The 144179-nt window shown below is 46.9% G+C and overlaps 2 protein-coding genes, 1 non-coding gene and 2 pseudogenes across 3 annotated transcripts; 1 reads left to right on the forward strand and 4 right to left on the reverse strand.

Moving 5' to 3' along the window:
• Window positions 1-12685: 12685 nt before the first annotated feature.
• On the reverse strand, window positions 12686-14314 carry LOC119459304 (uncharacterized; annotated as a pseudogene).
• Window positions 14315-20574: 6260 nt separating this feature from the next.
• On the reverse strand, window positions 20575-116173 carry LOC119458620 (cytochrome P450 4c3-like). The gene is made up of 12 exons (XM_037720463.2): window positions 116067-116173; window positions 81401-81690; window positions 78887-78999; window positions 69715-69800; window positions 54080-54273; window positions 53933-54002; window positions 49749-49875; window positions 42130-42318; window positions 40895-41068; window positions 40195-40261; window positions 32834-33013; window positions 20575-20852 (listed from the first exon to the last, which is right to left on the reverse strand). The coding sequence occupies exons 2-12, from the start codon at window positions 81672-81674 to the stop codon at window positions 20695-20697; spliced, it is 1632 nt and encodes a 543-aa protein (XP_037576391.1). The 5' UTR covers window positions 81675-81690; window positions 116067-116173; the 3' UTR covers window positions 20575-20694.
• Window positions 101464-102021, reverse strand: LOC119459305 (uncharacterized). The gene has a single exon (XM_037721116.1). The coding sequence runs from the start codon at window positions 102019-102021 to the stop codon at window positions 101464-101466; it is 558 nt and encodes a 185-aa protein (XP_037577044.1).
• LOC125947243 (uncharacterized) lies at window positions 108034-109463 on the forward strand (annotated as a pseudogene).
• A 22347-nt stretch (window positions 116174-138520) lies between the features above and the next one.
• Window positions 138521-141322, reverse strand: LOC119458621 (uncharacterized). The gene is made up of 7 exons (XR_007468142.1): window positions 141267-141322; window positions 140936-141121; window positions 140669-140806; window positions 140470-140600; window positions 140152-140348; window positions 139514-139965; window positions 138521-139008 (listed from the first exon to the last, which is right to left on the reverse strand). It is a non-coding gene; the product is annotated as an uncharacterized LOC119458621 (transcript).
• Between the last annotated feature and the right edge of the window lie 2857 nt (window positions 141323-144179).

Here is a 144179-nt window from a genome sequence, read left to right on the forward strand (position 1 = left end):
TTGCAACAAATACTCAAGCTTGGAATGAACGGGACCGAGTGTGTGCTTTAGTTTTCGATGAAATAGCACTCAAAAAGAATTTGTGTTATGATGCTGCACGGGACATTGTCCAGGGTTTTACAGATGATGGCACTGATCGCACTTCAACCATTGCTGATCGAGCAATGGTAGTTCTTCTTGTTGGTGTTTCGAAAAAGTGGTTTCAACCGGTTGCTTTTACTATAGGGCACACATCAACACCATCATCTGTTATGCATAACCTGCTGGTGTCACTCATTGTGGAGCTTAGGAGCATTAACATTGCAGTGAAAGCAGTCATTTGTGACCAGGGCAGTTCAAATGTAAGTCTCGCTAACCAACTAAGAGTGACTGTAGCAAAGCCTTTTTTTGAAGTTAATGGTGAGCGGGTATATTTCATCTTTGATGTTCCACATTTAATAAAACAACGCGCAATAATGTGCAAGCACACAAGTTATATATTGGGGATGACATCGTTGACTGGTCCCACATTGTAAGCCTTTACCAATCCTCACATGATTTGCGGTTGCGATTGGCTCCAAAGTTGACTGAAAGGCACATTCATCAGAAACCTTTTTCTAATATGAAGGTCAGCAGAGCAACGCAGGTCCTCAGTGCATCAGTTTCGATTGCTATCACGGCATTGGTGTATGCGAAAGTGCTGCCTGCCTCGGCCATCACTACAGCACAATTTTGTGATCGTATGGACAGGATTTTCGATGCCTTGAACAGCTCGAGTAAAATAAAACTTCGCAAAAGCTCCGGCATGCAATCGTGAAAGAGGATTCAGAGCTGATTGACTTCCTTCGAGGCCAGCCTCCCTGGATTGCATCATGGACGTTTGATGGCAGACGTCAACCACAAACCGTCGTTGGTTGGCAAATCACAATTCAGGCTATTTGTCAACTGTGGGACGACCTCTCCAAAAATTACAATTTTGAATACCTGCTAACACGCAGACTTCAACAGGATCCTCTGGAGAACATATTTGACCACATAAGGCAAAAGCAAGGTTGCAACACCAACCCCAATATAGCACAATTTATTTGTGGCCTGAAGCACATCTGCATAAGAAAACTCTTCAAACTGTCAGAATACGGAAATGTCGAGGATGATGAATGTGACCTCCTTCAGGAGCTCTCGCCAATCTCCCTCGCTAGTGCGTCTCTTGTGGATAATGAGGAGTGTGCACAGCCACAGCCTGACGACTTTCCCGCTCTAGACGATCTCTCTGAACTTGCGACCAACATTCACTCCCATATTATTGATGACTCCGCTACATATTATGTAGCTGGTTTTCTCATCAATACTTCTTCGGAATGCACGTGATACTTGCAGTTGCCCACAGATATTGATAGACGACAGCGAGACACTAAAGGGGACCCATCAGTATTTCACAATGCTCAAGCATACCACGTCCCCAGCAAACTTTTCGGAAATCTAACTGTGCCATCGGAAGCAGCTTTTGAATACGTACAACAACTTGAATGTCACTTTCTTGCCATTATTGAGGCCACTGCACATCACCTGAAAGTGTCTGATGTTTTGTATCACCATTTCTCAAGTGTTGGCGATTTTCATTTCTGCTCTGCTGGGTGTCGCGAGAAGTGTCTGAAAATGTTTTGCCGGGTTCGTTTATGTTGGCATGTGCGTTTTGTGAACCGAAACTTAGATAGGGTTAGGTTCCAGTCTTCAATTTCAGGTATACAGCTTGACAAGTTCAAAGCTTAGCAATTAGCGGCTGCTTTACACAAAAGCATTCAAGTTGAACCGAATCCTGCAATAGCTTTGTTATAGTCATTACTTCGTTACATCAGACCTCATTATGGCCCTCTATCAAGTTCAACGGGACTAACCACTCCTTCGTTATGTCCATTCTTTTGTTTACCCACTATGAAGAGTATGACCTTAAAAAGAAATTATGCTTGGTAGCCTCTCTGTATTTTTGTAGCATATGCGGGCGAACTCTGCACGTTAGTGTGGGTCGTCGGTCACTATGTGCACTTTATCTCTCCAGCTCAAGTAATATAACGATAGCAAAAGCGCGTGTTGAAATATATTCAAGCGGGTAAGGAACACAGTATGAAGTGGGCATGGTTCACACTTTCATGCCTTTCGTATATTAGCTTCTCGTCAACCTCCTCACCACGCCCATCAAAACTTTTCATAAGATTGTCCAAAACTGCAGCTGTTGATGGGGTTGCGGACGCTGCCCCTTTATTATCATAGCTTGTGAGTCATAGCGCACTATGTACAGCCTTTGTGAAAAATAATGACAGTGTTAACGCACTGTGTATAGCCTTTGTGAAAAATAATGACAGTGATAAGGCACTATGTACAGCCTTTGTAAAAATGATGACAGTGACAATGCACTGTACAGCCTTTGTGAAAAACAATAACCGTGATAATGCACTATGTACAGCCTTTGTGAAAAACAATGACAGTGATAAGGCACTATGTACAGCCTTTGTAAAAAATGAGTGATAACGCACTGTGTACAGCCTTTGTGAAAAACAATGACAGTGATAATGCACTATGTACAGCCTTTGTGAAAAACAATGAGAGTGATAACGCAATATGTACAGCCTTTGTAAAAAATGATGACAGTGATAACGCACTGTGTACAGCCTTTGTGAAAAACAATGACAGTGATAATGCACTGTGTGCAGCCTTTTTGAAAAATAATGAGCGAAAGTGGTTTTCTTCGGCTGTTATCCCTCTGATACCGCTTTGTAGCACCAATTAAGGTCCACAATTTTGGATAAGTGATGACTACCATCTATTTCAACTTGGAAGCGTCAAAGCAACGCCCAGAGGCAAGTAACTTAGGCTCTAAGTTTTTGATGAGAGCGACACATAAGAAGAGGCAACAGGTCTGCAAGTGTTGTGGCATAAAGTCTGTCGTTCACATTGTGGGCAAGCTGCCCTACCTTTCCGAGGACGAACAGGCAATGTTGAAGCATCAAGTTCGCTTTTTTTTTCTCATTTTGGGCAAGTTGCTCTTAAGAACAGCCAACACACTGTATTTTTGCTTTTCTGATATATTGTGTCATGTGGTTTCTGTACGCTTTTTCTTTTCTGTGCATTACTTCTGTTAACCCGAGTCGTGACTCGGGACTTTATTGCTGTGTATACGTCACTTCTTCCTTCTTTATCAACTTTGTGCGCTGTGTTTTTGCCATAGATCCATATAGAACCTTATCCACTTGCCCAGTGCGTCATTCTTCACCAGCTTGTCGGCTACTGCCAACTCTAGCGATGTGTGCGTTGTCTGTGTTCTCACTCTATTTGTTAGAATTTATTTGTAAGTCTAGATGCATTTGTTGTCTACTTTGCATTTCTGTGCGATGTTCTTCTCATTTTGTGCTTTTTATATGCTCAGCCTCTACCTTGCCTTGGAATAAAAACATTGCGGGTACTCTGTCTCTTTGATTGATATATAGATTGACCGCTTGTTCCAAAAGGAAAGCGCGATGAATAAAGCCGTAGTGAATTATGATTACCTGCATATCTTTCTATTATAACTTAGTCGAAATAAAGATTACGTCATGACCTCAATTCGCATGCACAGTTTTGAGCTAAAACAAATAGGGAATCGCTAAATCAAAACGACAAACAATAGCATTGCTATTTGGGCGGAGAAAAGTGGTCTGAAATCATTAACTTTCGCCATAGCCAAACGTCGGTTGCGCACAGTAATCCAAAATTCGCGCCAGTGAAACCGAAACGGGAAGCGCAGGCCAGTTGCTCTCACCAACCACCAGGTGCGCTAGAGTCGATTGGGCCGCCGGGGTCTATGGGAGTGTCCACTCTTTAACTTTTTTTTCTTTCTCTATGCCGACACTGCGGCCGCAATGCACGCGCAATCACCGAGCGGCATTAGAAAATAATAAAAAATAAATAAAGAAGAGAAAGGAAAGGAATGTATTCTTAAGGCATAGACGTCATATACAATTATGAACCTCGTTTGATCGGTCTGAACGCAAATACCGGCGCGCAATGTAGTACGAATGACCCTGCCGAGCAGTATCGCCAGCAGTTTCCAACGGCGCGACCTTGATGTGGCCCAATCCACTTCGACCGCAGCGCCGCCCCAGTATTTTTCCACGTCGGGCGCCTCACTGCAAAGCATGCGCCGCCCCAGCCGCTCGTCCCACTCGACCATATTCTAGTACACTCTACCGCAGCGCACCTAGCTACGGACGAGAAAGAGAACGCGCGTCGGGAACGAAGGCCATTGTGCAGCGCAGCGCCCCTAGCTACGGACGAGAAAGAAAGAGAGCGCGCGTCGGGAACGAGAGAAAGAGAACGCGCGTCGGGAACGAACGCCCTTGTGCACCGCAGCGCCCCTAGCTACGGACGAGAAAGAGAGCGCGCGTCGGGAACGAACGCCCTTGTGCACCGCAGCGCACCTAGCTACGGACGAGAAAGGGAGCGCGCGTCGGGAACGAGAGAAAGAGAACGCGCGTCGGGAACGAACGCCCTTGTGCACCGCAGCGCCCCTAGCTACGGACGAGAAAGAGAGCGCGCGTCGGGAACGAACGCCCTTGTGCAGCGCAGCGCCCCTAGCTACGGACGAGAAAGAAAGAGAGCGCGCATCGGGAACGAGAGAAAGAGAACGCGCGTCGAGAACGAACGCCCTTGTGCACCGCAGCGCACCTAGCTACAGACGAGAAAGAAAGCGCGCGTCGGGAACGAACGCCCTTGTGCAGCGCAGCGCCCCTAGCTACGGACGAGAAAGAAAGAGAGCGCGCGTCGGGAACGAGAGAAAGAGAACGCGCGTGGGGAACGAACGCCCTTGGGCACCGCAGCGCACCTAGCTACGGACGAGAGAGAAAAACGCTGGAAGCGTTCTCCGGAAGCCGGAAGCTGGCTTCCGGAACTGGAACCGGAAGTGGAAACGGAAGCGGACCTGGAAGTGGAACCGGAAGCGGAAACGGAAGCGGAAGTCGGCTTTAGGTTATACTATACATATACATATATATGTATATATGCGTATACATGCGTACATAGCGATCTCCATCCGAACCAGAGCTACGGACTTCTAGTGAACACTTCATAAAACTACATGCGGCGTCTCTTTCACGTACGGACACACAACGCCATCTATTGAGCAATTCATAAACTAGAGGTGGCTACATACTACTACTACTACTACTACTGCTACTACAGAGGAGGGAACGACCCATACCCTAAGGAGCTTCGCCCCTAAAATGTGATGCGAGCGGAGCCCGATAACTGTATCGCGTTCCACTCTTAAAGGCGAAGCTTAAGCGTCCTCCAATTTTTTATTGCGATAGCAATTATATGGACACTCCAAAGCAGATTTCTGCCGTCGGCGTCGCCATCGTCGTCGCCGTTGCCGTGAGGTTCCATATGACGTCAATGGAGATGAAATCGTCGCCGCGCGCCGCCGAACGCTGTATGTGCGAGTGAAAGGGCGCGAGGGACGCGCTCTTTCACGGGGAGTGAACCCACGGCAGAGAACAAACGCGCGTTCTGCGCCGTGCTTCCTTAAGGGCTGCAGAAGTAGGCGTCTCTTTCCTCCTTTACAATCACCATATATGTAGAGCAGACGCGCCTTCTTCCGACGCCCGAAAGGCCGGGGGGGGGGGGGGGAGGAAAGGGAGGTGACGTTTAGCTGCGGCACCCAGTGCCTATTTATATCAGAGGCTCCGGCAACAGTCAGCAACGCCGCACGCATTTTGTGTGAACGCTGGCAAACCGCCGACAGCGTCGACATTAGTTCTGCGTGTTGCCGGTGCTGCTGCATGTCCAAGTTTATACAGCTGATCAAGCTATTATCATTACTCCGTATAGCTCTCTACAAATTTGCTATCGCAATTGATGCTTCGCCTTTCAGGTGAAACTGCGACCACTTTTTTAATATGTTCTGATACCAAGTGGGTGAGTTTCGTTTGCCTCGCAAGTAAATCGTGGATGTGTGACAGCCGTCTGTGGACGCAGGACGTCATGACACTGAGTTGAAAGGCAATAACTATAATTTTCTTGCGCTCTTCACTGGGCAGTCGTTAGCTGGACGGAAAACATCGGCCTTTCTCAGCTGAAATATAACAAACTAATGATTCTAGCTTCTCAAATACTTATAATTTTGCGCCTAACCATGCAATGACAGCTTTGTGCTTAAATTACGGGTATTTAGTGTTACTGCGACAAATATATTCTCCTCTGAAGCAACCTGGAGATTCTGCTAACGTGTTGTCACCCACACTGGCCTAGCTTGTTTAACTTAAGTCATTTTTGCTTGAATTTCCGCAGCGAATTAAAAAAAAGAAACATAAATGTATGCCTACAGTTGGTGATGTAAACTGTGGATTAACTTGCTACCTTAACTTGGTTGTATAGGGATGCTGACTTCTTTATAACCAGGGCAAGGTTCGCAGAAAATGCAGTATTAATTAGGTTGCACAGCAGTTTTAGCAGATCAGGTGGAACGCCAGCGAAACATGCACAAAAAGCTCCGAGAAAATGCCGAAACAAAGATTGCTTGGTTGAGTGCCATTTTGAGTGAGAGTTTGCGCTTCTTTCAACTAAAAAGAAGCTTCCGGCGCAGTTCGTGCAAAAATGCGCCATTGGAAGGCAATGTATGATCAGTTCACTGCAGTCGGCGCCTTTTATTATCATAAAAGAGGGCCAAATTGTTCACAGCGAATCACCGCCGTGTACATTTCAATGCGCGCCGCAGGCCACGTAAAGTCGAAGGTCAATCCAAATAGGTCGCGAAGCTTCGGGCGAAAAGCTGTTCAGAACGAATTGTCACCGACATCAGCAAGGGTGGTTATGGGAGCAGCGATTGAAGTGCGACTATGTTTGGAGGGAACAAACATTTGGAAAGAAAAAAAAGCGTTTTTTTTTTAATTAAAGCGAGACACAGATTCCAAGGTAAATACACCTGGTAGCGAAGCTTCCATACAAGCCCATGCGTTCAAAACATGGTGGCTTATCGGCGGTTCATGGGGCTTAGCGCCATCTGTGTGAGGAGGCAACACTTCCGCCGGAAGAAAAAATAATTTGACGTCATATCCGTTAAAAATAGAAGTGACGTCATTTTGTTTTCATAGGCGCGAAATTTGTTTTCGGAGGCCTGCCATTAGAGCTGTATATTCAAATCCCCCACCATTAGACTTGATGGACGCTCCGTGCTTTCGGCGCGGAAAGCGATTCAGGAAAAGGTCAGCCGTACGGGTGTCGAAATCGCATCGCTTCACAGAACATACTTTTCTTTGGAGGCCGACGAACGCTTTGGGCGTAGATTTCATAGAGTGCTCGTCCTTTCCTCGGACGCCAAGCCCGTCGGCCAGCGCTGTCGCACAAAAACAACTCAAGTAAACAAGTATCTCATGGTCGCAACTCACTACTTTTGACTGCACAGGTTAAGAAACAATAAAATTACCCGCGTCACCTAATTCAGACAAACGTCGACATGTGAGGGAGGCGTATTGTAACAGGTGAACTTTACGAGCGCGCCTTTCCACGCACTCCAAGAGCTGCATTGCATTTGTGGTCTCCGGGTTCTCTCAAGCAGCCTTTGTCCCTAAGGCTTAGGCTTGACGGCCAACTCCCTTGTGCTTGCCCCTGTACTACCGGGGTTCAGCGGTATCAGGACTGGCAGAAACACGACAACGCACGATAGTGTAACAAGTACAAACAGGGTTTATTGCTCCAGGGGGAATTCGCTTGGAAGCAGGCTATAGAGTCGACCTCGACGTTTGTCGGGGTCGAGCGTGGTCGAACGAGGTAGGGCACGACAAAGGAAGGGAACAAGATGGTTACCTGAGCTCCGTCCTTCGTCGCGGCTCGCAGTCGTCCCTCCTCTCCCCGTCGTGCGCCGGTCGCGCCGATCGCGACCGCCCCGCCTCGTTCTGGGCTCGGTCCAATGGGCGCGGGACTCCGCGGCCACGTGCCAGTCTACGTATGTGACCGGTTCGAAGGGAGGGGTTGAGATCGCGCCGCCGGGAAGCCGCCTGGCCTTCCCGAGCGGGAGAACCGTGCAAGGAGCGTCTGCTCTACTCGCGTCTCCTGGCGCGCCTCTGGACGTGCGGAATTATTGGTTTCCATAATTCCCACATCCCTCCCCCCTTAAGACCGATGGTAACTTGGGCTCAAGTTACCCACTGAGCCTGGTGGGCTCACAACTCCAGGAGGTCGACCTCCAAGGCCTCCTCCTGTCCGAGGTCGACGGCCTCCGCGCTAGGTTCCGGCAGCTCCGGTCCCAGCACCAACGCCGCGAATTCCGGGTCCCACGCCATTCGGGCCCGCACCTCAGCCGCGTCTCGGTGGGGGGACCGGTCTTTCCTGGGGGTCCCGGCCTTCACACGGTCCCGGTGCAGCCTCGAGGCCTCGTGCCGGGCGAGGTTTACCACGAGGCCGCCACAGGCCTCGCAGTATTTGGCCCCGGGATCGGTGGCCAGGACCACGCCGGGTTGGGCCGCCCCGAAGTCTTGGAGTGTGCATCCCTTGAAGATACGTGGCACACTCTCCAAGGCGAGCGCGGACGGCACCCGCATCTGGTCGCGCCAAGGTGCTGCGCTCGCATAAACTCGGGGCGGCTGGTCCCCCACTTGGCCGGTCCATGTGGCGATGGTCCGACGCGGTTCCCGTGCTGGTCGTGGGTTTGGGTATTCCGGCCGGCTAGCGTCGTCCCGGGGCACTCGCTCTCCATCGCCCCGGTGCTGGGATCGATCCGACGATCCGGAACCACCCTCATCGCGGTAGGCCTCGTGCCCTCGTGGTCGCCGGTCGAGCCAGGGACGGCGTGACCTCGCGCTCGTCGCGCGTTGCCCGGGCCGCCTCCGGCTGCATCGGTCCGCTGGCCGCCTCCGGGTCCACGCCGCCTGGCTTGAGAAGTTCCCGGCATCGGATGTTGTTGGCCGACGGTCGGGGTCCGGTGTTGCACGTTTGTCGTCATCGCTAATCGTAGCGGCCGTGTTCACTCGTTCGTGTCAGGAAGGCGAAGGCCAGGGCGAGGGTAGAGAGGGCGGAGAGGCTTCTGTGGCTCAGGGGACATCCGGGGTAGTCGAGAACTCAGCGCTCCCTGCCGGTTGACTGGGGAACTAGTCCTGAGGAAGAGCGCTTTCGCTGCCTCCCTACACACTTTCTTTTTTTTTTCTCTCTCTCACCGCCGGCCGCTCCCTCGTTGGCTTCTGGTGTTGTAGCGGTGTGTAGCGCTCGATGTGTGGTTACGCGTCTCCGGGGCAGCCGCTTCCTCAGTGTCTTCCCTACGGAAGTAACGCTTCAGCTCCCCGACGTGCGTTGGGGCGCTGATACGACCTGTGCTCAGGTCTCTTAGTTGGTAGTTTAGTCGCGAGAATTTCTCTGCCACTTCGAAGGGTCCCACCCATTTGGGTGCCAACCCCGCCGCAAACCCGGTGCTCGCGTCGCTGAGTGCGTGATTGCGTTTCAGGACCAGGTCCCCCGTTTGGAATTCCATGTCCCGGTGCGCCCGGTCGTAGGCGGCCTTTTGACTCGCCCTTGCCCCTTAACGGTTGCTACTCGCTTCTATCGCGGCGTTTGCCAGGCGATCACGCAGTTGCCGGGCATATTCGGCGATTGCTGCTTTTGCTCCGGGTTGTCTGTCCGTTTGGCCAAGATTGTGTCCGTCGGTGTCTGGAGATCCCTCCAGAACATCAGAAAAGCTGGCGTAAAACCCGTCGAACGGTTTTCACTCGTTCTTAGGGCGAAGGAGATCGCATCTAGGTGCTCGTCCCAGTCGTTGTGTGCTTGGGCGTATGCCCCAAGTAGTGGCTTCACATCTCGATTCCGGCGCTCCGTCACGTTCGACTGAGGATGGTAGCACGTTGTCTTCACCTGCCGGACACCCATCGCTGCGCATGTATCTCCGAAGATTTTCGACGTGAAATACGATGCATTGTCGGTGATTTGTCGCTCGGGGAACCCATAGCGACAGAAGGTCTCCGATAGTTTTTTCAGGACCTCCTTCGTTGTCGCTGCTCGTAGTGGGTACAGTTCAGCGATTCCACTGAAGTGGCAAGTGATCACTAGCACAAATTTGTGCCCTCTCTTACTGCGCGGCAGCGGTCCGATCAAGTCGCACGCCACGAGTTCCCAAGGCTTCGTGCTCACGATCGGTTGTAACAAGCCGGGCGGCTTCCCGCCTCTCGGCTTCCTTGCTTGGCAAACGTGGCAGGTTTGCACGTATTTACATACATCACGCTTCATGCCCGGCCAGGTTGCGAACCGACACAGTTTCTTCCATGTCTTTGATGCGCTCCCAGGCCATCTGTGTCGTGGTAATGCTGCAATGCCGCTCGTCTGAGCTGGCGTGGGATGACGGCTTTGAATCTCTCGTTTGAGTCTTCTTTGCCTGGCACGTATTTCAACAGAGCCCCGTCCCCATCAAGCAGATAGTTCTCCAGCTCACCGTCCGAGTCCGCGCCCCCCGTCGTACCGGCGGTTTTTGGGTGCTCTCCGACTCGTCTCTCCGGGTCCGTCTCTTCTCTGAGGCTGGCGACCAGGTTTTGACAGTGAGCGTCATCCTTTTGAGCGCTGACGAGCTGATCTCTGCTGAACGCAATCTCGAGGGGCGGTCTCACCCCAACGAGATGCACGTGCTCTTGGGTTTGTGCCGGCGGGGTTTTCCCCTCTCCCCGGCTTCCCTTCGATGAGAGCGGCTCGGCCGCCCCCTCCTCCTCCTCGCGACCGGCCGGCGGCGCGTCTCTCACCGGCGCCCGTGACAGCGCATCGGCGACCACGTTTGTGGTTCCTTTGCGATAGCGGATTTCGAACTGGAAGCGCTGTAAGGTCGGGGCCCAACGCGCAAGCCTCCCGCTCGGCTCACGGAGGCGGGTCAGCCACGTCAAGGCCATATGATCGGTCTCGACCGTGAACCTCGTTCCCTCTACGTACATCTCGAATTTTCGGAGTGCATAGATGACTGCCAAACATTCTTTCTCCGTCACTGAATAGTTGCGCTCCGCCGGCGTCATCGCGCGGCTTGCGAATGCCACCGGGCGAAGCTCAGTCTCTTCCGCCTGAAGGAGTACTGCGCCAATTCCGAAATCGCAGGCGTCTGTCTGGATCACGAAGTGCCTGTTTAGGTCCGGTAGCTTCAATGAGGCTGTGTCTGCGATGGCCTGCGCGAGATGGCGGAAGCTTTCCCGTTGCTCCGGCCCCCATTCCCAAGCCATGCCCTTTTTCAACAACTTTGTCAAGGGGGCTTGCATGCGTACGCAATTGAGAATGAACTGTCGGTAGTAGCCTACCATCCCAAGAAAACGGCGTATACCACTCACGTCTTGCGGTTCTGGAAACTCGACGATTGCTCGAAGTTTTTCCGGGTCTGGGGACACCTGCCCTCGTTCCACCCGGTAACCGAGTAGGCTCACTTCTGTTCTGCAGATTTGCGCCTTGGCGGGGTTGAGTGTGAGGCCGGCCGCCCGGAGTTTTCCCAGGACGTCTCGAAGACGATCCAAGTGCGCTTCGAAGGTGTGCGAGTATACGACGATATCGTCGAGATAGGCGAGCGCGTGGTGCCATTTGGCGTCCCCGAGTACGCGGTCTATCAGCCGTTGAAACGTGCTCGGACTTCCGGAGAGACCGAAGGGCATCCGTACGAATTCGTAGAGGTCCCTGTGACAAGTAAATGCCGTCTTGCACTCGTCGCCTGGTCGCATCTCTACTTGGAGATAGCCTTTGCTAGCATCCAACGTCGAGAAGTACTTCGGTCCCCCGAGGTTGAAAACTATCTCGTCCACTCATGGGAAGGGATACGCATCCTTCTTCGTGACCGTATTTAGTCGCCGGTAATCCACACAAAGACGGGAACTGCCATCCTTTTTGGGGACGAGCACGACTGGGAAACCCCAGGGGCTCGTGGACCGCCGAACGATACCCGCATCGAGCAGCTCCTGTAGCGGCGCGTCAATTGCCTCCCGTTTGGCAGGGCTGACCGGTCTAGGGTTGGATTTCCAAGGCTGCGCGTCGCCCGTCTCGATGCGGTGTTGCACCAGCTTCGTGCATCCTGGGCGGTCTGTGAACATCTCATCGAAGTCGTTTAACAACGATAAGACGCGGTCTCGCTCGCGCTCTGTCAGATCCTCGGCGTCCGCCAGGAAATCGCACCTTTTCTGATCCGGTCTCGGCGAAAATCCGTGTTGACAAGTCGCCGCCAGCGGTTCCGGCCGCTCGCGAGGCGCGTTGCTCTCGCCGAAAAGATTCCTCCTTTCCACTTCGGCGAATACCGGTGCGGCGAAAGGCGTGAGCAACGGGTTTTCCCGGTAGCCACCGTTGCGGAAATCGATTACAATTCCACTCTTCGCTAAGAAACCTCGGCCGAGGATTACTGGGACGGCGAGGCCAGCCAGATGAATGAATCGCTGCCTCTGCCGCCGCTGATTCCAGCGCACGACGAGTCGCACGCCGCCGTTCGAGCAGGCCTCTCCGCACGCCAATTGGAGAGGTAGTTTTCGCTGCCGCAACTTGACCCCTCTCTGCGCAAGGTGGGAGACGGCCTCGTCTCCGATCATTGATGCGCTTGCCCCGGTATCGAGTAACGCTTTGAACTTAGTCCCCGCGATTGCGAGGTCTATGAAGGGGGCATTCCCGTTGTTCTGCGCTCCGACTCGAAAGACAGAAGATGCCGCGATGGTGTTTGCCTCGCGGGCCGTTGCCTTGGCAGCCGGCACTGTTACCGGCGGCCCGTCTCGTTTCCCTGCTGGTTAGGGCACTCACGCGCGATGTGTCCCGTCTGGGCGCAGTTGAAACAACGTACGGTATTCCGCGTCGTGGGTTGTGCTAAGCCGGGCTGCTCCGCCGATCTCCAAGCATCGGGCTGAGGACGGTCATCCGTGATCGCGTTTCTAGCGGATCTGCCTAGTTTCGGCACTGGCCTGTAGTCGTCTGATCGGGCGTGATGTTGTGCGCTGCACCTGCATTTTGACTGTATTGCCTGCGCGGTCCTCCACCCGCATGCGTAGGGATCGAGGGCGCGGTCCGAGATTTCGAACGGCGCCGTTGCACCTGCGGACCGACCCGGCATCGCAGCGTGCTCGCTGTTCGTGCGCCCGCTGCCGTGCCAAGCGCAGCTTGGTTCCAAGGACTCCGATGGCGGCGGCGGTGGTCGGTACGCACGGGCTGCCGAGATTTCGGCTTGCACCCTGCGTGATTCTGCGGCCAGCTCGTTCAGGTCTCTGCAGCGTGAACTCCGCAGATAAAGTGCAAAGGTAGGGTGGCTTTGTCGAATTACCCGCTCCACTCACTCCGTGTTCGAAGCGCTCGGATCAGCATACTCGAAAAGCTCCTGCATCGCCCGAACGTATTCCACCAGCGATTCGTCTGGGGCCTGTGTGCGTAGTTTCAACTTCCTCCGCATCTGCAGTCAGTAGTCATACGGGAGGAATTCGTCTCTGAACAGCCTACGAAACTCGTCAATGGTGCTCGCCGTGTGGCCTACCAAACGGTACCACCGGGCGGCCTGGCCGACTAGAGCAACCGGGAGAACTCTCTCCAACACCGCGCTCTCGCGCATGCCAGTCGCTTGCTCGTACTGTCGCAACGCCAGTAGGAAAACGTTGGCGCTCATCTGATCGCCGTAGCCACTGTACGTCGGTATCGGGACTCCGATACGAGGCCCGGGTGAAATTGCGGTTTGCAACGCCTGCTGCAAAGCGCTCGCCAGAAAGTGCACGGGATTTGCCGCGTCTGCAGGCTTTCCTCCGCTATTGGAACCTCCGAAACTGTCCGGCCCGATTGCGGAGGTCCCTGTGTTTACTGGGAACGGGTCACTATCGGGCTCAGTGACGCGTGGTGATCTCGCTGCGCGACCGAGAGCCGAAGTAGTTGTGCCGTTTGGCCAGACTGGGTGCGCGCCCAAGGTGGCCGGGGCGGCTGCGCCCGCGGCGCGTGCTGTTGTTGTGGGTACAACCCCGTCTGAGTTGAGCCCTAGGTAAGGCACGCCGAAATTTTCCGACGTTCTGGGGACGCGTGTGGCGGCGAGAGATTCTTCGCCGTTCGAAACAGGTCTCTGGGAACCGCCGCCGTAATCCGTTATGTTTACGGCGCGCACGGAGGGAACCAATATTTCGCCGAGTGACGAGAATAGATTCGGTAGCTCGCCGACATGTGCCGGTGTGTTGGTGAGGTGCGCGGGGTTGGGCACTCCTACATTTGTAGGGGGTATGGGAATGTTGTACGTGCTTTCACGGCCCACGTTTGTGGGTGACGCGGCCGCTGAAGCAAGGCCTGAGTTTTCCCTGGCTTGACTGCAGATCTCGGCTAACTCCATGAGATCGTTCAGTTCGTACTGTGGGCTCGTCATCGTGTAGTGGGAACCGGCTGCTCGATTGCGTCTGCAAGCGAGAATTCACGTTGGGCGCCAGTTGTAATCTCCGGGTTCTCTCAAGCCGCCTTTGTCCCTAAGGCTTAGGCTTGACGGCCAACTCCCTTGTGCTTGCCCTGTACTACCGGGGTTCGGCGGTATCAGGACTGGCAGAAACACGACAACGCACGATAGTGTAACAAGTACCAACAGGGTTTATTGCTCCAGGGGGAATTCGCTTGGAAGCAGGCTATAGAGTCGACCTCGACGTTTGTCGGGGTCGAGCGTGGTCGAACGAGGTAGGGCACGACAAAGGAAGGGAACAAGATGGTTACCTGAGCTCCGTAGTAGTAAGTGGTTCTTGAGGAAAGGGAAAGGTTGACGCTATCTTCTGCAGCTAGCGTCAACCTTTCCCTTTCCTCAAGAACCACTTACTACTACGGAGCTCAGGTAACCATCTTGTTCCCTTCCTTTGTCGTGCCCTACCTCGTCCTTCGTCGCGGCTCGCAGTCGTCCCTCCTCTCCCCGTCGTGCGCCGGTCGCGCCGATCGCGACCGCCCCGCCTCGTTCTGGGCTCGGTCCAATGGGTGCGGGACTCCGCGGCCATGTGCCGGTCTACGTATGTGACCGGTTCGAAAGGAGGGGGTGAGATCGCGCCGCCGGGAAGTCGCCTGGCCTTTCCGAGCGGGAGAACCGTGCAAGGAGCGTCTGCTCTACTCGCGTCTCCTGGCGCGCCTCTGGACGTGCGGAATTATCGGTTTCCATAATTCCCACACATTGCAAGTGATAACGGCGTCAACGCCCGCCGCAATCGATGGGCGCTTTTACGGTGGGCGCTGAAAAAAGGTATTTATTGATAATGATCAAGTAAAATAGAGTTGTATCTTCTTTTCCCGCCATGTGTATATAAAATGGATTAGGAATTTTAGTTTCGTTTGATGAACCTAACTGCGTCTCGCTATGAGTTAAAAAACACTTTTTTTTCTTTCCCAGTGTTTATTCTCTTCAAACATAGTCACGCTTCAATCGCTGCTTCCATAACCAGCCTTGCTGATGTCGGTGACAATTTGTTCTGAACCGCTTTTCGCCCGAAGCTTGGCGACCTATGTGAATCGACCTTGCAGATTCATTCCACAAAAATAAGGTTACTAATCAATTTTATATAGGCATGGTGAGAAAATAACAACTCTATTTTACTTGATCATTATCAATAAATACTTTTTTTCAGCACCCACCGTAAGAGCACCCACCGATAGCGGCGGCCGTTGACGCCGCTGTCACTTGCAATGCAATGCAGCTCTTGAAAGTGTGCAGAAAGGCGCGCTCGTAAAGTTCACCTGTTACAATACTACCCCCTCACATGGCGTCCTTTTTTGCTCGTTGAAGTTTGTCTGAATTTGGTGATGAGGGTAATTTTATTGTTTCTTAACCTGTTCAGTCAAACGCACTGAGTTGCGACCGCCAGATAATTGTTTACTTTAGTTGTTTTCGTGGGACAGCACTGGCCGACTGGTCTTGGCGTCCGACGAAAGGACGAGCACTCTACGTCCAAAGCGTTCGTCGGCCTCCAAAGAAAGTATGTTCTGTGCACCGATGCGATTTCGGCACCTGTACGGATGAACTTTTCCTGCATCGCTTTCGGCGCTGAAAGCTCGAAACGCCCATCAAGTCGAATGACGGGGCATTTGAACATAAAGCTCTAACGGCGCGCCTCCGAAAAAAAAATTCGCGCCTGTGAGAACAAAATGACATCACTTCTGTTTTTAACGGATATGACGTCACGTGATTTTTTCTTCCGCCGGATGTGTTCCCTCCTCATACAGATGGCGCTAAGCCCCATGAACCGCCATGTTTTGAACGTATGGGCTTCTTTGGAAGCTTCGCTACCAGGTATATATTTACCTTGTAATGTTCCTGTACCTTCGGAAAAGTACCACCATCCTTTGAACAACGCCGCTTCTCTCTCTCCTGTATCTGCGATTGGACGATGATAGCGGGAGCTTTAACTTCTTGATATTTTTTTATCGCCTCAGAACCATGTCGAAAGGGTCGAAAGTCACTCTGCGCAGGCGCGATCGCCGGCGGCTGCGGCAGCGGCGCGCGATATAGGGACTTGGAAGACCACGGCGTGGGTACTGCCACCTGTAGCTCGATCTGGCAGCCAATACGGCTGCGATAGCCGCCACCAATCGAACAGGCATGTCATGTACATGGTAGCTGGCTGCCGCAGCTGACAGCGCTTCAGTTGAGCTCTTAAGTTCCGCCACCAAAATTAACGGTTTTTACAATTATGTCGCGCATTATTAAATTCAACTTCCTTTCTAGGTGTCGTATAGGAGCGACGTGCAAGCGTGTAAGTCGGGCAAGTTGCTCTGGCGTTGCGTTGCTGTGCCCGAGGGCGTGGGATCGAATCACGGCCGCGGCGGCCGCATTTCGATGGGGGCTAAATGCAAGAACGCCCGTGTACTGTGCTTTGTGTGCGCGTTAAATAATGCCAGAAGGCCATAATCAATGCGAAGTGGAATAGCTACGGCGTGCCTAACAATTATAGCGTGGTTTTGGCATGTAAAACAAGATAAGTCATACATATTTCATAGACGCAGACGCCTCGCCCAGTTCAAAAACACATGAGGAACTTGCAGTCTGTCGTATTTTGGGACATTTGTTGCCTGACGTACTGCTGTCTGACGTCTGTGGTCTGACGTCTGTAGTCTGAGGCCCTGTAGTGTACGTCCTGCAGTCTGACGTTCTGTGTGGTTCTTGATCAACATTTAACTTAAAAAAAGATGACAGAATTCTTTAGGACTGCGTAAACTAGTTCGTTTAAAAATAGTAAGACGTGAAAGATAAAAAAAGTAAAAAGTAAACACAAATTTGCTCATTCGGGGCTTCGAACTTACGACCTCACACTTCTGAACCCAGTATCTTACCACAGTTTACAAAATAAAACAAAACGGATACGCAGCAGTTGTCGCAAATGCGGTGATTTCGATCAGCAGCCGATATTGAGGAGCCTGGTACGGCGAGTGTTTGTGCCTCGTCGTCACTACGGAATTAAGACAATTGGCGATGTCGACTTTAATACCGGTATCGGTGCTATCTGTATTTCCGGATTCAGAGAAAGCACCTTTGAATACCGCGTAAGAGAAAAGTGCAGTGTATACCATCGATGTGAAACTGACATAAAATTTTAAAGCATCGCGGCGAAAAGCGCTTCTGTCGCGAGGCACGAGCTTATGTCGTTGCCATACAAAGTGGCAAATTTCTGATGACGCGGCAGAAAGCGTCTGTCGTGGCGATAGAGTTCCTGTTTCGACTTCAGAGTCGTTGTCGCGGAAGAAAGTTTTTGTTGCGACTTCGGAACTTTTGGTGTCGTTCTGTTTTGACGTCCGAACTCTTGGTCGTCGCGACAGGCTTTTTCTGTTGCAACGTCCGAATTTCTGTCGTAACGTAAGAATTGTCTTTCGCAACTACAGAAACGTCAGAAACTTCTCTCATACGACAGCAATTCCTGTAGTCGTGACAGAAATTTCTGTAGTTGCGACATAAATTTCTGTTGTCTTTTTCAACCGGGCGGGATTGGCGATGGACAGGCGAATAACCGGCCAGCCGCCAGCTCTTTTGCACATCCCGTCGTGGTGGATACGAAGAGTCCTTTAGACTATGCTGTGGATCTTGGTCCGAGAACAACTGTCTTTCATATCAACATGCTCAAAAAGTATGAGCAAAGCACAGACGGCGATCTTCCATCGGTGACAGCTACCGTTGTGATGACAGCCGACCAACTGTACACCGAAGATGAGAACTCCCTGCATGCTCCACTCGTCCAAACGCAGACATGGAGAGATGTGACCATATGTCCTAAGCTAAGTGGGGACAAACGAAAACAAACCGAGGCCCTCCTTTCGTGCTACCAAGACATCTTTTCTGGCTTACCAGGGAAGACAGATGTTTTACAGTGCCGGCTCAAACTGACGACTGACACACCCATTCATTTCCGGCAGTACCCAACGCGGTTTGCCGTGAAGGAATCAGTTGGAAACGAAGTTGCCGAAATGTTTCGTCTTGGCATCATAGAAAAGTCCACATCTGCGTATCAAGCACCGATTGTGGTTGTTAAGAAGAAGGACGGCACGATGCGCCTATGTATTGACTTTCGTCAACTGAATAGTGTTATTGTTCCAGACTCGGAACCAATACCACATCCCGACGTAATGTTTGCACAACTCACTGGTCGGCGATACTTTTCGAAGTTTGACTTCACCAAAGGGTACTGGCAAGTACCCATGGCTACCGAGTCCAAGGAATTGACAGCATTTTCCTGCGACTCGGGCCTGTATAAATTCCGATTCATGCCGTTCGGCATAAAAACTGCACCCACCGTATTCAATCGAATAATGAGGGAGGTAGTTGGCGACATTCCCAACGTCTACTATTATTTTGACGATGTTCTTGTCGCAACTACAACTTGGGAAGAACATCTCGCGACACTACATAATATATTTCGCCGTGTGCGATCGGCACATCTCACCGTCAAACCAAAGAAAAGTGAGATAGGTTCCCCGACGACAAGTTTCCTTGGTCACGTTGTGGGACAAGGCATATTACAACCATTGAAGGATACATCGGAGAAAATTGTTTCTGCAAAACCACCCGGGAACAAGAAAGAACTTAGAGCCTTCCTCAGACTCACTGGATATTATCGAGAACTCGTTCCCAACTACGCAGAGCTCGCCCATCCTCTCACGGAGCTCAGAAGGAAAGGGAGCCCAAATATACTCGACTGGCGCAACATCCACCAGGATGAGTTTGAGCAACTGAAACAGACACTCTCGCACCACCCTGTATTAAAGGCGCCCGATCTTGAAAAACCATTTGTGCTGCACACAGATGCATCATCACGAAGTCTTGGAGCCGTCCTGTTACAAGAATACGACGGACACCTGCATCCAGTGTCTTACGCCAGCAGGAAACTGCTACCACGCGAGGCGCCATATTCGACAATTGAGAGAGAATGCCTCGCCATCGTCTGGGGTGTACAAAAGTTCCACATAAACCTATACGGCCGACCTTTCATCCTGCAGTCTGACCATCAACCACTTCGATATATCAATTCTGCACGACAGGTCAATTCCCGAATATTGCGCTGGAGTTTATTGCTGATGGACTACGACTTCCGCGTCGAATATATTCGAGGATCCGATAATGTGGGTGCAGATTACCTCAGCCGACTATCTAGCATCCCTGAGTAGACTGTCGATATATGTTAAGTGCGTGGGTCAAGTTACGTACCCCCAGACTGTAACAATTGTCCCGCATCCCGTTCTCAGTACTATTTGTGTGACCACCCTCGCCTGAATCACCACCTCGCTACACTTGCACCGGGGGGAAGTGTGGTAGAAGGACGACCTGTGATCGGTGTGCGGGGCCGATATTCAAAAATGCGCGGGCTTTTCGGTGCTTGTGCTCGGCGTGCGGGGCCGAAAAGCGCCGGAGTGAGCGTCGCTGGTGCGCGTGGTCGGTGTGCGTGCCGGGAGAGACCATCTGGAACGACGGGGCCGCCAGGCTGACAGAACGGGCAGTGCAGCGAGATGGAGCGGACCGAGCGCCGGCCCACGTCCCGGCATCCCGGTCCTGTACTGCAAACCGGGCGCCGCCCCGGCTTCTGCCATCGTCGCGGGTCCTGCTGGGCAGGGCCTCGTCCCCGTTAGCACGACCGCTGTCGTGCTGCCAGGCTCGGGCTACGTCCCACAGCCCTGGTCCTGTTCTCCAAAGCGGGCGTCGTCCCGGCTTTCACCCCACTGCTGTGCTGGGCTTTGTCCTGGCTCGCAACCCAGCGCCGTGCTGCCGAGCTCGGGCTACGACCCAGAGCTAATGCTCCGGAACCGGGCTACGTCCTGGTGCCATCCTGAACTTCAACTGCTGCCCGTACCCACCGCCGTCAGAGCCAAGTCCGCCGAGCCGTGGCCACGAGGCCGGACTCCTGATTAGCATTGTGAGTGCTCGAGCGTGACAGTTACCCAAGTATATCTGTATAGTTTATGTGTTCCCGTATTCGTCCCATGTGCCGTTTCGTATCATAAAGACATCTCTTTGTGTCTCTGGTTGCCTTCTTGTGCGTCTGGCTGACCAGCGCCCACACAGTTGCCCACAAACACCCTGTATTCGGATGTCGTTTTTTTCGTAGCAATGTCTTTGCAGAGCCGTTCTCGGTGCATTAGCAGGAACACCCAATTGATTACACTAGCAATAATAATAAAACTCACACGCTTTTTTAATAACGCGTTTGTCAATTCCTAAAGCACACAATTTCTATAAATATATTTAGCTACATGTCATTTATGCATTACTGTACGATTCTGAAGATGGGATGAACGAAATCACCGAGGCGTGAATTTTATCCTGAGTCCACTGCGAGGACGAAGCACCATTTCGAATGCAAGCGCCACCTGGTCTCGGTGATCAAGAGATTCGATCTTGAAGCGGCGCAATATGTTGGCGACCACAATCTTCTCTTCCGCTAACGCAAACTTTTGGCCTGAAATGTTGAGAAGAAAAATTGAAATAATGAGGAAGTTTCAAGTTTGAAGTTTTATTTGCTTCAGTACACACTGTGAAACGATATACAAGTTAGGAGCAATATACACGAAGCGGTCCCAAAGTGAAATCACACTAATGGAACCTCTCATAGTTAATACATGAAATAAAAAAATGCAGTGAGGTGTCCTAAGTGCAAACAAATGCGAATAAATAAAAGAGGCAGTAAATTGTAGAACTCCACATTTGGGTAACCGCAAAAAACTGATAAGTTACATCGAATGCTGATTGAAAACATCAAAACGTCATTAGACAGATTACACAGAACATAGAACATAAGTAGAACCGCCTTGACCCGATACGGGGTAATTGCGAATTATCAAATGCAGAAAAAGGGATGTATGGCCTCAGAGTTCGCTTAAATTATGAAAGCGATGATTTAGTTTGCATTTCATAACGTAAATTATTCCATAGTTTAATTAACAAAAGCTCCTTTGGATGAATGCCCAATTGGAACTTTTTGCATAAGATTCTTTTGCAATGAGAGTCTAGTGACGTTGTGATTAATGATCTCATTTCTATCGATGAATTGAAGCGATATGCAAACATTCTGACATTATAATTAACCAAATCAAGAACCTGGAGTATACTGAGATGAGGAAACAGAGGAGAGACATGAGAATCGCGAGGGCTCCATGTAATCGCACGGATGGCTTGATTTGGATTTCATTGAAGTGGAGCTTGGTGGGTTTTGTAAGTCTTTACCCCAAGGTCTAATGCAGTTTTTTGAGTGAGTGTAGATGAAGGCATAGTGAAGTGTGATTAGGATTTGTTGGAAGTAATGTCGTTTTTTTAGAACAATTCTGATTCAATGAGATATCTTATTCAGCAAGTGCACAATGTGAAGGTTTCATTTTAAGGAATTCTTTATTTTAACACCCAAAACGGTAAACTGTTCAGTCGGTGGTATGGTATGGGAGTTGATACCAACTGGGGGTACATCTGAAAGATCAGGAGACCTTGAACTGAAAATGGTAAACTTATTCTTTGAGGGGCTAATATGTAACCTGTTTCTTTCACACCACACAGATAAATTCATCAGGTCAGATCTTAGTTGGGATGTTAAAATGTCGAAACAGGTAATAAAGTAGTCAGTGTGGTACACTCAGCATGGAATAAACAGTCAGTGGATTAAGAAATGCAACCAGTGAGAGCATTAATATAGAGTACAAATAAAAGAAGATCCAGTATGGAGCCTTGAAGGACCCAAATATTTCTGGCAGATAAAACACCCGATATATTGCTTCCTTTTGTGTAAGAAACAATTTTAGTGGGGTACCATTGGTTCCGTAAGCAGTAATTTTAGTGTATAATATTATTACAGTCAAATAGTGGAGTCGAAGGCTTTGCTGAAAACAACAAATGTGGAGCCGGCATAGTTCCTTTCACCAGTTTGCCATTTACATCTGCTGGTGAAAGTTATTAACGCAAGGTCAGTATAGTATTCCGGTCGAAAGCTGAATTGTTTTGGGTGCAGCATGTGAAATTTTTGAAGGTAACAAGATAGTCTAACTTTGATAAGTTTTTCGATTAGCTTGCTGAATAAACGAAGGATAGAAATAGGTTTATAGTAGGTAAATGAAGATTTATCGCCTTTCTTGACTATGGAAATTAGTTTGCTATGCTTTTGTTCTTCGGGAAATACAGCCGGTTTCAAAAATGAGATTCATAATGAATAACCACACGTGTGTGATGTCAACTATTGGCTTCATATGGCTTGTGCGAATATGTTAAATTCCTTAAGTGGTTATTTTCACATTAAGAAGAGTGTTTCCTACTTTACCAGGTGAGGTGGGATAAAAAATAGGAATGTGCTAAATGACGTGAGATCACAGGTGTATCTGGTGGCGAATTTATTTATTTATTTACGTATTTACACACCCACTTAATCACAGCTCCAAATTGGAGTATTGCGTTGGTGGTGAGGGGGCGGTAAAGAAAACAACATATGGCGAAAGCAGGAGAACATAAGCAACACAGGAAATCAAACAACCGAAAAAATATGCCGTTTAACGTCAAGCAAACAAGGAAAATTGGCAGCAAAAATTTGAATCAAGTAACAAAAACACACTGGGCGATTAGAAATGCGCATGGCTCAATAAAATCCCTGGCAAAGAATGCAAGCGTATGTCCACATATAATCGGGCGGACATTTGGAGATCTGGCGGAAAACCGTGTGGAAGATTTGAAAACTGGGCGGATGCCTGATTAGAAAAAAATGCGCTAAATGCATTGGCAATTTTTGTTGGACCAGAAAAAGCAACCCCATCCTGCACAATATTTGTTATTTGCGAGCAGACGGGGTTGTTAAGAAATGAATTTATTATTCGCCGTTGCTTAATTGATAGAGTATGCCGGAACGATTGATTACATTCTCATAATAGCATTTGTTTGAGTTCTTTTATTGATTTTTACGAATATTACAATATTCCTTGTAGCACCCTTTTTAATCGTATGTTAAATGGTTGCTTTTAAATCTTTTTGTACAAGTTATCTTCTTTTATGTAATGATTTTAACAAGCCTGTAGTTCTTGCAGAAGCACTAATAGATGCAGTATTAATCCAATGAAATTCACTGCATGCTGATTGAGCACTGTTTAAAGATGTAACTCCTTTGTAACTGTTTAAAGATGAAACAAACCGAACGCGTATCGCCGTCGCGAACAACCATGCATCATACGTTACAGGGGGTACAGACGAGACGACCAGACCAACTTCAGGAGGGAAAGAGTCACACTCTTTCATCCATTTCGGCGCGAGGTTGACATCTTGAATGAAATCGAAATGCTCTACGAGACGCACCTGCAAAGCATCATAGCGAAGAAAAAATTCAGAGCCCTTCCACTATGTGAAGATGGAAGACCAGCGAAGCTGTACTTGTTGATGACTACATTGAGTCATATATGGTTAACTGCTGTACTGATTAAAGATAGACACAAACACATAAGTCCGTTGTTGTCATCCTCTTTTCTCTTTACTTTGTCATTATGGTAACCATCGCTTTGTGGTCACTGATGTACTGCAGTTCATTACCTATGCTTTCGCTCCCCCTCCCGCTTCTGTTAGCGAAGGCGATCCTCACGGGCACGCTGTTGTTCTTCATCGGTCACAGAGCGGCTATGCGATGTTACGGATCCTTCGAACGACACGCGTTCGGCTATACACTGTAAACGTCAATAAGCCGAAAAGGGTATTCTAAAGGCTGCGACGTCCCTTGAGACTACGTTCCTGAAAGCCGCGCTCCCTCACAGTGGTGTAGAAATGTTTAGCGTCCTCCATATTTCTCCATCGAAAAATGGGGATGAAAGAAGGAGGGACAGCCTCAATTTTACAACTTTTTAAAGAGGGAGTTTAGAAGAGAGAAGGCTTCCGTAAACGTAAACGAAGTTCTATTTCTTATTCTATTTTATTTTTATTTTATTTTCATTTATTATACACATGCGTTGGAAGTAAACGAGCAATGAGATATATATTGTTCAAATGTTTTTTCTGCAAAATTAGACATTTCCAGAGTGCCAGTGAAATTCTTCAGAACGATATAATAGACTATTTGTTCGTCTCGTAGACCAGAATGTCCTGTCGCGCTGCAAGATCGCCCCCGACATCTCACTTTGGAAGCGGGACTAGGACTTTGATGGCTTCGGTCGCAGAATGTCCTCGCTTCTGTTCGTTTTCCCATCAATTGAAAGTGAAACTGAAGCCAAAGCCCGCGAAGCGCCACTGTCGTCGGCGTTGGTGACCCACCCGTTTTGCTCTTCGTAGTTCTTACGCGTGTGTCGGTATGTGTGCTTGCGAGAGAATTTGTGCGACCGTCGGAGTGTTTCGTATACTGTGGTACATTTATACCGCGCAGAAGAACTACTTGCACCGGTGCGCAGCACGGCGGTGATCGGCCGCCGCGAAGCCATTGCTTTTATTGCGATAGCAATTATATGGACACTCCAAGCGCATTCCTGCCAATGCCGTCATCGTCGCCGCGCGCCGTGCGGTGTCTGTGCGAGTGAAAGCGTACGAGGGTGAACCGGCAATCGCGGATCAATGTAGCGCACGCGAGGGAGAAAGGAACCGCGCGGTCTCTCGCGCGCGAGGCACGGGAGCGAGGTGACGGAGAGGGAGGGGGTGCGTTATGCTCCGTCGGCTGCTGCTCACAGCGCGGCCGCGCGGACACAGTATCTTGAAAGCGATCTGCGACGTGGGTGAAGTGCGCGCCCGCGCGGGCCTCATCTGCGAAGCGATCTGCGATGGGGACAAAGTGCATACGCCGAGTGCCGGTAGCTTCGTAAGCGCTGTGCCTTCGTCAATTTGCCCACTGTTTTCTCGCTCCGGCGTTTTCACAGCGAGTTTCCGCGGTCATCGAGTGAGATGTGTTCATGTTTACCTGTGCGCGCCTGACACCGTGCTTGTCTATTTAGTCAGTAAGCGAATGTTTACAACTTTATACGGCCCATTAACTACTATGCTTGCTTCGTATAGCTCTCTACTAATTTGCTATTGCTATCGATGCTTCGCCTTTCGGGCGAAACTGCTACTTTTTTCGTTATCTGTGCACAATACAGTTAGTATTGTGGCTCTTCGCGCGGCCGTGCTCGGGCCATTCCCCACTGCGCCCCGATATGCAAACAGCTAGTGAAGCCTCACCCACAGACTTGCAGAAATCGGAGTGCGTACTGCGTCGACTGAACAGCGCGTTTCGGATGACCACTTGCCCAACTTGCCTTTTACATTATGCGGCTTCTTTAGCTGCGGTGGTGAGTGGTTGCGTACGGCGCGGATCCAATGAACGTGACGCTCAAACTTTTCTTTTCTGAGACAGATTCTGAGAAAAAGAACTAGCTGCCGCGCAGATCTAAGTGCAGCTATTTGTGGTGTCAGCTAGCTTCTAAAAAAGTCCGTGTTCTTTTTTTTCCTTCTGGCGTGCTGAAAATGATAAATCGAACAAATTCAAAAAGGCCTGCACATTTGTCTGCTTGGGAAGGCTTTGAAGTACTTTAGTAATGTGTTCAAGTGCACGTCTTGTGAATGCGTACTCGGACATCAGTTACGTTTCACTGCATTAAAAGAAGGCACCTAACTATTGTGAATTTTTTTCTTGTTTCTAGTCCTTAGTGCTGTCAGCCAGAACGTTATACCTGGAACTAGAAATGACCCACATGCGATTTCATTCACTCAGTTTCGATCCAGAAAGTGCATACTAGTGGAAGGCACGCATGATTACGTGTATGTGCAACATTGTGTTGCACACAGAGAGGCATATGTGAGAGTAATGTAGAAACCCACTTAACATTAATACACTCTGCAGTAACTAATAGTTATGCATTACACTTAAAAAAATAAAAAGCAATTTCAATAAACGACCACATGTGTTCTTGTTTCTTTTTTCTTTTTAACTCAGTGAGCGGTGTCCTACCTTATGAAATTTTTTATTTCCACGTGGTCGAGCGGTGTGGCTGTCATTGTATTGCTTTGAAGCTTCTACAGTAGATGTGCTCTTAGTAATTGGGACAATTTCTCAAAACAAGTATGTATCAGATAAACGTGAATTCTTGCAAAACGTGGCACACTCGTTGCTGTAATTGCCTTTGCAAAGTTATTCAGAAAAGCAACTTTTATAGCTTCAGTAACTCATTCATCGTGGCCGCTTCAGCTGACCATTTCTGAGCTTGACCATTAATTTCATAGCAGCAGCTTCCAAAAGCTCTAGTATTGAGCGCTTATACTGCTTATTTTCAGATACGTTTACACCATACTAGTCTACAAAACTAAAACCTAAACAGCTAGAGGCCACGTTGTTTAGACAGGGACCTGATCATCAAGAATATATGCGATAGTATGGAAGCAAGAACAAGTAATCACAGGCAAATGTTTATTGTCAGAGGGGTGCAACAATAATACAGCTCATCCAGTGGAGGCACGGAAACCAGATAATAGCCACAAAACAAAGCCTCTTGTATGTCGCAGCCATTTTAATCAAGAATGACATTTAACTCCAGTTTATGCCTAATGAAGCCTTGCCAATTATGCCATTTTACTAGCACTACTGCCCTGTACTGCTGTGTTCCTGAATGGTGGTTCACATTTGCAGGCTGCAATAGGTGTAGCGACATCCATCATTCGTGCATAACATGTTCTGTACAATACACACCTTGCTGTAAGGAAAAAGAGTAACAATATAGCTTTCTAACAATTCTCGGCAATTAACTTGAGAGAGCCGTTTCCAACCGCACAAGGCTAAGCCAGCATTACCTTGTAGCATCCTCGTCAGTGGCGCAGCCATGGGGGGGAAGGGGAGGGAGTGGGCACACCAGGAGCGTAACCCCGTGATCCCGAACTCAAAATTTCTGTGTACCTGGCATAGAACGATGTGCAGGCATGCTTGCCTGCCCCCTCACACACCCCTATTACAAAGTCAAATGCATGCCCCGCCCCCCAAAATACACACACACACCACCAAGAAGTTCTTGGCTACTGCACTGGTGTTTGTTACATGAGGCAGCAGTACTGATCCTTGGTCTCGATATTCACCAGCTTGGAATACTATCAAAGTGACTAGGCAAAATAAAAAAGAGACCAATGTCAACCCTCCACCCGATATAAATGATTGTTCCTAAATGTGGAGGAGCATGTACTGAGGTAACCGGTGACATTGTTTGGTCTGTACTTCAGCGATGCATTATTTCATAGGCTCAGTTTTACTGGTTCTCACTGAAGCAGAGGGACCAGATTTTGATCAATATTCAGAACGTGATGAGGGCAATAGCTACTCTCCCTCACAGTACCTCGATGTACACTCAAGAACATGCCCAGCTGAACACCATAGCAGCATTAGCAATCGAACGTGAACGAGCATGTGCATTTTATAGGCCACTTGTTGCAGTTGCTTCTGAACCCTTTGACCATTTCCCAACGCGTCAGTATTGGAGTGCTTCAAGTAGATTAACTGCCCCTGCAAATGCGCTTGCATTACAGAAGAGACCAAAGTACTTGCTACAAGAAGAGACCAAAGGTCATGTTAATGGTTTATACAGATGTTCCTTTGGACAATGTATTTTGTACAGACGCTGCTATTACAGGAAACGGAAGCATGGTATTGGTGAGCCTTATGCATTTCCGTATTTATGAACATAAGGAATATGCGATGGATGTCTGCAACTCTACTTGAGCTCCGTACCACACATGACAAGAGTCTGCTGAATGGGGCTGGTACATGGTATAGGAATAGATGACGCCAATCAGGCAGCCTCATGTTTATCAAACATCGCCAAATACAAACATACACAAATTCCACTAAACAGCTGAAGCAAGTCAGTAAAAGTCACGTTACTTTGTCAGTTGTCAGAAGATAAACAAGCTTCACAATAACTCACTTTTTAATGTTTGCCTACACTGGGTACAGCTCTGGCCCTTTCAATGCCATGGCTGATAAAGAAGCACACAACAATATGAAGAACACGTATTTCCCACACCTCTTGCACCAGACTCGCTTCATAATCATCATCATCACCATCATCAGCCTATTCATGTCGACTGCAGGACGAAGGCCTCGCCCTGTGATCACCATTTACCGCTGTCTTGCGCTAGATGATTCCAACTAGCGCCTGCAAATTTCCTAACATCATCACCCCACCTAGTTTTCTGCCGTCCTCGACTGCGCTTCCCTTCTCTTGGTATCCATTCTGTGACTCCAATGGTCCACCGGTTATCCATCCTACGCATTACATGGCCTGCCCAGCTCGATTTCTTCCGCTTACTGTCCGCTAGAATATCGGCTATCCCCCCTTGTTCTCTGATCCACACCACTCTCTTCCTGTCTCTTAACGTTAGGCCTAATATTTTCCATTCCATTGCTCTTTGTGCTGTCCTTAACTTATTCTCGAGCTTCTTTGTTAGCCTCCAAGTTTCTGCCCCATATGTTAGCACCGGTAGAATGCAATGATTGTACTCTTTCCTGTTCAATGACAGTGGTAAGCTCCCATTCATGATTTGGCCATGCCTGCCGTATGCACTGCAACCGAATTTTATTCTCCTGCAAATTTCTCTCTCATGATCAGGGTCCCCTGTGAGTAATTGAGCTAGATAAACGTACTCCTTTACATTCTCTAGAGCCTGACAGGCGATCCTGAATTCTTGTTGCCTTGCGAGGCTATTGAACAATATTTTTGTCTTCTGCATATGCATCTTCAACCCAATTCTTACACTTTATCAATTAAGGACCTCAATCATTTGTTGTAATTCATCTCCATTGTTGCTGAATAGGACAATGTCATCTGCAAACCGAAGGTTGCTGAGATATTAGCCGTTGATCCTCCCTCCTAAGCCTTCCCAGTCTAAGAGCTTCAATACTTCTTCTAAGAATGCAGTGAATAGCATTGGAGAGATTGTGCCTCCTTGCCTGACCCCTTTCTTGATAGGTATCTTTCTACTTTTCTTGTGGAGACCCAAAGTTGCTGTGCAATCCTTGTAGATATTTGCTAAGATATTCACGTATGCCTTCTGTACTCCTTGATTACGCAATGCCTCTATGACTGCTGGTATGTCTACTGAATCAAATGCCTTTTCATAATATATGAAAGCCATATAGAGAGCTTGATTGTAATCCACAGATTTCCCTATAACCTGATTTATGACATGGATATTATCCATCGTAGAATATTCTTTCCTAAAGCCAGCCTGTTCTCTCGGTTGGCCGAAGTCAAGTGTTGCCCTGATTCTATTGGAAATTATCTTGGTGAATATTTTATACAATACTGAAAGCAAGCTAATGGGTCTGTAATTCTTCAATTCTTTAACGTCTCCCTTCTTATGAATGAGTATAATGTTAGTGATTCAGCTTTCTGGTACATTTGAACTCATGAGGCATTGCGTATACAGGGCCGCAAGCTTTTCAAGCATGATATCACCTCCATATTTTATTAAATCGACTGTTATTGCATCTTTTCCATACTCGCTTACTATCTCCCTACCCCCCAAAAAAATCGCTCTGTCGAGACACACATGCTTTTATGCTCAAGAAATATGTAATTTATCATAAGGAAATATGTAATTTTAACAATGTGAGCACAGGCATTTTACTCATTGACCACGAATAGAAAGAAATGTCTTTGCTGTTTGAATGAAGAGAGCAATCTTCTGCAGTTGTAGTGAGTCAGTGTAGCTTCATGCAATACTGTTTCACAGCAGTTCTGTAGAAGCATCATTATGGGCTGCCAATTATAGACCTAGTTGTGCTAGTCCCTTGCTCTGAACGTGACCTTTAATAAAACAGTGTGTCTAAAAACAGCAAGTGTTCTTTCAAATGACGCATCTTTGAATATGAGTAGAATTTTGCCTTTTGAGATTTTTTATCATCCATGGTGGAGTGATTAAATTGCCAGTGTATCTCTATAAGGCATACTTCTAAATGTGCACATGGTTACGAAGCTCGACATTTTGAAACCAAGGACATTTCAGGGAAACATAAATGTATTGTTGGAAAATTTAGTACAGTGTTACTCTACTGTTAGAAAGGTGATTCAGAAGAGCTTTCTAACTCCATTGACTAAGTTATTGCTTGATTGCAATAATTAATTCCCCAGTGACTGGATTGAGTAACTCTGGTATTGTTAGTCTGCTGTTTACTGTCGGTGATATACGCATCATATCAGTCTTGGAGCTCAACTTTCAAGATCCAAGATAAATGTCATGGGTGACTTAATCTAGGAATACCTCAAACAGATGGTTTTATCCCATTAGCAGTGTATCAACAACCATGTCACCATCAGTACGGCTGTGAAAAAGTGTCAATCTTTGTTCAGCCGACCATTGAGGCCTCCCCGCCAGCTAACTTGTCGACCTCACGGATAGTATTACCTCCATGCTAGGCTACCTGTTTATGAGCCTTTTTTTTAGAAACTCTAAGTTTCTACCGTGTTCCAGCACGTGATCTTGCTCTATGATCTGCTTCGCGTATACCTCAGTGCTCACGTGGCAATCAATTATTAAGGCGAAAGCCTTAGGTGTCTATGTTGGCGGTGCGCTTGGCGGTGAGCTTGGAGAAACTGCGCCATGAAAAATGGCCGGCGCCGCAAAGAGTAATAAAAGCATGTCAGAAAATGTTCTTTTTTTTGACGTGACATTTCTTAGAGAGGCTCCTGGAAAAAAAGTAAATTAGTGGCTTTGAAAAAAAAATTTGGCACATTTCGGTCTGGGTGGGAATCAAACGCGAGCGTCCGCGGTGCGAGGCGAGCACGTTTCCTTGAAGCCACGGCTGCTCCGTGGTTCTGGCTTTGGGCCTAGTCACGTGCCTGATTGCACACGTCACGTGGTCACAGAGACATGCTCGTGCCGAACTCGCGCGTTCGTCGTCTGCTTCCACAGCTGGCTCCGACGCCACTGATCATGCCAGCGTTCCCATACGGCCCCTCCCTCTGCGAAGGCACTGACGACACTGGCCCACTTCCAGTAGGTCCGGCGATTCCGGCGAGTTCTGTCGTGCGTTCCGATGCAATCAGGCTTTCTCCTTCATGTTTTACAAACGTCTAACACTTGCTTAATTTTCATAAAGCTAGTCTGGTGCCAGCGGTACAACGACGCGGCGTTTTGCGGTAAGGATCCATGAGCCCTCCAGCCTCTCCAAACATGCGCGCACTGAGGGATTCCCTAGGTATACTTGACTGTGGCGCGAAATACATTTCTTCTGTCCCCTTTTCACTAAATGTATTTCACGCCACAGTCAAGTATACCTAGGAAATCTCAGCACCAGCTTGCCCGAGAAGTTTTTTTTTTTAAACTGAGGGATTCATTTCGCAGAAGTAGCCAGACAACAGCGCCGGTGTTCTCGTGCATACCTCGCAAGATCGTACACATAGCGAAATGAAACAAACGCAACAGCTCGCGGGCCGTGCGTGAGACCGCCACTGGCAGTACGCCGCACATCAAAAACGCGAGAAATAAGAGAAGGCAGGGATCGGGACGTGTACATGATGCTATCCCCTGGCTTCGGTTTGGGAGACCGCAGGAAATAAACTTTGCTTGTGGAAGCTAGACGGGGCAAGTAGCGAGAGTGTCCATGTTGGCAGTCAAGCCCGCAGCATGAAATCATGGGTTCGCGACACTTCAAACATTTCTATCTCGGCTAATTATTAACGAATGCGAAAAATTATTGTGGTAGAACGCCTCCCAGAGGGCACGTAAAAATATACAGCATATATCGAAAGTTTGCTATGTGGCCTGGTGAGGGGGGTCTTTAGGGGCCGGAGGTGTGTGGAAAGACAATGTGAGCGATCGCCTATCTTTCCACTTTGGAGATACCCCATGCAGCTCCGATCCGGCCGATAGCGATGCATATTGTGTCCAAAAATGGCCGATCCATCGGTTGATTCGACGAAATGCGTGAGCACAAACCGTTCGCAAGCCTTAAGTAAGTTAACGCCTGAAAATGACACAAAAGGCTTCCTAACAACGCCTAACGCATGCCACTTCACGTTCTACAAAAAGAGACGTGCCATCACAAGACATGTATGGACCTGTTAAACGCCACAAGCAGTCTGCCAAGTCCGCCGCAGACCCGCCACAGCGCTATTTCTTCCTCTTCCTTGGCACCCAGTTGTCGGTTCCGAAGTGCGACGTCAAGCGCAACCTGTACACCTTTTGGCAATTAAGGTGAGAGGTGACACCCCTTTTCCTCATTCACACACCATCTCTCACCTCCCGTCTCAACCTCTTTCGTCCTCTCCACCTGCGTAGTCACACACTTCCATCCTCCCCTCTATACTTTCCTCCTCTCCCACGGCATGAGGTCCCTGAGGGACGCCACCGGGTTTTCGTTCGCATGAGCGCTTTATTGCCGACACATTAATGAATGGAAGTGAGTAGATGTGTGTGGGTGAGAGAGAGAAGGGATAAAGGAAAGCCAGGGTGAGTAGATGTGTTGAAAGCGCGACTTACCGATGCAGTTTCGCGGACCCGCTGAAAAAGGCACGTAGGCATACGGATGGCGCCCTCTGCAGTTCTCTGGTAGAAACCTCTCCGGGTGGAACTCCTCGGGCTTCGGAAATACCTTGGGATCGCGATGCAGGAAGTAGTTGGCGATCTGCACGAGTGTTCCCTTGGGGAGGGTTTTGCCACCTGCACGAAAATTATTATTATTATTTGGTTTGTATACATATACAGATGTGCGGTTTTAATGCGAATAGTATTCATGGCCTACTTCAGCCGTGTCTATCTATCTACGCACAACGAGTGGCACAAGTTGCCTACCTACTTGAGCCACTAGGTATGTGCTCCTGATCGTGATGCCGTCATGGTCATTGCACTGTAGGGTTATTCCAGCTTCCTGATATGTTACTTTCGTCATGACGTCGTTGTCACGCCTTCCACGCTAACCCAGTGGCCCAAGTTGTCTAATAGCTTGTGCCACTAGGTGTGGGCTCGTGGTTGTGATGCCGTCGTGGTCGATGAATCGCCATCATTTAAGGTTCGTCATCCTACACTCGGTATGCCGTTGAAGTGAAGCCATCCTTGTCACCATGCATTCGTTGTCACACCGCCATAGCGTTACCGTCGTGTTCGTTCCATCGTTATAATTCCAGCTTAGTGACATGACTCTCGTCATCCTGTCGTAGTCACACCTTCTACTCCGACCCAAGTTTTCTAATAACTTGGACCACGAGTTCTTTGTTCGGATTACGTGATGCCGTCGTTGACTCGTCTTCATTCCACCTTTGTCATCCAACTTTCGCCATGCCGTCACAGTACCTCCGTCAACGTCATTCCTTGTTCGTCGCCCGCCGCGGTGGCTTAGCGGCTATGGTGTCGCGGAATCAAATCTCGGCCACGGCAGCCGAATTTTGATGGGGGCGCAATGCGAAAACGCCCGTATCCCATGCATTGGGTGCAAGTTAAAGATCCCCTGGTGGTTAATCCACAGTCCCCCGCCATGACGTAGCTCATAATCAAATGGTGCCTAGTAAAACCACACAATTATTCCTTGTTTATTTTATTGTAATCATGCTGTCATCATTCAATCATGATTATGCCGCCGCTGGCATGCCAGCCTCGTCATTCCCGCTTCTTCTTCCGGTTGTCGTCATAATTTCGTCATCACAGCACCGTCGTTTTACAGCCGTCATCTCACTGTCCTCATGTCGTCCTCGTCACGTTGTCCTCTTATAGCATCGTCATAATTAATGAACGTATCATTATAGTTACGCCTCTGTCGTTTGGTCGCTATCCTTCCGTCTTCGTCACTGCGTCGGCGTTAAACAATTGTCGTCAGGCCTCCGTGCTTACGGGTGACCTTGGCGAGCGAGTACCATAGCAAAGTGGGACTATATCGGAGTATATGTGGCATATAGCCCAACCAACTAAAGTCTCAGAATTACCACTACATGCATGAAATAAATGTGACTTCGAGGTCTGTCGCTACATTGCTATTCGCATTACCGTCCGCAGTCATCGTGAGATGAGTTTTGCCATAATTTTATTTTTTAGAAGGCTCTCGATCGAGTATCTCACCACAAATAATTTGTAAGGTTGAATTAACACTGAGCAACGGCTCCTAACTAACTCAATAAGTGATTACTTGAAATATCCGACTCAATTCGCAGAAATTGACGGTGAGTGATTCGACACCACAATAGTGGTCTATGGAGTTCCACAGGGTAGCGTTCTGGCTCCTCTCCTCTTCCTAATCTTCAATAATGATCTGCCTGCAAACATATACGCTAACATTATATTGTTTGCAGATGACTGCGCTATTTATACCCAATTAACTGACATGAAGATAACCTAGCCTTTCAATGCCTTTTACAAACAGTGCACTCCGCCTTTAAAGCGGCTCTTGTGAACATGTGAGCCAAATATTAATGCACTGCATCGAGTAGGGAATTTACCAGATTGTGTCAAAACTAGCGAAAAATCGCTTGCTTTTGATTCCGCATTGTTTTCATGCAGCTTCATATCAAGAACATTGTTAGTAGTTCTATGTTGCTAATTTTCAGTTAAATAATCGAAAAAAAACATATATGTCTGCGTAATCAAACGACAGAAAAATAATTTAATCCCTGAAATGCCAGTCTACACATGACATTTGAGCGTAGCCGTGTTTGCTGCACGGGGCCTGCAGTGTTGTCAATCAGAAATAAAAAGAAAGTCGCTAGTTGAGACTCTTAAAAACTCTAACCCACAATACGAGCACCCAAATTTAGCCAGAAATACGCTAAATGCAGACATCAAAACCACGTTCAAAATATGTTTACTGCATCTATGTAAATTAAAGTTGAAGAAAAAAAAAGTTACTCTGGACCGCAAAGTCCTTCTTTTCGTCCATAATAAAATAAAGTATCTATACATGATCAATATAATTAACGTTTTTTATCTGTATTTTTTGAATGCCACTCGGCTGTGTTGCGCTCAAACGTAATACGAAAAGGAACTTAAAAACTGCTTCCGGAAATTAGAATTACTGGCCAGAAAACACGTCGAACTACCGAATAGTGATTAAAGTTGCAGAAAAATTACTTGGGTTTCACCTTGGTATGGTAGCGCGTCCTCTGTATATTTGTTCACTGGCGTTGCGTGGTCTAGCATTGGTTGGTGCCATTGCTGACCACATTGCCCTCCACCGTGCTGATCTTGTGAACAACGTGCTCGGGCAGCGCGTAACTGAAGCAGCATTTATCGTTACTTGAATTGAATTTATTTCCTACATGTTTACATACAACATGTTTGAGGTGTATGGGAGTAAAAGCTGCTAAAAAGCAGCTTGACAAAGCTCCCATATCCCTATTGCGTTTGGCAGTGCAGGGCAGAAAACACAGAGTAGATTGGTTATAGACAACAGATAATTACAATGTCGTCAAAAAAAGAAAAAAAAACTGAATAATGCAATACAGTGCAGCAACAAAAGTAGAAATACAACCATACGAGACATTTGTTATTAGTGCGAGATATTTGTTATTCGGATACGAGCCGGCATAGTAAGACTACGTTCACACTTGGTGTCGGCCGAAAGCGAAAAAAAATGAACCCTATTTTCCGCATAAGTGGGCGGACAACTAGTCGGCGAGGCAAGTCGCTCTTGTACCGACTTTTCTCGCCTTGGCGGAAGCATTTCCTCGTCGCCGGAAGCTGCACTAGCATGTAAATATAGAACATGGCGTTCCAAGTGTCAGTGGCCCTGCTAATCAACGCGATCAAAACTTGCCGTGCTGACAAACCTCTACAAAGACACCTTACACAAAATCGAGATTTGAACGAAGATTGCCGAGGAGCGTGGGATTATCAAAACGTGCAGTAGCAATGCGTTGCCGTGTTCCCGTTCTAATGATGTACCAACCAGCCCATACCAGCACACTCCTTGAGTTCGTTGCCATGTCTTCACATCTCACGCTTCTGCAGGGTCAGGCCATTCTATCTTGTTCAGCTGATCGTTGCGTATCCCCGCAAAAAACAGAAAAAGAAACAGGATAATACGGAATAACGCTACTTATTCGTTTTGATAGTCATCGTTAAAATCAGTGCGGTTGAAGTTCAGTGGGGCTAAATTTATCTGGGAAACTGCTTATTGGCAACACTGCCTCCTAGTTCGCAGCGACGTACTGTGTACAGTATAGTCTACCGCGGCGGCCACGCGGTGCCGCGACGAGCCCTCTCGCCGTCGACACAATTTGTGCGGGGCTCGGCCCCCTTAGCTTAACCACTGTGTAGCTTCAAGCGCGCTAGTGGCGCAGAAAGGAGAAAGAAAGGTACTCATCGGTGCCGTAACTGCACATAACGCCGCTTTAACTTGAAGGATTCGAATTATTTTTGCAGCAGGAAATTCTTGAGGGACTTTATACTTTACTAGTGCGGTCATACCTACGTATAATATTTTCATTCCTCTATGGTTAATTAAGGAATTGATTTAGGGCCTCTTTAAAGTATATAGCGATAGTAGGCTTGAGAGCACGTATGCATTAATAACAAACAGAGAGAATGTGACGGAAAGGTTGTTTTCGAAATTCTGGTGGGCTGAATTTAGTTGAAACGCATGTTTCAGCCAAGAACAGCTGGGTACGCCAACTTTTTGTTTATGTTTGCTGTAAAAAAAGAAACGCGATGACATTAGGAAAAGAGAGTCGTGCAGAACAGGATTGACATGGTATACATTGTACTTATTGTTTAGGGCGAAAGGGCAGCTGTCCTACCGGATATATTGATCAGGCTTGCATTAAAAGCGGACTTCATTAAAGTTATACTGGATAACCACAAATTATTTCACAAGATGAAACATGTTGAGCCACATGTATCTTTCAAGCGTATAGAAACGTTTATGCATAGAAAGAGGAAGAGAGATAAGCACTTATTTGTATTAGGGTGGGTGATCTTCGTACAAGCTTGTCCCCGCCTCTCAGCTGATGGGTGAGCAATGGTCCCGAAAAGTAAGGTGATTCGAGGGCACAATTTATTATTAGCATCGCGCTTCTTTGTTTTCGTTTCTTTTCAATTGGCGTCAGAGAAGAACTTTGGTGCCACTTCACATTAAAGACAGCATTTGTTCGAAAATACGTTTTAAAAAGGAGCTTTGTTTCGACGGTGTTTGGAGTTGGACCAAGGCGGGCCATGCGGGTTTGCACAGTGAAGGATTCTTGCTTAGTTTTGACGCGAAAGGCGTCAAATGGCTGATTAGGTGAAAAATCTGGTGGCTTCCGTATAGCTGTGGAATAACGGCGCCTAACTTTCCATTGGCGGTGTCACGAGCGCACCTTGCGCCCTTGTGACGTTGGCGCACTCTTGCTGACTCGGGCAGCACGTACCGCTATGGAGCCTGAAGCATCTGCATCGTCGGCGGTCGCAAGCTCGGCAGCAGCGAAACGGGGCCGTCCACGCCGGTACACCGCAGACGAAGAAAGGAAGTGGAGGAACGCAGCAAAACAAGCGAAGAGGCAGGCAGCAAAGTCCGCCATCGTCGCCAATACACGGCGGGCTGAACGAGCATTAACGCAAATATAACTCGCAGCGCAAAATTAGAAGGAGCGCTCTGCGGCATTCGATTGGACATTAATGCTTTCACATTCGCAGCTAATAAAAAGTGCTTCGATGTCCTCGGAATTTTTCAGCAACCTTGGTTTCCTAAGCATGCAGCAAAGTGCAAGGTACCCAGCAGTTCATGCACCTTCATCTAGATAAAAAATTATGCAGCTTCTGCGAAGTGTGCGAACAAATATTATGGCAATTATGTTGCAGGTAACTGGCAGTAAGGCATCGTTTTGGGGTCCTGCAAAGCACTAACAGATGGACGAACTTGTCGGTGTAAGGCGAGCACTTGCGTGACGACTTGCAGAAGAACTGGTGACGGCTATAGTAAGATGACAATAGCATGACAACTCAATTATTGTACTAAAAGTTATAACCTGCTAAATTTTGGTCCGCACGTCGGCACAGTGTCGCATAACGTGTACGTAGCCGATGGGAGCAGAATGCATAAATAAGTAGATCTGGTGCATCTTAAAGAACTTTAGATGGTCAACATTATTCCGGGACCCCCTTCTACGGCATGCCAAGGAATGAAGGAAAGAGTGAAGGAAAGGCAGGGAGATTAACCAGTTCAGCACAACCGGTTTGCTACCCTACACATTGGAGCGGGATGAGAGGGAATGAAAGATGGGGAGGACAGAGAGAGAGCACACAGCACAGCACACACATAGTTAGTCACAAACGGCATGCCAAATTATCACATGGTGCTTATGGCACGTAAAACTCCAGAATTTTATTTCTGGTACGCAGTGCTAGCGGCCACGTGGAGACGACTTGGAAATGAATGCTGATCAGGATTGTCGTGAAGTACAGCACAGGGTTTCAAATGGCTAGCTGCAACAAGCGAAGACTGTGGACAGCTGGTGCGCTCGGACCTAAATAAGCAGCTTTATGTGGCATGACAGTGGCAAAGTTGACTTTGCCTCGTCTTGCCTAAACGAAACTATCGCACGTTCTCTCGAATGCAGAAGCTAAAGGTTGCCATGCAACCTAGCGCACGCGCTAGTAACCTGAAAGGTATCGTAGGCGCTGGCAGCAATTGAAGAATGCATGCGTCCGTGACCATATGTGTCGGGTACTGAGACCTTGAGCAGGGGGACGTAGGTTTGATACCACCATCAGAAAGATGGTCATTCATGCGAAACATTCCTTTCTTTTCATGAGGCACATTGGGGTAGCTTGAACGGCAGCGCAAACCACACACGTACACAGAGAAAAATGGCAAGGAAAACGCGGTGACGACATCAGCGCCGAGTTTTTGTGGTGATTTTTCTCTGCGTACGTGTGTGGTTTGCGCTGCCGTTCAAATTATGCATTTCAATGAACTAGTATGCGTTCCATTGCGTGAGGTCGGCTCCTGTCTCGCCTAGGTGTGGAATATGTGAGACTGCAGCGTATGACGCACGTGACTGCAGCCTGAGGATGGATCAACAAACTAAGGAAGACACACAAAAAGAGCATTTTAATTGTAGCATGAGGCACAGACTCTGTACATGTGGGTGGAGGAAAAATAGAAACTCGAAGCGCAATTAAACTTGTCAATGCACTGGACAGATTGAATCGACATCTCCTAAGGGATTCAGATGTGCTACAAGAATTGCGGAAACCACTCGGCCCATGAAGACAGTCCGAGACGGTACGTTGTCATCTCATCTTAATGAAATCACCGGGGAACTCACCGAAAGTTCATGTGGTAGCGATCATTTTCCTGTATTTAAAACTGTATAAATGTTCATAACACCTGTAACTATGACAGCGAGGAATTGTGCTCACTTGGACACTTCCAGAAAAGACTTCAATGATGCACGTGGGAGGCCAGAACGGCTCAGATGACAAAAGAAATCGCAGAAGCCCCAAAGTAAGCTCACTATTTGTGTTACTCGAGAGAGAAAGAGATTTCATTTACAGGAAAGGGCTGTTGCGCTGTAGTGAGTTACTCTGACGAGGAGCCCGTAAGGTGCTGCAAATAAAAAAAGTCTCCAGCAACCTATCCGACGAACTATAAAAACGACTATGCAATACCTTTATTGGAAGAATTCAAGCGCCTAAAATATTAGGGACAGTCACAAGCTGGCCGGCTTGGGAAAAACACGCTTCGAGGCCAAGATGATCACGAAAAGTTCACATTAGGCATACGTATCTAATATATTGACTGTGAAATAGGTTTTCAATGTAAGGCACAAACGTTTAAGACAGATAGTATATGGGTGTGCAATAAACACAGAACATAGCATCAGTTTCCCCATGAAATTTAAGCACTTCAGTTCTGAATGCATATAACGTGAGCTTACCTATGGTGAATGGTTCTACACACTCTCTAGTGATCATTGGCACTGATGGGTATATGCGCTGGGATTCCTGCAACAGGAGCGGAACAGAGCTGAGTATTGCAGAATTTAAAATCAAGTCCTATCAAGATTACTGAGAGGTTGTACTGTCTCTAGACTGGCTTATCGTCGCTAGGCGCGAAAAAAACTGAATCCATGCAAAGCACAGATCAACACTCAAGACAGCTTCAGAACGTGAAAATATGCAAAGTTCAGCTCACAATTAAAACGTTAGGCACCAGTACAGCGTATAAGAACACCAGCAAACCCGTTCTTTGCACGTCACTTCGGTACACTTCAGTAAACATGCTGAATCACTAAAAAGACTCTGAGAACGCGTACCGACGTGCACAGGTGTCCAGACCACTAGACGACCGCAACTATACCTTTCTGCATCACTATTGACATGCCACAAAATACAAACCTACTTATCACAAAATTCAACTTGCATGGCCCCTACACATGCATATGATTTGTAGTGTTGCGAAATTTGTAACATTCGGCTGAAACACGAATATTCAATACCAAAGCTGAATCTTCCTTCAGATGACGAGATACACCAAAAATTATTTCCGCTTGTGATTGCATTGAATGAGGACTTGCCAAAATCATCAGAAGTGCCCGTCGCTTATGTGGCGTTGTTCATGGCAAAAGAGTGCCTCACCTTGAGCACGCACTCGAGGTACTTCATCTGCTTGAGGTCCTCCTTGGTCACGTGTCGCTCCCGGTCTTCGCCGAAGATGGAGTCGAGCTCCTCGTGAATTAGTCGCTGCTGCGCCTGGTAGTGGCCGACGAGAAACAGCGCCCAGCTGATGCCCATAGCTGTTGTGTCGTGACCCTGCATGGAAGAATCTCAGCTACATGTACTGTTTGTTTATTCATATTACAGTTTTCGATTTACATTGATAGCAAGAGTCAGAGTTAAAATCAATCAATCAATCAGTCAGTCCTTTTTATTTTATTTCCATCATGAAAAAAGGAGGCACGATAAAAAGCTTAATGATGATCCGGACTCTTTTATAATGAGCCTTCATCGTTCAGTTTATGACAAGCGGTTTATAGGCTGTTCAAAAAAAAAAGCGCAGCAGCGATTTTGTAGCTATACACATTGCGATCTTTCTTTTATGCCTTCGTCATCACGACGCCTCCTTACCCTCAGTAGCATGATTAAAAAGTTCGAATATCGAGGAGTAGGAGTGATGGGATGATTAGGTGCTTTTCTCGCTACTTCTCTTTCCAAAGGGACATAAAGTACAATATTACAAGAGATAGTAAGAAAAACTAATATATGTAAATAAGATAATTCACTGTTTTGCCGAAAAATTCAGATTTATATTTGTATTTCATGACTTTAACCTTGTCAGCAGACGAGTTCGTAACTGGTTACAGGTGCACAAAAGCCTGATGCTGGTAATTTTTGCAGGGTGATGATTTCCTACCAATTTCAACGGGGAAAACCGAAAGTCAGCTGCTGAAGAGCGCCACTACCACACCTTTAGCAGATACCCATGAGTGACTCACTTACTTTGGGCAAGAATGAAGCGAACAAGATTGGAGCTTAAAATAAGCGGATAAGTCCGTCCGTCTGGCTGCGTGCCACCTATTCCAGCGGGTGTACAGAATATCACCAGCAGTATATCGCCCAGTGTTAAAAACCACTTCTACTATGACACCAAAGTAAATTCACGTACAACGCCTCACCTTCATTGGAAAAAAACATAGCTGGTTGAGCAAGTATCGGTCTGTGCTTAAAATATTTAATAGCGGCCTTGATGTCACGTGACTTGTGTAGTCAATATGGCAGATTAGTTAGGTTCCTTCGTTTAATTGTGGACAACGCGGGACACGTTATTCACAAATGCACGCTTATAACTTTAATGTGCTCATCATACACCGTACCTCGAACATGAAAGTGTCCACCTCTTCCCGGATGCCTTCCTCGGTGATGTTGCTCTTGAAGTGTTCCAAAAGAAGGATGTCCATAAACGGGCGCGTCTTGTTGCGCCTGACGTCGGACTGGGTGTCTTCGAGGCTCATAATGCCACTTTCTATCTCTTTGCGCAGCTCTTGCTTGCGTTCGGCGATCACCTGAGATATTACACGACAAGGAAATAGACATAGTGTGTAAAGGCTCATTAAGTACTAATAACATCATTGTTATAATCATAATGATCGAGTCATGTCTTCGTTTCATGTTTCTGTAACCTGTATTACTAGCATTATATATATTGACGAGTTGTACTAACTGTGCCACAACGAAGACCAATAGGTTAATGCACCGTAAAAAAACTGATAGATAGATTACTTATTAATGTTGTAACACATCAAGGCATAAAACACCGATCAAGAAAAAGTGAGAGAAACTTGTTAGAGCAACTGCCACTGTTAAGCACACGATCTGGAAGAGCTCATAGAAGAGAAAGAAGAAAAAGAGAAGCAATAAAAAGATGAGAGGCTAACTAGAGTATAGCCGCCCGGTTGGCTATCATATAATCGGGGACGAGAAAAGTGTTAGCAGATTGGACGCCGCAGCACCATCGTGACGATGTCGCTTGACGTGCCGCTGTTCATGCAGGTTTCTGCGAGTGCCTAAGCTGCACCGCTGGAGGCGCAGCGAAATCTTTCTGCGCTGAACGCACCAAGCTTCGCTACGACGCCAGCCTACCGCCACACTTCTGTGTGGGCGGTGTTTCCGGCCAGTTCGATGAGGGCACCTGCACCCAGGAGCATTGACATATGGATGGCCTTTTCGACTTACGATCCGGCGGCAGGATGACGTCAGGACGCATGTCCACAAAGGATCAGCTGCATGCTGTAAATGCGTGCCCATCGCCTACCGGCTTCAGTGGACACGGCAGCACCGCCGTGAGAATGTCGCCTGATATGACGCTGTTCATGCAGTTTGGTAATTGAAAAAATGGCTTGGTCTTACAGTGCTGTTCTTGTTGTTCTTGGTCTTATAGAGCTGCCGTGTCCACGAGTTTTCGTTGAATGTTTATGTGACTGTTTTTGCATTGCGGGCCTGTTGAGTCTCTCTAGGGATGTGGAGAAGAATTAAGGACCAATAACGGAAGATTGTGGAAGGAATTGCTCCAGAATCACAAGGAAATTTTGTCTAAACTTACTGCGGTTCAAGAAAAGCAAGACTCGTTGAAACAAAAATGCTAGACATGCAGAACCGGCTTCCTGTTATGGAAACTAAGGTACAAAGCTTAGGCGAAACTCGTAACAGGCTCGCAACTCGTTAAACAATTGTGAATGTCCACAGTGTTGAAACATCTAGTCTGGTAACACGTGTGGATGATTTGAATAATCGTTCACGACGGAATAATCTAATCATTAGAGGAACATCTGAAGATGAAAATCAAAAGGGAGAAACCCTTGGAAGCAAAGTAAAAGACGAAATCCTTAGCGCTACTCTAGAAGTGAACGCAACTTATTGAAATAATTCACAGGTTTAGAACAAACTTTCTGGTTAAACTCGTACAGTCATCCTATAGGGATCAAATGAAAGTTTTGCAGAATTGCTCAAAACTGAAGAGTACGGATTACAGTACAAGTGAGTATTTCGCTAAAGAGTACAGCGAATAAGAAAAAAAGCTATGAGACTCTAAAAGTGAGGAAACGAAGGCAGTGCTGAAGGTAACGCTTGCTTTTCATAAGCTGAGGGAAACAACACGCTGTAAAGCTGGCATGAGGAGCGTGAGAAAAGGTGAAAGCTGGGAAGTGATTCAGGAACAAGAGATAATTAACGTGCGCAGGGTCAACATGTTGACTGCAAATACAAGAAGTGTATTAAACAAAACACACATGCTTGAAGCTCCAATTATTGATCATGAACCTGATATTGCTGTAATTACGGAAACTTGGTTGGACAAAAATATACCTGATAGCGAAATCGCGCCACTTGGTTAGACGTTGGTTAGGAGGAATCGAGATGGAAGAGGTAGAGGCGTGCCTCTTCTGCTCAAGCGAAACATCATTTTTCCCCTTTAGAAGTACCAGGCGATATTGAGGCTGTGTGGATTAGAACACAATTTAATAATCGAATAATCGCACTGCATTCATTGGAGCGGTATACCGGGCTCCGAACTCTATTGTACAACATATCTTGCGACTAAGCAATTCATAGAAACGTACATAGGACAGCATACAGTTATTAGGTGATTTTAATCTCCCGGCTACTGAATGGGATTCATATGTGGCCGGAGACACAGATTTTACTTCTTCTGGGGTGTTTTTAGATTTAACATTTTTTTACAATTTAACTCAGGTTGGTAATGAATTTACTACGGTGTGTGCAACAAGGTCATCTGTACTTGATCCAGTGCTTTCACAACGTATATAGATGGCTATCTTGTTGATGAAGGTTTATCCGACCACAAAATGGTTATTACGTCCTGGAACAGGTCCTCGTACTCCTTGCGCCAGAAATCATGCATCCATTATCTAAGCTTTCAAGCTGCTGATGATGTTAGTGTTTAGGATTACCTTGAAAGGTCGTTTGATAAATTCACTTATATTTATTAATCAAATGACGATCTGTGGGACTTCTTTAGGAAATCACGATGCATTTCACTACGCAATTTATCCCTAAAGTCTTCAAAAAGTGCAAAAGCAAAAAAAAAACATAAATCACTAGTGAAATATTTCATGTCAAACGGAGGATTAAAAGGAAAAGGAAAGCTTCTCCATTCTTGTTTCCATTCCATTTTCCATCCATTGTTTCCATTTTTTGCATCCAATTCACGGTCTCTATTTATCTCGCTTTCTTTTTGATGACTCCTGGTTGTCTATTTACAGTTTCGATTATCCTGTACTTGGTTGCCAACTTCCTTGACCTCTTCCTCCATTCTGTGTCCACGCTTTTCATGTACAGATACTTGTGCACTTCAGCCGCCCATTTATTTTGATCCCTGCTCCTGAATCTTTCTTCGAAACTAATTTTGCTCTGCATTTCTCTGACTACAAAGGAGGCCCAACCCATGTCACCCTGCACTGCCATGTTTGTGGTTGAACCGTGGGCTCCCGAAGATAACCAGCCTACTGATCTTTGGTTAACTTCCAAACCCGACAAGATATCAGATTTGAAGCATAGAATGGCATTTGCGAACGTTATCGCTGGCACCATCTCATACTTATTGTGGCAACAAAGTGCTCTCTGTTTTAATACTGCTACATTACGCTTCCACTTTATTTTGAGATTATCTTGGTGGGTGCTTAAGTCTTTCCTTGGTTTATGTATACGCCTAGGTATTTCTATTGTATGACTATGGGTATGACCTGCTGTTGAATTGACACCACTGAATTACTCGTGTCATCATTAAAAAGAATAATTCCCAATTTCGCTGTGCTAAACTTCAAGCCGACTTTGGTGGTTGCGTTGCCACAGGTATTCGGAAGTGTCTGCAAATCTCTTGCATTGTCCGCTAGCAGCACTATGCCGTCCGCATAAATCAGTTCCCGGGGACCTTCTGTTGCACCATTTGTCTATTACTCATGTATGATAAATCAAACAATCATTCGCGGTTTTCCAGTCGTCTTTCTATGCCATTACCATAAAGCGGGAACAATGGAGATAGAGGAAATCCTTGTTTCAGTCCTTGGTGAAATTCCAGCACTTCATTACATGTTCGACATTCCCATACAATTCGTGCTCGGTTGTCTCTATACACCTCCCTCAGCAGTTCTTCGTGCTGAGGAAGATGCCTTCGTGCTTGAGAATATTCCATAGCAATTCCCTGTCTACGTTGTCGTAGGCTCCCTTAATACCTAGAAATGCTATCCATAAAGGTTTAATCTGAGCAATTGAAATCTATATGCACTGAGTTAGCACAAACATATTATCCTCTAAGAGTCTGCGTGGTCGGAATCCATTCTTTAGTTCCCCCAGTACAACATTTTTTCCACCCATTTCGTCAGTCCTAATTTTTATGGCTTGCATTTTTATTCTACATAGCACCGACGTTACTGTAACTGGCCTGTACGAGCTCGTCTTATCCTTATCACCTTTGCCTTTGTAGATCAGGTTCATCATGCTTTCACGCCATCCAACCGTTATTTTCTTCGTTTTATCATGTGACATTAGTCTATGGCATTAGTCAGGAGTGCCTTGCTCTTTGGACCGAGGTTTTTGATACGCTGGATTGGAATTTCACAGGGTCATTCGGCGGTGTTCTTATGGATATTTCATTCATATTTCTTCCAGAAAGCTTTTCCTATGGTGAATTTTGATCACTCAGGCTTCTAAGTTGTTTCTCAATCTGTTTCGGTATCAACTGCGCTTTCTTGAATGCCGAAGTTATCCCTAATAACGTATCTGATGTTACCGCAGTGCATCCTCTCCTTCGAAGATGTTACCGTATTCATCCCTTATACCCGTTTGCGAATTTTTAGTTGGAGCTCCGAGTGCTCTATTATGATACCAGAATCTTTCGCTGCACCGCGGATGTGCGGAGGCAAGCGCCATCTGGTGGCGTTGCAAGGAATCCAGTGGTGGTGACGTTGGGTGGGCGCATCCTCAGCCTTAATTGGTTGACCTATTCAGACAGAGAACAACCAAGCCGCAGCACCCACGGTCACGAAAGCCCGGCGAGGCTCGGAAAGAAAAAGAACAATCGTTTTTAAAAAAGCTGCAGAAAGTTTGAAACGACTTTGAATTGAACGGTTACCCGAGGCGGAAGATATTGTGGCATGTCATGAGCCGACAAGGAAGGGAGCAGGCAGAAGACACGGATGCTCAAAACCGAAACGCGCAAGGATCCCGTATATTTTTTGAATTAGTGAACTCTTGTTCTAAATTTTGAAGAAACACGGCGTCCGACAGTGCTGTAACTTAAAGCTAATGCATTGTGGTTTTATTTCAATCTCCTGACACCAAGTTTACTTACCTGCCGGCGCAAGCGCGGGTGGGGCCCACAATACTGTTTGGTCAGATTAAGCAAACACTGTCCTTGGTTACCGGAGCTCTCTTTTGTTTACTTTTAAAGCGGATAGCTTTGACTACCATACCAGGCTTTCATTGCGATAGCAAATATACAGACACGCCAGTCGCATTTCTGCCGTCGCCATCATCGTCGCCGTGAGGTTCCGTATAAAGCAAGGGCGATAAACTCGTCCCCGCGCACCGTATGTGCGAGTGAAAGCGTGCGAGGTTGAACCGGCGATCGCGGCTCAATCTAGCGCACGCAAGAGAGGGAAGCAGGGAGGAGGCACGCCATCTTCCGTCGCGTGCAAGTCTCCGGGGGATGGGAGGGAGGGTGTTGCGCGTTCTACTCTGGGCTGCCCGGGCGGCCGCAGGCACCCGTTCGGGCCACTGTATCTTGAAAGCCATCTGTGACGGGGGACTAAAGGCCCCCCTTCGCTTTGTTTTCGCGGCTTAGTTAACTTTGGTGCGAACGGCAGCACGAAGGTCCATTCACTCGCTCCTGCTGTCACGCTTGCTCACTCCAGCATTTTGACAGCGAGTTTGTGCGGTCATCCAGTGAGATCTGTTCATGTTTGCGTGTGCGCGCGTGACACCATGCTTGGTAATTTATTTAGTTTACCTATGATAACATGTTTATATGGCCGCTAAAGCTACTATTCTTACTTCGTATAGCCTTCAACTAATTTGCTATCGCAATCGATGCTTCGCCTTTCGGGAGAAACTGCAACTTTATCTCAGCAGCTGACGAGAGGCAAGAAACGCACAGAGGTGGAGAAGAATTTAGTGGGGCTGTGCCAGCGTGGTTATTAGAGCGAAAGTAGTTCACCGGGTGAGCAGTGTTGCGCCGCCATTTCCTAGGAGTTCAAGCGGATCTGATGTCATTCCGGCATCATACAGGAGAGACAGAAGTAGAGAGAGTGGTACCGGCGTCTCCTATTGGTGTGCGTCCACCTGTTAGGTTTTCGATGTCTTGTCGACGATCGTGATGGCCCTGTAACGGCGCGCTAAAAACGCAGACAAAACAGGTACTCAGCGAAGGTGAGTTTGCGGAGTCACGTCCCCTACGTAACAAAAGGGCTCGGCAACCATGCACAAGCAATAGGGGCTGGGACAGCAGCAATGAGTAAACCAGATGAGAAAGTCTCCCGTTCAGCGCCGCGAAGCGAAACGTTCACGACCATTCTCGAGTGCTGCGCTGACAGCTACTTAGAGAAGCATTTCGTTGATTATGTTTCGGTGCAGCATGCGTAATTTTTCAGTATCGTTTTTTGAGCGGCCGGGGCTCTATAGCAATTTCATTTAGGTCAGAAGCGCTTTCTAACTGAATACAGCGTGCTAATGAAAGCAAAATTGCTTTCAAACATTTTAAAGGAACGTATGTTCCAATACTTTAGAGAATAAACGCAAGTACTTTAATATTTATAGCCGTTGGGACATGTTCATTGATTCTACATACAATATACAGGGTGATCATTTTTATGAAATTTTCAGAAACAGCCTGTGGCAGATAGCACAATTAATTTCCTTGAGCTAGGTTATTCGAAGAGGCGGACATTACTAGCACGAGAAATTGAAACGCATACATTCAACTAAATAATAGAAGTTTACTAAATTACTTCCTAATTAATTACTTTACGGCATACATTGCAACTTACGAATTGTAGCCGGTGAGCTTGCAAGACATATCCACGTGAAATGGATTTGCAGAATGACACCCGTTTCGAGATATTATTTTCCAAAGTGTGGAACGAAATAGTTGGGCGTTCCAGTTAATTTTGTGCTTCAATGCATAAAATACCGTTTTGTTAAAAAATAAATTTTGTTAAAAAATAAAAACAGCCCATATTTACGGCAAGCTTGATGGCACATATCTTTAAACTGGCGTCATTCTGAAAAATATTCCAAGTGGATCTGCCTTGCAAACTCACCGGTTACAATTCGTAAACAGCAATCTGCCGTAAAGTAATTCATTCGAAAAATAATTATTGGAATTTTGTTATTTAGTTGAATATGTGTTTCGATTTCTCGTTCAAGTAATGTCCACCTCTCTGAATAATCCACCTCAAGGACTAGAATTAAGTTGTTGACTCTGTACGTATGTCGTTCAGCACGTACCCACACAATTGACCGGCCCGAAGAACTGCTGTATTTTTTTTTGTTCTTTTTTGCTTTTTTGCGTATGTGGCTGCGAGATTAATTGAGGTCTCGACTACAGAGGTGTACTCTTGATGGCTACAATAAAACGGGGAACCACAAAAGAGCACAACGAGGTGAGCAAACTCCATTTTACGCCAGCTCAACAATGGTGCAGCCGCGAGATCGGCATGGACCACCCAAAGGTAGCTGGACCGTCTTAACGGTGTCGTTCTTTTGGGAGCGCTTTAGAGCGCTCGAAAACGACCATCGAAATATGTACACAGTTTTACACATTTCTCGACAGGCTCTCAGAATTCGTGACTGAAAGCGGATGCAAGTTTGCCCAGGAGCATACAAGAGATTTAGAACACGTGAAATTGCCTGTAGTCATACAACTGCATAGTATATAACTACCCAAAACCTAAACTTCTATGTTTGAAGGCGTGAAACCCACCTTATGTGTGAAGGAGTGCAAAATCTGGAGGCATCGCTGGAATTCCCTGCCCGCCGGAGTCAGCTTATATATGAAGTCCACTGTGTAGAGTGGCTTCATGAGACGCTCCACAAAGAGCTCACCCATTCTGAAACGAATGGTACATAAGGAAAGCTTCATTTCGGTGGGGAAGTGAGAAAGGCATAGTGCTTATTATCTTTTAGTCGGCTTTTTTCATGTAATAAAAACATGATAAGGTTGCGAAGTTGGGCTGTAGATGAAATCTACATAATGCGACTCATAATGTGTTATACAACACGTACTTCATTCAGCTTCAAGCATTATAGTATATGAACTACATAGAACTCATTCGTAGCGCCGATGCAGTGAACTGCGAACGCAGTCATGCATGTCACGAGTGAGAATGTGTGTTACTTACGTTAGACAAAGTAACATAATACAGTGGCACAATGAGCATGGAAATAGGCGCAGTGATTACCCCCCCCCCCCTTTTAGATTTTTACTGTAGCTAGGCCCATCTTCCTGTGGAAGCTGCTACAGATCGTAAAAGCCAAGCCAAAATAAAAGTGGGCATTTAGGTATTGATAAGGTGCGCTATGTTGCGTCTGCGAATTCGAGGGTGCAATGATCTCGGTAACCGACACAATCCACTTCCGATGACCAAGTGGTGAAGAACAAAGCAAAGTACTAAACATTTTGCATAGTTGGCAGTCTGGCACAGCTTGTATTGGAACACGCAATCTTTGACCTCCAGCTGGCCACTGAAGATGAAGGCCATGAGATATATATTCCGATTTTTATGCAAAAATTACAAAAAAGAAAAAATCAGTGGTACCCGAGCATTGTCATGGTAAATCATCGTGGTCCAAAACGTATGTGCAAAAAACTTGCGCTGTATGCATCTATTGGAGACGATTGGCGACTTTAATGCTATTAGCAATCTGTCTTATGATGGGTGTGTAATTGGTGATGTTATGTTTTATGTGACAATTATTATTAATAGGTGCAGTAACACATACCCAGTGACAAAACGTGGCGTCAAAAAGTTTTATTCAAGGGTCGCGCATAACTTGTGGCACATGCCCTGTGACCCAATTTGGCGTGAAACACCTTCTTGGAGAGCAGCGCATGCGCACTGGTGTAAGTTGGTAAAAGTTTTCTTATGAACCCGATTCTCCCATTAGAGCAGCGCAATGCTTTACCCTTGTGACCATGGACTGTCTATAGTGACCCAACTTGGTAGCATACATACATACATACATACATACATACATACATACATACATACATACATACATACATACATACATACCCAATTTAGATGAAGTTCCCAATACCTACATACATAAATTAGGTTAAGTTCCCAAATAATGCTAATGGCATTGAAGAGCCAGACAATGAACGCGCTTTTTTCATGTTTCATTTCAACTAGGTCAAGTCGCACCGACGTCGCACACTGCTAAACTATTGAGGTAAAGGCCAGATGAAGTGTTTTAAACATTAAGGTGTCAAGTACATCATGCGAATGTGAAGGCTCCGACACTTCTGCTGCTTCACCTCCATCACAGTTACCAGCATCTTCTGTCTATTCATTGACGCAGTGATGTGAAGGACTCCACAACCGATCTCCGATTGAGTCTCCCCACTACTACTGTCTTTGCAGCTTACATACTCTTCTTGCACCATCTAATATAGGCCGGCCAACTCACTCATCAATCGACTCACTAAAGCTCTTTCAACTCGGACCTACCGTCATAGTATAAATGAGCCGGGCTGAGTACAATTTTGGTGAGTGTGAGTCTGAGTGACCACGGATGAGCGCCATTTCGCGTGTCTGATTGAGCCCTATGCAAAAAATGTATTTTGTGAGGGGGTCTGAGTGGGTTTCGTTTATATTGCCGGTCTATGGAACACACGTACGTGCACTAAGTGAACAGTTTCAAATGAAAGGTTTAAGAATATATAATAAATGTGTAAGTTTAATGCTGTGTTGCTGAGCTTTAGGCTACGTTGTACCTTCTAAGCAGATTGGAATAGACCATTTCTCCGAGTATTTGCTTCACGCCGTAGAATACAAGTTATCGATTTTTTTCCTACGCGGCTCGCGTTGCTATTCGCCGAGAGCGATCACTTGGTCGCAGATAACGTCAAATGTTCCACCGCAGTGCGGATAAGCTAACCTTCTGAACAGAATGCCGTCTGTTCGTTTCCTTTGCTGCCGCCGACATCGTATAATTCGACGCTCATGAGAAGCGCGGCGATCTTGGCTTCTCTTTCGCACTACTTGTGAGTCGGTATTACGGGGTCTAGAACACCCATCTATATGAAGCGCACTACAAAGCCTCCTAATTAGCGCCATTTGGGTGATCAGTTGTGACCCGCCTACTTGAGTATATGGGCAGCGACCTCCCGTATCCGGAAAGAGCCAGGATGTTAGAGGTCGCCGGCACCTTTTCAGAAAATGTTCGCAACGTTTAGTCCTCCATTGTGACAGGACCAATGGCATAATATGCCATTAAATGGTCTGATATTGTCCTCTTTTCATGGGTGTGATGGGCGGAAAATCTTGATGCTTTTGAGGCTGAAGCCTTGGTTAATTTATTTTATTGACTTGTAGACATAAAACGCTGCGGTAAATTGCTGTTCATTAGCATTTTTCTGATCTGAATGCTGCGTTAGTATTCTTTTGATCTGAGTAGTTTGAAGAAACCGGAGGAGGAGGAGGAGGAAACAACTTTATTTTGTTAACTTGCTTAGTGAGGGGTGGCTACCAGGAACCGGAAAACTGTGCTGTGTGGTTCATTCACTTGGTGGCCGGCCCTTATTGTAATTCGAATGGTAATCACCAGTCACTCTTACTACTATTGTTTGATTGGCTCGAGTGTTTGAAACTTAGTTCGGAAGCACCAGCTTTGTTTGTTCTTTTGTCCCCTTACCTTTTTTGACAAGATTATTTGGCAAAAATCTGTGTGTCAAAAGAGTCTTTTTTCTACTTGTAGCTTTGCTGCCAAGAAAGCGTTCGTCTAGTCTGCACATAGATCATAGATGGGTCGTAATATGCGGCGTGTATAAAGTTTGCCAGACGAAGTGTAACACAATTTTTCATCAGTGCTTCTGAATTGCATGGCTTGTAACAGCGCAGCGACTGTGAATGACGGTTAGCGATATATGATGCTCTGTGAATGGTCGCTAGCGCACAATCGGGGCAGAATAGCTTTGATGACGATCTCTAATTGCCCAGTTCCAGCGGCAAAATGCGTGCGCATGCGTGCTCGAATTTCGCCACTGCATCCGGACAATTAAGGGACAGATAGATTACAAGCATTTCGTGCCTTCTGGAAACGGTGACAATACTTTGCGTGTCGTTGATCGCGAATAGCAGGTAAAAAAAAAACAGTGGTACAGGTTCTATGCACGCCACCGTGATGACTTAGGCGTACACGAGGAATATACCGCATGGCTTTGGAGCAAAATCGCCGACCTTCGTGCAATTATGCTCCTTGCTGGGCACAAAATGACGATAAAGAAGTACAACTGTCCGCTCTCCTTACGATTCTAGGCTTGTAGCGCAGTGGAGTGGTGGGAGAGGCTGCCACGCCCCCTTCCTTGGCTACGCTCTTTACGGCCTATTGAAACGGCCGGAGGGATAGGCGCGATGGTGTAATCTCGGGGGTCACACTTGAAGAAGGATTACAAGCGGACGGCCATCTCATTGGCAGTTTATAGGCAAAGCACAGCAAGCTTAAAGGTGTCAGATATTGGTTCTGGTCCTATTTGCGGCGAGTTGTCTTTTCGTCAGCTTTCAGCTTGAGTTTTCGTATTTTTTCTAAATTTAATTTATAAATAGCAAGTTAACTTCTGCTCACACTCATAAGGTTGCTAGTCAGCGCAATGTGTGTGTCACGTTTTTTTTTTATTCGCGCTTCGTCGGAGCGCTGGTCCTCTAGAATTTGAACTATGCCACACCAACCGGTCCAAATTATGCCCTTAAGAACTTCCACACCAATTTCCGGGCTTCTCTGTTTTTTTTTTATTTGTGTGGCTGTAACTGACTTCTGCCGCTGTCACTTCTTGTGAGAAGTTTGATGATGCAAGCGAATGGCTGACTGGCTATTAATATTCATTTACTGGTCGCACCGGAAAACATTGGGAAAGACAGTGTGCTAGTTGCGTCTAAAGCTCACCTGTTCACAGCTGCAACGTATGGGCTGTCTTCATTGCATTGTGCATTTATAGTCGTCCCCATAATTGTCTCTGAAATTAGTGATCCAACGATTAACACTTCGCGCCGCCGCGAATGCCTTCATATAAATGTGTGACAACCGACTCACCACAAATGATGTCCAAAGTGCATAGTGTGACAAGAGGCACGACGTCGAACGTCTTATTTTCCCGGGACAACATGGCCAACTTGTTAGATAGGACCATAGATTCTGAATTTATGGTGGGCATGAAGTCCTCGAGGATTCGAAAGTGAAATGAAGGCGTGAGAAGGCGTCGTCTTGTACGCCACTTTTCACCGGCACTGCAACAATACGATAAAATTTAAATTAACAGCAAGTACACGCGAACCAAGACAATGTTATTGAATAACATCCACAAGTACATTATATATCTCATTTTGCGGAAAATAGGCAATGTGCGCAACAATCAACTAAAGTTAGGAAGCCGTTGCCACAGATTGAGGAAGTGGCGCATATTGGGAATCATTTGGAAGTCACTCGCTCGGCTTAGAATTGCGCAAAAGTTTATTGAACGGCAATATGTGTCAGTGTTGTACATACCGATCAATTATGTGTGCGTGACTACACCTGCTTAGGTGAAAGCATGACAACAACGATGGTTCGACGACAATGGCACCAAGACTAAGTTATTCTACTCTGACGAAGGAGCAGTAAGTAACACCTGTTCAGTTACGTCGAGTGCCGATCTCAAAAGTAAAAGGTTTCGGCGCTTTTGCACGGTCGTGAGCAACATTCAATTTCCCTGCATCGAGGTAGATCTTTATGCTGTTTCAAACTGCCGCGAAACTACTGAAAGTCGTTGCTAACTGGGCAGGTGCAATGTAAGGAGCAATTTCTTGTAATTCTATCCCTATCTTCCACCACTTTTGATAGGTTATCTTAGCGATAACAAAGGTGAAGCGCTGCGGCACCTGGCCTACTGACGAAGCGTTTTTCTTCTTTCAGGGGTTTTACGTGCCAAAACCAGTTCTGATTATGAGGCACGTCGTAGTGGAGGGCTCCGAATTAATTTTCACCACCTGGGGTTCTTTAACGTGCATTACAACGCAAGCACACGGGCATTTTTGCATTTCGCCTCCATCGAAATGCGGCCGCCGCGGGCGGGATTTGATCCCGCGACCTCGTGCTCAGCAGCGCATCGCCTTAGCTAACTGAGCCACCACGGTGGGTATTGAGAGAAAAAATATTTGCGATCAAGTTGCCAAAATATCGTGTGAGCATCATTCAAATGTGAAGACGGGATGACCGGGACGTGACTTAACGATTTCTAGGCGGGGCGTGGCATTTCAGGAATCGGCTGTCGTTTGTGCGCAAGCGCGAGTAAAAGCGGGTGCGAGTGAGAAAATTTGGGTGCTTTTTCTCCATGAATGTCTGATTTTGCCTTACGGAGGAGAAGTTTCTTTGCTCGTTTTGCATGCAGTTGTCGGCGCGCCGGCATTGCGGAAGTGAGGTTGCGTTGGTTTACGCTCGGACGCTGGCTGCTGGCACGGTGAAGCGGTGGGCACTGATGCCCAATTTTGGTACATCTACGTCGCACGTACGCGAATCCCAGAAGCTAAAGGTACGTCGGACAGACTTTCTCTAACCTGCGGTGCTCGTGCTGAGTCAGTCATGCCGGATTATACCTTCCTCGCCCGTTACGGCGCTCTACAGGTAGACAGACGGACGAAGAACTTTAATGAAGGTCCCGAGAAGTTGGTTTTCCCGGGGGAGCAGTAGGGGCCATAGTAGAGACCGGGCGTGCTCTCCTGGAGCAGTATCTTCGGTCATTCCAGCATTTTCATAGGCTGAAGGACGTTTATTTAACTCAAATGGGACCACTAACCAATGCTTTTGAAAAGTCATGGAGAGCAGCATGCGCCCTAGCTTCCAAGGAAGTTGTGTTGTTCGAAACAGCAGGATAATGACATTGCAATAAAAAAAGACACCCCCGAAAGCTTGCCGCCGTCAGCACTGCAGTTGGTCACGTGAGGGATATACACTCAGCGAGGTCAATTTCTTCTGAAGTAGGCCCATTACCTCGCAGATCGACTTGCCTTGAGATGTATGCACTGTCATGTATTTGTCAAGTTATGGTTTGCGCCCACGGAAATAAAATCCTAACCCGGATTTATTTTCTTGAATCACGCGTCGTGGGATCTATCGTGAATTATGGAATGGTTTGTTAACTGTAAATGGCCTATTCGTTGCTCTTGATAGGCTCAGCTAAATTCCATTCGTGATTATTCTTGCAGTGGGCATCATGGAAAGGAGTGCGGGCTAAAAGTGTAATGAAGAGCTTGACCTTACAAGTGAAAAAACCTTACAAGACTGTTGCGCACAAACACACATGAATGCAACCATCTCAAAGGAAAATAAGGCTTTACAATCTCAAAGTAAGTAGCTAATTAGGCAATGATTAAAATTGTGAAATAAGCATTTGTAATGCTTACAGGACATTGAAAAAACTTTATAAAAATCTATATAATCCAACACAGTTCAGAATGGCTCCTCTTAAAGGGCAGTGCAGGAATGTTTGAACAAGGTTAGAAAGCAGTCGAAATCTGATGTGAGCCAATAAGCTATTCAGTTGCATGAAAAGTCCCTCGGTCTATCCTACGGTTTTCGTGGTCCCCTCTGTTATATCTTGCCTGCCTCATAGACGAACGCGATATCCCGTTGACGCTAACCATTTGGCAATTGCTCATGATCACAAGTTATTCTAGAACGGAAGCTTGCGCATGCTTATACGTGCCGACCGTCAGTCCGTGTGTCGCTAACAAAGCCGCGTGGAGCGATGACGGCCCTTGCGTTGCCTAGCAACATCGCCTAGCAGCGGAGCGCCGCCTAGTCGCTCTAGCTGCGCCACCACCTCCTCGCCCCGCCGGATGTATGGATGCTATGAGCGTCCCCTTTGAAACGAGGTGGTGGGTTGCGCCCCCAAGCTCTTGCTATTATTTTGCATTGTGCCCTACCTTTATTTTTGAGAAACACACAAATACAAAGAATTCCAGGCATCAACCTTTCTGAACCATTACTGGGAACTCTGTTTCTGTGCGTCTCCGTTGTTTGTGGTCTCCCTACTTTTCTGCCACCAAACCTCCAACCGCCTCTTACTATACAGGTGACATGTTTACTTTGCCCGTGCTATCCCTTAACCCAAGGACTTCAAGGAGGTCAGAGGAGCCTAGACTTGCAGCTGGGTAGATTTCTTCACATTACAATAAAACATCTTCCACCGTTTCTCTAGCTTTACCACAGCAAGCACATGCGGCGCCGCCCTTGGTGTACTTCGCTTTATAACTGCGCCTACTAAGGCATCCTGATCTCGCTTCGAAAAGTAAGGAGCTTCCCTTTAAGTTATCATAAATTGTTTCTTTCCTGATTTCCCTTTTTCCTTTGAGGTAGTTAGTCATAGCAAGTTTCTTTTCCAGTGCCATCACCCATAACCTTGTCTAAGCCTCTCTCATATTGCGTTTGACGTTCTTTGTTGCCAATGTTGCTGGCCATACCGGTCGCATATTTGCTGGTAAGCTTCCTAGTTCTTTTCCTCCACTGTGAGTCAATGTATTGCCTGTACAAATATCTGAATACTCTTGCACCCCATCTACTTTCTTCCGTTTCTCCTCAGTCGTTCTTCAAAATCAATTTTACTCTGAGCCTCCCTTGCTTCAAAATTTGTCCAGCCCATATCACCCTGCACAGCTTCATTAGTAGTCTTCCCGTGGGCGTCCAACGCCAGGCGTCCCACTGACCTTTGGTTGCCATCGAGTCCTGATTGCACGCCTGACTTCAAGCAAACAACCGCATTTCCAAATGTAAGCCCTGGAACCATTACACCATTCCACATACCCTGGAGCACCTCGTACCTATTGCATCCCCATAGCATCCTGTGTTTCATTATGGCCGCATTTCTCTTCCCTTTTGCTGTTGTTGTTTTCTCCTGTCTCTCCAGATATCTATCGCCTTCGTTTATCCATATACCAAGGTATTTGTATTATTTTACCCGAGGTATTTCCTGGCCCTGAATCAACACTCTCGGTTCACTGTTTTCATTGAATACCATAAAACATCATTTTTTAACGCTAAATTTGAATCGTAACTTCTCACAATATTCTCCACAGATACCAGCCAGACGTTGCATATCAATTTGCTTGTTAGCAAGCGACACAATGTCGTCCGCATAAAATAAACCTGGAAACTGCTGCTCAACTGTTGTGCCGGCTTGTTTGTATGAGAGGTTAAACCCGATATTGATTCCTTCTAGCGCTCGTTCCATCCTTACCACGTACATCATAAACAGCAGCGGGGATAAATGGCCGCCCTGTCTCCGTCCCTTGTTGATATCAACTTTATCCTAGCTCGTCATCCCTTCCCATTCAACATAAACAGCATTTTCTCGGTAAATCTCCCTCAATAGCTGTGTACCGTCGTTGCCTATACCTTCCCCTGCTAGAATATTCCACAAAATGCTGCGATCTACGTTGTCATATTAAGAGTTTCTGTCTATTTCTCTCCTATGCCTGTTTCACAAGTAGGTCTACAGCAATAAAATAGCCTCGTTACACCTTGAACGCCCCCCCCCCTTTCACGTCACGCAGGCTACATAATGACCTCAGCTTCACGCGCATCTTTGGCAATACGAACGCTTTTAACACATCCGCACTTCCACAAGCCATCCGCATGTGGAATGACCTTCCCGATGATATCGCCTGTGATAATACCCTGAACTCATGTCGCCACAAGCTTGAGGTATATATTTTTTGTCAAATAGTGCTGTAACATGGTCTCGTCGTTTAAGTTCTTTTGTTTATTTTGCTGTGTGTTGCGTTCTTGTTTGTTTCTTGTTTTCTTCTTCACTTGCACTCAAAGGCTCTTTTAGTGGTTATTTCGGAAACGTATTCTGTTGTGCTGCATTTTTTTTCTTCACTTGCGTTGGAGACTTGTTTTGCATTTTGCAATTTACTCTGTTGCGTTGCGTTTCGATGTTCACTTGGATTGTAACCCTGTTCCATACTAGTTTGCTTGTGCTTTCATTGTATTAAGTAAAACCCCCTTACTCAATTCCTTTTGTCTATAAAAGTCGGTAATGTCTAGAAAAGTCACATATAGTGGTCTTCTTTCTTTTCTGGATATTTCAGTACACTGAGTAAGGAGAAATAAGTTATCATCGAGCCGCCTACCGATTCTGAAACCTTTCTGAAAGTTTTCCCAATATGCCATTATTCTCTGCCCATGCTTGCAGCTTCAATTTAATCGCCTGCATTGCTAACCTGTATATTGCCGATGTAATGGTCAGCGGTCGATAAGAGTGAACTTTATCTTTTTCGCCCTTGCCTTTATAAATTAATTTCATCCTACTTTGTCTCCAACAATCTGGTATTCGCCTATTTTGTAAGCATTTTGCTACTGCTTTCAACAGAGCTTCCGTACTTTTTGGTCCTAGCTCATTAATCAGTCTAACGGGAACCTCGTCTAAACCTGTGGCTGTGCGCTTAGGAATTTTCTCTTCAGCTTCCTTCCAGTTGAAATTACTCAGCACCAACTCCTTTTCCGTCTGGTTTTTGTTCATTCTCTCTTTTTCCTCAGAAACCACCTCGCCATTGCCCTGAAATGATTCGGCTGTTGTTTTTCGAACATACTTTAATGCCGCTTCCCCTTCCAGTTTATTTCCATCTTCGTCAAGGATATGTTGCTGTACTGTTCCCAACTTCCTGCTTAATACGTTAATGTGGCTCCAAAATATTGTTACGGTGAAGGGAAAGAAGAAGGTGACGCGAACGAGAAGAAGACGAAGTCTCTGGCCGTTGCCTGAACGCCATATTTCTTCGCTTGTAAATATACATCCTTCTACACTCGTGGGCCTGCTTTCTTCCTGCAACATTTTGGTGGAAGGTGCTGGGTACAATCACGGAACTTCGCAATGGACGTCATCTACCTGCCGCCACAATGGCAGATCAACCGACACAACCGACAACGCCTCAGCAGTCCACGCCAACGGTCATCCTCACTCATCTGCGGGACCCGGGGACATTTTGTGGCACGGACAAGACCGACGTCGAGGACTGGCTTGCGATGTACGAACGAGTGTGCGACAACAGCAGGTGGGGTCCAACAATGATGCTAGCAAACCTCATGTTTTATCTGAAACGAACTGCGAAGCAATGGTACGATACGCATGAAGCTGACCTAACAAGCTGGGATGTCTGCAAAGAAAAAATGCGTGACCTGTTTGGCAGACCTGTCGGTCGTCAGTTGGCAGCAAAAAAACAACTTGCATGCCGCGCTCAGACGTCCACAGAATCCTATGTCGTGTACATACAGGATGTGCTGGCTCTCTGCCGCAAGGCTGATAACACCATGACCGAGGCGGACAAGATTGGTCACATACTAAAAGGTATTGCAGACGACGCCTTCAATCTCCTGATGTGTAAGGATTGTGCCACTGTGGATGCAATTATAAAAGAGTGCAGGCGCTTCGAACAAGCGAAAGGCCGCCGCGTCCCTCAACATTTCGACAGGCTGCCCAATACCGACGCGACATCTTCGTGCGCAGACCCGCCGCGGTTCGTTCAGCCGACAGGATCAGAAGATATAACGCGTATCGTTCGCCGTGAGCTTGAGGCCATGGCTCCGGCTCCACTTCGTTCCGACTGTCGGGAAAGTGTGCCCGCTATCTGGCTTATACAAGCGGTCGTTCGGGAAGAAATAGCGAGTTTGGGCATTCCATCTCTGTGCTCGGTCCGCCATACGAACACCTACCAGATTTCTCCGGCCGCTCGCTCCCAGACGCAAAGCTTCCCGCCACTCCGCCGCAACCCCGCTGACTGGCGCACACCGGATGATAGACCCATCTGTTTTAATTGTTCCGGTATTGGACACATCGCCCGTCATTGCCGTAATCGCTGGTCGTCGTCTCCTCGGTGGTCGTCTCCGAGTCACTACCGCCAAGTACCAGACAATCGCACTTTCTCGCCCTACACGCCGCCTCGGCACATCAACGCCGACAGTGCTCCACCAAGATCCAGCCGCTCCCCGTCTCCGCAAGGCCGTCGGTCCCGTTCGCCTCTCGTTCACCGCTCTTCGTCCCCATCTGCAACCGGTCGCTTCCCTTCGGGAAACTAGGCGGTGCAGCTCCCGGAGGTGAAGCTGCAACTCCGACCCGGCCCACAAATCCTCTGTTGACCCTGCCTACACGTGGAAACCTACTGGACATTGAAGTTGATGGTGTTCCTGTCACATCTCTCGTTGACACAGGAGCGCAGCTTTCAGTTATGAGCGCTGCTCTCCGCCGAAGGCTCAAGAAGGTTCTGACTCCCGCCGTACCGTGCACTGTGCGAGTCGCCGATGGGAGTACTTCACCTGTTCTTGGAATGTGCACAGCACGTGTGACCATTGCGGGCCATTATAGCGTTGTTTTATTTATCGTCCTCGAGCACTGTCCACACGACCTAATTCTCGGCCTCGACTTCCTTTCGAAACACTCTGCCCAAATTGACTGTTCCGCAGGTGTTGTACAGCTGGATCTGCCGCTTCCTGCCGATGCAGACGCAACAACTTGTGCTTCACCCCGCTTATGTTCTGCTGAGTTTGCACGGCTGTCTCCACAGGCGGCTACCAATGTCCTCCTGACGCCCTGTCCTCCCGTACCTGATGGCGAGTACGTCGTGTCTCCGCTTACTGACGTGGTTTTGTCACGAAATATTGCCCTACCGAGCACCTTAATCCGGATCCTCGAAAACTGCGCTCGGGTGCCCATCCTCAATTTTGGATTTTCGACGCATGTGCTGCCACACGGCATTGCCGTCGCACTTATCACTCCTTTGGATGAATTTGCGATTTCTTCTTTGGCCTCCGAATCCTTCCTGAGTACCAACGCACCTTTGTCACCCATTACTTCGTGCTCGACGCGTGCGGACGATGTTTGTAAGATGATCGCCCCTGACCTTCCTTCCGAGCAAAGAACAGCTCTTCGTCACCTCCTGTCATCTTATCGGGATATCTTTGATTTGGACGACCGTCCACTTGGTCAGACATCTGTTGTCACGCATCGCATCAACACCGGTGACGCCAGCCCCATTCATAGGCGGCCATATCGTGTCTCCGCAACAGAAAGGGCCATAATCCAGAAAGAGGTTGACAAGATGATGGACAAGGACATCATTGAAACTTCCAGTAGCCTGTGGGCATCACCGGTTGTCTTAGTAAAGAAAAAAGACAACTCGTGGCGCTTCTGCGTTGACTACCGTCACCTCAACAAGATAACAAAGAAGGATGTTTATCCCCTGCCTCGCATTGACGACGCTCTTGACTGCCTTCACGGATCCCAATACTTTTCATCAATTGACCTCCGCTCCGGCTATTTTCAGATTAGCGTCGACGAGATGGACCGCGAGAAAACCGCCTTCGTCACACCGGACGGTCTGTACCAATTTAAAGTCATGCCCTTTGGATTATGCAATGCGCCAGCTACATTCGAGCGCATGATGGACTCTCTGCTGCGCGGCTTGAAGTGGTCTACATGCCTCTGTTACCTCGACGATGTGATTGTGTTTTCGTCGAACTTTGAGAGCCACCTGAGGCGCCTCACGACTATACTCTCCGTGTTTCGCAGGGCAGGCCTTCAGCTAAACTCCTCCAAGTGCCATTTCGGTCGCCGTGAAATTACCATGCTCGGCCATCTCGTAAACGCCGCCGGAGCCAACCTGATCCACAGAAAGTCCACGCTGTGCGCAATTTTCCTGTACCTTGTTCAACAAACGATGTCCGTAGTTTTCTGGGCTTATGCTCTTATTTCCGGCGATTTGTGAAACAATTTGCCGACATCGCTCGCCCTCTCACTGACCTTCTTACGAAAGATGCCTCTTTCTCTTGGGGACCACTGCAGGAGCAAGCCTTCTCTACCCTGATCGAGCGGCTTACAACCTCCCCGATTCTGTCACACTTTGACCCTTCTGCGCCTACTGAAGTACGAACTGACGCGAGTGGTTATGGCATCGGCGCTGTCCTCGCTCAACGTCAACAGGGCCACGACCGTGTCATCGCTTACGCCAGCCGCCTTCTTTCCACGCCCGAGCGAAATTACTCCATCACTGAGAGGGAATGCCTCGCGCTCGTATGGGCGGTCGCGAAATTTCGGCCGTACCTTTTCGGTCGGAGCTTCTGCGTCGTAACCGATCATCACGCCCTCTGCTGGCTCTCCTCTTTGAAGGACCCAACTGGACGACTTGCGCGTTGGGCATTGCGTCTACAAGAATATACATTTTCTATTACGTATAAGTCAGTGCGCCTGCATAAAGACGCTGACTGCCTGTCCCGCAATCCCGTGGATCAACCGGACGATACCGATGCAGACTCGGACATCAGTATTCTGTCTCTCTCCGGCTTTCTCCATATTGGCGACGAGCAACGCCAAGATCCTGTTCTTCGAACACTTATGGAACGCCCAAGCTCCTCGCCTAATGACCCGTCTCTGCGGATGTTCACCTTGCGCGATGGAACTTTATACCGTCGTAGTGTTCGTCCTGATGGCCCGGAGCTGCTCCTAGTCGTTCCAAAGCACCTTCGACTGGCCGTGCTCCAGCAACTTCACGACGCTCCTACTGCTGGACATCTGGGCATCACTCGTACTTACGACCGCCTGCGGCGCCGCTTCTTCTGGCCCGGCATTTATGGCTCTGTGCGCCGTTATGTCACTTCTTGCGACCTGTGTCAGCGCCGCAAGACGCCTGCTATGCCTCCTGCTGGTTTGCTTCAACCAATTGCTATCCCTACAGAGCCCTTCTTCCGTGTGGGCCTCGACCTCCTTGGCCCCTTTCCTATTTCTATGAAAGGAAACAAATGGATTGCTGTAGCAACAGATTATGCCACAAGATATGCCATTACACGAGCGATGCCAACCAGCTGCGCTACAGATGTCGCCGACTTCCTACTATACGACGTCATCCTGCACCACGGCGCCCCTCGCCAGTTACTCACGGATCGCGGCCGCTACTTTCTCTCGAAGGTCGTCGATGATCTGCTCCGCTCCTGTTCTACAGAACACCAGCTTGCTACCGCATACCACCCCCAAACGAACGGCCTCACCGAACGACTCAACCGCACCCTAACCGAAATGCTGGCCTTGTACGTTTCCGACGATCACCGCGACTGGGACGCCGCTTTACCGTACATCACTTTCGCATACAACTCGTCCCGTCACGATACTGCCGGATTCTCCCCATTTTACCTTTTGTATGGCCGCGACCCCACCTTGCCCTTCGACACGTTGCTACCTTCCGCAGTACAATCACCCAGCACTGGTTACGCTCGCGATGCTATTGCCTTAGCCGCCCAGGCCCGAGAGGTCGCCCGTCATCGCCTCACAGTCTCGCAAGCTTCTCAAAAACGACGCTACGACCTTCGGCACCGAGACCACCATTTTTCACCTGGTTCCCTTGTCCTTCTCTGGACGCCTTCACGTCGAGTCGGCTTGTCGGAAAAACTGCTTTCCCGTTATTCTGGTCCATACCAGATCTTACGGCAACTGTCCGACGTGACATACGAGATCGCCCCAGTCGGTCCACCTTCAATGTCTCCCAACGTCACCAACGATGTTGTTCACGTCGCCAGGCTCAAGCCCTATGTCTCCCCATTAAGCGACGCTCCATAACCTGCACCGGGACGGAGCTAACCCCACCGGGAGGGTGATGTTACGGTGAAGGGAAAGAAGAAGGTGACGCGAACGAGAAGAAGACGAAGTCTCTGGCCGTTGCCTGAACGCCATATTTCTTCGCTTGTAAATATACATCCTTCTACACTCGTGGGCCTGCTTTCTTCCTGCAACAATATTCTAGGTGCGGCCTTCTTTTTCACACATATTTCTGACAACCAACGTTCACGTTCACCTTTAATCTTTGCTTGAACTAATATTTGAACCATGTTTTTTTTCCGCGGTATATTTCCTATTTTCTGTCTATTTCATCCTGCGGCAACTGTGAATTTCTTGCCTGTCTGTGTTCTCGTGATGATTTCTTTCGTTCGACGATCGCCTCCCGTATCTCCCTCTTCTACCAGCTTTTCAGCTTCCTTTTTCCATTCCAACAAGCATGTTGCTTCTCTTTCCTCATTTCTTTCGTCATTACACTTACAAGCTCACTATATTCCCACTCCTTGCTTGGCCATTTGTCAAGTTCTTTCTCGACTCTTGTGGCTATGTTTGCGATTTGTTCATCGTTCAAATTTGGACTGGTCATTCTTCGTTCCTTGCTCTCTTTCCCAACTACATATCCCATTTTCAAAATGATGCGTTTATGGTCACTCCCTATGCTGCTATCCCCTTCCTCGTCAATCACCATTTCTTTCAACTTATAATAAATTCCTTCTGTCATCAGACAGTAATCGATGGCCAATTGTCTATTTCCGCCTTCCCATGTGATCTGGCCATCACATTTAGGCCCCGTGTTCACAATAACCAGGGCATGTTGCTCACAGAGATCTAGCATTAACCTCCCGCTGTTGTCGGTATAACCATTTAGATCCTGTATGTGGGCATTAATGTCAGCCAACAGGATAATTTCGTCCTCCATTCCGAAACTCTTAATATCCGCACTTAGGCATATCACTAACTTATGATTCTTTTCTTTGCAATTTTTCCCTGTCCATAAATACGTCACTCCCAGCCAAATTTTCTTTCCACTGACTGTGCCTGATAGCCAAAGGTGCTCTTGACACTTTGAATTTACTCTTTTCCACTTGGCCCCCTGATGTATGAGCATTCCGACTCCCCCTCCCTTTCTTTCCAATTTGGTTCGGTTGCACCCTTCCCAAACGTAATTCTTTATTATTGGTGGCTCTTCTAAGTGTCTAAGGTGCATTTCTGTAAACAAGTGCACACCTATTTGGTCTCTATTTAACTGCTCCTCAATATCTAACCACTTTTCTTTTCATCTACCGCCCTGCATGTTTATATAACCTTTGCACAGCGAGCTCTTTTCTTTCTCGTTTTTTCTTGCTAGCGGTGCTGTTAGTCAGAGGTTCCCCTAAGGGACCTTCTTAATTACTACTTACCCTGGCCTCCTTAGCGCCCGTGGGCTCCCCAAAAAAGCAATTGCACGACCAGCGAGTCGCCAGCCCACTTCACGTCCAAGCCTGTGATCGAAGTGGATGCCGTCTCTTTGAAAGCCACCATACCTTCTCACTTCCCTGTTGACTTCCACAACCTCGAAACCTTTCTCTCGGCTCATTTGCCGAATCGCCTCATTAGTAGCCGCAACTGCTCTTTGTACCTTAATGTCACGCACATGTACCTCCGGCACAGTGCATACCACAATCTGCACCCGAGGACACACCTCATTTTCTTTAGCCTAGCATCGACATCGCAGGGTGTGTCGATTGGCTCAATTTCCGCGCTATTCTCATCAATCCCCTCGTCTACCTTGAGAGACCCCCCGCACCCTGCTCGCCTTCCCGCCCTTTTCGCCATCTGTTGCACTTGGCGTTCTCAAATGCTATCACCGAACCTTCCGAAGTACGTACCTACAAAAGGCCGATACGCACAGAATCTAAAAGTATCAGCACAAAATGTCGAGCAAACTTAATTCATGACACGTGCGCACGTGTTCGGAAACGTGGCCACACTCTGATTGTCCTACAAAAGCAATATTCTCTATGCAAATACACACACCCTAAAAACACTTATGGCTAATATCCATGAGACTTCCAACCTACTATTTCGAGACTAAAGGACTTAACGTACCACGCGGTCGCACGGGTTGAAACACGCGTCAGGGAACGACGTTCTGACTGTCCTAAACAACGAAATACACCCGATACACACACAAAGAAGAAAAAAAAACAAAAAAAAATCTGATAGCCCTGCCGATTCCCATCTATTTAAAGGCTAAAAAAAACAGCAAGTCTAACAATAGAAGCAAGCTCAAAGCATGCACACACACAGAAAAAAACATGTTTTCGTCGACGCCACGGAGCCCCGGAGAAACACGTCCGTCCCACACTACTGTCCACTGCAAACTGCGTCACACTGATGATGATGATGATGATTTATTGGCATCCCCTGTGAAACGGGGCGGCGACAAAATGTCACCTAGCCTACTTGATAAAGAACATGTATACTATACATGTTCTTTATCTAGCACTTTTGTAGACGTCTCATTATTTTTCTTTTTCAAAAATTTACCTTGTACCGCTACCTACGATTTTAGGAGATCGGGTCGTATCCATCTTTTCCCTGCTTTTTTTTCACCAGTACTCTAATCATCTCTTGCTGATCTCTACGGCTGATCTGTTGTTTCCTTCCACTTTAAACCGAAGCGCTTCTGGGAGTGGCACGTTCCCTACGGTTCTCGCTGGGTGGATCCCGTCGCATTCCATTAGGATGTGCTGAGTGGTCTCTGGATGTTTGCTGTACACATGCCTCATCTAGTTCCGAATATTTGTTCCGGTATGTTTTGGTCCTTAGACAACCTGCTCGAGCCTCAAATAGCAAGGCACTGCCCTTTGTGTTATCGTACAAATTTTCCCGTCTAATTTCTTTCTTCTCATTCTTGTAAATCTCCATTGTCCTTTTCGTTTCCATTCTTTGCATCCAATTCACGGTCTCTATTTCTCTCACTTTCTTTCTGGTGACTCCTGGTTGTCTATTTACAGTTTCGATTTTCCTGTACTTGGTTGTCAACTTCTTTGACCTCTTCCTCCATTCTGTGTCCACGCTTTTCACATACGGATACTTGTGCACTTTAGCCGCCCATTTCTTTTCATCCATGTTCCTGAGCCTTTCTTCAAAACTAAGTTTGCTCTGTGCTTCTCTGACTTCAAAAGAGGCCCAACCCATGTCACCCTGCTCTACATCATTTGTGGTATTACCGTGGGCTCCCAAAGCCAAGCGGCCTACTGATCTTTGGTTAACTTCCAAACCCGCCAATATATCTGATTTTAAGCATATAATGACATTTCCGAATGTTAACGCTGGCACCATTACTCCTTTCCAGATTCCACGCACCACCTCATACTTATTGTGGCCCCACAGTGCTCTGTGTTTCATTATTGCTGCATTCCGCTTCCCCTTTATTTTCAGATTATCTTGGTGGTTGCTTGAGCAATTCTTTCCTTCGTTTATGTGTACGCCGAGGTACTTATATTGCTTCACTATGGGTATTACTAGGTATTAAAGAGCGTAGCTAGGTGGCACTGCGGCTCCCGCCGCAGTGCCACCTAGCTACGCCTTGCCTAACCTCCGCAGCAGCGCCGCTCGCTTCTCCGCCGTAGGTCTGCCTAGCTTCTCCCCACAGCAGCGCGGGGACGAAGCTAGGCAATGGCGTCACTCCAGAGTATATAGCTCCGCGTCGCCGAGGCCCGGAGACACACTTTGCCTGTTGAGTTTACCTGCCGAGCCGCCGCCAGAGGCATCGGCTGCAGTAACGGGCACCCGGCGCGTTCGGCGCGAACGCAAGGAAACCCGGTCGGCGTCGGCAGCAGCTCTACGTGCCCCACTAATTAAGATAAGTGCAATTCTACGCTGGTATGATGAGCTGCAACGGAGCCAATGTGGAAGACGACGACGAACGCGGGAGCGATGGCACGAGCGCGTTCGCGCGGTTGCACCGAGGTGCGCCAACGTGCCAGCTGTGGAAGAAGACGACGACGCTCGAGATAGAACCAATTTAAGGCTACTAAAATGGTCAAGTTAAAGCTAAGAGAGAACCAAGTTAAAGCTAATGAATGCCAAGTTAAAGCTAGGGAAGGGCCGCCAGCTTCGCTGTTTCCTTAGACTTCGCACCCCTAGTGTGAAGCTGCCCCCATTTTACTCAATATTCAGCAAACACAAAGGTGGCAGTTAACTTGTCCATCCTGACCCTTCACCACTATCTCATTGCTCTCTGACACTTTGTCAGGCGTCTGACGGAGATATCCAATTCAGTATCGCAGCAGTAATTAGAACTGTGCCTGCGTGTAGGAGCAGCTGCATTTAAAAGAACGCAATGCTGCGTATTCTCAGCCAGCTCTCCCTGACTTTACTTACTGCGACTGCTGCAGCCACGCAGAAAATAAAGCAATCGTGTGTCTGACGGTAGGTTTGAATCTTGGTCTCCAAACACAACAGTCAAATGATGCTCGAACCTTTGGCCAACCCAACGGGTTAGATTATTGCCTATGGCCTTGCGCTCGCGTTGACGTTTGATCGCGGCCGCATATTGATGCTGGTGAAATGCTACATTTTTCGGCTACTTAAAATCAGGTGCACAATAAAGAGCCTCAGATGGTCTAAATAATACCGAGTCCACCGTTACTACGTGTTTCATACTCGGATCATGGTTTTTACACGTAAAACACCAAAATTCAATAATTTACGTATTAGACCACAATCGCGCGCATATTTTTCTCGTGTCAAGAGAAGTAGCTGGTACGCGCCACATGTTGTACAGTACTAATGCGCAACAAGCGCAAGCACGTAAAAGATCATGCGTGCCCCAGTTTCCATCAGCAGACCATGCTCTTGAGCGAGGGCATTGAAGTATGCTTACATGCTGTGCTTGATTGATGGGGACACTATGTCGCATTCTTCCGCCACACTGTCTGACGGTTTCGGGGCATGTTGGTCGCGAAGGTCGCTGCGTGTCTCTTATTGAAATGCACCGTTACGTCGTGCCGGCTTCAAAAAAGAAAAAAAAAAACACTTGGCTGGCACCGATTCCCATAGTGCGGGGAATCTGCATGTTTTTGTTTCTTTACTATTTCTTATTTACCTTGTAAGCAGCCCTGTTCCCAGCCAGTTGTGGAGGAGGTTGTATTCGCGTCCTTTCGTCAAGATTTTGTTGCTTGATAGAACCTCCTGGAAGATAACATCCAGCATACATATAAGCAATATTTGAGCATTATACACCCATTTTGCCAACGTCATCGTAGAAATCAATGTGCGTTATAGTGTTTGTTTGGAAGTATTTAGAAGTATCTGAGGACTGGATTTGTGGGCAAAACCTAAAATTTGTTTATAAAGTACAGGGTTGGCTGAAGAATTCCTAGCTAGTCGTTTCGGACACGGCCAACTGGTGAAGATTGTTGGTTGATGTCCAGTTTGTTGACTTTGTAGCATATGTATAAGCTTTGAAAGAATGTAAATTTGGGCATTGCCTCAATAATCAGGCATTTCTTCGGGTATCATTGGCCTTAGGTTAGAACTGGGGAGCTATGCAGGATACGCTGAGTTTCGCGAAACTCGGGATCTTCACGGGCCCTGCCGACGCCCCAAGATGAAATAACTAATGGTACCAAGATAAAGTTTGTATGTCGGCACGCCTCCAGTTTCATAGGTTTATCTAGATTCACTCTGGGTGGATATCATCCCTTGGGCGTTGCCACATCGGCGGTCGACAAACTGGGGCTAACGTCATCATACCGTCGGTTCATGGTCATGCTTTCTTTCACTTGTTTGTCGTTCCATCGCGTGCATTACAGCCACAATCAAGTTATAAATTTAGTGCATTTAGTACAGTATTATTAGTCACTTTAACGTGGTTTATAAGCATTTTAAAGTTCACGAGATGTACACTGAATGTGTATCAGACTAATTTGTAGTTTAATACGTCTTGCGTTACACCACGAGGGGACGCTCGCCCTCCTCCTTTTTCCTCTGTAATGGTTTGGCGCGGCTAGCTATGTGCTTGCAGTTGTAGTTCCGAGCACAGATTGGTTTGCGCCTGGTTTTCACACTGTGCTTTCCAACAGATTGCTCGTTGGGCGCACTGAAGTAAGACTGCGAGACGAAGTAAGTGTCGGCTAGTGCAGAAGTTGTTTGCCGCGCGCTTACCGTGTAAGTACTCAGGAATGAGAGCAAGCACTCGTACAATAAAGGGTCAGAAAACTACGCTTAATTTTCGTTTACTTTGTGATGCACCTTCATATTGGCTAGCGCCGAGCGATGGCTTCTAACCAAAGGAAAGAGTCTTCATACTGGGTAGCCCCGAGCGATCCGTGGCTTCTAACAAACGCTAGAAAGTCTTTGCAGCTCACGTGGCCGTTAATTGACTGCCACCACATGCATGTCAGGTGGGACCTCAGCAGTGGCGCAGTTATCCTGTACCTACCGCTGACAAGGTGGCGCTTCACTTTTTAGGAATTTTCTATTTTTGCGTGTGAACGCCAGAGATGGTGGCCACAAAGTTCACAGAGGCGGTGGTTGACTGTCTGCCAATGCAGATCGACGCTCGCCCCGTTAGCATCCGCTAAATTTGGGACACAGTCGTATGCGGCCCATTCGTTACTGTGAACAATGGTCCCCGGTTCAACATTGGCTGCAGTAATGGGGCCTAGCGTCGCCGCGTCTGCTCGGTCGACCTTGAAAAGTCGCAGCACCTAAGTGGTCACGCAGACCATGCCGAAGACCCATGGTCCGCGATCTTTAACACCGCCGCAATTTCGGCGGCTCAGCTGAACGTTGTAGACCGTCATTAGGCGGCCTCGATTGTACTTTCGCTTGCCGCAAAGAAGGCACTCGTCAATTTGAATTCTCTTCCCAGGGCCACCGAGTGGAGGTCGCGCCAGCCACTCGTCCCTCACGACCTCACGAGCGTAGTTCCTTCCGTCGGTGATGGCGTGCTCCGGTAGAGGAAACAAGTCGCCGGTAATCTTCTTCAACAGCCACACGTCTATGCTTTTGCTCACGCAGTACGTGAGCCAAATAACTTGCAGCCTGGAGAGGTGAGCGTTCGGACGGCCGAGGCAGCCCGTGTTGGCGAAGTAACTTCCTTCGGCTCTCCGCTCGTGCAGTGCAGCGGTACCGTGTAACTGCGAAGACTGCTTTTGGCACATGTTGCACCAGATGGCAGCCCGCGTCCCTTCTCAGTCTTCCTGTATAATGTGACCACTTCGCCTTCACAGCTTGGTTGTTCCGGTTTGAACACCAGGTCCTTGCAGGTGTCCCAGTACTCCGATGACACCGCAAGACCTCGCCTGGTGCTGGGGCGCGATGGACGCACAGCACCTGAAGCTAGAGAGAGCAAAAGCGATCGCACGAACTCTTCCTCCGCAGCCTTGTCACACCAATCCCACGCGAATAGCATAATTTGCCCACCACGCTCTCTCCGCAGTCGAGGGCCTTCGCCTAACTCGTCACACAGCCAGCGCACTGACGTTTTGGAAAGGCGAAAATGACGCTGAAACTCTACGTCGGTCATGAAGTTCTACGGCTCCTTGCTGCCGCTGCATGCTATGAACCAGGCTGCTGCTGCCGCCGCCGTGTTTCCGAGTTCAACTAGAGGGGGTTTCGCGATTTACAAGTTTGGCACGTGTTCGCCTGTAAATAAAAAAATTAGGCCACGCCCCGTGCGAGGCATGTAACTTTTGTGCGCGCACTCACCACGGTTGGGCCACGCCGAACTTATTTTTCGGCAACAGCGACGCGGTGCTGAGCTGAGAGACATCAGCACTCTTGACCTCCGAAATAAAACACGCACAATGCACTGTCATTGGTGATGTACTGGGCGCCACTATCAAAAACAAAGCGTCGACTTTTGTTTGCATATGCATTTATCTTCTTGGGTTGTGATGGCCCCACAACCCGGTCTATTGCCTGCATTGTTGTGACGTAGCTTACAGCAATCCGCCTTTTGCATGTCCCGAGTGCGCATGCGCTGGACCCTAGCGGCGAGCGCCGAAAACGTTTTGTACGGCGTCGGTGGTTCGTGCAGCTGACGATGCACAAGTATGCAGCATAGTCGTCGAGGACACGAACTTTTTATTGTCGGCGCTGTGCCGGTCGACGACGCGGTATTTGCGCTGTGTTTCGGTAGAAACTTCAGCTGTTCACAGCGATATTCGCTTAACGTCCGGTACATAACAATATATGCCAACACGACACCGATGTCGCTCAGAAGTCGACTTCCCGCCGGTGCCAACGCTCGGGCGGCTATAGTTGGGAACTTGTGATACTGTGCCAGTGGGATACCTACATTGTCATACATGTATGACGAAGAAGCCGCCGACGACAGCGAGTGATGGTAGTGTGATGAGCTTTCGTGCCGACACCGCCGACAAAACCAGTGTGCTGATCGCCGTGTGAGCGGCCGCCGAGTGAGAATAAACTTTAATGTACGAAGAGTGGTTGGTGTGGTTATTCTCGGGTGGAGCCCTCTTGTAGTGCCCCACTGGCCGCGGCGGCTCGCCGGGCCTGGTCCAGGGTCGCCAGTTGGCTTCCCAGTGCCAGCTCGGAAAGTCGTGCCTCCCAAGACCACGTTGCGAGTGTCTGTGATGAGCTCACCCGCCTGGATACTGCCTCGGCTGGGCGTTCCGTACACTGGTATGTAATGTGTGTCAGTGAGGCTGTGTGGTCGTTGCACCAGGGGCATACACTGGTTGTGTATACCTCTGGAAACATTGCGTGAGAACATCGTACCGAAAACGTGAATAGCGCCGCAAAAGCGCACGTGTATGTATTTATTGACGCTCAAATTGAGTCTAAACGGGCTTCCGACGCAGATATGCACGCTTTCCAGCCCTTTCCAGCCCTTCACATCAAGTTTGAGGCAGTTTCATTAGGCCTAACACAGCCTACGAGTTCGTCCGCTACCGGCGGACCTGAAATATAGGATGAGCAAGTACGACAAAGGAAACTGCTTATATAGTTCGGTACTGACCTTACCGACTTGAAGTGAAACCACTCTTAGCATAGTACGATGCACACACAGAGTGTGGGAAGCGGCGACACGGCGCAGTGCTAATACCGCGGTACAGGAACCGTTCTTGAACGAAGGCTGTCGGTCGCATCCGCCGGCGCTTCCATGAAGTGCAACTACGGAGAGTGTATTTTTATGCTGCCACATTTAGTAGTTACCAAAAACACAGTTTACCTCTTATGCTAAACAGGCAACAAGTGATGGCCCTTTCGATACCGCATCGTAAGCAACAACACCGCTAGTTGCCACGCGAGTGCGGCAGGCATCGGCATTTTCGCGTGCCAGTGTGGTAGGTGGTCGTTGTCGCCGTTTTCGATGTGCCCGGGACGTTCATGCCTTCTCGTATGAGTGTGATCGCTTCTGATATGTGCATGAGAAGTGTTCATATATGCTTTGAACATTTCCTCATTATTTCGTATGAGCGGTGCACGGTTTCCACTGTACTTGAAGCCAACAGCGAGCGGTGGCCGTACGCGTGCCGATGTAATCAAATGCGCCGTTCTTGCGTTGCATAAATACTCTGGGCGCAGTGTCGCCCCTTCAAAGAGCTATGGCCACTGTGAACAGGGCTCAGCTTTAAAAGCAGTTTTTATCATCCTATTAGCGTACGTTCAGTGCAGATCAAACAATGGCAAATGCATGAACTATAGGCTGCTATATACGATACGGCTAACCTCAGCTGAGCGGAATCGACCCCAGCTTAAACTTGATGTGGGCGACGGGCGAGTGCTCACGTTCGTGCATTTCAACTTTCGAAGCATGTTTGGACTCATATTCGGTACGAATAAATATGAATAACAGGAATACAAGCGTAGGCGCTGTGTCAATCGCGTTACGGTGCAATGTATTCATTCAGAGGCACATCGCACGGTGACTAGTTTTGTCGGCGTAGCTGGTCGAAATCCCGTCATCATATTTCGACGACTAGCAGTTGTAAGTCGCACCAGAGTCATTGCAGGCCTAGGCATCCTGTCCAACAAGCGGGCACTCACACAAAACGAAAATTACAACTAACAAATGCACCAAACCATTTCAGCTCGCTTCTTGCAGCGTGCCTCTGCGTCCCGCGGGACCCCTACGCCGTACATATTGTTTCTCGCGGAGCCCGCTAAGATGGCGCCACAGCGCAAGGAAAAAGGCGGATTATCGGTGCGTCACTGTAACTGCTTGCAAGGTGTCGATGCGCCGTGGTGGACGACGATGCTGAGGAGTGCGTAGTGTTTTCCAACGACGACGTATCGCAGCTGTCATTTGAGATGACTGCTCTCTCATCGGTGATGTATCAGAGCCGCAGTGTCGCAAACACGGTCACCGTCGAGAATCGCTCGCTTTTCGAGACCCAGTGCGATGGCATTTCTTCATCACAAGCACTGCGCACTAAACAGTTGCAACACCTTCCTCCGTTGGGAGCGTAATTTTTTAACCGCACGAAAGAGCCCTCACCCGCCAAAATGTGATTTCTGCGGTGTCGCTACGATATCCATCTGCGATCGCTGTTAGCTCAGAAGCGCAGGCAATCGGCAAGCACCTTGGAGTGCACAACACAATCAAATACTGCGCACATATGCACGGAAGCACATTCACTGGGAAAGCAATGACAAGCGATCAATTCTATCGCTGGGCAGCACGCTCTTCTTCGCAATGCATCGCGAAGGCTTCGCTCACGCAGATAAACTGGTACATTTTCATTGTGCTGCGTCACTGCGAACCCGAGAATACTGTACAGCCACTTTGCAGCGACAGCCGTTGCTCCCGTCTCTATGGCTAGAGTGTAGTTACTAATTGATAAAGCTGCGGCCGTAATAGCCTCAGTCACGCGCCTGCGGTGAACAGCCATGCCGCGGCGCTGCGTTGCCATCCTCCTAAGAGATAGGGACTGGACAAATCACTGTCATACTTACTTTATCGAGAATAGCACTGCAGAGCCCCTAGCGACTGCTCATCGTATGAACCCCCTCGTGCGTGCGACTCTCTAGAATGTATCCGCTTGTAAGCTTTCGCCTCACTGTCGCCACTCGCGGCAGAAAAGCGCGAAATTTAATCATTCGCTCGATCTACGTTTGTCATAAAAATTTATAGCATTCAAAACGAAAACCAGATACTTTAACAAATAAAATGTTTGTTATTGTATTTGTTGTATTTTAACGCATTCGATTGAGGCAAAGTGTAGGTGCAAGAATGCACCGCATGAACGCACCGCATTCGACGGAGGATAGTAAGATAGTGCCCGAAAGAGGAGGCACGCTCTTGACGCGCCCTAGAAAGGCGTGGCAAGCGGCTCGCGGCAAGTGTGCAGATAGATAGCGGGACAATCACGGTATTGCTAAATTGCGATAATATGTTGTTAACAATAGGCGGCGTTGGCGCGTTTCGTTCTTATCTGCTGCTTCTCTGCTTGAAACATGGAAACGCTGTGCGGCGCAGGGTACGCTCATGTTGTCATACGCGGCTTTATCTCAACATTTCTTTAGCCTGCTTTTATTGCGCGTCTTGCTATCTCCGTTCACTGACTGCCCTCAAGCAAACTCGGGTAAAACTCATGCGAACGAGAAACTCGGCGCATCCTGCATAGCACCTCTGGTGAGACATATACACTGCTGACTAACGGCCGCGTACTCTGCTACAGAGGTCTTCCAGATAAGTGAGAATACGAAGTAGGATTGCTAATTCATAAGGATATAGTGGGCAACGTTGATGAGGTCTGCAGCCTTAATGATAGGGTAGCCGTCGGCGTAATAAACTGAATAGGACATATGGAATAAAGTGGTACAAGCCTGCGATCCAGCCTCCCGTCATAACGAAGAAACAGAACAGTTTTATGAAAATCATGAATTAACAATGATAAACGAGCAAACCAAGTATACTGTAGTCATCGGCGACTTCAATGCAAAAGTAAAAAAAAAAACACTGGTTGGAGTATAACAATTGGCAACTACGGCATCGATTCTACGAATACTAGAGGTGAGATGTTGGTAGAATTCGCAAAAAGAAATACCTTTTTCAATTCCCAAAATGAATAGCTTATTCAAGAATCGCAGCAAAAAAGAAGTGGACCTGGAAAAGCCCTAATGGAGAAATAATGACTGAAATAGATTTCATACTCTCTGCCGCTTCCTTAATAGTGCAGGATATAGAAGTGTTGTAGAAGGGCAGTGATCATAGGTTAGGGAGGTCTAGGATCAACTTCAAGAGAGAAAGAGTAAAATTAGACAAGAAGGAGGAGGTCAAGCTAGATGGAATAACCCTAAAAGCAGACGAATTCAGGCTCGTGCTTGCAAAAAAATATGCAGCTTTAGTACAGGAAGATGAATTTATAACATGGAGATAATGATTGAAACAATAACTATGCTGATGTCAAAAGCAGCAATTGAAGTGGAATGTATTGCACCACGGCAACCAGTAGGTAAGCTTCCCCAAGTAACAAAAGGCCCAGTAATGAAACGACAAAGCATAAAAGTAACCAACTGAAGAGACCAGATAGAATTCTCTAAACTGTCAAAATTGATCAAGAAGAAGAAAGTAAAGGTTGGGAAGATTCAGGAAGCAGTAAACTATGGACGCAGCATGAAATCAGTGAGAGGAAAACTTGGCATTAGACAAGCCAAGATATATCTACTAAAAGATAAGCAAGGTAATGTAATGAGCAATTTCGATATAGTAAATGCAGAAGAATAATTCTATACTGACCTGTACAGTACAGAAAAAAGCCACGCTACCTTCATTCGAAATATTGATGAACAGGATACAGAGGCCCAATCTATAACCAGCGATGAAGTTAGAAGGGCCTGGGGATAAGCGACAAGAGAGGGTGGAATAACAGCTGGAATGATGCCAACATTATACTAATCCATAAGAAGAGAGACGTTAAAGAAGTGAAAGCGATAGGCCCATTATCTTGCTTTCAGTATTGTACAAAATATTCACCAATACAATTTCCAGTAGAATCAGGGCAACACTTGACTTCAATCAACCAGGAGGACAGGCTGCCTTCAGGAAGGGATATTCTACAATGGATCATATTCATGTCATCAATAAAGTATTCCAGAAATCTAGGGAGTACAATCAACCTCTCTATATGGCTTTCATAGATTATGAAAAGGCATTTGATTCAGTAGAGATACCAGCAGTCATTTGGCCCTTCGCCAGAAAAACCTACAAATCATCATTATGACCAGCAGTCATAGAGGCATTGCGTAATCAAGGAGTACAGGAGGCATACGTGAATATCTTAGCAAACATCTACTACAAGGATTCCACAGCTACCTCAATTGGTACTTCTCCACAAGAAAAGCTGAAAATTACCTATCAAGAAAGCGGTCAGGCAAGGAGACACAATCTCTCCAATGCTATTCACTGCATGCTCAGAAGAAGCATTCAAGCTCTTAGACTGGGAAAGCTTAGGAGTGAGGATCAACGGCGAATATCTCAGCAACCTTCGGTTTGCAGATGACATTGTCCTATTCAGCAACAATGGAGACGAATCACAACAAATGATTCAGGACCTTAACCGAGAAAGTGTTAGAGTGGGGTTGAAGAATAATATGCAGAAGACAAAGATAATGTTCAATAGAATGGCAAGGGATCGAGAATTCAGGATCGCCAGTCAGCCTCTAGTGTCTGTAAATCAGAACGTTTATCTAGGTCAATTAATCACAGAGGACCCTGATCATGAGAAGGAAATTTACAGAAGACTAAAATTGGGTTGGAATTCATATGACAGGCATTGCCAAGTTCCGACTGGGCGCTTACCACTGTCGTTGAAGAGAAAAGTGCACAATCATTACATTCTACCGGTGCTAACATATGAGGCAGAAACTTGGAGGTTAACAAAGAAGCTCGAGAACAAGTTAAGGACCGCACAAAGAGTGATGGAACGAAACATGTGAGGCTTAACGTCAAGAGGCAGGAAAAGAGCAGTGCGGGTCAGAGTGCAAACGGGGATAGCCGACATTCTGATTGACATTAAGAGGAAATAATGAAGCTGGGCAGGCCATGTAATGCGTAGGGCAGATAACCAGGGGACCATTAAGGTTACAGAATGGGTGCGAAGGGAAGGGAAGCGCAGTCGAGGACGGCAGAAAACTAGGGGACGTGATCAAGTTAGGAAATTTGCAGGCGCAAGATGGAATCAGCTAGCGCAAGACAGGGGTAATTGGAGATCGCAGGGAGGGGACCTAAGAGTCCTTACCTAAGACCTTAGTCCTGCAGTGGACCTAAGAATAGGCTGGTGATGAGTTATGTAACTCACCTCGACGTATTCATCCTTATAGATAATCAAAAATGGCGTAAATCCCACGTACACCAAGTACCGCCCGTGTTTCTGGAATGTGGCGTGGAATCCAGACACTGCTGCAAACAACACTGAGACGAAAAAAGGCAGGACATTTAATGATGAGAGCTCTACAAAGCGTTAGAATTTCGCACATTTTGCAGTTTGCCCTGTATAAAAGAGTATGGGCAAATAAATTAGCTTCGTTATAATAACAAGGAGGAGTGATATCGCAGTGGGTCATACGATACTTGTTATTGCTGCCGTTTTAAAAATGCTTGCACATAAGTACATTTTGTTTAAAACAGTAAATTTATTTACATGTAAAATAGTTTAGTCTGATGAATCAAAGTCTACAATGAAATGTGTACCCTGAATATTTTAGTATATCTCGAAAAAAATTGTGAGTGAGGCGTGAAGGCGAAGCAAAGAAAGCGATAGCAAAGATCATCGTGGCACTCAAACTCCATGCACAGTGTTCTAACAGCACGCGGAGACGACATGGCACGACGCATAACGCTATACAAATGTTGCTGCACCACCTGGCAGATGGACAAGTTGTTGTTACACACCTGTTGCAATGAGGAACACCGGCAGCGGCGTCACAGGTGTCGCACCTCTATGGTGCACAAGGTGAGACTGACGGACAACTGTCGGCTCCAATACAACTGGCGGATCCAATGAAGGGATCAGATGGCTTTAATCTTGACGTTCCCGGCCCGTTCTACTGAGATCTTTGTGTGCACTATGGTGTGTAGTATCCACATGACTACTCAGATGCAAAGCTAATGCTTATGCGCACGACACGTCTGGCAGTAGCGGAAGCCAGAACACTGCCCTGACTCCAGCAGAGTCGATTAAGTGTAGCGCGACATCGCTTTGTCGCTCTCGCACCCAAAGGGCCGCACGTGTGCAGTAGATACTGTGACAGCTCGGCGGCGACGACGACGACGGTGGGAATCTACCTCGAGCCCTGGAATAACTCCTACCGCAATAGTCAATCTATTAATCACTCAGTCAATCATTTATTAATATTAGACGTTAATACAATTACTAAGTAAATGCAATACTGAAGGAGGTCCCAAAGAAAAACTGTCATGGAGACCACTTTTTAGTACATGTATAAAAAATGTAGAACATAATATTAGCAACTAAGGTAAAAAAAGCAAACCTTCCAAATATAGCTTCACGCAAGAAAATAGCCAGGTTGATTTCTTTTGCAACTGTACAATGACATGTTAAACATAGATCCCGGACTCTGCTTGTGGCCTCCAGGCAGAGTGTCACTTCTGTCAGTTGTTAGAGCTTATGTGCCTAGAAAAAGCTAGAATAATTAAATGTTTAATCTCAATGTTCTTTCATATAGAGTTGTACTACGCTGTTACTATGCTGCTGTTTTCTTTATGCTGTTGTAAGCTGTTCTGTTTATACATTTTTGCTTCAAGTTCGCATTGTGCTGCTTGTATTACGCTGTTCGTATATTTGTCCTTAGTGTTGTGAATTTTCCCGCCCGAAAACAGGCTGAAAGGCCTCACAGTATTGAAAATAAAAAAAAACAGTAAATATCAGGAAAATACAAATCAACATAACAGAAGTAAATAAACGAGACATCATATCACATAAGGCTTACGATTAAGAAAAAAATACAAATCAACATACTAGAAGTAATTAATCAAACGTGTGGTATTTGAAGGTTACACAAAAAAGAGCAAGAATAAGTCTGTTTTGAAATACACATGTAACTCGGAATTCTATTTGCTCGCTAAAATGCATGCCACACATGCAGGGTAGGCCTCGCCTCGGCATCCACAAATTGATCGTGTACGAGACCACACGGCACAGGTATCCGCTCAAATTTATTGTCGTGGTCCCTTCGCTGCTTGAGGACCGAAAGTTTTGTCCTGTCTCCATAGCAGAGGCCATGTTGACCTTAAGGACGAAGGAGACTTCTTGGGCTCTTTAGTCTAGTGTTCTCTTGCTTACTCTTGGGGATCGGTTTATGTTCACTCAACGTTGCGAAACATTAAGTATCCTCATGTTATCTTCCCCTTCCCTTAGTACTATTGTACTGCTGTAATACTGCCGATTGCTCATTCTGCCGAACGTCAGGCCTACAGTTGGTCAGAAGCATCCTAATTGTTCTGGAAAGATATAGGCGTACAATTGAAGCTCACAAACAAGAGAAGAAAAACACGAACATTCTTATGTGTCGTCTTGTGTCCGCATCTTTTCAGCCTATTTTTGCAAACCATGAAGTGACGTCGTCGTTTAAATCGCCCCTTCAAAAGCCGCGCTTGCTCTCTCATTCACAATGCCATCTTCCCGTTTCTGAACGTTATGTCTCCGTGCCTCTCATTCCAGTCTAACGGAAGTTTCTTTAATTTCCACTCAGGTTACTTTGTCATGCTGCTCTATTCTGCCCAATATGCTAGTATTCGTAGACTGCACTGAGTGTCATACTTGCATTACCATGACTCCTTGTCGCATACTCACTACTGCTGAAGGCGACAGGCGAGTCTGGCGGATTGCATGCCTTCTTCAAGGTCCACAGGAATTGGAAGGGAAACTGTTGCCGGAACTGTGGTAAGTCGTTAAGCTGCTTCACTGTTTTTAAGTGGACCTTGCGAGCAGTCCACAACAAGAGTCCCAAGACGAGCACCATGCTTGTCAGAGAAAGCGCTGTTATCCCTGCGATGGCTGAGGCGACCTGGTACCAGCTAACGGTAAGAAGTACTTGCCCGATGCTGCTTGCAGAGAGCTCTGCCATTGTGTCAATTAGGCGTCTGGAAGAAAGAAACACCTGGTTATTTGTACGTTGGGGCCACAAACAAAAGCCACATGAACGTATGCAGCGAATATTGAGCAACCACTGCCTTTCCACTGACAGAGGGCAGCCAAATCGAGCAACATCTCTGAAACTTGATTGTCACGAAACTATTCGAATCGCTCGACTTTTAGCGGAAACAACCAAGGTATTGGCAGCATTTAACTCACTCCTTCATTAGTGCGCGTGCGTGTAGCGGAACTTGCTTTAGCGGTAACACACATTGAATTACAAGAAAGTCATGGCCCAATACCACACAAACATTCGTCAATGTATTTTTCATGTTCTTGGCCACATTGTAATCAAACCTCGTTAACTGCATGCATTTTGCTTACCATCTCGTACGCCGAGTGGCATGTTACGTACGGTTTTTATATATTCTGCTGTACGCACGTGGTACATTTGTGCTCTCCTAGTGATTGCGTTAACAGGAATACGCTGATGAATAAATTTGGCAAAAAAATTGTTGCGTGAGTTAGGCGTTTTATGTAGAACGTGGTTTGTTCATTGCGGAGAGGGAGGAGGAAAGAGAGAGAGAATACAGCGATGTTAACCAGAAATGCGTCTGGTTGGCTACCCAACTCTGGGGAACGGGAAAGAGGGAATAGAAAGATGAGGTAGGACAGAGGAGGGGAAAAAGACGCGGTGAGCTTGCGCACGCAAATGAGCAGCGGCTATTCAATCGGAATCATCAAAGTCCTTACGCTGCTCTGATCAGTGTATAACACATGAGACATGCTGTGTTTTCACTGCACAGCTCTGCGAATCCCACCACCGAGTAGGTCTCTTGCACAGGCCTCTTTTTTCGATGCTTAGGCACTCGACATGTCGGTGCACATCAGGTCGGGCAGCTCTACAGGCCGTTTCTGAGGAAACTCAGTATGAGCGTAAAGGGTGCAAAACTAAGTAAACAAACATTTATTTTAAACTCTCAATCAACAACAATATGGGGGAACCGCGTCTTAATAGCAGCACGGTTTCTTTACTTATTCTTTATTCAAACAAACTCGCCGCAGCATCGGCATTACTGCGATGGTCATAATACAGAGTAGAGCACTGCACGGGCTCGGGCTTACCCGAAAGCCCGGGCCCGGCCCGGCCCGTGGGCCGGGCCGGGCCGGGTAGAACAGTTTTTTCATGGGCTCAGGCCTGGCTCGGGCACGGCGTGTGCTTTTTGACCCGGGCCCGGGCCGGGCTCGGGTTTTTTGAAGCGGGCGTGGGCCGGGCTCGGGCTTTCTGGTGGTGTGCATGTATCGTGGAGCGAGTTATTCTCGGGCGTCTCAACTCTGAAAAACATAATTTTTCAGTCTCGGGCCGGGTTCGGGCCCGTTTCGAGTCGGGCTCGGGCCGGGCTCGGGCCTAAGGTAAAGGGGTGGCGGGCCGGGCCGGGCGGGTAACGTAGATTATTTCCGGGCCCGGGCCGGGCCCGGGTCTCGCCATAAAAGTTTTGATCGGGCTCGGGTGGGACGCCAAACGTAAAAACGGGCCCGGGCCGGGCCCGCGCTGAAAAAATCGGCCCGTGCAGTGCTCTAATACAGAGTAAAACAAATCAACAAAGATTTGGCTTACATCCTCAGCCGGTAACAAATCCCACTCCTATATGGTCGGCGCAGAGAAAGAAAATTTTAAAAGTCAGTCCTGGGGTCATACACCCGAACTTTCATCACATGGTCTATTCGGGTGGATAAGTAATACGCAGGAGGCATATATAACGAGGCCTTGATTACAGTTTGATGATTAAATGCGAACCATTTTTGGCGAACATTTCCCAATTTGACAGTATCTATCTATATATCTATCTATCTATCTATCTATCTATCTATCTAGCCGCCTACATCTTGGTGCTCTCAGGGTCGTTTCGTTAACTAGGTATGTACCAAATTGGCATAGTATGACAAGAATGTGTGATGAACATAAATGATAGGTCATGACATGCGCGTCTTGTAGGTCATAAAACAGTCGCCTAGGCCTTGGTGCTCTCAGGGTCGTTTCGTTAACTTGGTATGCACCAAAATTGGCATAGTGTGACAAGAGTGTGTGTCAAACATAAATGATAGGTCGTGACATGAATGTCATGACTTGCGTGCCATGTAGGTCATGAAACAGCCGCCTAAAATGACAATGACTGAGCAAAAAATATTAGCACTCAAAAACCACTGAAATGGGTTAGGACGTGGGCACTAAGTGAAGGAAACAATAAAGGATGATGGTAGAAGTCATAGTCATGACCATGACTCAACAAAAATGACAATGACTCAGCAAAAAAAGTCACAGGCCTACGCGGCACACGCAGCACAGTCACAGCGTAAGCTGGTGGAGCGGCTCAAGAGTAGCTCCAGTTTGGGCACCATCCACAACAGGGTCTTCGCGGCAGTCTTTTCGCCTCGTTTTGACGAGAATGATCTGAACTGTCCACCCGGCGTCGACGGCGAGCTGCGGCTTGCAATGCTCACCTCACAGCAGTCTGCTGAGCCCGATCAAGCCTTTCAACTACAACTTACATGTCGGGCGCGCCGCGTTTGCAGGCACCTTAAGGAGAAGGCACCACCATACTGGCGGAGGATCGGAAGCTCGGGAGCGCGTTGATTTGCGCACCTCGTCTGAACGGAATATCGTGTGCGCCTGCGGACGCCGCCTGTGCAGGCATCTTACCTAGATGGCGCCACCATACTGGCGGAGGCTTGAGTCTTCTCACCCTGCGTTTGCCTTAGGGTATTTTCCGCGGCCCGATAGCAAGCGCTTGCGTGGCTCAGTGGTAGAATATCCGCCTCCCACGCAGCGGGTGTGGGTTGGATCCCGGCTGAAATCGGGTACTTTTTTCGCGTTTGCGGTGATAGCGGTTACGCGGTGGACGCCGCCGGCGGTGGCATCATCGCGACCTGAAACTGCTATTCGAATGAGCCCATAACAGCTTACGTTGTAAAAAAGATTAACACTCAAAAACCACTGAAGTGGGTTAGGACGTGGGTACTAAGTGAAGGAAACTCTAAAGGATGGTGGTAGAAGCCATAGTCATGACCGTGATTCAGCAAAAAGTACAATGACTCGTCAAAAAAAATTCACACTAAAAAAACAACTGAAATGGGTTCGGATATGGGTACTAGCTAAGCGAAGGAAACACTAAAAGATTGTGGTAGAAGTCATACTCATGACCATGACTCAGCAAAAATGAAAATGACTCAGCGAAGAGCGATTAAGACACAAAAATTGGTGTGGTTTAGTTTTGGTTAACCCTGGTTGATAGCTAAAGCGTCACTGCCCTGGCTAGGCCCATTGTCGAACTGTGGGCGAGGTGTGGTTTGGAATGATATGCAGACATGTTTGCAATGAATTCAGTGTTTATTCATCATTTTTATGCCTATGAAGACACTGCGGTGATCAGTAAAGTAGTGAGGCTTGGTTGCAACTCGCAGCCGGGTCCAACTCTACTCGGGCAACGGCAGCAATTTCTCCTTTCAGGGCACCCTAAAGGCCTAAATATAGTCCGACGTATCGTGAACGCGCGCACACGTTATCTTACATTGGCGAGAACAACAGCGGCTATAGTTCGACCGATAGTTCGACGTGCTGGTGCCGCCAACGTAACCGGAAGCATGGCCAATGCGCTAGGACGCGCCCGGCGTCTAATGACGCTCGCGCGCATGCACGCATGCACGCACACACGCACGCACACACGCACGCGCGCACATACCCACACACACTTGCATAGACGCACGGGCGCACACGCTCTCCACACACACACACACACACACACACACACACACACACACACACACACACACACACACACACACACACACACACACACACACACACACACACACACACACACACACACACACACACACACACACACACACACACACGCACCACGCACGCACGCACGCACGCACACACACACACACACACACACACACACACACACACACACACACACACACCGATTATGTCAGACACTATAAAGGCGCCTTATGCTCTCTTGTGGTTTGACCTCTTGCTCTCAAGGTGAAAACTGTTGAGTCGCCGACGGCTGCTCGAGGTAGCGTAATGAAGCTTTCGCTTCAAAAACCACTGAAATGTGTTCGGACGTGGATACTAAGTGAAAGAAACACTAAAGAATGATAGTAGAAGTCATCGTCAAGACTCAGAAAAAATTACAATGATTCAGAGAAAAAATATTAACACTAAAAATCAATGGAATGGTTACGGATGTGGTACTAAGTGTAAGGAAAGAGTATAAGTTGATTGTCGAAGTCATAGTCCTGAGCATGACTAAGGCTTTCCCTTAAGGTCTTTTCTACATAGCGAAAGGGACTCCTGAGGACTCATGACATGCGTGTCATGTAGGTCATGAAACAGCCGCCTACATCATGGTGCTCTCATGGTCGTTTCTTTTAACTTGGTAGGCTACTAACTTGGTAGGTGAGTACACTGCTTCGCATAACATCGATTCCCACAGTGCGTGGGATCTGCCGGCTTTTTGTATACTCGTATTGTGTAAAAAAGCTTCAGACTAAGGTTTTTGCGGCTTACTAACTTGGTAGGTGAGTACACTGCTTCGCATAACATCGATTCCCACAGTGCGTGGGATCGGCCGGCTTTTTGTATACTCGTATTGTGTAAAAAAGCTTCAGACGAAGGTTTTTGCGGCTTTCGCTTAGATGAGCCCATACTAGATTTCTTTTTATATTCGTTGCGCCATCGAACCGATTGTTCCACCTCAGGACATACTTTGCAGCGATGGACTGTATGCGTTTCGACGCTTTAATTCGTACAAAATGGAACGCATCCCACATAGGGCAGTCGTACTCAAGTAATGGTCTTATGTAAGCTTCGTATGCCGCCTCTTTGACGTGACTTTCCACCTGCTTGAGATTACTCCGAAGGAAACCAAGCGAAGCTCCGGCCTTGCGCACAATAGTGTCAATATGCTCGGACCATGATCCATTCTCAGATAAAGTCACTCCGCGGTACTTGTACAAAGATTCCTGGCGAACAACTTGATTATCTAGATACTTGCGATAACACAGTTCATGAATTTTTATGGTGAAGCTGACACGCACGCATTTATTAATGTTCAAATTTATTCTGCTTAAACTGCACCACATGTTGCACCTCATGTGCATCCACCACTGCACCACATGATGAAGATACGATGGAGATCTTCCTGCAGCTGTACGCAATCCGCCCCATTGGCCACATTAAAATATAATGCACAATCATCAGCAAACAGATGTACAGTTCACTTGATTTCATTAAGATATCGTTATTAAAAACAAGGAACAGTAGGGGTCCAAGTAAGCATCCCTGTGAAACCGCATACGTTACATCACCATTTGCCATTGAGAACAACTTGCTGTTTCCGGGATGTAATTAAATAGTCAATTATCTGCATGTTAACAGAGTTATCAATATTAATGTGCATAAGTTTCTGTAACTGATGGGAGACAGTGTCGAAAGCCTTCTGAAAATCTAAAAATAAGCAATCGACCTGTCCTCTACAATCGCGACTGGAGGCTATATCGTGGTAAGTCGAAATAGCTGAGTTGTCAAAGAAAAACCTTTTCGAAATCCGTGCTGTTGATTATTCAGAAATCCTATTGACGTAATGTGTTTAATCAAGGCCGTATAAATAGCGTGCTCCAAAGCCTTAGAACACTGTGGGGTGAGAGATATAAGTCTATAATTAGACTCGTCTGCTGTGGTACCTTTTTTAAATACTGGTACTACGTACGCTAGCTTCCAGTCGTCAGGAAGCTGGCCATCACTGAGAGACTTGTTGTAAATCACAAAAAGGTATTTAGCTACCTCTCGAGAGCAGTTTTTCAAAATTACGGGAGATATACCATCCGGTTGTCCTCCGATTCTACCATCCGATTAGATTAGATTAGATCGAACCAACAGCCACGCGATAGTTTGTCAAATTCATGCCTTACATAAAATCTCCGGTGACCATAAGGGAACACGCATATTATTCCGGTACACGTTCGTGGCTTTTGACATGAAAATCATCGGCAGCGCAAAGTGGCAGCTCACTATAAAAAATGCGCGCGTATTAGCTTACGACCGTGCGTGGTGTCTTTGCCAGCACACGCAATTACACGTGCACGTCTTCACAAAGTTTCGAAATGAATAGGTTGTGTAACAGTCATTCTCGCTAAATTGTGAGCGTAGGTAATGTAAAAGTCGCTTAGATTGGTGTTTAGGGACAAAATTAGCGTAGCTTGCACTGGAGGCGCAATGCTAAAGACACAGCAGAGCTGATGGGCACCTAGCTAGTCCTGGCTTTTGCGCTAGGCTAAGCCCTACCAAGTCGTCCCCAGCATTTTCCAGAATTTGTTTATTTTTGATTGATTATTGATTAGGTATTGATTGGCTATCGATGACTGACTAAGCCTAAGTAGTCCCAACCATGCTTAGCTAGACTAGGCCAGGCTGAGCTTCTCTAGTTCACAGGGGTATTAGCCATTGCGCTTGGACCCTTTCTGCACAACCGCCAGGATCGGCCCACATTTTGTCCGACGTGTTACGTACTTACGGCCGGCTTAAACAGCTCCGCTGTTAAAACAACCGTGTCACCGCGGTGCGTCGTGAGTTAGCTGTCTACTGCATCACGCAAATGACAAAAATAAAGCATTTCTTCGCGGCAGCAGTGTATCAGCGTACCGGCGACATGTTCGCACTCGGATGTTTCGGCTGTGCGGTAACATTCAGCCCGCCTGACGTTGACTTCAGTGAAGACATCACGGCAACGCATAGAGACGGTATGATGCTACACTTGCACTGCAAACGTTTGCAAACAGAGACCGTCGACTTCGATTGCATCATAATTTATTTTGCGCCAACAATCAATAAGTTCTTGGACAAAAGAAAGCGTCGCCTTCGTCAAAGCCGTGTGATTTCTTATCAGTATCGTGAAAAGGTCCGATAGAGCTCAAGTTGAGCCGCCAGCTTTGATAAATGGCGGCGCCCTCTCTTGGTCGTGATAATCACGAATAGCTCTTGCAAATAACAGAACGCAAAAAAGAACACTATTTTTTGTATGATCAGAACCAATACCGCATCGCTTATGTAACTTTTGTATCTCGTTGAACATCCTTTCGATTAACGCTTAAGCTTTAATTAGTCAAGCCGGAAGCGGCGCACCATCCCACTGCAAGGTTATTGCTTCAATTACTTAACTAATACAAAACAAAGCTTAACGCAAAAGTGAAAACAATAGAATACACCTATTGAGGCACGGTCGGAAAGCGTTTTGATCGAGCGCCGACGATGAATTGGAGTTTCGACGCTCTGTGCGACCAAAAATTGTTCAGTTTTTTCTTAGCCTGGGTGAGTAAAAAGTGCGAATATATATACATATACTACAGATCGCTGAGCAATTACTGACGACAGGGAGACAGTAATGAGGAGCACAAAAGCCTCTGGTCGGCTGTAGTCCGCTGCTTTTTGATGGTGAGAGTTACAATAAACGGATCACAAACGGATCTTCATGTAATACCCTCCAAAGATCGTTAAATGTGTCGTCACATAGTGCTAGCCATGGACAGCTGGGCTAGTTAGTTGTGAATAGCATTGTGAAACATCGTTGCGGCACACAAATAAGCACGGACCAGCAGAGGAAGACAGCAAGAGCGCTGGAGTACACGGAATTTTATTTACAAAAAAGGGGCTTTATGTACACAAAAAGGGCGGGGTGGGTGGGAGGGGAGGGGGCACTGCTGGTGCGTCCGACCGAAAGTTGGCAACCAAGTACAGGCTGACTGAAACTGTAAATAGACAACCAGGAGTCGTCAAAAAGAAAGTGAGAGAAATAGATACAGTGAATTGGATGCACAGAATGGAAACAAAAATGACCGTGGAGATTTACAAGTATGAGAAGACAAATTAAAAAGAAAAATTTGTACGATAGCACAAAGGGAAGTTCATTGCTGTTTGAAGCTGGAGCCGGTTGCCTAAGAACCAAAACATACCGCAGCAAATATTCGGCACTAGATGAGACACGCGTATATACCCTGCAGCAACGTTCCAGAGACCACTCAGCACATCCTAAGGGAATGCGAAGGGATTCACCCAGTGATACCCGTAGGTAACGTACACCTTCCAGAAGCGCTTGGGTTTGAAGTGGACGGAAGCATCAACCGATCAGCCGTAGAGATAAGCAAGAGACGATTAGAATATTGGTGAAAAAAAAGCAGGGAAGAGGTTGATACGACCTGATCTCTTACATCGGTACAAGGTAGATTTTGAGGAAAAAATAGATTAATGGGATGTGTACAAAAATGCTAGATAAAAAACAGGTATAGCATACCTTATCAAATCTTCTTCTTTCTGGGGTTTTACGTGCCAAAACCAGTTCTGATTATGAGGCACGCCGTATAGTGGAGGGATCCGGATTAAACCAAGTAGTCTAGGTGACTATTTGTCACCGCCCCGTTTCATAGGGGATGCCATTTAATCATCATCATCATCATCATCATCATCATCACCGCTCAAAGATATGTCCTTGAACCTGGCCATAATCATCAAAGGCGGCGAAAAGCAAAAGAAGGGAAAACTTTCGCATCACTCATGTATAATCTCGCACATCTCCCGCCCTACCTAGCTGACCCGACACACACGTTTGCCCTGAGGTAATCAAGTTGCTTTATCCCGAGCGCAAAGAGAAGGAGCACTGACGCAGTAATCGTTTTCATTAGAGATACAAAGAGCCTCCGGGAGTAAAAAATTTCTCGGTTTTTCTGAGTGCTGAATTTGCGCAACACCCGTGTTTGTTCGAAAAGCGCCTTGCATTCTGGCTTATGCGCGCAACAGCGAGCTTGGTCGGCTAAATGGCCAGCGCCACTTCGTGAAGCAGCTCGTAAGTATAATTTACACGAATACCTTACATTTGGCAAGCGTTCATCAGGACAGCGCCACGTAATTTAACGGAATTTCTGTCACCGTTGGCTAGGATTTGCTACAAAAAGTCAATGAGTTGGCTCGCACTCTTGACATTGCTTGTTTTGCACCGAGTGACGTAGCGGCTATTGACCGGCTTCCCGCGGAACCAGAGAAAACCCCTGGAATAATAGCGCGCTACACTCGCCAGTCAGATCGAGACTCCCGGCTCGCCGAAAGCTCAGCGATGCAAAAAGTCATGTTTTCATCGTTTAAAATTTGACAAAGCACAACCGTGAACTACTACGAGCGACCAAAGAATGGTCTAGACGAAATGGATATCGTTTCGCTTGGTGCTCAAACGGCACGATCCTCCTGCGCAAGGCGCTGGGTGATCCTGTAATCATTGTTAAGTCAGAAATGCATTCAAATTAGTTAGCACCGTAAAATAGCTCGTAAATGAGCTTGTAAGTATAATTTACACGAATACCTTACATTTGGTAGTTGTTCCACACGAATTTTCTAAAGTGGCTGGTAAATGTGCAAATTATTTTTCCTTCATAACCTTGAACTTTCATTATGCTCAGTGGAAACTTGATGATATAAGCATATTCTTGATGCCCTTGAATCTGAGTTTTCCGGAATTATAATAACGAAAACTTGGTATGATGGAGATTCGGAAATGTACGTGCCATCAATTGCCAATTTTTTTGTGACACGATCTGGAAATCGACGAGGTGGCGTTTGAGTTCTCGTTCAAAATATTTTTCAAGCCAATATTGAAAGCGAGTTTACTGTTGTAACAGTTGATTATGAAGCAGTAGAGGTACGCTCTGGTAGGTTTTTCTTCGTTGGCTTGTATGACCTCCAGCTGGATGTTCCGATAGTTTCTTGGTGTTTCTTGAGCGTGTGTTTAATTTTACAATAGAAAACAAACTAGAACTTGTAGGTGGTGGTAACTTTAACATTAATACACTTGAGAATAACACAAAGCAATGTTGTCTTACTTCCATTGTTACTGTAAATGGATTTGATATAATTAATGCTACCGCTACTAAAATATCTGATACATCGAACACCTTAAGACCAGTTCATCCCGATTCCTCTTACAAGCAGACATCATTGCAGCAGACATAAGCCACTATATATGGTATTAAGAAGAGGAAAGAAACACATGTCTTTCAAGACATCTCCGAAAAAAACTTAGTGCGCTTTTGAGAAACTATAAAGGTTCTTACAGGGGATTACATCTACGCTGTACATGATGCAGATGAAGGATACTATTCTTTATTAAGCGAAGTTACTACTATCTACAATAACTGTTTCACAACGAAAACAAAAATACAAACAAACCGCCGTCGCAAACCTTGAGTAAGACAGGATATTGTGGAACAAATAAATAGGAAGCATCAAATGTACCAGGAATATTTTCGTAATAAAGAGCCTAACATACAGAAAGAATTAAAGCGCCTACGAAACCAATTAAAAAAATTTATAGTCACTTTAGCATACGCCGAAGAGGGTGAAGGCGAAAGCCTGAGCACTCAAGAGACATATTAAAGTACTTGACATTCTCATTCGAATGCGTTGTTACTTCTTTTTATTTGTTTTTCCGACCAAAGGTCGCGCATTTTAGTGTCTTAATTGACTCTCCTTAATAAACTGTGCCTCAACAAACATCGCCCTTAATTAACACCAAAGGTCGTGGGTTGGAATGCCTTAATGCTATATTAATTAACTGTGCCTTAATTAACTTCGCCTTAAGGCCGAAGGTGGTGGGTCCGACTGCCAAATAAGCTCGAGGGTTCGACTCCCACCAAAGGTCGTGGGTTCGAATGCCTGGATTAACTCTATCTCAATTAACACGATGACGACGATGAACCGTGCACCATCAATCACAATTGTTGCGTGAGCGTTGCTTGCTTGCTCATTGAAGACGATGACAACGGTGACCCTCACACCATCACGATTGTTGCGTGAGCAATTCATATAGGTAAGACACGATGCCGGGGCGATGTGGTAAATGAATTACTACACCGAGTCGTCATGGTGTACGGTTCCGCTTCGTCGACGCGGTTTTCGCTCAAGGACTTCGAAGGTCGACTGAACGATGAGACATACAAGGCTTTCGCCTTAAGAAACGTGCTCAGAAAAGCTGAGAACAGTTATTAAAACATATTATTTTCTCCGACACACACCAATCGGACATAACGTGGAAGAGGCTAAACTTTGTACTTGGTCGATCACAAGGAAACCATAAAATCGAGGCCCTGAGTCATAACGGTGTCATAGTTACGGGGTCACGACTGGCGAATGCATTTAAAGATTTTCTTGTCAATCAATTTTTAAATTCAGTTTAGAAAATGATACCTCATTCAAGGCAAATGTGCCATCCAACCCTAACTCAATGTTCATTTCCCCGATTGAAGAAAAGGAGGTATATTCTTCCATCGTAAACTTACACAACACCAGTAGTTGTGATTCCGATAAAATGTAGGTTAGATCAATTAAGATTGTTGCAGACTTAATGGCACCTCCTTTGACGTACCTGTTCAACCTAGCTTTTGCAAATGGCATATTTCCTTAGAAGATGCAAATCGCGAAAGTGAAGTAAATATTTAAGGGTAGTGACAAAAATGATTTTAAACACTGCCGACCTATCTCAATCTTGCCAATTTTTTGTAAAGTTTTCGAAAAGCTGTTGCACTTTAGAGTGCATAATTTTCTGTCGACATATTCCATACTCGGAACTTCCCAACACGGGTTTCGCACACACTGTTGTGCCGAAGCAGCTTTATTAACGCAAAACAAATTCATCTTACACAATATTTATAATAACGATCTACCACTAGAAATTTATATAGACTTCTCTAAAGCCTTTGATTCCCTTAGTCACAAAGTTATCCTAGGTAAATTATATTCTTATGGTGTGCACGGAATCGCTTTTAACCTCATAGACTGCCATTTAAAGTACAGAAAGCAATAGGTTTCCTGAGGTGAACTCTCGTCTGAATTCATCATGATCATGATCATCATCATCAGCCTATATTTGTGTCCACTGCAGGACGAAGGCCTCTCCCTGCGATCTCCAATTACCCCTGTCTTGCGCTAGCGTATTCCAACTTGCCCCTGCAAATTTCCTAACTTCATCATCCCACCTGGTTTTCTGCCGTCCTCGACTGCGCTTCCCTTCTCTTGGTATCCATTCTGCAACCCTAGTGGTCCACCGGTTATCCATCCTATGCATTACATGAACTGCCCAGGTCCATTTCTTCCGCTTAATGTCAACTAGAATATCGGCTATCCCCGTTTGTTCTCTGATCCACACCGCTCTCTTCCTGTCTCTTAACGTTACTCCTAACATGTCTCGTTCCATCGCTCTTTGTGCAGTCCTTAACTTGTTCTCGAACTTCTTTGTTAACCTCCAAGTTTCTGCCCCATACGTTAGCACCGGTAGAATGCAATGATTGTATATTTTTCTTTTCAACGAAAGGGGTAAGCTCCCAGTCAGGATTTGGCAATGCCTCCCGTAAGCACTCCAACCCAATTTTATTCTTCTGTAAATTTCTTTCTCATGATCAGGGTCCCCTGTGAGTAATTGACCTAGATAAACGTACTCCTTTACAGACTCTAGAGGCTGACTTGCGATCCTGAATTCTTGTTCCCTTGCCAGGCCATTGAACATTACCTTTGTTTTCTGCATATTCATCTTCAACCCAATTCTTACACTTTCTCGATTAAGGTCCTCAATCATTTTTTGTAATTCGTCTCCGCTGTTGCTGAATAGGACAATGTCATCTGCAAACCGAAGGTTGCTTAGATATTCGCCGTTGATCCTCACTCCTAACCCTTCCCAATCTAAGAGCTTGAATACTTCTTCTAAGCATGCAGTGAATAGCATTGGAGAGATTGTGTCTCCTTGCCTGACCCCTTTCTTGCTAGGTAACTTTCTACTTTTCTTGTGGAGAACCAAGGTAGGTGTGGAATCCTTGTAGATATTTGCTAAGATATTCACGTATGCCTCATGTACTCCTTGGTTACGCAATGCCTCTATGACTGTTGGTATCTATACTGAATCGAATACCTTTTCATAATCTATGAAAGCCATATAGAGAGGTTGATTGCACTCCGCAGATTTCTCGATTACCTGATTGATGACATGGATATGATCCATTGTAGAATATCCCTTCCTGACGCCAGCCTGTTCTCTTGCGTGGCTGAAGTCAAGTGTTGCCCTGATTCTATTGGAAATTATCTTGGTGAATATTTTATGCAATACAGAAAGCAAGCTAATGGGTCTGTAATTCTTCAGTTCTTTAACGTCTCCCTTCTTATGGATAAGTATAATGTTGGAGTTCTTCCAGCTCTCTGGCACACTTGAAGTTGTGAGGCATTGCGTATAAAGGGCCGCAAGCTTTTCAAGCATGATATCTCCTCCGTCTTTGATTAAATCTACTGTTATTCCATCTTCTCCAGCAGCTTTCCCCCTGATCTTGTCTTTCAAGGCCCTTCTAACTTCATCGCTTGTTATAGAAGGAGCCTCTGTATCCGGTTCATCACTATTTCGAATGAAAGTAGCTTGGCTGTTTTGGGCACTGTAGAGGTCAGTATAGAATTCTTCTGCTGCTTTTACTATGTCATCGAAATTGCTGATGATATTACTATGCTTATCTTTCAGTGCAAACATCTTGCCTTGTCCTATGCCAAGCTTTCTTCTTACTGATTTCATGCTGCGTCCATATTTTACGGCTTCCTCAATCTTTCCCACGTTATAATTTCGAATATCCCTTACTTTCTTCTTGTTGATCAGTTTTGACAGTTCAGCGAATTCTATCAGATCTCTTGAGTTGGACACTTTCAAAAAAAAATTATGGGGTTTTACGTGCCAAAACCAGTTCTGATTATGAGGCACGCCGTAGTGGGGGACTCCGGAAATTTGGACCACCTGGGGTTCTTTAACGTGCACCTAAATCTAAGTACACGGGTGTTTTCGCATTTCGCCCCCATCGAAATGCGGCCGCCGTGACCGGGATTTGATCCCGCGACCTCGTGCTCAGCAGCCCAACACCATAGCCACTGAGCAACCACGGCGGGTGGACACTTTCATGTTTTGTCGTTTCTTTATTAGGTCCTTTGTTTCTTGGGAGAGCTTACTTACTGGTTGCCTTGGTGCCTTACCTCCCACCTCAATTGTTGCTTCTGACACCAGCCTAGTCATGGTTTCATTCATTACCTCTATGTTCTCTTCATCTTCCTGTTCTAAAGCTGCATATTTCTTTGCGAGCACCAGCCTGCATTGGTCTGCTTTTACCCTTACTGCGTCTAGGTTGGCCTGTTTCCTCTTGACTAATTTCACTCTTTCTCTCTTCAAATTGAGAGAAATGCTAGACCTCACTAACCTATGGTCACTGCACTTTACCTTACCTAACACTTCTACATCCTGCACTATGCTTGGATTGGCAGAGAGTACTGAAATCTATTTCATTCCTTGTTTCTCCATTAGGGCTTTGCCAGGTCCACTTCCTGTTGCTGCGCTTCCTGAAGAAGGTGTTCATTATTCGGAGCCTATTTCTTTCCGCGAATTCTACTAACATCTCTCCTCTTGCATTCCTAGAATCGATGCCGTAGTTGCGAATTGCTTGCTCACCAACCTGCTTTTTCCCCACTTTTGCATTGAAGTCGCCCATGACTACAGTATACTGAGTTTGCACCTTTCTCATTGCTAATTCAACATCTTCATAAAGCTACTAATTTCTTCATCATCGTGACTAGAGGTTGGGGCGTACGCTTGTACTACCTTCATTTTGTACCTCCTATTCAGCTTTATTACGACGACTGCTACGCTCTCATTAATGCTGTAGAATTCATCAATGTTGCCCGCTATGTTGTTATGCACTAGAAATCCTACCCCGGATTCTCTCTTATCTGGAAGACCTCTGTAGCAGAGGACGTGGCCACTAGTTAGCACTGTGTAAGCCTCACCAGTTCTTCTAAACTCACTAAGGCCAATAATGTCCCAGGCAATGCCTGATAATTCCTCAAATAGTCCTGCTAAGCTAGCCTCACTCGAGAGGGTGCGCGTGTTGAACGTTGCCAGGTTCAGTTTCCATTGGCGGCCTGTCCGGACCCAGGGATTCTTAGCACCCTCTGCCACGTCGCAGGTGTGACCGCCGCCTTGGTCAGGTGCTCCGCAGCCACTGGGGACTGAGGGCCATGGGTTAATTGTCGGAGTCATGAGGGAGGTAGTGGGCGAACACTGCACCAGGGAGGCCAAATCCTGTTCTGGTGAGGGAGTGACTTTGATGAAGCTTAGTGGGCCGACCTAGTTTGGTTGCACCTGAACAAGTATAGCCCCACTAGCTCTCGGCAATATTTTTTTTGCCGGCGTCAGGCACCACTCCATGCCTGAAAATGTAGTGGACTGGAGTAGGATTCGAACTTACGACCTTCAGATTTGAAGTCGGGTGTTCTACCTCTACTCCACGCCATCACCTTATCTCGTCTGAATTACAAGGTATTAAAACACGTGTACTCAGGGAAGCGTTCTAGGACCGCTTCCTTTTTCTGTGTACATTAATGATCTGTACAGTGCTATTTCAAGATCTGAAATGTCCATTATTTGTTATGCTGATCACACAACACTTCTGATATCAGGCAGAGAAACGACAGAGATTGAGAAGGTTTGTGAACGTGCTCTGCCTCACTTTTCTTCTTCGGTAAAACAAAAATTTTTAACTATCAGCCCATAAAAGACAAAAGCGGTTCTATTTCGACCTAAAAGAAAGACTATTGCTTTGCCCCACGTTAAACTTCAATCAGACACAATCGAAGTAGCGGAGTGTGTAAAGGTTGTAGGCCTGTACTTTTCTAGTACCCTAACTTGGGACGAACACGTGTCTGAAATACACAAAGGACTGTGCAAAATTATTGAGTTAATAAATAGAAATAAATATCTCTTACCTGAACGCATAAAACTCTTACTGTACAAATCATTAATCATAGTCCCATATAAGTATGCTTACTTGTTTTCGGGAACGACAAAGAAAAACTTAAACCTTTTATAATTTATAGAAGAAATCAATGAGGGTAACAACAAATGCTTCTTTTAATTCTCACACCCAATATGTGTTTCATCGCCATCGATTAATGAAAATTGATCACCTCTATAACTACCGCCTAGCGCAATCATACTCTATAGCTAATAGACACAATACGTAATTCCATGTGGACCTGTCAAGGTTAAAGATAAGGCAGTGTATCTACAACACGCGTTGTCCGGAAACATAGATTATTCCTACACCATGAACTATTGTTCCTTGCAATGAATAACTTACACGCTTCCCCGCCTGTTAAATAAATTTTCAGAGAATAGTGCTGACCTCCACTCAGCTACCACGGAAAGGATTATATGACCTGTTTCTCTGTTCGAATAACGTTACTGAATCATTGTTATCATAATTATTTGTTGAGGTGTCTTAGACGTTGTAGTTTCTCTTGTTAAAATGTGTCATCTTGTGTGATCTTGTTGTACAGAGAACAGAGCCTCCGTAGGACCTAAGTGGTAAAATTATCTTGTCGGCTTTTTATTTCATTGTACTTAGAAAACCCTTTTTTGTTTGTCGGTTCCTTGTGAACTGAACGCTGATCTTGCATATAGATTTGTTCCTTGATATGCCGTATGTTGCTGCTGATATCGGGGCCGTCGCCTCGTTAAGCTACTTCTAAAGTAGCTGTTAGCGACGGCCCCATCCTTTTTGTAACAACACAATGACCTCCGAACAGTCGGCAAAAAGTACACTGATTGCCTGTGTGCTGGGCAGCATTACAAGACAACGACAGTCATTTTGAATAGAGTCAGAGTAACGTTTCGAACAAAATTCTGTGCAAACAGCAAGACAGTGTTTAGTATTCTTGTCTCTCCGGTGCCGCCAAGCCCACTGACTGCACAGATAGCATCTTGGCTCAAAGAAACCGCCTCCCCCCCCCCCCCCCCCCCCCTGGGTTGCTGTCGATGATCCTAGAGCCTTCGCTGTCCATGCACCTTCGGCGACAATTGCCACGTTCCGTAGTTCCGTAAATTTCATGAAGCTTGCGCACGTCCAAACACCACCTGTTTCGCATAAGGAAAAAGATCTTCTTCAACCGCATTCCGCGAAGCTTCGCACTACCTTCAGAGCACACTGGTGAGAGAGCAGCTTGTCCTACACGCATACTTTTGAATCATGGAATGTGCTAGGTGGAATACCACGGAAACAAGTGGGAGAACCTACGTGCCGTAGCACACTTCGATGGCAGTCAGCGCTAGCGTGCCGGAGGGCTCACTATTCTAACGAAAGAGGCGTTTATCAGTGGCTTTACTGTTAATTAAGTACGTCACAGATAAACGAATAAAGCATGATGCAGGTAAAGTGCTCAAGAATAAGCCTTCGAAACGCTGGAATCAACAAAAATAATTTGGAAGGAACCCGAGCAGTTTTCAGGTGGTGCTTAATATCGCAGCTGGAGTAGCCGCTTCGCCAACTCCAGCAGCAGCACCTATAATTCTCCAGTTGTGGTCTCGCGTTCGATCCCTGGCTACTGATTCGTGTTACGAGCGCAAAGTTAGACGGCACCATGGAGGAAGGAAAATATAGGCGGTAGCATTGCCTCACGCAGCCAGCCTTGCCAAGCGAACGCTTCGTGTAGCCAGAAATGGTGGGCCAACACGTGACCTCTTGCGTCGAGATCACGCAGAATCGAGATTTGCCGAGACGTTTGGTTACCGGTAATTTTTATTCCGTGCACGCTCGGCCAGCAGCTGCTCACATGCAGGAAGAAAAAAGATTTTTCCTTGCTGTGTTTTTTCCTTGTTTTTCGTTTTGTTTATTTCAAGAGTTTTAAATGCTTTCGAATGGGTATTGAAAAAAAATTTACCAGGAGTACTAAAACCTACCGCCCGCTCTGACGTATCCTCCGTGCTCTGACGTTTTCATCAAGTGTTGTGCTACCAACGCGTTACGATATGCTCCCTCCTATATTTTTCTTCCTCCATGGACTGCACACAAGGAAGCCAGCCACCGCAATGGCCGGACAGTTTTAATGCTGTTACTGCGCCAGCGTTTGCGGTGTCTGTGTGTTCCGTCCACGCTGGCACTGGTAACACGAACCAAGACAGGCTTTCCTGTCGCGGAAAATGAGAGTTAACAAGATGATGAAAGTGACTATATGGAGGAATTTTAAATTTACCTAAATGGTACCGCTGCAGTACTCGGTGCATTTCGGCAATTCTCTTGCTACTTCTGAAAACTTTTTGGCAACCTTTTTATGTTTCGAAATTTAGAACCCTCTTTCCTGCCTCAAAAAATATAGCGCTTATAATGAACGATAAAGCAAGAACACGATTTTAACTACACCTGATTGGGATGCTCTAACAAGACATTGATCAAAATAGAGTACTTAGTCAAGAGTTCGAGGAAAGCTCGTCTGGTCAGGTAGCAGGTTGGGTTAATGAAAATTACGGTCAATGACCAAGTCAAAAAAGTTGTTTTGACGTTTTGCAGCCTGTACAGGTTCCTTGTTCACAATGCAGCGGACGTAGCATCGTTGCCCAGTTAAATATGCAGTATATGACGTAATGAAGCGGCATAAACTTGAGGCATGTTTCCATCTGTCATGTAGTAGTACAGGACAGATGGAATCATGCCTCAAGTTTATGCCCGTTCATTACTTCATATACTGCATATTTAACTGGACAACGACGCTACGTCCACTGCACTGTGAACAAGGAACCTGTACAGGCTCCGAAACGTCAAAACACCTTTTTTGACTTGGTCAGTGACCGTAATTTTCATTAACCAAAGATAGAGTAGTGCAGTTCTGTTCGGACATGTCCTTCCTGTGAACGATCACTTGACTAAATTGCAGTTTCTGAGAAAGAATGGGCCCAATATTGACTGTAGCACCTGCGTGTCTTCCGTAAATGCAATCACAGAAAATCACAATTTGTATCCGTGAACAGTTAGCCGAACACTATAAAAATATTAGACGAGATGAAAGTTCGAATTAGCGAGTCACTAGGGGCTGTGCACATTTCATCGCCGGTTAACAGAAACGAAATTCGTGTATGGTAAACAAATTTCGGCTTCAGCTGGTAGGGGCTATTTTGTAGGCATCAGTAGTATCGCGGTTAGGCTGGTCGTAATTGCCACGCTGCTATGGTAGAAGCACGTGGAATGATACCGAAATTCATAAATATTTCAAATTATATGCGTACGCAAGAAAACTGCACGAAATATGCACGAAAAATAAAAATACACAAATACACGCGACATAGCGCGAAAATGTATGCTAAATAAACAAAACAGAATAAATATTCCCCCTATACCAACTACGGCGTCGGAGGAATCTGGTCAAGGTCTGCGTTTAGGCGGACATAAGTATCGCGATCAGGAAGAGTGAGCAAATACATAATTATGAAAAATGTGTAATTACCTGTTTTAACTTTCATGATTACGGCATATTTCTGCATTGGAAACTCAAAGACAATCGTACTTGAAGCCAACATTAGTTGTTTGACACTTTCGAAAGCGTTTGTATTCCGCTATATTCATAATTAAGTTCAGCGCTCAATACGTTAAGTTCGCATTCAAAGAAAGTGAAGTAACCGAGACACCGGTTGATAGACCAAGAATCAGCCTTTATTCTCCGCTGAGCAACTAATATATATAGGGCCGGTGTGACGTCCCCCGCCGCAACAGATAACCGCTTACGCGGTGACACACTGGGAGACCAACAGCAGACGGCATTATCACTGCTCGCCGGCTGGCGTTATCACGTTACCACATCTCGTCCCTCCCTAAATGAAGGTATCATTTCACTTGCGGAAGTCCTCGTGTTCGAAACGGTCTGGTGGCTTCCGCACCCTCGTGCTACGACGAGGTGCTTGGTTGTCCGTACTCTTAGGCGAACTGGGCACCGTAGTGGGAGGTGAAGTCACTTCGGGGTGTGCGGGAGCCTCTAGAGCCGTGGGGGGTTCCACAGCTGCATGGTCGTTCGGTTCACTTTCTGACGGACGTGGAACCGGTTGCGAAAGGGCTGCGGTCTCGTGGTCCGTGTCCGAAGGCACGGGAGGTGTGGAAGGCGCTGGCTCCGCTGGACCGATTCGTTGTTCAGGTCTTTCCACGTCGTACGCTCTCGTAGATGTGTCGGCATGTGAAGGCCGCAGGTGATCGGCATGTACAAACCGAAACTGGTTGTGCACTTTCACCACATACGTCACCGCACTGACCACTTGAGTCACCACTGCCTCTTGCCACGACACATGTTCGCCGCGCACAGTTTTCACGTAGACGCGGTCACCAACACGAAACACACGTTCAGCACCACGCCTCTTGTCACACTTTTCTTTCACACGCTCTTGCTTATCCCGCATAGCATGACCAAAATCAGGTTTCAATAACGAAAGCTTCGTGCGCGGTTGCCTTTTCAAAAACAACTGTGCCGGCGATTGCCCTGTGACACTGCTGGGAGTGTTTCGATACGCGCAAAGAAATTTGTCAATCCGTTCTTGGAATGAACTGCGACTATCCGACTCGTTCTCTTCCAGAACTTGTTTTAGCAATGCTCGCTTGATAGTCTGCACCATGCGTTCTGCCACACCATTCGATGCGGCGTGATACGGTGGAATGCGAACGTGTTTCACACCATTAGCCGACAAGAAGTCCGCAAATTCGGCGGACGTGAACTGCGGTCCGTTATCGCTCACCAACGTTTCCGGGAGTCCGTAAGCGGCGTATGCGTCCCGAATTTTTTCAATTGTCTTAGAGGCAGTCGTGGAAGTCATAGGCCACGCTTCCACCCATTTCGAGTACGCGTCGACTAAGACCAGAAACACATTCGCATCCTTTACAGCAAAATCCACATGCACTCGCGACCAACATTTTGCCGGGTACGTCCACGGGTGCAAAGGTACCGTTTCAGCGGCGGGCTGAACTGCCTGACAAATCTTACATCGTTGAACATACCGTTCGATACCCTGGTCCATTCCTGGCCACCACACAAAACTTCTAGCAAGCATTTTCATGCGGCTGGCCCCTGGGTGATCTTCGTGTAACAAGTTAAGCACTTGATCGCGCAGGGAATCGGGAATAATGACTCTCGAACCCCATGTGACACAACCTTGTTCAAGCGACAGTTCCCACCGTCTGACGTAGTAAGGCTTCAAATCCTCTGCGCATTCGCTCGGCCAGCCATTCATTGTAAATTCGGCCACGCGGGACAAGACTAGGTTCCTTTTTGAGGCCTTTGCTATTGCTTCTGCGGTTAACGGAATGCATTCAAAAACAGCCAAACATTCGGATGGCTCTTCCATGCTGCAATCTGCAAGGGGAAGTCTCGACAGAGCATCCGCCACCTCTACGTTTTTTCCGCGTCGATACTTCAGCTGATACTTGTAAGCTGCAAGCGTCATCGCCCATCGTTGCATGCGGGCCGCGGCTATAATAGGCACTGGTTTATCTGGCCCAAGAATGCCTAAGAGCGGTTGGTGGTCTGTGTACAGAGCGAACGTCCTTCCGTACAAGTAGCGGTGAAATTTCTTCAGCCCGAAAATCAAGGCAAGGGCATAGAGAAAGAAATTCAGGGCCTCGCGTTCACACTGCGCATAGTTTTTTTCTGCTGGTGTCATCGTTCGCGACGCATATGCGATCGGCCGCTCGCCTTCCGCCGTCTCATGAAAGATAACCGCCCCGAGCCCGTACGATGACGCGTCACACAACATACCGATCGGCTTTTCTACATCGTAGAAAGTTAAGACGCGGGTGCTTGTGAGCAGCCTCTTCGTCGCAACGAAAGCGTCGCTGTGTTCCTTCGTCCAAGACGACTTTTCCTCCTTTCTTAGGAGCCTGTAAAGTGGCTCTGCGATAGTTGAGACGTTGTTCAGGAATTTTGCATAGAAATTTAACATTCCCAAATACGCCTTTAGTTCCGTCTTTGTGGTAGGCTCAGGTGCCTGCAAGATTGCATTTTTCTTTGTTTCAGTCGGGTAGATTCCCTCTGCGTTTACCTTGTTACCCAAGTACGTCACGGCATCTTGGAAAAAACGGCACTTGCCTTCATTTAACGTGATGTTGTAATCACGGAACCGTGCCAAGACACGCTCGAGTGTCTTTTGGCAATCAGCCGAGTCTGAACCCGCCACGATGACATCGTCTATGTAACATCCGACGTTTGGTATGCCCCTTAATACTGTATCCATTAGGGACTGAAAAATTGCAGGCGCACTGGCCACCCCGTATGGAAGGCGTTGGAACTCAAAAAGACCCAAACTCGTGTTGATTGTCAACAGTAGTCTGGATTCCGGACCGAGAGGCACTTGTTGATATGCGGATGATAAATCCAGAACGCAAAACACCTTGCCATGTGCAATGCTTGAGTACAAATCTTCTGGTCTCGGCAGTGGGTAATGATCGGTTTTTAACACCGGGTCGATGGTTATTTTGTAGTCCCCACAAATTCTGTAAGTACCATCGCTTTTCCGAATAGTCACGATAGGTGTTGCCCAATCACTGCGAGGAACTTGCTTTAATGTGCCCTTTTCTACCATGCTCATTAGCTGTTTTTCTGTGGGCTCTCGTATTGCAAAAGGGACAGGTCTTGCGCGGCAAAACACTGGTGTGCAGCCGGTCTGCAGAAGAATTTTTGCTTCAAAACCTCGTATTTCGCCCAGTTCACTCGAGAAAACGCAGTGAAATTTCTCTTTAAGCGCCTGCACCCTGCCTTCACAGCTTATGTTTCCTATTTCTCGCCAGTCTAGTTTGAGACGTTCAAGCCAATTGCGACCCAATAGCACAGGAAGTCGTCGGCCTTCGTCTTTCACTACGACAACTGGCAAGGTCACTCGCAGGTTATTGTGTTTGACCACTACTTCGCACTGTCCCTTAAGCTGCAGCCGCTCCCCCGTATACGTACGTAATGATACGTGGGACGGGGTGCACCTTATGTGTGGAAAAGTTGCCTTGTACACACTTTCTGGAACTATCGTCACGGCTGCGCCTGTGTCAATCTGCATCTGCAGTGGTCTGCCTTCTACCTCCACGCTGACCTCGTAACAGGACTGTGCCATATTGACGAAATGATATACTTCCAGCTCTGTTTCTTCCTCCGCACAATCGACTGCATTAGTTTGTTTGTTCCGCCTAGGCTCATTTCGACACATTTTCTGCAAATGCCCTATTTTGTCGCATCTGCGGCACCTAAACTCTTTGTACCAGCACTTATTTGAGGAATGGTTCTTGCCACATCGCTCGAATTTACTGTTCGGGCGCGACTGACTAGAAGTGCCGTAGCCTTCCTTTTGCTCTCTTTGCCGATTCTTCACAGCATTGATATTGCTATCCCCAACCTTCATTAAGGCGGAGTCACGGGCTGCTAACTCTCGGGCCAAAGCAATTTTGCATGCATCCGCGAACGTCAAATTTTCCTCGGCGAATAACGCGCGCTGGCTGTCCTCATTTCTTACCCCCGCCACCAGCCTGTCCCTCAAGGCGTCATTCAAAAACTCGCCAAAATCGCATTTTCTGGCCAGGTGCTTCAGCTCTACACTTTCTTCGACACTTTCTTGTTCGTGTAACCTCCCTGTCTTTCCTTTACCTTTTTCTCTCTCTCTTCTTGTTCGTGTTGAACACGCCTGTTGAATTTCCACCGTTCAGCTATAACTGAACTCGAAGGACTGTAATGACCTTTAAGCAGCTGTTTCACCTCGGCAAATGTTTTGTCAGTAGGCGTGTCCGGCACGACCAAACTTTTGAGCACTTCATACGTTTCTGCACCAATTGCAGTTAGGAACACCGGTAAAACCTTTTCCTGTTTTACATCATTTGCACTAATGAAAAGCTCAAAGCGTTCGAGGTATGACTCAAAGTTCCGAGTTCTTGGGTCAAACTCACTTAACTTGCCCAAGTGCGACATTTTGCAGAGGCGAAGGCACTCAACAAGTCCGCGTTTCACGAGCGTGGCTTACTCAGTTGCACAATGGTGGCGTTGGGGCGTTTTTTCAGGTCCGTCGAAGAACCTCGATGTTGGCGGGAATGCTTGCGTAATCCGAGAGCAGGTGCAGCATTTCGTCTGTCGCTCCAGCCGTACGCACTACCTGACTGAGCCTGTAGCAGGGTGATTCCATGTAAGATCGAACAAAGGATGGCCGGTCGACCTTTCAAATTTAGTTCAAAATTTTACATATTGTTGCCTGATGAGTGGAAAGAAGAGATCCGCAATTGGTTTTGCTGCCAAAAATTTTTTCGAAGCACCGCGAATCAGTAATGACGAAGAGGTGGAGTGCCGCGCTTACCTGCTCTGCTGTTTTGGCCAACTTTGGCTGTGAATTACACAAAATATATTAAAGTTAGGTAGCTAAAATTTCTCTAAATAATTATATGCATGTTTTTGCATGTGCTCAGTTATTTTTTGTTTTTGTGGGTAGTGTAGATGTTTTTATAAAAAACCTCAAAATCGGCCCAAGAAACGTTTGTTTGTCTACTTTGCAGGTCTTTATCTCAAAAAAGGCTTGTGGTAGAGCGGCAATAATTCCGCATTACGTTCTAAGCATACTTATTTACCAAACTGCTAAAGCTTATATTTATATCGCTTTTCAATAAAGAGATACTACAGGTCTAACTTCAAGAAAACACCGAATAATGAAAATTTCTGATGACAATAAAAAAAAACACCATTTTTGATATTACTTAAACTTTGCCCACTTATTCTCCTCCACATCAGCTTTCATAATCATTAAAAACATATTGCATAATTTTGTTCCATTCGTAGTTACAGCACGTCGAATGAGGCCCTTACGCAAGGATAGGCAATTGTTGTAGATCCGACTTCTTGCCCGCTAAGTGTTTAGAATGCAGGTAGGATTGGATTTCTTTTTCTTGAAAGGCCAGTAGTACCGAAGAAGGTGGAAAGTATTAACGTGGCACTCCAGTGGCAAATCAAGATGTAGAATGCCAAGGGAAACAAAAGCAAAACTATCGGTAACCGGATGTGCGCGCCTATCTCAGATGACGGCAGCAGACTGCCTGAACCATAGAGTTTCTCACTATATTAATTACCTAGAGGGAGAACTGGCGCTGCAGCGCTGTGGTATCCATGGGAATGCCGGTATATTGTGACTTCGGATTGGCATCGTTCTTGGAGAGCCAGAACGCCTTGAAGACGTGCCTGGCTAGCACCGTTCCGTCTGTCACAAACATTCATTTCCTGCTCAACAGCACGTAAAAAGCTCTTTTAGCTTTATTATTACACAAAAACATATGTTGTTTAATTTTGAGGACTTACTATTGGATGCACAATTATATGAAACGTAAAAAGTATCAGCTGGCCGCTAAAGTGGGAGGGCAGACGACAAGATTGTCGCTTGCTTTGGAACAACTTGTCGTCTGTTCTTGCTTTTCTTCACTTCATTCGGCATTGTAGGTGAGTAAACTTTATTGAGATATGTAATATGGGTGAATGAAAGCCTTTTATGCTGATTTTACTTTAAGAACGCATTATTTGTGTAGCCATATCCACGTTTTAGACGAAGCCTTGTTCAACACCAGCCAACGCAAGCCTCGCGGACACATATCCGGTCATTCCCATGAGGGCACGGCGCCCTATAAGAAACTCGCATAGACGGTGGCGCCAGTTTACCCTCTAGGTGTTATAGTGAGAAACTCCATGGCCTGAACAGCAGATGGCCTGACAGGAGATAGCCTGAATCGATCTGCTGTTCACACTTCATTCGACACCGATAGTGCTTGTGCTTTGCTCTTACTCTACTGTTCATGTGCGTCTCATGGCGGCAAAATATAGCTCTGAGCGAGTGTATTGTTCACACTACCTTTCTAAGCACAAGAAGCTCATTGCAAATAAGCGAAATTTTCGCAGAGTTACCGACGTAGACGTTAATGCTTTGGAGCAACTTTTAACATCCGAAACATCAGTAACTGTCAAAGAGAATGACTACTTGTGCTACCCGTGCTTTCGCTACTTCTGCAGTGAAATATCCTCACGGAACACACAGTTGAGCGATGACATTTTTATGCCCCCTGAAGCAGAAATCAACATCGTCAACCTGATCATTGCGACTACCTGCGTGTCCCCTTTGAAACGTCCAGGCGCCGTAAGAAGTCGGGACAGGCCTACTTACACCAAAAGAAAACAAAGTGAGGTGCAGAAGGCGGTAGCGGAAAATGTTCGCAACAAGATACGGCGGGCGTACAACCAATGTGATGCATCTGGAAATTCAGCCGAAAGAAAGTGCTCCTTCTGCGAGCAGTGGACAGAAAGCTTTCGGCAAGCCTATGCAGCGTCGACGACACCCCAGGAACGTTATCAACTTCTGACTCTCCTGCCATCAACACTAGCTAAACATGAGATTAAGAAGCTTATTCCTGAAGCATCGATGTATGAAATAAACAAGTCCAGGAAATTGAAAGAAAATCATGGTGTGTGGTACCGGCCGGATCCTTTCACCAGGCACAAGGTGAGCCCTGAGTGCGTATCTGCGGCACGTGAGTACTACACGAAGGACGAGTTGGAACGCTCGAGACAAAGCCCTAACAGAAAGGATGTCTTGTCGGTTACGATCGATGGAGAAAAAGCATTAGTAACAAAGCGTTTCATGACCTATTAGAGAGGCATTCCGCATATACAAAGACGACCATCCTGATTCTGGCATTGGCCTATCAAAATTCTACACCTTGCGACCGCGCTGGGTAAAATGTTATCCCCAGCATGATGTGTGCGTTTGTGTCATTTGCGCCAACTATAACCTTTGCCGTGCCGCTCTTGAGAACATTACTGGCCACAGAATCAATTCTGATGACCTTCACTCTGCATTCATTTGCATTCCGTCATCAGCACAGTGCCTTTTAGGCGAATGCAATCAGTGTCTAAAAGGCGGGTCCCTGACAGTGGAGGAACTTAATATCCCAGAAGAAGAAGAAATACAGCTAGCGTCGGGGGAGGCAGGCGACCTTGTGAAAAAGGTTTTGGATGCTGATACTTTTTTGAATCATCTTCGGGTTCTAGTGGCAAAGTGGATCGTGCACAACCACATCAGGAAGACACAAGGCAAAGCTATCTACGAGGAAAAGCAATGTACAGAGCGTGGGAGCATTGTATTCGACTTTGATTTTGCCGAAAACTGGACTGTCGTGCTTCCTGCCGAAGTTCAGGCATACCACTGGAAAAAACAGCAAGTATCCGTGTTTACATGCGTGGTAACAACGAAAAAATCTACGGAGAGTTTCGCTATGGTTAGTGACGACTCGAACCACGACTCCGCTCACGCCTGCTTGGCTCTAAAGAAAGCGACAGAATGGGTGGACGATAACCTGCCGGTGTACTCCAAGGTGACGTATGTCACCTTGGAGCCGCCAGTCATTTCAAAAATAGATACCGCCTTTACGAGTTCGGAAAGAGCGATTGTCCCAATACCCAATGGATATTCTCAGCAACTGGACACGGGAAAAACGCGTGCGACGGAGTTGGAGGACTCGTCAAGCATCAAGCAATGCTCAACAACTTGAGAACAAGCCCTGAAAGTGCAATTCGGGCAGCCAGAGACTTTGTAACAATTTTAACAGAAAAACTGAAAGGTGTGCATCTAATACATCTTGAAGAAAAAGAAGTTGTTGCCTTCCGCGACTTAAAGAAGGATGAGTGGATGAAAGTGCCCGCCTTCCACGGCATTCAGTCTTGGCATGCCTGGCAGCTATCCAGGTCAACGGAAGCATCTCCTGAATTGTACGTGGTACGCATAGCCGGGTCTGCATGGAAGAAACTATGTGTACAGGAATGAAGGAAATCAGCGTTCTTGAATCAATAGAATAAACGATTGCAGCCCAGAAACAAATTCTGTTTTAATGAAGCGGTTCTCCATTACCTTCACAATTTTTTTCATTACGCTAAAGATTATTTGGAATACAGTTGCTTGCTTATTGAATTTTATCCTATTTTTGGGTTATCAAAGCTGGGTATCGATTTCTGAGTGCGTTTTCGTAGAGGTTAATTGCGCAAAACGTCTGTGTGCTCTCCGATGCCGCAGCGCAACCAGGAACCCCACGCGTACAAATCTGATTCTAAATCATTCACTACGGTTTGTCCCACCGCTAATTTGCAGCGTTAAGGCATAAATGACTGGATACAATATCATGCCAAAATTTAAAGGTCGTACGCGATCACAAATGTCATAGAATGTTCAGACCTGCATGGTGCGCTAAGCCTTGCGTAGGGGCCTCATTCGACGTGCTGTAACTACGAATAGAACAAAATTATGCAATATGTTTTAATGATTATGAAAGCTGATGTAGAGGAGAATAAGTGAGCAAGGTTTAAGTAATATCAAAAATGGTGTTTTTTTAATTGTCACCAGAAATTTACATTGTTCGGTGTTTTTTTAAAGTTACACCGGTAATATCTCTTTAATGAAAAGTGATATAAATATAAGCTTTAGCAGTTTGGTAAATACGTATGCTTAGAACGGAATGGGGAATTCTTGCCGCTCTACCACAAGCCGTTTTTGAGATAAAGACCTGCAAAGTAGACAAACAAACGTTTCCTGGGCCGATTTTGAGGTTTTTTATAAAAACATCTACACTATCCACAAAAACCAAAAATAACTGAACACAAGCAAAAACATGCATATAATTATTTAGAGAAATTTCAGCTACCTAACTTTAATATATTTTGTGTAATTCATAAGCAAAGTTGGCCAAAACAGCAGAACAGGTAAGCGTGGCATTCTTCCACTTCGTCATTACTGATTCGCGGTGCTTCAAAAAAATTTTTGGCAGCAAAACCCATTGCGGATCTCTTCTTTCCACTCATCAGGCAACAATATATAAAATTTTGAACTAAATTTAAAAGGTCGACCGGCCATCCTTTGTTCGATCTTACATGGAATCACCCAGCAACCGTTCCTAGGCTACGCGGGCCGCCGACCCGCCTCGTCGCCACATGAAGTAACCGAGACACCGGTTGATACAGCAAGAACCAGCCTTTATTCTCCGCTGAGGAACTAATATATATAGGGCCGGTGTGACGTCACCGGTGCAACAGATAACCGCTTACGCGGTGACACACTGGGAGACCAACAGCAGACGGCATTATCACTGCTCGCCCGCTGGCGTTATCACGTTACCACAGAAAGCTTCCCTTTGAAAGGAATAAACTTATCTGTTATAAGATAACTGACGAAAATGACGAGAAACAGAACAAATAATAACCGGGAAAGAACAGCCAGAGGCCAGAGAAACAATATAGCTTATGAGTGCATTTGAGTACGATCTATTTCAAGAAACTGTAGCTCGTTCACCAAGAGTGCCCCGGGTGATACACTGTCTCATCGGCAATAACTGCTTGTCCAAGCAACATTTTCACGGCTAGCACAGCCATTTTAATAAAATGACTTATACGTACCTTAAATCTGAAGGTATACTATATAGAGTTTGCCGTTCTTACTTCGAAAAGTTTAAATAAAGTAAGGCACACAAAAGTTATTCAAATCACGTCACTACAGAATAATTATCTTCCCAGGCGGTCATAATACGCGAGAAAAGCGAAATCAAACCATTCACAAAAATAGACTAATTAGTACATTTACGTTAGAGACAAATTTCACGGCGCAGCTTTAAAGTGTTGAAGGGCATCTCCATGAAAATCTAGGTCCGTCATCTAAGATTTCATTCAAAGCGGCGATGTGACCCAAAATATTTGGCGTCAAATTATTCATGGAATTTGACTGACTGTGCACGCAGGACTGCGAAACGCTGCGGTGAGATTAGAAGTACGGGTTTTATTTATAATGTGCTGACAATTCACTTGAAAAAAGAAAACCGTAAGCCTTGTGCTGCCGCTTTTGGTATTGCGAAGCGAACCCAGCTTCGGCATTTTAACACCGTGCATGTCACCGTCTTTTGAATGCACCGCCAATATTTTACGAGGTGAAGACAAAGTACGAATAAAATATTACATTTCTAGGGCTTCGATAGAAAAGTATTTCGATTTTAAAAAGAAACATTACTATTATTAGCATTTCTGTACTACGGGGTATTATCTTTTTTTTTTGTCTATAACATCTTTTTATTGGCCAAACCGGTAAGTGTTAATAACGCCGAAACGTACTCCGAAACAGGGGTTTGTCAAATTCAAATTTGTGTGTTAGAGCTGGTGTGTTATGACCAGGAGCTAAGCATTTAGCAGATAGTACGTTCCTGCGACAGTTAACTTTTAAAACGAAAAATTTTCAGGTTTGCCTAGGCTACCATTTTTCGTATTTTATGTAAATACACTTTAATTTACCCTCGTGCATCTCCACGCTTAAGTAAAAAAAACAATTAAAGTTTATGTTTCCGGAAATTGTTCTTAAGTGAAAGCACAATGAGCAATCACTACAAGAACGAAGGCCTTCTAAGAATGCACGAAACACTCGATGTTTGGTTACATTTTTTGTCGCACCTAGTTTTCCGGGGTTATTGTGAAATTCAAATGACCCTTTCATAGCTATTTCTCTGTCGAAAAATTCGGGAACGCAGTCTAGGTCGTGCAGATAATCGACAATGACAAAAAATCGAGAAAAAGGCAACAATAAGAAGGAAAGAAAAAACAAGCCGAAGGCACTTGAGCGTTCAGGTTGGAATAGTTGGTGCACGATTACCGTCACATTCTTATCTAGCAAAAAAATGAAAATAAATGAATAAATAAAAAATAAAGCAATGATCTCAACGCTGCGAAGGTGGTTGGACAGCCAAGCTGTAAACGACAACTAGAACGATTGCACATTGCGAGGTAGTGTGAAATTATTCTCGTGGCGACATGGACTTCACCTAATTATTAGCCTAAGACGTTTCGACAGCCTGCGACTTGGCTTGCGCCGTTGCTTCGTGCACCTACAGAGAGTGGACCAGAAAGAAGAGAAATTCGCCGCGCCTCGTATGCACGCTGCACTTCAGGTGCCCTCGCGATACGTGGCCTTCCCACAGCACTGTCGCAACACAAATGAGTTCCTTGAAGGGTTCTCCTTTTAGTTACGAAAGTGTAGTTAGGCCACTCCGTGCTTCGTATTCTGTAGTCAAGCTGCCGTCACCACGGCAGCTTGCGTAACATCTTTGTGCAACTTTTCCGGGAAACGTCTGCGGGGAGCGGCACGTGCTTCGCATAACACGTAGACGCAGGAGCGCCTTGTTAATTTATGTGGTTCGTATACTTAATTTAAGCTGGTTCTTTATTGAAAATTATGCTGTTCTGTATGTTGTGTGGGTGAGTCCAAATAATGCATGCACTGTTCGCTTGACTTTACCGAGTGCTTGTAGCCTCTGCTTTGCGGGGGTATGATACTTTGCATTCTGGGGTATGAGCGATAGATCAAGATAGTCGACAGTTTTAGAATAGCGTTTGTCGCCCTACGAAAGTTAAACGCAAGCACCTTTGCAGTGCGGTTACGATGCGCGTCCTTCCAAGGCGTTTAGTTTACCGCACGGGAACGCAAACAATAAGGACGTGGTTATAAAACAGAGCGCCGTGTGGTGCCCCGTTCCAAACGTATTCATTCCAAGACAATCAATTAGCAAACATCCTGTTGCTATGCGGACGTGTCTTGTTAGGCCTGCGTACGCCGAAATCGCCGAACGATCTCAGAAAATAAACGCACTTTGCGCTCGTAACTACGCGTGACTTTGAGCTCTAACGTTTCACGTGAATTTAGAGAAACCGAAATCTCATTTCAAAAGTTACTGGCGATCAACGCGAGTGAAAGCGTAGCCATAACGAGAATTCACGCTGACGTGGTAGCAATGGGTGCCGAAATGTTCGACAGTGCTATTTCTTAGCGTCCGTACTTTGCGTGCGTTAGCGTTGAACGCTAAATCACGAAAATAGCGCACGTGCGTAAGTGCTCCAGCACCATGTACGTACAGCGCACGCGCAGTGTGCAGCAGGCAACGCTAACGCTATCTCTTTGGGTTTGCTTTTATACGCTATACTATAACAACGTTAAACTCGCCATATAGCGTACGTTATCATAGCGCACGTAAACTACAGGAAAACAAAATAAAATTCGAAGCATGCCCAATCAGGACGACGCTATTTCTTTACGTACGTTATGCGTTAACGTTTGGTTGCAAACGCTATTCTAAAACTGTCAAGCTTTCTGTCGACGTTACGCCAAGAAGAAATCCCTCTCCATAGACCGCTTCTCTGTAAAACAGCATAAGTTATTGGCGCGAGTTTTCTCGGGAGGCAAGATAAATAGGCATGGCTACGTCTTCAAAAGCTAAGCTACTTGGCATAGATAATCGTTGAAGGCGTTGACAAAGAAAGGGAGAGGTCTTGTTTTCTCCTTCGTCCCTTCCTTTACGAATATACAGCCTGAATATGAGCACCAGTACCGTGCAATGTCCGCGCGGTTACCACGTGACCAGAGTTCTTTCTTATCGTTCTATCTATACTGACTTTCTCCGCCTCTCTCTTAAACAGCGATGATAATTCATTTAGGTGACATTGATATCTCACTCACTCTCTTCGAGCTACGACGAAGTATGTGCCGCTTTAGCGGCCACTGACCCACTGCGAATTGGTTATGAGACTATGTTCGGGAACTGCCACCACAGTAGCCCCTGCGGAAATGTGCCGGAAGACAAGTCACGTGATCGCAGGCAGCCAATAGGAAGAAAGTGCCGGCAACATTTCGCCCGGCCTACTTTGCCGGCTGCCGGCAACGTAGAGCAGCCATAATTCAATCAATCAATCAATCTATCAATCAAGTTTATTTTCACTCTGTAAAAGATACAGAAAGAAGGACTGTGACAAAAAGCTGTTTGTCAGAACAGCTTGACTAGGTCACAGCCCCATAGAAAAATTTCGGAGCGGTATCAGCACTACCGTAAACTAAATGAAAGAAAAATTAACACTTAACAGACAGCGAAGTTCAATAGGGCACACACTAAGGTATGGAAATGTAAAGTTAATACAGAAAAGTTTAAGCAGTTATTACAATCGTAATAAAAATAAATACAAAACAGTTACTTAGTGATAATGAATGTCTGAAATGCGATCAATATACAAATATCTAGCATACATACACTGAAAATACAGGGGGGAAAAAGACAGTATAGAAATCAATTTGTTACAACCAGTTACATACAACCAGATGAGACAATTCGATACGATTATGGTTTTGACAAATGAGACAAGGTTTGAAATAAAACAGGTATTAAGTAGAAATTTCAGAGCTATACATCACTGTATGTAACTTGCGGATATCCTGATATGAACAACTAAACAAGTCAGAATTGTTAAGGTTATAGTGATTCAGAAGGGAGGGAAGGGTGTAAGACAAGCACTCTTTTCCGGAGTTTAATCGTACTGTGCCTACCTCCCAATTTTCTCCATGACGCGTGGGATAATTTAAATGCCTAATTCTTAAATTGGCCAAAAACGCGCAAATTTGTTATTTTCTTACGAGTTTCTAATTTGAATTTCCTGCGTAACGTATAATTGTATGTCTGGTGTAAATAAATTATATTTATCAATGAAACTTGAAAATCGAGTGTGCAAAATTTTTTCGAAGGCCTTTGAGAACACAGGCAAGATAGACACCGGTCTATAATTGCCAAAGTTATTTCGGTAACCTTTTTTTATAAAGCATGGTCACTTTTGCTATTTGCATATTTAAAGGAAAAACAGAGTTTGTTAAACAAATGTTAAAGATATCTGCTAAGATCGGCGCGATAACATCAGACACGTCTTTGACAGGACGTATTTGAATTCCGTCAATAGCACAACTGGCGGTATTTTTATGCTTTTTATTGTTGATAGGACTTCGTGGGCGGTGACAAGACGCAAGTACAATGATTGAGCGTTATGAACAATTACGTATCGCACGCATCAGCCAGAGTTCCCGTCGTTATCATATCAGTGAAAAAATTATTAAATGCGTCAGCCAATTCTGATCCATCCATATCTTTACCGTTTACCTCCAGTTTTGAAACAGGGGCGGTAAAGTGGCCGCAGTGGATAGAACTATCTAAGCCTTGTGTCCACCAAGAAGTGCTCCACTTCTAATGTAGTTCTACTTACGTTCTAGACACGCTCCGCAAAATGTCATCTTGTAGAGACACCGTAGCTGTTTCCTTCTATTGAGTTTGGTCAAGTGTCCCGTGACAGTACTTGTGCGGCACTGTCATCGATTTTCTGTTTTATTTTGCGTGTACGCGGCCACAAGGCATTGTGTCTATGAGGACGCTGTAAACGTAGTGACATATATCGATCGTATGTCTGCTCAGCAGGCACAGCTTACATTAAAATAATGTGTAAAATGGGCAATCACGCAAGTGCTTTTTGCCGGCTTACCTCAGTGGGCCTGTTTCTCAACAAAATATTTACATAAGTTCACCTTGCCTGCTAAAAAAGGGAAAAAATCTTTGTGTTTCTTACCTCGTGAGCCTGTGAAGCTTCGAGGGAAAAACGTGGGACGGAATATCCTTTTAGGCACTTGAAGCGCAATCGCAAGACTGAAAAGCCAGCGAACGACTCAAGTGCTCCGATGCGTGCGCACAATTCAGTGTCGAATGATCTTGTTCGAGGCAAGCGGCGTTCAGGAAGCGGTGTTGCATCAGCAGGCGGCCTTCTCATTCAAACACCGTTGGGTGAAGGGACGCGCGATGAGGCAATCCGGCCTTGAGTGGCGCTTGACGGAACAGCTTGCAGAAAGCAAACGGATAACTGTTGCTGTCGGATTGTTAGGTACGTCAGCGACGGCTCTTAATGACGAAAGAAACGCGTGTACAAACGGACCCACGTATCGTGCGATTGCGATACACGCTGGATATTTTATCAGCCGAACAAGAAACTCGTCTCCTGCAGGAGTGTCCGAACAGTACGACCTCCTTTGGGAAGAAAACCTAATTTGGAATAGAAAAAGGAAGTCGCTGCTTCATTTAATTACCCCCCCCCCCAAGACCATTTGCATATACGCCCTGAACACCATGTATTCTGACCTAGGCAACATCACTGTGCCTACGTGCGAGCTACGTTGCCTTATGCAATGTTACTTATTATATTATTATTACCACCGCTACCACTACCATCACCACCACCCTAAAACTACCGCTGCTACATTTACTGGAAGTGAAACGAAAACCGGAACTGCACCATAATTGTCCATCGAAGCCTAAGCGAACCGACTTTTCTGCGCCATCTCAAAGCCGAATCCCAGCCGACACTATCTGAAGCAACCATTTCGAACTGGTCCAACCACAGTCTCAACCCAGAGTTTTGTTGGCCCCAACTTGTGTGTTTGAATTAAAGTGGATTCTGGATTTTGGAATTTCTACGACGGTGCATACCACTTCGCTGACGAGAGCCAACGAAGCCACTTGCGTCAATTTGGAGCAGTGCGCTAAGTGGTGCTTCGGTAACTGTGGCGTGCCTCACCACAGATAATTTTTTTGGCTCAGTCAACGCTGCGCGTGGTCGGCGCGCAAGGAGGCAAAGCTTGGCCATCGCGAAGGGCACTGCTTGTAACCCGAGCATCAGCTGCGTTCAGGCGCATCGGAACACTCGGGTCGTGCATCTAGCATTTTGTATCGCAACTTGAGAGATTACGGTTGCAGCACAGCACAATTGCGGCTTCGCTAAATTTCTCCACGGCAAGCGCAAGCGGCAACATATCAGGTAGTAAAAAGGACAGAGAGTTGGGCTTTGTTTCGTAGTGACATGCTATTAATAAGCGATAATTTTTTGTAGCTGTAGGCTGCGGTTCCAGCCCTTAGTTGGTCACGTAATTTTATGTACAATGAACTCTGATACTTTTATATTTCAGAGTATGCAAAATTATTAAGCAAAATACGTCGAATATCTGGACATATTTATCTCCAAAGCAGCGGAGTGACATGCTTCTGCGTCCAGCGGCCACAGCGCATCACTTAATCTCGCGACCAAAACATAGCACGCCACCTACTCGAAGCACAAAGGTACACAAAGAACAACTTGATGTACACTTGCGTCCACAAGTTACAGTAACAACATGTGAAGCAGTTATTCCGAAGAAAGCGTCGCAGATCAAGAACCACTGCAGTGGGAAACGCTCTGAGAGCCTTCTTCGACCGCACTACTCGCTGAGATTCCCCAACGCTGCCTACTATGTGTGAAATTGAATGCTGTATACGTTGTTGATGTGCAATAAATGATGCCAGTCTGGGAAAATATACTCGCGAAAGGTTGACTATCCACTAAAAGGAAATGTTCAATGACAATTTAGCGGAAAATGCAAGAGAAACGCGTCAGCCTTACGTCACACCTCTTTGACGTCCCAGATTCATGATGTACACCGCGCATTCACCACATAGCAAAGTGTGGTTCAGAAGCTCACTTCACAAGCTCACAAACGTCCTGCCTCTTCGAGAAGCGACGTGGAACTGACGGTGGTCCGGAGAAGACTGCAGTTAATTGCAATATATATACAGCGTGTTTCAGCGAACACTTTCAAAATTTATTTAAGGTTGCCTGTGGCAGATAGTCATATTCTAGTTAATGAGCTGGTCTACTCAAAGAAGCGGACATTACTTGCACAAAAAATTGAAATGCATAATCGACTATTTAGCAAACATTCACTAATTATGTTTTTAACTAATTACCTGATGGCCCATATCGCAATTTACAAATTATAGTCGTAGAGTTCGCAAGGCGGATCCACTTATAATTAATTCTCGGGATGACACCAGTTTCGAGATATTAGTTCCCAAACTTTGCGGAGAAATGCATTGGCGTTCCAGTTAGGTTCTTAAGAAAACGTCGCTTTATGCATTGAAGCACAAAATTTACTGGAACGCCAATGCATTTCTCTGCAAAGTTCGGGATCTCGAAACTGGTGTCATCCCGAGAATTTGTTCCAAGTGGATCCACCTTGCGAACTCCATGGCTACAATTTGTAAATTGCAATATGGGCCATCAGGTAATTAGTTAAAACTTTATTAGGGAATTTTTGCTAATTATTCGATTATGCATTTCAATTTTTTGTGTAAGTAATGTCCGCCTCTTCGAGTAGACCAGCTCGTGAACTAGAATTGTGCTATCTGCCACAGGCAACCTTTAAGAATTTCTGAAAGTCTTCGCTGAAACACCCTGTATATTATTGGAATCCATCCTATAATATATAGGCCTATATATTATAGGAAGCCAACAAACAAAGATACCAAGAAAAACATAGGGGACATTACTTGTACTTACTAATTGAATTAAGGAAATGATAAATTATTGGAAATCAAAGTGGATGAAAAAACCATTTGCCGCAGGTGGGGAACGATCCCACGTATTCGCATTGCGCGTGCGATGCTCTTACCAATTGCGCTACCACGGCGCCGTTCTCCCATCCACTTTCTGGCATCATTGTTTCCGGATTCGAGACCCTCGTTATGTAAGGTAGCATATGTGCGTTTCTTGACCAGTTGCCTTCACCCAAAAAGATCACGTACTCGTGACGCCTGCGGCAGAAAAGATGCTCCCCATCCGCCGCCAAGGTTTGTGAATGGCGGCGCTGGCTAAGACTCCCAGGGTTAGTTTTAGTTGTAAAACATAAATACCCCCAAAAGTGGATGGGAAAACGGCGCCGCACTGGCTCAACTGGTAAGAACATCGCACACGCAGTCCGAAGACGTGGGATCGTTCCCCACCTGCGGTAAGTTGTTTTTGCATCCACTTTGATTTGCAATAATTTATAGTATCTTTAATTCAATTAACAATGCAAGTAATTTCCGCTATGTTGTTTTTAATGGTTTGCTTGCCGTCTTACGATATCATTAAGAAAGTCGGGCCCCTCTGCTTCATTTATGCTCGTTCATATATATATATATATATATATATATATATATATATATCGTGCAATTGGGCCTCAGCCACACTGAAGCTACACTGTTGTAGCTTTTAGTTTGTCGTCTTTTCCCCAATTGAGTTGTATGGAAAAAATTAAGGCCAATTTTCATTCAATTTTTAGTCTTATACAGGATGCTTCTTTTTCAGCTGCACGAATATAAAAAAATTGCCTTGATATAAAGTACTCGACGAGGCACGTCATTAGTTCTACGAAAAAGCAATATGCTCCCTTGACTATTTAACATATTAACTCTAATCAACTTTATATATAATTACATTGGGGTGCGTTGTAGCAAGTGGGTAGCAAGTGGGTAGGAATTGTAGCAAGTGGGTATGCAAAGCATACTGATTTAGACAGAATTCCCAGAACTACGCCAGTTTCGAGACAATTATTTTTGAAGTGTCCGATGAAATGCATTGGCGTTCCCGTTACTTTTGTGCTTCAATGCCGAAACCACGTTTTCTAAGCAAAGTACGCGGAACAACAGCGATTCTTTAACGCACGTTTGACGGCGAATATCTATAAAACGGCCCCAGCATTATAAGGGGTGTCTCAGCTATCATGCACCAAGATTTAAATATATGCAAATGTTACGTAGCTGGACAGAAGTAAGATAATGTTTGCCGTCGCTTGGAGATACTAAGATAATTTTCTGCATTCCGCCTAATTACATCATCATCATCATCATCAGCTTATTCTTATGTCCACTGCAGGACGAAGGCGATCTCCAGTTAACTATGTCGTGCGCTAGCCGATTGAAATGTACACATGATAATTTCCTAATTTCATCGCCCCACTTAGTTTTCTGCCATCCTCGACTGCACATCTCTTCTCTTGGCATCCATTCTGTAACTTTAATGGTCCACCGGTTTCTGCCTTACGCATTACATGGCCTGCCCAGCTCCCATTTTCTCCTCTTAATGTCCAATAGAATATCAGCTATCGCCGTTTTCTCTCTGATCCACACCGCTCTCTTCCTGTCTCTTAACGTAAGGCATATATAATGAAGAAAAAAAGCACAAGGCCAGCCAGATTGTCTGTTCAATACCTGCAGTGCAACCAGTGCAACCAGCCGGTGCAACCAGCCGGATCGCCAGTGCTAAGCACGAGTGTGAGCCGTTCGGGCAACCAACTGTTCCTGCTCTGTGTCGCCTGCTTTCTCGGTAACGAACAGACGCTATCATCTGAACTCTTCAATACACCCCTTATAGGCCTAACATTTCTCGCTCCATCGCTCTTTGTGCGGTCCATAACTTGTTCTCGAGCTTCTTTGTTAACACCCGCCGTGGTTGCTCAGTGGCTATGGTGTTGGGCTGCTGGCACGAGGTCTCGGGATCGAATCCCGGCCACGGCGACCGCATTTCGATGGGGGCGAAATGCAAAAACACCCGTGTACTTAGATTTATGTGCACGTTAAAGAACCCCAGGTGGTCCAAATTTCTGGAGTCCCCCACTACGGCGTGCCTCATAATCAGATCGTGATTTTGGCCCGTAAAACCCCATAATTTAATTTTTAATTTTTTCTTTGTTAACCTCCAAGTTTCTGCTGCATATGTTAGCACCGGTATATTGAAATGATTGTACACTTTTCTTTTCAACGAGAGTGGTAAGCTCCCAGTCAGGATTTGGAAATGCCTGCCGTATGCACTCCAACCCAATTTTATTCTTCTGTAAATTTCTTTCTCATGATGAGGGTCCCCTGTGAGAAATGTCCTAGATAAACGTACTTCTTTACATAGTTACTCTTAATTATTCAACTTCTCAAATTCCTAATTAGATGAAAAGCATCAATAAAGAATTGTAGAGCAACATGAAAAACTCCCGATACAGCTTTCTGTTGCTCAATACGTGCTACATAAAAGTGTTTTTCCGCTGGTGAAAGAACCCCGCGACTAGACACTCGAGGAACTCTGCGTGTATTCACGGGCTTCTTTCACGCTCGGAAAAACACTTTTATGTGGCACGTACTGAGCAACAGAAAGCTGTATCGGGAGTTTTCTTTATGTTGCTCTACAATTTTCCCCATTGACGCTTTTCATCTAATTATAATATTTGAGAAATAACTACCTACTTTTTAAATTTAATTATTTGCCTTGTACGCCTGACTTCCCTTCCTGCAAGGACCGATGCGTGGTCCGCAGTCTGTTATAAGTAAAAAAAGACTAACTATGTAATTAGGCGGACTGCAAAAAATAATCTGAGTATCTCCATGCGACGGCAAACAATATTACCTTGGTTCTGTCCGGCAACGGAGGATTTACATATTTTTAAATGATTGGTGCACGATAGTTGAGACACCCTGTATGTCTACCTCTACTACGTCACGGGCTTCCTTCAATTCACACACATACACTTTTTCCCCTTCGACAGTCCTAATGCAATGGAAGAAAAGCAATACGGCTAAGAACCGCGACTTAAAAATAAGAGTGCGAGGAGGAACATCGACGACCGCAAGAAAAAATAGAGGTGGGCTACACATAGACTAATTTAAGACAATAATGCATGGCTGTAAAAGGGTATAAATGTAAAATAGTGGTGTATAAAGCTGGTCATGTGTCACAGTGCTGGTCATATATCACAGTGCTGGTCATATACATATGGTCACAGTGCTGGTCACAGTGGTCACATATGGTCACAGTGCTTTCACCACTGAGAATGATACGGGCGACAAGGATAAGAAACGGTACGGGGAGGCAAGTTCATTTCTTTTAACTATTTTAAAACAGCTTTAAAAGGGAAGATTGTTTTCTCTGACAAAAATAGGGCTGGCTCAGAAGGTATATGATGTGTGAGAATGCGTTTAAAACAGCCTACACTTTCAGGATGAAAATGAGGACATTCGTTTAAAATACGCAGAACAGTTAGCTGCTCTCCACATTTCTCGCAGGTTGCAATTGCGAGTGCCCTCCACTAAGAAGATGCACGTGTGTTCCATGCCTCTGTCCTATTCGTAATCGACAGAGTGCTACTTCTGAAAGTCTAGCAAGTTTCAGTGGAAGACTTTTCCGCAATTGTGGTTTCACTGAGTGCAATTTGTTTTCTGTTCCCCATCCCACTCACTCTGCAAGGGAAGCCTCTGGCGGACAAATGTCTTCATATCCTGACTTGGAACCTGGTAAGGCAGCTTTTGCCGCATGTTGGCCAGCTATTTCATTTCCTAGTATGCCAGCATATCACAGTGGTTATCTCTATGTCATCTAAGGGTGTAAAGCCGGACGTACGCGTGCACAAGTCATTTTGTCGGCCTAAAGATATAGCACAATGACGGACCCATCAGCTTTTCCGCAATCACGCTCCGCGAAGCTATGGGCTACCTCCCCAATACAGTGGTGAGATTACGTACAGAGCTGCTCATCGTAGAGGCATACCATCATATGTGATAGCTAAGGACCTGCATAATGGTTGCAGTTAACCTTGCAACCATTCTTCGCGTTTGCCCCCCTTCTGTAACATCCCCCCCCCCCCCCCCCCTAGAGTAATGCTTTCGGGCGATTTGTAGTATCATAATAAGCAACACAGGAGGGAGGAGTAAATGCCGTAGTGCATTTCGACGGCAGTGCGCGTAAGCGCGGTGGAGTGCACGCTATTCTAACAAAGCAGGCGCTTAAAAGCAGCGCTAAGTGTTAAAAAGGTTATAGCGTGAGAGATTGGAGTAGACCGTCCTTAGAGCGCACAAGAATTGGCCGCCGAAGCACCGAAATCAACAAAAATAATGCTGCAAATACTCTAACAATTCTGTGCTAGTCGTTAATACAATGACTGGAAAAACCACTTGTCAAGCTTCAGCAATGTTTTTCGGGGGGGGGGGGGGGGGGGGTTAAGCGGCCCGACCAGGGGGGGGGGGGGGGGGGCAAGCGTCTGCTTTCCTCTACGTGGCGTGATCGATAATAAATATCGGTAGTTTAAGCAGACTCTATACATGTATATCAAAGACATGGGACCCCCCCCTCGCGTGTGCTTGTGAAAAAAGTAAGTAAAAAGTAAAGCAAGCTCAGTAAAATACAGTAAGCACGACAGGTACAGTGGGCGTTTGGAGCAACGGTCTCTCATCGCGCCACTGAATGGACCAGTCTTCGAAAACGCATCATTGAGACGACCCGCCCGATCGGAGAAGCCATCATTAATTGTTAATCTTCGTTAAGCGTAGGTGGTGTCGTCCGTCGGGGCGAAGTGCGTTTCACAAGTCAAGGACGGCTATACACGTGAAAATGCATGCGTGACCAGGTTATACATACTCCCATAGCAATAACTTGTTCGCTGCGTCTTTGCGCTAGAAAACTTAAGTACGCGCAAAAACGGGGAAGGCTTTTTTTTTTTTTTCGAAGCTTTCCTCGCCCTGCTCCCTCATACGAGAGGGTTGCATTTCCTGCGGCAAGTGCATGGGCCGCTGTGTCTTCCGCTGTGTGCGAGTGTGCAGCCGTCATTTGCCTTTACGTCAACAGATTCAGAATTGTACAGAATATTTCACCGCACAGCATAGATATGGCATGTGTACGCATTTTAAGTAGTGCGCGCAACTCATTTCTGCTTCACTTACGCCGGTGCTAACAGGAAGCGGCCTTGTACCTCACAGGATCTCGACTGATTGGTGTACTATAGTGATTAGAGCACTGCACGGGCTCGGGCTTACCCGAAAGCCCGGGCCGGGCCGGGTAGAACAGTTTTTTCACGGGCTCGGGCCGGGCTCGGGCACGGCGTGTGCTTTTTGACCCGGGCCCGGGCCGGGCTCGGGTTTTTTGACGCGGGTTGGGGCCGGGCTCGGGCTTTCGGGTGGTGTGCATGTAACGTGCAGCGAGTTATTCTCGGGCGTCTCAACTCTGAAAAACATTATTTTTCGGTCTCGGGCCGGGTTCGGGCCGGTTTAGAGTCGGGCTCAGGCCGGGCTCGGGCCTAGGTAAAGGGGTGGCGGGCCGGGCCGGGCGGGTAACGTAGATTATTTCCGGGCCCGGGTCTCGCCATAAAAGTTTTCATCGGGCTCGGGTGGGCCGCCCAACGTAAAAACGGGCCCGGGCCGGGCCCGGGCTGAAAAAATCCGGCCCGTGCAGTGCACTACTAGTGATGCAGGAATGAACTCCGGTCTTGTTCAGTGCAGAGTGCGCATAATCAATTTCTCAGGACGCGTGAACTCCGACGAGAACTGTCAGCGCCTGCAACAAGAGTTTACTTACGCTGTACTGCGCACAGCAGTAATCCATGCTTGTCGGCTGTCTGTTTCGTTCATTCTGTTGCGAGTCGGTGGAATTTCACTGCTGGCATCAACCCCTTCGTGTGTACATTGCTGGTTTGGGATTCCACAACACAACAGCAACTACCAGCCTTGCGCAGTTACTGGTTTGGGATTCAACAACACAACAGTAACAACCAGCCTTCTGTAGGGGCGTAATCGCATACAAGAGACGTTTCGCGCGCAGACTGGCTACGTTCACACTTGGGAAGCGGCAAGCGGGCGGAAAGGCCAAAGCGGCCGGAAAATCTTTTCCGCGCATGTCCAAGTTGTTCACATTTGTTTTGCTACCGCCGCTGCCGCTTTCGTCCACATCCATCTAGTCTGCGTACGTGTGTCGGCGTGGTGGCGCTCATTATCGCATTATTTCGAGCGGTATGTTCATACAATGACCCACCCGTAATCAAAAGTGATCATTTTGTGCAACTTCGCGTGTCATTTGCGACCTTCGGTAAATTCCTCGTTGGCGTTCCGTGATTCTCCTCACACGGGCGCGGTAGCGCCGAGTCACAGGTTGGTGCCTAGGCGTGATTATATTTCTTTAATAGCTTTTATTTACAAGTTGTAATAACATTTCATCATTTCGTATTATTGTCGGCGCCTCCAGGACACCAAAGCGGCAACGGGAACACCAAAGCTAAAACCAGGGCGGGCCCTTGTGTTGGGGCTCGCCGAAGCCTGCGCGTCCTACGTGAGACCTACGCTCCCAATCTATAGTCGCGACGAGAAAAGCACCCCACGACTTCTGCAACATACCGTGCACGTGCACGAATTATGGAGCGCCAACGAGGAATCTGCCCAACTATTGTCTGCCGTGGAAGTGGAAGAAGAAATGGCTTTTATACTTCTACCTACTTGTTTTCTAGAAATGGACAATGAATAAACGGAAGACGCGGACACCTTGGAAACGGTGGTGGTGGGTTCGCCTGGCTTTGCAAAAGCGTGAGACGTTGGGTCACGCCAAGGCTTCGTTGCCGCACCTCCGGTCGCGCGACGTTGAATACTATCGCTGACAGAACGTTTTAGTACCACTCTTGTCGTAGAGCAAGGGGTGGTTCTTGATCGCGTCGATCAGCATTGCAGCCTACACTTTTGGTGCCATGTTCAATTTTACGACCGGTTGTTTACGTGCTAGTGTAGCTTCCGGTCGAGCAGAACGACTTTCCGCCGCGTTTCCGCTTCGTCATAGCGAAAAAATCGGTCCGAGACCGATTTGGCTCGCCGCTTGTTTTTCTGCCTGTTTTGCCGCCTATAGCGGGTGGATTTTTGCAAGATTTTGCCGCTTCCGACAGCTCCGAGACCAAGTGTGAACGTAGCCTAAGATCCTGCGCGAGCGCGGCCTAACCGGCACCTGAAGGGAAGCGGCAGAAATGTATACGGAAATTTCGACCACCTGGGGTCTTTAACGTGCACCTAAATTTAAGTAAACGGACCTCGAGCATTTTCGCCTTCATCTAAAATGCGGCTGCTGCATTTGTTGCTTTAGAATGCGGCCGCCACATTCTCGCCCAAAACCTCAGAGAGCGTCAAAGCCTTGAGAAACACCGTGACAGTTTTTTTCCATATGCAGAAATGATTCGCTTTAAATTACCTACCCAAACGGAAGCGCCCAGAAATGAAATTGTGATATAGTAGCACCGGTTCCTTGAATTATGTCAGCGCTTCGAAATTGTGATATAGTAGCACCGGTTCCTTGAATTATGTCAGCGCGAAGCGACGTGAACAAAGGGTGGGTAAGTGGGGCGGGGGGGGGGGGGGGTTGCGGAAATAAATTCGGGGGGGGGGGTTGAACCCCCCCAACCCCCCCCCCCCCCCCCCTGGCTACGCCCCTGACTTTCACCATTTAGATCGGAACACGGCAAAGAAACAGCAAGCAAAGCTTCCTCACGGCCACTCGACATCCACACCTAATGCGCAGTTTATTCCGCTGTTTTTACACGTGCTCTGTAGCGCATGTAGGAACGGCGCAAGAAGCTTACTTAAACCATGACCGCACGGTCCGATGCTTGTGGCAGGCAGGCAGCAGCGATGACGCACTGTTTCGTGTCGTCTGGCCTTGGCAGGTCCGAAAAAAGGCCGAAGTTTTCCTTTGAGCCAGCACCCAAGCGTTCAGAGCTTCTCGCCATGGTGCGACAAGTGGGCCAGCGCGTACCTGAAAAGCAGTGGGAGCGCGTAATCGGGGATGGAGTGAACTATCTACAAAGCGCACCGTAAGTGGTCCGACAGTAAAAAATCTACCTTGCGGAATTTTGTGAACTACCTCAAGGGAAATGATCTCGCCATATTACAGGCAGATAAACAAGGTGGCTTTATCGTTTTGCCTGCTGCTGCCTTTGGCAGAAAGGCCACCGAAGCTGTAGGAAAGAATTTCCAGAGACGGACTTCCTTCGAAAGAAACAGAAACTTCTTACAGTCAAGTTACTGAAGAGCATGCAACTCGAGGCCTTAAGCAAGGTAGTCGAGGAAAAAATAACAGGTAATGGTGAAATCTTCAGTGGTAAAACTTATAAACCGGACTGCTCCCTGCGAGCCATCGTTTCAGAGAAATAAACCTGGCAACGGACAATTGGGAACTACCTAAAGTCAAACCTGCAAAAGTTAGTTGGCAAGGCCTCGTTCCTAGTATGTAGTCCCAACAAAGTTATCAAGCACTTTCATGAAGGCTTTCCGAAGCCCACCACGGGGTGTTCCATCGCCATAGAAAATCTATTCTACTCGATACCACGTGATGCTTTGTTTGCTGCAATAAGACGGCCAATACAAGAAAGTGGTGAAGTCGGCTTTCAGAATATGGCAGGGGTCAGCCCAGAACACTTTCTTGAATTGTGAAACTTCTATCTGAACTCCACTGCCATTGAATTTAAAGGAAAATATTATGCGGAAAAGGCTGGGATTTGTATGGAAAGGAAGGAAAGAGTGGAGAAGGAAAGGCAGGGAGGTTAACCAGTTCAGCACAACCGGTTTGCTACCCTACACATGGGAGCGGGATGAGGGGGAATGAAAGATGGGGAGGAGAGAGAGAGTACACAGCACAGCACACACATCGTCAGTCACAGTCCGTCACTCTTGCGTGGTACGCGACATCACTGTCACAGCCGCTTGTCCAAGCCCGTTTCTTTTAAAAACCGAAGTACTCCCTTCGTCGCCTTCAGCTGCGATGTCTTCCGTCGACGACATGTGAGAATCACTTCAACTGACATTGGTCTGTTGTCAAGTTGCGCTATAACGGACGCCAGGGACTGTCTCTGAACATTATATTCAGAACAGTCGCATAGAATGTGTTCCAGCGTCTCCTCGCAAAGACAGGCATTGCAAAGAGCGTTGTCGGCCATTCCAATCAGAAATGAATAAGTTCTTCTGATGCGCCTGTTCTCTGCCACATATTTTATCAGTGTTCTACCAGCTGGTTGAACAACGAATTTCTGGTTAACAAGTGTCGCGCATTTTTCATTACGTAGACGTCTACCTAGTCATACTTCATCTGTCTGCAAAGGATAACATTGATGATGCCGCCAGTTCCATTATAGAAATATTTGAATCCGCCTCTGGAGGTCTCACCTTCACCCATGACTTGGCCAGCTGCCTACAGTTCCTGGACCTAAAACTTAATTTCACCGCCAAACACATCTGTTCGTCTTACAATCCTAAGACGAAGACCCCGCTGCCGTTTGAAAGTGCGCATTCCAAGCTTGTTAAGCGCGCTATCATAACCCTAGCTTGTAAGTCCACTCTGGAAAAATCCTGCGAGCATAAAATAGAAACTAGCTTTAATCAGCAATCACACCGGTTATTAAACTCCGAGGGTATCCAGCCTTTCGGCTGGATACCCTCAGAGTTTAATAACTGGTGTGGGTGAAAGTCTCTTGCAAAGGCTATAAGATTGTTAAAAAAAGAGAAACTGAAAGAGACTATGAATAATGATAATCTGCAGGTTATGTCATACATTCATCGAGTTTCGCACAACATAAAAAAAGTGGCGAGCCGTTACGGGGTCGACGGCGTTTTCTTGGCTCCATGTAAACTCAGCAGAATCTGCCCTTTGGTGATACGAGAAAATAAGAGTAGGCCTCAGTGCACAACGAAGCATGGAAAGCAGTTCACTGAGTGCATTTGTGGGGTTGTTTATCTAATTCCCCTCGCCTGTGATAGGTTTCTACATCGTACAAACGGGACCCGCCGTGGTTGCTCAGTGGCTATGGTGTTAGGCTGCTGAGCTTGAGGTCGCGAGATTGAATCCCGGCCACGGGGGCCGCATTTCGATGGGGGCGAAATGCGAAAACACCCCTTTACTTAGATTTAGCTGCACGTTAAAGAACCCCAGGTGGTCCAAATTTCTACGGTGTGCCTCATAATCAGATCGTGGTTTTGGCACGTAAAACCCCACAATTAAATTATTTAATAATTAATCGGACAAACGGGTAGGTGTTTCAATGAAATGGCACGTGAACATACCTAGAATGTAAAGAATAACGCAGGAGGCGTCTTAGCCCAACATTGTAAAGAATGCAAAGGTAAAGGTCAGGGTATGCAGAAGACCCCTTGCAAACCGATCGTGGAAAACATGACTTTTTGTTCAGATCGGGAGACCATACGGAAAGGGAGATAGTCGAAGCATTTCATATCATTAAATATAGCGACAAGTGTGTCAGTACGCCATCTGTTTCGCTTTTAGAGGAAAATATTGCTTTTCTGGAAAATACTTGTAATAAAGGTAACTTCATGCGCGCTTTGCTTGGTTTTCCACTATTGCATTCGCTCATGAGTTAGGCACAGCTTCATCTTTGACCGGGTTTTTAATCTCCCCTCAAGCTATTTACACAAGTTTCCACGTTTTACCATCGTTACCTTCACCTTTACTGCGGTTGTTTGTTGTTTTCATTCTGAAATCTTTGTAGTCTTTTATTCCCTTTTTAGTCATGGCCACATTCATTTGTGTCGATTTTGTTTTAACACTGTTTTCTAAGTCAATATAAGTCGTCGAGCTGGTCAAGCTTTTAGTCCCGTACTCCTCCTATCCAAAGGAAATAAAAGTTTATTGATTGATTGATTGATTGAAGTACCATCGCGCCTTTTAATTCCCTCACTTATCGCCGGAACTACAGTTACTGTTAAGAGACATATGCCGTCTTTGTTTCTTTGTGTAGCATAGCCCTTACAGAAATGGGTTTGCCTTTCAGTCACCCACGAGTCACCAACCAGTCAGTCCAGTCACCTCCCTGTGGACTCGACCTTCCTGTATACCTAGTCCACAGGTTGTCTGCAGACAGCATACAGACAGCCTGTGGACTTGTCTGTATGACACACACATGCACACGCCCATTGTGTGTGCGTTTGTGTGTGTATATACAATACGTATGTACGTAGTCTGCACCATAAGATCTCTTATCATAACGGTTAGGTTTGCCATTTCGAAAACTTTGCCACTGATTGCTACAACCAGTCTGACAATGGCATAACTTAAAGCACTTAATTATTATCAATTGAAAAGGTAATGGCTATATAACATGCATAAAATGCAGCCGTTCGACTATGGGTCAATTCGAAGCCTGGATATAAGTACATATATACAGGGTGCCACACTACGCCGACGCCATCCATGCGATCACCGAAAGCATGGTCGCTTTCGGTGGCGGCCCCCAGCTGATGGCATCGGTAGCGCCGGTAAAATTACAGATGATACTATTTTCGCGTCTTCAGCTGTCGTCCTGTCAGCCCCCGGAAAGTAAAGCTAGTTTCGGTTTCAAGGAATATAGGCACTCCTAGTGGTTGCCGGACATCCTAAGTTGTTTTTCTTATTTCTCTTTTTGTGAGTTTTAAATCGGGCGAAGTGCGGGAAGTGGTCGCCATCGTGCGTCCGTCGAGCTTGCCTCCGCTCACCCTTGCCACTCGCTCAGCGATATCACAAGTCAGATGGCGCTTGGTCGTCTGGTTCGGTTGCCCTCTTAAGTGTAAAGATGGCTTGAGAAGCTTGATCAGGCGTGCAACAAACGGAATACGCAGAAAAGTAGGTCAACCAAGCATTAGACGAGGATGGCTAAATCGGTGCGTCACATGTGTTGCGCGGCTCTGGGGTGTTCGAACGCCGGGAATTCCAGTTCTGCGAAGTTTTTCAGGTTTCCTAATGACCACGGGTAAGCACAAGTATTTCACTATTTTCCGAGCAGGTATTCATTTTGCATGAGTGAACCAGTTCTGTGCAAGTCTGAGTGGACTAACATAAGAGCAATTTCGCTCGACTCATTCGTCATGACGGCAGCCCATCTGTTGCCGGTGAAATACTTGTAATGAAGGGCTTGAGTGCGTGTTTTGGGGCCATACATTTTGTTCCCTTTTCGTTGACATGCACAGCAAAGGTTAAAAAAAAGAAAAGAAAGGAAGACGCAGCCTGGTGGTTAATAATTTTCGCATTGGTTTGGGTCTTCTGGAATCTATTTTCACTCATTATGTGTAAATTTTCGGTGTGAATGAAAATTGCTTCTGTAGATTGCCACTTTCGCACTGCGTGGAGGTCAGTCTTGTTCCAGTACCGAATGTGTGAATAAAAACAAAAGTCTTCAACTTTTACTTGTGTTGAGTTTTGGCTGGCCGAGACGTCGGCTAGTTTTAGTTGATCCACTTCACAACACGCGAACAAATTTAACTATTGATGGTGCCAGGAAGTTATTTTCTCTATGCTTCCCCCCACTATATTTGTGGACTAGTTGAAGTGTAGCACTAAACGAAACCGCAAGTTAGGACTTTCAAAGCTACTACTTTTACGAAATGACGAAATGTAATATATTAACCGTGAATACTGGTAATTAACAACGGTTCACTATATAAATATGCTTCATTATAATTGCTTGGCACTGGTGCGTACGAGCAATGTCCCAATGGTTTAGAAATTGAATAGCAGCTTGCGAGGTAAACCTGGTAGGTAGAAAGCGCATCCTAATACACGACACATTTCAGCGGGTTTTGCTCCACGATTTGGCTAATGTCGCCGCACGGCCAGCGGTCCTGCAAGAGAGCACGAACACAGTCCGCTTGCATGCGAAGTGGGAAAGGAGGGCTTCAGCGGCAACCCTCCTCCACCCGGCTGCGCGCCCTCTCCCTCTACCTTCTGACCTCATCAGTGACGTTATGGAGGCATTGTTTTGTTTGTGAATTATTTCCAGTTGGATATCCGGCAGCCGCCAGTGCTGGAAGCGGCGCAGCAGCCGCGTATTGGCATGGGACCGAGCTGGGTGCGCGCTGCACTGACGCCGGCCGATGTGGTAGTTTAATCGTGTGTACGCTGTGCCGAGAGAAATTGTGGTGGTTCTTGAGTGCATAATGATCCAAAACCCGTGGGACCGCGTAACGTAGCGTGCAGTATCTTTCGTGTGGTGCGCCGATGTCGATTATCGTAGATGGTTTATAAAAAAAGCCTCTGGTACTTTCGCTGCGCTTTCATCGGAAGAATTTGCTGAAAGTTGTGCTATTTCGTGCTGTAGTTCATCCGCAATTTTACAGTATTTACGCCGGAAGGACCGTGCACCGACGGTCCTTGCCGTGGTACCTGTACGACGCCGCGAAACCTGTGACACGAAGGCCCTCCGTGCACGTAAGAGCGTTTATCGAGTACGCCTGAAAGGTAAGTGCGGCGCTTTCGCGCATTCTTGTAGTCCGTGAAGTGCACATTGTTATATGGATCGCAATGTGATTAGTAAAAGGAGAAAAATTATAAATGTGCTTTTCGAATGTTCATTATTTTGTCGCAGTGCATACTGAGCATACAGTTTCATGAAAAATGCCCTGAAACGTGTTCATGTTCCCAGAAGCTTCATCTATCGTTTATTTGCTTTCTGCTATGAAGTATGCTAGCACCGGGGATTGTTTGATCTGAATGGGCACAAAAATTCAAGCAGGGAAAGTTACTGTCGGTGTCCGTAATTTCTCAGCGAAAAATCTGTGTCGAACGAATTGCCAGATTTTAGCTTTTATGCAAGTGCTTCTATTTATAGAGTCGTCAGAGAGCCTGTATTTCTGGTGCTGGGCATCCTGTTTGTTTTCGTGTATTTGTAAAGGTTTCTAATTTTACAAAGATGCCGAGATTTCAACAGCAATGTTTCTTTTTATTCAAAATATCTTTTTTTATCTCTCCTAAAAAAGCGGTAGTCTGATATTTTTCAGTGCGCTGCAATCCACTCCAATTGCGCCAGGCCCACACTCTCCAGCACCTTGCAGGCTGCAGAGCTGAGGGAGACTGTCCTGTACGAAGACAGTGCTGTGGCAGGCTTCCGTGGCTTCAGGATCGGCGCTACCACTGCTGCTCGCCAACTCTCTGGTATGTCAACTGAGCTCCACATGTCGTTGAAGCACTCCAGGAACCCTTGCCGACCGGCATCCTCCAGATTCCGCAGCATCTGGAATGTGATGCCATCAGCTCCAAGCCTGCTCCGGCGCTTGGTCCTGCTGAGTCCTGCTTCCAGCTCGTGTATCCGAATGGGCTCGCTACACAGCTGTGCAGCCACCTATCCTGGATGATGGCAGGAGGCAGGATATTGCAGTGCAGCAGCCGGTGGTGGTGTGGCCAGCAGAGCAGGTACTCAGGCAGCAAACCTGTCCGCCAAGAGCTCCGCCAGGGCAGCAGCGCTGATGCCCAGGTGTACGGCAACTGACAGCACCTGGCATGTGGCTTGTGGGACCATCAACAGGCACTTCAGCAGGCGCCACGCACGGGTACCATCCTGGCTTCGGCTGATAGAAGAGGAGACGCCCTCCCGGCTTTGGCGCCGGCGTCTCCGTGCGTGGCTCCTGCAGACGGCATCCACTCGGCGGTACTTAGTCCAAAGCTCCGGCCGGGCAGTGCGCAATGCCTGGTGTTATTCCGCTCGCAGGGCCAGGTGCCGCAAGTCCGGAACCGGCTGGCCCACCTGTGCTGTCGTGCTGACAGTTGCGGCCCTGATGCTATCGACCACCAGCTGGAGGAAATCTCTGCTGGAGGTGTCCTGATGGCAGAGCCGTCTGAAGGCCCGCCAGTTCACGATGTGGCACTTCCGACTCAGGCGCAGTTCCTCAGCAGCTACGTACACCTCCTGCAGAGCAACCACATTATACTCGCTCTGAAGGTGATGTAGGGAGAGGTCCGCATGTCGCCGCCGCAGAGAGTTAGTGTTCCATTGGAGGGCACTAGGGCGGCGACGACCATTCCTTGCCCTGGGCGGATCAACCATGATGGTCGGCTGTGGTCTGGGCTGCCACTGCCTGGAGGCAAATGGCACGCAGCGGATGTTCAGCAGGCAGCATAGAGCCGACTGACTGCATGGTCAGCAGAAGATTGGCAACCAGCTGGTCCACTGTAGTCGGAGCCAAGGAGGCAGCAGACGACGTAGTCGTGGTTACCGCAGCAGCCTCAGGCACCTGGCGGCGGGATGTTCGTGGAGTTGGCACCGGACGCCGCGAAGGAGCGGGGGCACCTTTGACCACACTCGCGAAGGATCCCACCGAGGGTGTGGAGGCCTGCTCCACCTTGATCTCCTCCCGAACAGCTGCTCTCACAACACGCCTGGATAGTGCTGTGGTGGAGGAGGCCATGATGGTGGCCACTCGTTGTTCCATCTGCCACATGGAACAGGCGGGAGCGTCTGCAGCGTGGGGGCCACCGCAGTTCACGCAGCGGACCGTCTGGCAGGGACAGCCTGCACCGTAGCTCTTGCCGCAGGTGGTGCAACCCGTCGGCCACCTGCAGGCCTAGCGGTCACCACCACGTGGCCGAAACGGCCGCACTGCTGGCACTGCAGTAGACGGCGCCTGGCCGGCCTCACCCTTATCCAGAGCTCGAAGAGGCTCACGTGTTCAAGGGGGACCAGCCCCGCGAAGCGGACTGTTACGGTGCTGCCCTCCCTGGTAGCAGACTCCACCGGGACCCTGGACTTGATGGCCTCTAGGAGGTCCCTGTCAGCAGGCCCCTGTCGAGGGGACCGTCCACCCCCTCTCCGTCCACCCCATGCAGGAAGCCGGTGCTCTTCCCACGCTCAGCCGGTAGACGGACAGTCACCGGGATGCGACTTTACAATTGCTAGTAGGTACAGCGGGGGCGCCGCACTGTGGGTCACGTGACTTCCGGTTAACACGTGTTGTCATGGCAATCGCGGAGCTCCTAAGTGCCTAGGGATATATACGCTTAGGGACTTTTGAGGCACTGGTCAGCGCGGCCGCGCGTCGGCTGCTAGTTACTGAGCGTTGCTTTCTTATCTCCGCGACCGCACACAGCGACCTTGCCGAGCGCAGCTCCTTCGTGCGTAGGGAGCGAATCGTTTAGGGAGCGTTGAATGTCTGGCGGTGTCTGGCCCACGCCACCCGCGCTTTATTATTGTAGCGTTTGTTCTAGTGGCGGAAATCCTTGCAGTAGTGGTGGTGTGGCATGACGGCTTTTGATCTGGTAAACTGTGGTGATGTAAACAAGCGGATACTGATCGCGTTTGTGCCCCGTTGCCAAGCGCCGACGCGAAGCAGCGGTCGTTGGGGTGTTGCGGAGCGCAGCGTAGCAACACCACTAATAAAAAAATACTGCTCCAGTCAGCTAGACTGCTCCATCCCTGGTAGTGAGATTATATTTGGATCATAAAAACAGTGAAGCGTTTATTTAGGAATACCATCGTTTATCTCTCTCAGGCGCGAGGACAAGCGGGTGCGAGCGGGTGCACCGGGGTACAAACGCGAGCAGTATCCGCTTGCGCAAGAGCGGACGCAATTTTTTCTCATGCACCCGCTTGTCCTCGCGCCTGCGGACAAACGACTGGAGGTCCCTCCAAAGACCGTCTCGTGCCAGACCAGTGTCTCAAAAGTCCCTAAGCGATTATGTCCCTAGGCACCTAGGAGCTCCACGATTGCCATGACAGTACGTGTTAAGCGAAAGGTACGTGACCCGCAGTGCCATGCCCCCACTGTACCTACTAGCAATTGTAAAGTCGCCACCAGCATGCCGTGGAGCTCAGTGACCACCATCACCTCCCCTTGGCACGCCCGAGTCGTGGTATCCGCGGCCACGATGTTGCACTTGTGGTTTACTCTCACCACAGCAACACCGGGCCGCGCAGAAAGTGCCGCCGCGAGTGCGAGGCGTGCCGCACCAGGGAAGGCTCCACCGGCGGCCTATGGGCGGAAAATCACCGCGCCGACGACCTCAGGGTGCACCGGCAGTGCAGCATTCTCCAGGGCCCTTGTGCGCCGCCGGTCTGCCTTGGAGCGCACCAGCCCGAAGCCGTCCGAGGGGGGTTCTTGGACGCCGGAGACCTCGTGCTGCATTGCCTTGGTGAGGGTGACTGTGGACACTGGTGCGAGGCACGCGTCAGCAGCAACCTGGGAGGAAGAAGCATCCAAAGTTACGGCAGATTTCTTCAAGTTCTGCTGCTGCTTCTTCTCCTTTTTCCCTTGGTTCTGCTGTGCAGGGGGGGGGGGGGGGTCAGGAACTCTGCCGCGGGATGTGCAGGTCCATGCTGCGTTGGATCAGATGGCACTGAATCCCTCAATATAGAGGACACGTCAACTTTGCTGCACCAGTGGATAGGGATTGAAAGGTGGGAGTTAGAATGAGAAAGAGCAGCAGCCGTAACGCCGCAGGCGCGGATAGGAAATGGGACCAGAGGCGATCAGCAAGGCCGACTCCATCGGCGTAGGCCAGGAGAGCACGGAACAGCTTCTTTTGGATCGAGGTGCAGCTCGAGGGGTGCAGAATGGCGTCTGCCGACGAACAAGGTAGGTTGTGCCTGCGGTAGACTTGAGCAACTTGGATAAGAAACTTCCGCATTGTGCGAAGGTGGCTCATCCTGGTTTGTTTGAAGCACTTCACTCGGGTCGATTCTTTCTTCCAGGTGAGTAGACCACTTCCTTGCTTTTACTTAATTTAAATATCTTTCTGGCATATCAAATCGGGGAGTGTACTCTGCTTAAACAAGCGCATTATAAAATCATAGTATAATGTACGCTTATAACCTTCATTTGGGTTTGTCTTTAGTTTTCTGCCCAAGCATTAGTACTACTAAGGCTTTAAGCAGCAGAAATATTCTCGCTAATGTATTTTTGTTGGCTGGCTTGGTAGCAAAAATAATAACTAACTCTGAAAGTCTCAAATTGATTATGACACATGTTATCCCGCGGCGCGACATGTCGTTTTCGTAGCAGGTTTAGTGTAGCGGTGCAAGCAAAATAAGCTGTTTTCTCTTCAACGCGGTGAGTTGTCAGTTTACGTGCCCGCAAGAAATTTAGAAGCAAAGGCAAACAGCGCTCGTTCCAGCTTTGGAGCGTTGGACTTTAGCACAGCGCCGCTACTTTGCTTTCCAAAACTATGCACACAGCTAAATTCCATTACAACTGGTTCAATTTGTTTTCAAGTCATGCATTTACACACATACAAGGTACTTTCCCCAAAAGAAAACCGTCGCTAATTTTTGTAAAGCTGCTGGAATAAGCGCCACTTGGTACGATTGGTTGTTATTCCCTTCTGATGTTTCACCGCGGTTACAGAATTCCTACGGGTGATACGAATCTACTGTGTTCCCAAGCCCGGGCCCTACTTCAATAACGGCGTACTGCGGGCACGAACAAGCGTCAGTCATCGGAAGCAGACGACCTTATCACGCGTATCAGCTAACTGATGCGTGTGGTAAGGTATCGTACCTGTACTAGTGGAGAATCGTCACGAACAAATGATTTCACCTTTCGGATGCCCGCTACGCACAAAACCTTCCCTGTTTTAACTTCTGGCTCGCTTAAATGGCTTTGTCTTTAAAAAAAAAATTGATGTGTCTCGATGGGCAGGCTGGATGTTTGCACGCTCAGCGGAAGTATTTTCGCGGTTTCATCGCTGAAATCCTTGAGACCGATCTTAATAATGTGATCGGCAGCAAGGACCCTTTCGGCTTCTACGAAACCCCTCGATTCGACACCACGAACGAGAAACCTGAGACTAAGTGATAGAGCCACCGTCAACTTGGATATCGTAGCTGTCTTTGTTAATTTCGACTGTGTGGCCAGCCCACGACCGGCTTTATACTTGGCGACCTGCTCACTCCGCCGCCTGCTATGGCAGTGCGTGTCCGCGGAAATACCACGTGACTCCTCGGGAGGGACGGCGCGCTGCAACAGGTGGCGCCACAAGTTACCCTCATCTCGGCGTCTATCGTCGTGGCCCACCTCAGCTGCGCGTAACCGTCGGCGACCTTTCAGGTTGGGTAAACACCTGGCACTTTTTAGCACACAGTATAAGGACGCTATGTATGTATATTTAAAACATGTAAGGCTGTTAGTGGTAATATTTTTTTCAGAGCAGCAGTTTTTACATTTTCACGGGATCGGATCCCGGCCGCGGCGGCCGCATGTCGATGGCGGCGAAATGCAAAAACGCCCGTGCGCTTGCGTTGTAGTGCACGTTAAAGAACCCCAGGTGGTAAAAATTAATCCGGAGCCCTCCACTACGGCGTGCCTCATAATCAGAAGTGGCTTTGGCACATAAAACCCCAGAAAGAAGTTTTTGCATTTGGCATTACTGGTAGTTAGCTGGGGCTGTCGTGCCGCTTTTTTTTTTTATTCCGGCTTTTCCCGCACAGCTGCGAAACGTACTTATCAGCTTCGTAAGGTGAAGCGCCACTTTTCAAGTAAAAATCACGGTTTGCGCGATTCCTAGTTTGCTATATTTAGAAGCGTTTACCCGATCGTTAAATCACTTCAAACGAAGCATTTTTCAAGGAAAATGATTAATAAAAATACGACCACACATAAAAAGTTTGTTTGCACGACATGATTTATTACAAGCCTACCGCGAATCTAATATTAAACTTTCAGAATCTTCCGCGATTTTGGCTTGGCGTTAATTATCTTCCGCTTGGCGTGCTCCTGTGCCAAATCAGAAGTAAAATTCGCCAAAAATGGCCTCATAAACTTCTGGACGAGCAGCCTGAGCAGGGCTAATCTGTGAGGCTCAGGGGTGTCCTTTGGGCACACAAACAACGGATTCTTTTGAAGTAATGGCAGCACCAGGTCCGTGAACTTCTTCTGTGGCTTTGGCCCCCTAACAAGTGCAGGAGCCACGCTTGATGCAGCATTTTCCAGGCGGCTGACGAACCCTACGAATGCCAAAGTAGGATATGACAGCCCGCTGCGGTCCATGCCAGCAATGATGGCAGTGGTTGTAGAGTGAGAGACTGGTGCCCGCATATTAATGAGGCAGCCCTCACATTCAATACAATCCTGCACGGCTCTGACCAAGAAGCCAGCAATCATTGCCAGCGTGCTGGCTCGAAGGCTTCGCTGAGGGGCACCTGCAAGAAAGAACGCAGAGTTGAGCTTAATAAAGCTTAGTCTGGAAAATGCTAAATGGTAGCATTTCAGTTCCAAAATCACTCTTGAAAGCACTGCCCCCATCAATTGGCAAATATCCTCTTACTTCACGGAATATATAAATTCTCAGCGAATTCAGGACAGTGGCTCAGGTAACAGTGCCCTTCAGAAGTGAAAGTTCAGCAACGCTAGGTGCAGAATGAATGCTATCTCAACCTCTTGTTCAAAGCCTCTGCTTTTAATCCCCTCATTCACTGACCCTAATCATTGTGTGTCACCGGCTGAACTCACTGTTCTTGATCAAAATCTCTACTTTTTTTGAGGTTCACGGCAAGAGCATAAAAGGCTATTGCAGCAGCTTTACTTTACGATGTTGCTGTTTGCTGCCAGGCATTATAGCTTTTTCGCGCTCAACTTGTAAACTGCATGTACACTTCTAGCATACAGAGCCTAAATTAATATGGGTTGTCCCAACAATTTGCATACTTGGATAGCGCTCCAGCGCAGTGAGATGAGGGAGCAGAAGCTTCCTGACATCGTTGTCTGAAGTGGTCTTCACAGGAATGGGAAACAGCTTTGAAGCCTTCCCCAGCGAGCCCACCACGCTTCCTGCATTGGCACTGGTCGAAGCGTGGACGATTCCAGTGACCAAGATCTTTTGCAGTGATGACAGGGCTGCATAGGCATCGGTTTGGTCATTCGGCCCATTGAGCTGCCTGATTGTCGAAAAAAGCGACTCGACATCATCGCTTGAAAACTTTGACGTCAGCACAAAATGAAATCCTGTTTTCAAGAGGAATCTCGTGCACAGCACTGTGGACATGCTAGTCACTCTCAGTGCCTCGTAAGTTTCTTCGGACAGAAACTCCATCTTATACATTATGGCTTCCTTCCATTCGCTGAAATACTTCAGGAAGTCATTTTCTAGCCATGAAAGTCTGAAAAGAAAGGTTCGTAGAGTAGTGAAATAGAGCGTGCCACAAGAAAAATGCCAAAATCCTCTTCAATAACTGTTAAGAAAAGTGGTTTCCATATGCTAGACGCTAAAGTGTATTTAACTTCACCAATCGACACTTCTACAGCAAAATAGGGTCAGCGTAAACACTGCTTAAACTATGACACACCTCTCGTCATCTGCACTGTAAAATGGCATCCTCATGGCATCTCTGCTGGTCCAGTGAAGAGTAGTGCTCTTAATATTGTGGAGCACAAACCATTTGTGCACCAATTCCATGAATTCCACCGTCGGCAGGCAATTCTGGAAGCCAGGAGCTCCAAGGCTCTGTCCATGTTGTTGTAAAAATCGCAAGACTGTGGTGACCTGAACAAGAACAGCAATCACTGGTGTTTATTCTTATATGTCATCCGTTCAGCAACCGTTTTTTTTATTTAGAGCATGTATCCTTCAAACAGACAACAAAAAATATGCCTGCATACTTCACCTGAGGTGAAAAAACTTGAATAGCCCTGCCGACATTCATTTTCTCGAAATTTGACGGCTACAGGTGCTTCTTGGTTAGGCTCCTCACCAATTTTGAAGGCGCCCTGCTTCTCTTGAATCTTGTACAGCAGTCTGTGTGATGGGGCGAATTTAGTGGGGTAAATTTGAATGGCTAAAGCATAGAAAGGATCGTTCTGTACCTTAGAAAGTCTGGCAGGATGAGTTGTCCCTTTCTCCTGAATAATCTCTTTACGTCAAGAAACTGGGACCTGATGTTTTTCAATATATGACAATAGTCGAATGAAAGAAAAAGCTCCCGACCTGAATCTAGAGGATGTCTGGAAAAAAATTATATACCCCAATAAATTATAAAGCACACTTATGGCAAGAAACATGTTGCTTTGGTGAAAGTTCTAAAGGACATGTTTACAATGAAGGCGTATATAAGTTTGAAAACCATTACTTACTCAACAACAGGTTGTATGGGGCCACCCGACAGATTGGAGAAAAACTTCGAGTTCGATCTGTGACTATCTCCGACAAGGCGTACCAATTTGAAACACGCTTCTTCCACGGACTCCATTACCTTCAAGGCAAGAAGCTGAAGTTGCTCTCCTGCCAAATTCTTTGTAAAATAGTACCCCACAGGAAGCCTAAAAAAATCAAAAATTTGCATTTACATATGACTAAATAGGCATAGTTTTAGTTTAGCTAAAGAATTGCTAACATAGATGACCCAACATATGTACCTGTAGTGGGTTGACAGTCCCACAAACAAAAGCAGAGGAGATGAGTTGCCAGTTGGTCTTGTAATCCAAATTGAGCCTCTGCACCTCCCAGATCAACAGAGCCATTAGCAGCATCCGATTGCTTTTGGTAGCTGGTGCCTTGCTTGAGGGACATTTCGTCCATCACCAGGGAGCCACAGGGTGCCTAGAAATATAATTTCAAATTATGACTGAACCTTCTGACAAAAACTTTAAATTTTACGTGCTCCGAGTGTAGCTTTGCCTCCATATAAAGGCGTTGCTTAATAAGGGACGATACCATTTCTCCAGTGCATGCGCCATATACCTCTTCAATGTTGAGCGGCTTGGCAATGACAGCACCCCAGTTTCACGAAGCACATTGTATGCAGATGGGGACTTAGAATGCCAAACCACACAATAGCGGATAGTTTCTTCACGCCAGCGACCTTTCGGTTTACTCAAAAATGATAGTTGTTCTTGCAGGAAGAGAGCTTTAGCATCCTCTTCGTGCACCTTTTCCTAGAAGAGTATGATATGCACAAAGAAAATTTGCACATTAACCCGAGTACTTAAGTTGTGAACACCATACATACCTGAAGAACTGCTAAATTAGATTTCTTCATAACTGCCTCTGTCTCTTTGGCCTGCTGCCTTAGCGCAGAAAGTTCAGACTGCAGTTCGTCTCTTTTTTAGTAGTCTTTGGCATTTCCTCTTAAGTGTGCTGACTTGCTTCAGAAGCTTCTGCATACGTGGAAATGTCAGTCTTGTCTGAACGCCACGCACAACTGCATTCGTTTTAGTTGAAGTGGGCTTAGGAGGAGCATCGTCGCAGGTGCGAGGAAGAAAATCAGCAGGGGAAACCACTAATGCTGGAGTCACAGAATGCTCGTCAGCCAATGCCTCCGGAGAGGGCTCTTGAGGAATTTCTTCCGGTTCTTGAGGTTCAGGGCTGTCGGCTGCTGGCATCAAGGAGGCTGCTGGAACTTCTGCCGTAGTGACTGAATTCCCGGCTAAAGGACCATCACTCATATCTGCATCCAGTCTGAAACAAGAACATTATGCAGAATGAAATTAAGGCAAAGTAATTGCTGTCTTTTGTATGTTTAACGCTATTGAATCGAACTGAAACTTTTAATGAAGAAAGTCAATTGTTAAAATAGCACTTGCCTTGCTGTCTTGGCATCTCTCCCTCTGGGCGAACCTGGTTTGGCAGCTTTGCGCTTTAGTGGACGCCTCTCTTTTTTCGCCACCTGCTGCAAATATGTCGGGTACTGGGGGAAAAACCGAGGGCACAGCGGCTGGCTTCAGCTTCCTTATCTTCAGGCCTTCTCTGAAATCATCTTCCTTGAAGTGCAGGCTGCAGACTTTACTGCGGTCGCTAGGGATCCATGGGTTTTTTCCAGGTCCTGCGAATTTCCGCCGGTTGTAACAAGAGCGCGAAAAGAGCCTGGCGGGAGCGCTGACGACGCGGAACACATTTCCGACGAAACTTCCAGCGGTTGCAAGACAGGGCAAAGCATTGAATTAGACAACACGTGTGCTTTGCTGTTTTGTACTGTCTTGCAAGCGTTAGAAGTTCCTTCATGACGAATCAACTTTCGAGTATGAAATTTCGCAGTTCAGAATATCAACGTACAAATGAAGTAAGAGTAAACAACAGTCCGCTCAATGGGACGTATCCCTTGTGAAGCGTCAGTATTTCAGAGGTATTTTTGCCTCGTGAAGGTATCTAGGCTTACCTTCCGCTTGTCGAGAAATTCTCTCGAGCCACTGGTTCCGTAGTTCAGTAACGGGAAACTCGTGGAATGTGATTCCTTTTGCTGTGCGCCCGCTCGATTTGCAGAGCGGTACGCAGCAATACACCATCGCCTGCGATGATTTTGCACGCCTGACGGGTGCTAAAGGCTGTCTGTTAAATTCTGTAAAATTCCCAGTTTGTAGGCTGGAAGCAAGCAAAATAGCCAGAATGCGGTGTGGAAGCGCACACGCTTACACGAACAACGAACAGCCTACAACCGGCGGCGTGGAGTGGGCGGCGAGGCGAGCGAGGGGGTAAGTTGTGGCGCCATTGAGAGTAGCGGCGTTCGGGAGAACTAAAACCAACTAAACAAGCAATAACAAATACGCCGCTACGGAGGAGGCGCCGGTGAGCAGGTCGCCAAGTATAAAGCCGGTGGTGGGCCAGCCAGCACAAAAAGTACGGATTCTGGAGGTGCCAATAGGACATTTTGCACCAACGATAACAAAACGACCGATTTGCGATATTTGCTATTGCGACACGTTGTCATAGTATCGCGCCGTGGGTACCGAATAGGGTGCGTTTCTTTCGCTGTGAAAGCGCACATCAACCTTATGGAAGGAGATGCTGCAGTTGTTACGGCAATGATCAACATGCCGATCTGCGCGGGCTGCACCGGAACAGGCACACTGCACCACAACACACACATAGAATTAGCGCTCACGTGAGGAAGCCGTGTATCTACCTGGTTCAGCGTGCTTATGCCCGACGTGTACTAACGCAAAACAGGGAAACACCAACGGGAAACGCCGTTTCTATTTGCTCCTGAGTCGTCAAGGTTAAGCCTCACCATGTCCGCTTGTGTCCTGCTCCCAAGTCAGCGCTCTTGAGCGTAGCCCTTTTTAGGGCTCCCGAGGGAGTAGGCACTTCGGCATGCCTTTGCCTTGATGGCTCTCCAGCCAGCGACGGATTGTCGCCGCGCTACTGAGATCTGGGACGATCCGGAACGCCGCAGCACCTCCTTCCCAGCGCGGTCGACGCGGCCGCGCTGAACGCGACGCCATGGCGGCCCCTCACAACAGCGCAGAGGACGACCACGTCGCCCCATTCCCCCCAGCCGGGGGCGCAACACTCCAATTGCTAGTAGGTACAGCGTTTGACCGCTGGCGCCACGCTGCACCGCTCGCGCGTACCGCGTTTCTATAGGTGGTTTCTTTCGCCGAG

The sequence above is a fragment of the Dermacentor silvarum genome, chromosome 7 (genome assembly GCF_013339745.2).
Source record: "Dermacentor silvarum isolate Dsil-2018 chromosome 7, BIME_Dsil_1.4, whole genome shotgun sequence".
NCBI classification, from domain to species: Eukaryota; Metazoa; Arthropoda; class Arachnida; order Ixodida; family Ixodidae; genus Dermacentor; species Dermacentor silvarum.

Bases quoted from the DNA above. Each gene is read 5' to 3' on its own strand.
- LOC119458620 (XM_037720463.2), bottom strand. From the start codon at position 81,674: ATGGCAGAGCTCTCTGCAAGCAGCATCGGGCAAGTACTTCTTACCGTT. The intron at 54,274-69,714 runs GTAAATAAGAAA...GTATTGTTGCAG, and splicing joins GGAACAGGGCTGCTTACAAG to TGCCGGTGAAAAGTGGCGTA. The intron at 42,319-49,748 runs GTGGGTTTCACG...GTAATATCTCAG, and splicing joins TGCACTCCTTCACACATAAG to GTGATCGCCGAACGCAAGCA.
- LOC119459305 (XM_037721116.1), bottom strand. From the start codon at position 102,021: ATGCGGGATAAGCAAGAGCGTGTGAAAGAAAAGTGTGACAAGAGGCGT.